This window comes from Arachis stenosperma, chromosome 3, assembly GCF_014773155.1.
Source record: "Arachis stenosperma cultivar V10309 chromosome 3, arast.V10309.gnm1.PFL2, whole genome shotgun sequence".
Lineage (NCBI taxonomy): Eukaryota > Viridiplantae > Streptophyta > Magnoliopsida > Fabales > Fabaceae > Arachis > Arachis stenosperma.
In genome coordinates this window covers 119181679-119325857 of record NC_080379.1, presented here as the reverse complement: position 1 = coordinate 119325857, position 144179 = coordinate 119181679, and the positions used below count along the sequence as shown (strand labels likewise).

General features: G+C 37.3%; 2 protein-coding genes and 4 non-coding genes across 6 annotated transcripts; 3 read left to right on the top strand and 3 right to left on the bottom strand.

The window, feature by feature from the left end:
- Positions 1-47072: 47072 nt before the first annotated feature.
- Positions 47073-47176, bottom strand: LOC130971082 (small nucleolar RNA R71). Its single transcript, XR_009082316.1, has one exon. It is a non-coding gene; the product is annotated as a small nucleolar RNA R71 (small nucleolar RNA).
- A 15418-nt stretch (positions 47177-62594) lies between these two features.
- LOC130972220 (small nucleolar RNA R71) lies at positions 62595-62702 on the top strand. The gene has a single exon (XR_009083413.1). It is a non-coding gene; the product is annotated as a small nucleolar RNA R71 (small nucleolar RNA).
- Positions 62703-75566: 12864 nt separating this feature from the next.
- On the top strand, positions 75567-75670 carry LOC130972156 (small nucleolar RNA R71). Its single transcript, XR_009083351.1, has one exon. It is a non-coding gene; the product is annotated as a small nucleolar RNA R71 (small nucleolar RNA).
- Positions 75671-88705: 13035 nt separating this feature from the next.
- On the top strand, positions 88706-89694 carry LOC130968531 (uncharacterized). Its single transcript, XM_057893866.1, has 3 exons — positions 88706-89162; positions 89242-89259; positions 89334-89694. Exons 1-3 carry the CDS (start codon positions 88754-88756, stop codon positions 89522-89524), a joined length of 618 nt encoding a protein of 205 aa, XP_057749849.1. The 5' UTR covers positions 88706-88753; the 3' UTR covers positions 89525-89694.
- A 19-nt stretch (positions 89695-89713) lies between these two features.
- Positions 89714-91494, bottom strand: LOC130968530 (probable WRKY transcription factor 41). Its single transcript, XM_057893865.1, has 3 exons — positions 90875-91494; positions 90642-90770; positions 89714-90545 (listed from the first exon to the last, which is right to left on the bottom strand). Exons 1-3 carry the CDS (start codon positions 91192-91194, stop codon positions 89894-89896), a joined length of 1101 nt encoding a protein of 366 aa, XP_057749848.1. The 5' UTR covers positions 91195-91494; the 3' UTR covers positions 89714-89893.
- A 17406-nt stretch (positions 91495-108900) lies between these two features.
- On the bottom strand, positions 108901-109008 carry LOC130972557 (small nucleolar RNA R71). The gene has a single exon (XR_009083719.1). It is a non-coding gene; the product is annotated as a small nucleolar RNA R71 (small nucleolar RNA).
- Positions 109009-144179: the final 35171 nt, after the last annotated feature.

Here is a 144179-nt window from a genome sequence, read left to right as displayed (position 1 = left end):
TCCCAATATTTTCAATAGCAATACAAACTACCTTTTTATTCCACCAATGTCCCAAGATTCCCACACTTGAATGGTACTCACACACACTAGCCTAAGCCAATCAAAGATCCAAATTAAGGACATTTATTGTTTTTCACTTTAAGGCTTGTAATGTGCTAAATTAAGAACAAGTGGGTTAATCGTAGGCGCAAATTGGCTAACAATGGAAGATAAAAGGTAAGGCTATTTGGGTAAGTGAGCTAATGAAATGATGGCCTCAATCATATAAATGCATGTATACACAAAATAATGGAAATAGAGAATTAAACAAATCAAAGATCACAATCATAGAAAGAGAATAATGCACACAAGAAGGAAAATAAGTGGTTATAAGATGTAACCACACCATTAGGCTCAAATCTCACTTGCTTGTGTTCTTAGCTCAAAACATGATCCATAACATATATAATTCAAGCAAGTTCTATGAAAAGTTTTCACTCAAATCAATTGGTGCCCTATAGATAGAAATCTTAAAAATTTTCATTATTTTGACTAAGCTTATTTTGTCTATATATGCAAAATTAAGAAAATGCAAGTAAAAAACCATAAAATCCTAGAATGAAATGCAAAAGTGTTAGGATTAGAAATTTGTCACCCAAAATCGCTGACCGGTCGGACGACCTCCCCACACTTAAAAGTTTGCACCGTCCTCGGTGCACTCAAAGATGAGCAAGAGGGTACGGCGACTCTCCGGATTGCTACGTGTTCTTAGTCTTGCTTCCATTTCCATGTTTTCTTGTGGTGAATCATTTATGACAAACAAAAATATAACACCATAAGATGAGAAAACAAAAGCAAGGAAGCATAATTGTTGGAATGAGGTACTAATCACTAGAATTGAGTGAGTGAATTAGTGTGACATTAATGACAAATAAGTGTGTGAATTCTAAATTGCGCGGTTTAGAACACACATTAGCATAAAAGGGCGATGTCACAAAAGAAGCATGCACTTCACTTATCCTAGTGTGCTTGAGATGCTTCAAGTAAACTTGTAAGGTAAAACAAGCATTAAAGAAGCATGAAAGCATTCAAGTCAAACACATATGGATGCATATGATCATAAAATATAATGCATTAAGGTAAATGCACAACATCATCCCTCAAGAGATTGTCCACTCAAAGAGAGAGTTCAAATCACATGGTGGCTAGCTACAACATGCAATTCAAAAGAGTTACAAGCTCAAAGGCAATTCTCATCACTTGGTATTTTTCAAAAGGTAAGTATAAAAAACTCAAAACCAAGTAGCAAAATATAACCTCAATCATAGAATCCAACAAAGATTATCTAAAAACATTCATGCTAAAATAGCATTTAGGCAATAAGGGGTAGCAATGTATAGTAAACAAAGTCAAAAATCCAACACTTATGATGAAAAGAGAGAAAATAAAATGAAAACTAAACTAAAACTAACGAATTAACTAATCGACTAACTAATTAACTAACTAAAATAAATGGTTATCAATGGTGTTTGGGAGTGTTGGATGAGGGGTAGGAGAGGAAAAGAAGAAAGGAGGAGGAAAGAAATGGAAAGAGGAGAAGAAAAGAAATGTAGTGAAGGAAGGAACTCCGCGCGTACGCACGCATGGCGCGCGCGTGCGGATGGCTTATTTCGAGAGTGACGCGTACGCGTCATGTGCGCGTGCGCGCGAGTGGGGTTGTGCCAAAGGCACAACGTTGGTGCGGCGTAGGCATAACTCTCTAAAAAATGTATGGAATGTAGAACTTCTCAATCCACGCGTACGCACGCATGGCGCGCTCGCGTGGATGGTCGAAAACGCTTGATGCATGCGTACGCGTACAGTGCGCGTACGCGTGGATGGTGCTTTGTTTTTCAAAAAATTTTTGCTATGTTTTTGCACCAATCCAAGCATTCCAAACCTCCAAACAGCTACCAAAACAACATAAAACTTTATTTAACATACTAAACTACCAAATATACTCAACTAACTAAACAAAACATGAAATTAGACTAATTCTACTAAATATTTACAAAAGAGAAAATGAAAAGAATTTACCTTGGTGGGGTGTCTCCCACCTAACACTTTTGTTTATTGTCCTTAAGTTGGACTTATAGGGAGCTCCTCTCAAGGTGGTTTGTACTTGAATTCATCTTGGAACTCCCACCAATGCTTGGTTCTCCATTGTGCCCCAAGATTTCTTATGGATTGAGCCAAGTGTTGGTGGAGTTCTTCACAAGTTTGGGGCTCCCAAAGTTGATCCTCTTCTTGTGATCCGGGGTCCCACACTTTATTTTCACACCCTTCTAGAAGTTGATCATCATTATTAGCCCAACCGGGTGGTGAGTAAGGTGAATTCTCTATATAGTGGCCAACAATCCACCTAGACCCATCTATTTGAGCACTACTCCAACCTTTATATCTCATGTTTGATGCATCAACCATAATGAGCCTTGATTTGCAACGCCCACCACAAAACCTTTTCCGCTTACGCTTCATCCCATAAACTTCCCTAAGTTGGCCGTCCGTTTCAAGCAAACCATATTCAAGTGGAATAATAAAGCTAATAGAAATGAATTTCCCCCACTCAAATGAAGGTGTAGGTGGCAATCTAGGCAAAGATGCTTCCAAAGATCTTGACAAAGCATAACCAACCCTCGTTCTTCTATTTCTAGGGACTTTCACCTCTTCACAAGATCTCTTAATCTCAATCCTTTGTTCAACAATTTTATCTAAACCTTTTCCCTTACTCAAATCATAATAGGGTGGGTGAGAAAAATTTACCTCCTCAACGCTTTCAAATCCAACCAGAGAAGGTTCTTCATACTCAAAGGATTCTTCACTACTAAGACTTGATGCTTGATCTTCATCACCAAGGGAACTCAATTCTTTCTCTATCACATCCAAGTCTTCATATGGAATATGCCTTGGAAGGTGTGCACTTTCCTCCCTAGCATCAATTTCAATAATCTTGGAGGGGTTTTCTTCAACTCTATGTTCCCATGGAGGCTCCGCATCTCCTAAGTCTTCTACCACTTCTTCCTTGTCTTCAACAATTAAAGCTTCCTTCAATTGTTCCAATACAAAGCAACTTCCCTCATTTCCCACTAGAGTTTCCAATCTCTCCTTCATGCTATGTTCTTCATTTGATTCTCCACATGTAGCCATGGGAGTTCCTTGAGTGTTCAAGCATTGGGAGGCTAATTGATTTGTTACCGCATCCAAGGCGGCCATGAAATTTTGCACATCCTTTTTCATCTCTTCTTGCCCTTGAACAAGAACACCAAGGGTTTCATCCATTAGAGATTGGGATTGGTGGAAGGGTTCATCATTTTGGGGAAAGGGTTCATAGTAGGAAGATGGTTCTTCTTGGTAGAGTTGTGGTGGTTCAATATTCTCCACTCTTTCCACTTGTTGCACAACACACTCCACGGTTGCTTGAAATTGATCCAATGCTTCCTTGAGACAATCCCTTGACTCTTGTTCCGCTTGGATATCATGATAGGGATCATATGGGTCTTGGATCGATGGACATGAATATTCTTCCATGTGAGGTTGTGGTGGAAGGTAGAATTCATCTTGTGGTTGAAAATTTTCATGTACTGGGGGTGGTTCATCTTGGTAATAATTTGGAGGGTGTGGCTCTTGGAAATATTGATGTTAGAATTATGGTGGCTCTATATGTGGTTCATATGGCTCATATGGTTGTTGGTAGGATGGATATAGATTAGGGTCATATGAAGGTGGTTGGTAAGAAGGGGCTTGTGAGTATGGTTGAGAGTTATGTTGAGGATATGGATCATAGGCATATGGTGGTGGTTCTTGAAAGTCACAAGGAGATTCACCATAGCCATTGGATTAGTATGCATCATAGAATGGCTCTTCTTCATAGTGCATTGGTGGAGGTTGTTGCCATGAAAATTGATCATATGCATATGGCTCCACCCACCTTTGGTTATCCCATCCTTGATACATCTCTTCATTGTAATCTCCACTTCCTACAACATAGTTGTAATCACACTCATAGCCAAAATGAGAATTCATGATAGTAAGAGAAGGCAAAAAACAGAAACAAAAAATTAGTAACAAATAAAGAGAACACACTAAAAACTAACAAAGAAGCAAAGAGCAAACATATTCACAATATTCATATATATACAATAACCAATAACACAACACCATTGCAACTCCCCGGCAACGGCGCCATTTTGATGATTAGATTTTTGACGGTTTAGAATTTCACAAATGAATTCTCGTTGCAAGTATAGTTCCTAAACCAACAATAATCCTTTCATACAAAAGATTGTTTATCACAAGTAACAAACTCCTAAATTTATAAACCGAAGTATTGAACCTCGGGTCGTTCTCCCTAGGAATTACAATAAAGTGTCTTGTTATTGGTTAGAAATGTGTTTTGGGGTTTTGGATAAGAAGCTTGAAAGTGAATGGCAATGAAAATAAGCTAAAAACTATAAAAGGCTCTTGGCAAGGTGTGAAAATTAGAAGTCCTATCCTAGTTATCCTTCTCAATTGTGATGAGAATTGTTCATTGCTACCACTTAGTTAACCCTTACTAAATAAAGGAAAGTCAAGTGGATGAATTGACTTGAGCCACAAGTCCTAGCCAACTCCCAAGGAAAGACCAGCTTTAGTGCACTCCAAACCAATTAGCAATCTCTCCAATTACCAATCAACAAAGGAATTAGATAACTCAAGTATCACTAATTACTCTACCTAGACCAAGAGGAACAAAATCTAACTAATAGCTATAAGAGACATTTCATCAAACACATAGAGTGCAATACAAGTAAACACATGAATTTGCAAGAATTAAAGAGAGATCTAACTACAAAGGCAAGAGGTCCACAATAGAAAACCAAATCAATCATGAAACAACAAAGAACTTACCAATTACATTGAAGGAGAAATGTAGATCTACAAAAGAGAATTCACAAACTACAAACAAAGGAATTACATTAGAAGAAGAATTCTACAACTACAATAGAGGAGAGGAACGAAAATTGGAAGAGAGAAGAAGAAGAAATAGATCTAGATCTAAGAACTAACCTAATCCTAATTCTAGAGAGAAGAGAGAGCTTCTCTCTCTAGAAACTAACTAAAAGCTAAACTAAACTAATTGGTAACTAACTTATGTTTCCCTCTTTACTCCTTGGGTTAAATATCATCAGAAATGAGTTGGATTGGGCCTACAAGGCTTTAGAATTCGCTGGCCACGTTTTGCTTTAAGTGAAACAGGTGGCAGCAACGGTGCGTACGCGTACTATGCATGTAAGCATCACCATGCGCGGTTCAACCATTGCAAATCCTATATCGATTCGAAGCCCCGGATGTTAGCTTTCCAACCCAACTAAAACCGCATCATTTGGACCTCTGTAGCTCAAGTTATGGTCGTTTAAGTGCGAATAGGTCGGCTTGACAGCTTTCCGGTTCTTTCATTTCTTCATGAGTTCTCCAACTTTTCATGCTTTCTTTCTTCATTCCCTTGATCCAATATTTGCCTCCTAAACCTTAAATCACTTAACAAACATATCAAGGCATCTAACGGAATCAAGGTGAATTAAATTTATTTATTTTAAGACCTAAAAAGCATGTTTTCACTCTTAAGCACAATTAAAGGAGAATATACAAAACCATGCTATTTCATTGAATAAATGTGGGTAAAAGGTGATAAAATCCCCAAAAATCAATACAAGATAAACCCTACAAATAGGGTTTATCAACCTCCCCACACTTAAACCAAGCATGTTCTCATGCTTAAACCAAGAATGAAGTAAAGGGGCATGGCATTTATTCAATGGAAACTAACTAAATGCAATCTACCCATATGCAACTATCTAAATGAATGCAATTGCTTGGTCAAAATAAATCAATTCCCAAGAAGCATATATGCATAAGGGCTAAGGACTAGCAGGTATAACCACAATTGAATTGAGTCATTAAATATTTTTACAAACTTGCATGAAATTTATGATCATAGGTGAAAACATGTAATTGAGCATTAAACCCTCACCGGATGTGTTTGCACTCTTTTCGCTCAAGTGTTTTGGGTTGATTCACTAAATTCTCCCCTAATCATGCTTTCCAAGATTTGTTCTTCTTCTAACAATCAACATATATTTCATGCATGCATACAAGTATCATGAGGTCTTTTCTTTAGGTTATAATGGGGCTAGGGTCAAGGTAGGATGCATATTTGGTTAAGTGAGCTTGAAATTTGAATCTTTGATAAGCTTAAACTTCCCACCTAACCTATGACATCCTATACAATTTCAAAGCTAACCTAACTACCCATTCTTCACTTTTTTCACATACTCATGTATCCCTTTTCATTTCACAACACTTATGCATTGATTTTGTTGAGCTACACTTTGCTTTGGGGCATTTTATCCCCTTTTTATTTCTTTCTTTTTCTTCTTTTTTCTTTCTTTTTCTATATTTTTTTCTTTTCTATATCGTTTTTTTTCTTTTTATTTTCTTTTTCTTATTTTTTTTATATACAAGAGCATCAATGCATAAGGTTTTACATTTGAGTAATACATGGGTATGTACCCAATTCCCAATATTTTCAATAGCAATACAAATTACCTTTTTATTCCCCCAATGTCCCAAGATTCCCACACTTGAATGGTACTCACACACACTAGCCTAAGCCAATCAAAGATCCAAATTAAGGACATTTATTTTTTTTCGCTTTAAGGCTTGTAATTTGCTAAATTAAGAACAAGTGGGTTAATCATAGGCGCAAATTGGCTAACAATGGAAGATAAAAGGTAAGGCTATTTGGGTAAGTGAGCTAATGAAATGATGCCCTCAATCATATAAATGCATGTATACACAAAATAATGGAAATAGAGAATTAAACAAATCAAAGATCACAATCATAGAAAGAGAATAATGCACACAAGAAGGAAAATAAGTGGTTATAAGATGTAACCACACTATTAGGCTCAAATCTCACTTGCTTGTGTTCTTAGCTCAAAACATGATCCATAACATATATAATTCAAGCAAGTTCTATGAAAAGTTTTCACTCAAATCAATTGGTGCCCTATAGATAGAAATCTTGAAAAATTTTATTATTTTGACTAAGCTTATTTTGTCTATATATGCAAAATTAAGAAAATGCAAGTAAAAAACCATAAAATCCTAGAATGAAATGCAAAAGTGTTAGGATTAGAAATTTGTCACCCAAAATCGCTGACCGGTCGGACGACCTCCCCACACTTAAAAGTTTGCACCGTCCTCGGTGCACTCAAAGATGAGCAAGAGGGTACGGCGACTCTCCGGATTGCTACGTGTTCTTAGTCTTGCTTCCGTTTCCATGTTTGCTTGTGGTGAATCATTTATGACAAACAAAAATAGAACACCATAAGATGAGAAAACAAAAGCAAGGAAGCATAATTGTTGGAATGAGGTACTAATCACTAGCATTGAGTTAGTGAATTAGTGTGACATTAATGACAAATAAGTGTGTGAATTCTAAATTGCGCGGTTTAGAACACACATTAGCATAAAAGGGCGATGTCACAAAAGAAGCATGCACTTCACTTATCCTAGTGTGCTTGAGATGCTTCAAGTAAACTTGTAAGGTAAAACAAGCATTAAAGAAGCATGAAAGCATTCAAGTCAAACACATATGGATGCATATGATCATAAAATATAATGCATTAAGGTAAATGCACAACATCATCCCTCAAGAGATTGCCCACTCAAAGAGAGAGTTCAAATCACATGGTGGCTAGCTACAACATGCAATTCAAAAGAGTTACAAGCTCAAAGGCAATTCTCATCACTTGGTATTTTTCAAAAGGTAAGCATAAAAAACTCAAAACCAAGTAGCAAAATATAACCTCAATCATAGAATCCAACAAAGATTATCTAAAAACATTCATGCTAAAATAGCATTTAGGCAATAAGGGGTAGCAATGTATAGTAAACAAAGTCAAAAATCCAACACTTATGATGAAAAGAGAGAAAATAAAATGAAAACTAAACTAAAACTAACGAATTAACTAATCGACTAACTAATTAACTAACTAAAATAAATGGTTATCAATGGTGTTTGGGAGTGTTGGATGAGGGGTAGGAGAGGGAAAGAAGAAAGGAGGTGGAAAGAAATGGAAAGAGGAGAAGAAAAGAAATGTGGTGAAGGAAGGAACTCCGCGCGTACGCAGGCATGGCGCGCGCGCGCGGATGGCTTATTTCGAGAGTGACGCGTACGCGTCATGTGCGCGTGCGCGCGAGTGGGGTTGTGCCAAAGGCACAACGTTGGCGCGGCGTAGGCATAACTCTCTGAAAAATGTATGGAATGTGGAACTTCTCAATCCACGCGTACCCACGCATGGCGCGCTCGCGTGGATGGTCGAAAACGCTTGATGCATGCGTACGCGTACAGTGCGCGTACGCGTGGATGGTGCTTTGTTTTTCAAAAAATTTTTGCTATGTTTTTGCACCAATCCAAGCATTCCAAACCTCCAAACAGCTACCAAAACAACATAAAACCTTATTTAACATACTAAACTACCAAATATACTCAACTAACTAAACAAAACATGAAATTAGACTAATTCTACTAAATATTTACAAAAGAGAAAATGAAAAGAATTTACCATGGTGGGGTGTCTCCCACCTAACACTTTTGTTTATTGTCCTTAAGTTGGACTTATAGGGAGCTCCTCTCAAGGTGGCTTGTGCTTGAATTCATCTTGGAACTCCCACCAATGCTTGGTTCTCCATTGTGCCCCAAGATTTATTACAAATTGAGCCAAGTATTGGTGGAGTTCTTCACAAGCTTGGGGCTCCCAAAGTTGATCCTCTTCTTTTGATCCGGGATCCCACACTTTATTTTCACACCCTTCTAGAAGTTGATCATCATTATTAGCCCAACCGGGTGGTGAGTAAGGTGAATTCTCTATATAGTGGCCAATAATCCACCTAGACCCATCTATTTGAGCACTACTCCAACCTTTATATCTCATGTTTGATGCATCAACCATAATGAGCCTTGATTTGCAACGCCCACCATAAAACCTTTTCCGGTTACGCTTCATCCCATAAACTTCCCTAAGTTGGCCGTCCGTTTCAAGCAAACCATATTCAAGTGGAATAATAAAGCTAATAGAAATGAATTTCACCCACTCAAATGAAGGTGTAGGTAGCAATCTAGGCAAAGATGCTTCCAAAGATCTTGACAAAGCATAATGTTGAGCGGATAATTTATACGCTTTTTGGCACTATTTTTAGTATGTTTTTAGTACAGTTTAGTTAGTTTTTAGTATGTTTTTATTAGTTTTTATTTAAAATTCACTTTTCTGGGCTTTACTATGAGTTTGTGTGTTTTTCTGTGATTTCAGGTATTTTCTGGCTGAAATTGAGGGACCTGAGCAAAAATCTGATTCAGAGGTTGAAAAGGACTGCAGATGCTGTTGGATTCTGACCTCCCTGCACTCGAAGTGGATTTTCTGGAGCTACCGAAGCCCAATTGGCGCGCTCTCAATTGAGTTGGAAAGTAGACATCCTGGGCTTTCCAGAAATGTATAATAGTCCATACTTTGCCTGAGATTTGATGGTCCAAACCGGCGTTGCAAATCAGCTTCAGAATTCCCGGCGTTTAACGCCGGAACTGGCACAAAAATTGAAGTGAAACGCCCAAACTAGCATAAAAGCTGGCGTTTAACTCCAGAAAAAGTCTCTACACATGAAAGCTTCAATGCTCAGTCCAAGCACACACCAAGTGGACCCCGGAAGTGGATTTTTACGTCATTTACTCATTTCTGTATACCCTAGGTTACTAGTTCACTATTAATAGGACCTTTTGATATTGTATCTCTACCTCATGACATTTTACACGTTTTAAATTGTATCTTCTACAGCATGAGTCTCTAAACCCCATGGTTGGGGGTGAGGAGCTCTGCTGTGTCTTGATGGATTAATGCAATTATTACTGTTTTTCATTCAATCATGCTTGCTTCCATTCTAAGATATCACTTGTTCTTTAACCTGATGAATGTGATGATCCGTGACACTCATCATCATTCTCAACTATGAACGTGTGCCTGACAACCACCTCCGTTCTACCTTAGATTGAATAGATATCTCTTGGATTCATTAATCGGAATCTTCATGGTATAAGCTAGAATTGATGGCGGCATTCAAGAGAATCCAGAAGGTCTAAACCTTGTCTGTGGTATTCTGAGTAGGATTCAAGGATTGAATGACTGTGATGAGCTTCAAACTCCTGAGGGCTGGGCGTTAGTGACTGACGCAAAAGAATCACTGGATTCTATTCCAACCTGATTGAGAACCGACAGATGATTAGCCGTGCTGTGACAGAGTGCGTTGAACATTTTCACTGAGAGGATGGGAGGTAGCCATTGACAACGGTGAAACCCTACATACAGCTTGCCATGGAAGGAGCCTTGCGTGTTTGAAGAAGAAGACAGTAGGAAAGCAGAGGTTCAGAAGACAGAGCATCTCCAAAACCTCAACCTGTTCCCCATCACTGCAAAACAAGTATTTATTTCATGTTCCTTTGCTTTTTACAATCAACCCTGATAATTATTGATATCCTGATTAAGAGTTACAAGATAACCATAGCTTGCTTCAAGCCGACAATCTCCGTGGGATCGACCCTTACTCCCGTAAGGTATTACTTGGACGATCCAGTGCACTTGCTGGTTAGTTATGCGAGATTGCAAAAGTGTAATTGCAATTTCGTGTACCAAATTTTTGGCGCCGTTGCCGGGGATTGTTCGAGTTTGGACAACTGACGGTCTATCTTGTTGCTTAGATTAGGACTGTTTTGTTTTTGTTGGTTTAGAGTCTTTTATTTGAGTTTAGTTTCATATTTTAAGTTTAGTGTCAATTACATGCTTTTGTTTTCTTTTAATTTTTTGAATTTGCATGTTCTTAGTCCTTTCTTGTTCTTTAAAAATTCTAAGTTTGGTGTCCTCTTTGTGTTTTTCCTTTAAAATTTTCGAAAATTTATGTTTGATTTCCTTAAAAATTCTAAGTTTGGTGTCATTTTGGTGTTTTTCTCTTTCCTCATTTTAAAAATCAAATCTTTTTCAAAATAATTTTCAATCATATATTTTCAATTGCTAATTCCAAAATCTTTTCAATTAACTAATTGATTTGGTTCTCATTTTGCTTTGATCTTATTTTCTTTTAATTTTTGAAATTTTATTTATTTTCCATTTATTTTATTTTATTTTTTTTCGGTCACTTTTAGTTAAAAAAAAATTTACTTTACTTGTGAATCCATATCATATTCCCTTTCTCCATCATGGACCTAAGTGGAATTGAGCAGTCCAGAAGGACTCTGGGGTCATATGCTAACCCCATTACAGCTGCATATGGGAGTAGCATCTGTATATCTCCCATTAAAGTAAGCAGCTTTGAGCTAAATCCTCAACTCATTATCATGGTGCAGCAAAATTGCCAGTATTCCGGTCTTCCACAGGAAGAACCTACTGAGTTTCTGGCACAATTCTTACAAATTGCTGACACAGTACGTGATAAAGAGGTGGATCAGGATGTCTACAGATTATTACTGTTTCCATTTGCTGTAAAAGATCAAGCTAAGAGGTGGTTGAATAACCAACCTACAGCAAGCATAAAGACATGGAAACAGTTATCAGACAAATTCCTGAATCAATTTTACCCTCCAAAAAGGATGACACAGCTAAGGCTGGACATCCAAGGCTTTAAACAAGAGGATAATGAATCCCTTTATAATGTCTGGGAGAGGTATAGAGGTATGCTAAGAAAATGCCCCTCTGAAATATTTTCAGAGTGGGTACAGTTAGACATCTTCTACTATGGGCTTACTGAAAAAGCTCAGATGTCTCTAGACCACTCATCTGGTGGATCTATACATATGAGGAAGATGATTGAAGAGGCTCAAGAGCTTATAGATACTGTTGCTAGAAATCAATATTTGTACTCTAGCAATGAGTTCTCTACAAAAGAAGAAGTTATGGCAGTAGCCACTGATCCTAATCCTCAAGAACAGATGGTTGAGCTTAATCAGCAATTACACCTGATGACAAAACAGTTAGCAGAATTTAAAGAGATGCTCCAAGAAACTAAAATTGCTAACAAGAACATAGAATCACAGTTGAATCAGGCAAAACAACAGTTATCTAAACAGATAACAGAAGAATGCCAAGCAGTTCAACTGAGGAGTGGGAAGACATTGAATAACACTGCTCAAAGTAGCAAGAAGCCAATAAAGGAACAATTGACAGAGGATAACCAAACCACTGTCCAAAATCCCTCTGAGGACAGTAAGAGCCCAGAGAGGAATACTCTTGGCGTCCAAACGCCAGAAAGGGGGGAAAAGCTGGCGTTAAACGCCCATTCCCTGTCCAGTTCTGGCGTTCAAACGCCAGAAAAGGGGGAAAAGTTGGCGTTAAACGCCCATTCTTCACCCAATCCTGGCGTTCAAACACCAATGGGGAATCAGACACCTGAGAGTGCTGATAGTAACCCCTCTAAAAAGGCTTCTCTAACCACCTCTGTAAGGAATAAACCTGCAGCAACTAAGGTTGAGGAATATAAAGCCAAGATGCCTTATCCTCAGAAACTCCGCCAAGCGGAACAGGATAAGCAATTTGCCCGCTTTGTAGACTACTTAAGGACTCTTGAAATAAAGATTCCGTTTGCAGAGGCACTTGAGCAAATACCTTCTTATGCTAAGTTCATGAAAGAGATCTTAAGTCATAAGAAGGATTGGAGAGAAACTGAAAAAGTGTTTCTCACTGAAGAATGCAGTGCAGTCATTCTGAAAAGCTTACCAGAAAAGCTTTAAGATCCAGGAAGCTTTATGATACCATGCACATTAGAAGGTGCTTGCACCAAGACAACCCTGTGTGACCTTGGAGCAAGTATCAATCTAATACCTGCATCCACTATCAGAAAGCTTGGGTTGACTGAAGAAGTCAAACCAACCCGGATATGCCTCCAACTTGCTGATGGCTCCATTAAACATCCATCAGGCATAATTGAGGACATGATTGTCAAGGTTGGGCCATTCGCCTTTCCAACTGACTTTGTAGTGTTGGAAATGGAGGAGCATAAGAGTGCAACTCTCATTCTAGGAAGACCTTTCCTAGCAACTGGATGAACTATCATTGATGTACAAAAAGGGGAAGTAACCCTGAGAGTCAATGAGGATGAGTTCAAGTTGAATGCTGTAAAAGCTATGCAGCATCCAGACACACCAAATGACTGCATGGGCGCTGACATTATTGACTCTTTGGTGGAAGAGATCAATATGACTGAAAGTCTAGAATCAGAGCTAGAGGACATCTTCAAGGATGTTCAGCCTGATCAGGAAGAACCAGAGGAAACAAAAGAATTTTTGAAAATTCCTCATGAGGAGGATAAGCCTCCCAAACCTGAGCTCAAACCACTACCACCATCCCTGAAGTATGCATTTCTGGGAAAGGGGGACACTTTTCCAGTGATCATAAGCTCTGCTTTAAATCCACAGGAAGAGGAAGCACTGATTCAAGTGCTAAAGACACACAAGACAGCTCTTGGATGGTCCATAAGTGACCTTAAGGGCATTAGCCCAGCAAGGTGCATGCACAAGATCCTATTGGAGGATAATGTCAAACCAGTGGTTCAACCACAAAGGCGGCTAAATCCAGCCATGAAGGAGGTGGTGCAGAAAGAGGTCACTAAATTACTAGAGGCTGGAATTATTTATCCTATTTCTGATAGCCCCTGGGTGAGCCCTGTCCAAGTTGTCCCCAAGAAGGGAGGCATGACAGTGGTTCATAATGAAAAAAATGAACTGGTTCCTACAAGAACAGTTACAGGGTGGCGTATGTGTATTGACTACAGAAGGCTCAATACAGCCACCAGAAAGGATCATTTTCCTTTACCATTCATAGACCAAATGCTAGAAAGACTAGCTGGTCATGATTATTACTGCTTTTTGGATGGCTATTCAGGTTACAACCAAATTGCAGTAGATCCTCAAGACCAAGAGAAAACAGCATTCACTTGCCCTTCTGGCGTGTTTGCCTACAGGAGGATGCCTTTTGGTCTGTGTAATGCTCCTGCAACCTTTCAGAGATGCATGCTATCCATCTTCTCTGATATGGTAGAGAAATTCCTGGAAGTCTTCATGGATGACTTCTCAGTATATGGAGACTCATTCAGCTGCTGTCTTAACCACCTAGCACTTGTCCTGAAAAGGTGCCAAGAGACTAACCTGGTTTTAAACTGGGAGAAATGTCACTTTATGGTGACTGAAGGAATTGTCCTTGGGCACAAAATTTCAAGCAAGGGAATAGAGGTGGATAAGGCAAAGGTAGAGGTAATTGAAAATTACCACCACCTGCCAATGTTAAGGCAATCAGAAGCTTTCTAGGGCATGCAGGATTCTACAGAAGGTTTATAAAGGATTTTTCAAAAATTGCAAAACCCTTGAGCAACCTGCTAGCTGCTAACACACCATTTGTGTTTGACACACAGTGTCTGCAGGCATTTGAGACCCTGAAAGCCAAGCTGGTCACAGCACCAGTCATCTCTGCACCAGACTGGACATTACCATTTGAACTAATGTATGATGCCAGTGACCATGCCATTGGTGCAGTGTTGGGACAGAAGCATGACAAGCTTCTGCACGTCATTTATTATGCCAGCCGTGTTCTAAATGATGCACAGAAGAATTACACAACCACAGAAAAAGAGTTACTCGCAGTGGTCTATGCCATTGACAAGTTTAGATCCTATCTAGTAGGATCAAAGGTGATTGTGTACACTGACCATGCTGCTTTTAAGTACTTACTCACAAAGCAGGATTCAAAACCCAGGCTCATAAGATGGGTGTTGCTTCTGCAAGAGTTTGATATAGAAATAAGAGACAGAAAAGAGACAGAAAACCAAGTAGCAGATCATCTGTCCCGAATAGAACCAGTAGCTGGGGCGTCCCTCCCTTCTACTGAGATCTCTGAGACTTTTCCAGATGAGCAACTCTTTGCCATTCAGGAAGCTCCATGGTTTGCAGATATTGCAAATTATAAAGCTGTGAGGTTCATACCCCAGGAGTACAGCAGGGTGCAAAGAAAGAAATTAATTTCAGATGCCAAGTACTACCTATGGGATGAGCCATATCTCTTTAAGAGATGTGCAGACGGAATGATCCGCAGATGTGTGCCCAGAGAGGAAGCACAAAGGATCCTATGGCATTGCCATGGATCACAGTATGGGGGACATTTCGGAAGTGAGCGAACAGCCACTAAGGTCCTCCAATGTGGCTTCTACTGGCCTACTCTCTATAGAGATGCCCGGGAGTTTGTGCATAACTGTGACAGTTGCCAAAGAGCTGGTAACTTGCCTCATGGATATGCCATGCCTCAACAAGGGATCCTAGAGATTGAATTGTTTGATGTATGGGGCATTGACTTTATGGGTCTATTCCCACCATCATACTCAAACACTTACATTCTGGTGGCAGTGGACTATGTATCTAAATGGGTAGAAGCAATTGCTACACCCACTAATGATACTAAGACCGTGCTGAAATTCCTCCTGAAACACATCTTCAGCAAGTTTGGTGTTCCCAGAGTACTAATTAGTGATGGGGGCACTCATTTCTGCAATAAACAGCTGTACTCTGCTATGGTCCGATATGGAATTAGCCACAAAGTGGCAACTCCATATCATCCACAGACAAATGGGCAAGCTGAAATCTCTAACAGAGAGCTAAAAAGAATCCTAGAACGGACTGTAATTACCCGTAGAAAGGATTGGGCAAAGAGCTTGGATGATGCTCTGTGGGCATACAGAACAGCATTCAAGACTCCAATAGGAACCTCTCCATACCAACTTGTGTATGGCAAGGCCTGTCATCTGCTCGTGGAACTGGAACATAAAGCCTACTGGGCAACCAGATTCCTAAACCTGGATGCTAAGTTAGCTGGTGAAAAAAGATTGCTCCAGCTAAATGAGCTAGATGAATTTAGACTCAGTGCCTTTGAAAATGCAAAAATTTATAAGGAAAAGGCAAAGAAGTGGCATGACAAGAAGTTGTCATCCAGAGTCTTTGAGCCAGGACAAAAAGTTCTGCTCTTCAACTCTAGGCTCAGACTGTTCCCAGGAAAACTTAAATCCCGCTAGAGGGGTCCGTATGTGATTACAGGAGTATCACCATATGGATATGTTGAGCTTCAAGATACTGATTCTGACAAAAAGTTCATTGTTAATGGACAGAGGATCAAGCATTATCTTGAAAGCAATTTTGAGCAGGAATGCTCAAAACTAAGGCTTGAGTGATTCTCAGTGAAGGTCCAGCTAAAGACAATAAAGAAGCGCTTGCTGGGAGGCAACCTAGTGATTAGCAGGTTATCTGTTCTGTTTAATCAAGGTTTGATACATATTCTCAAAGGGCAATTATCAAAATTAAGGGAATTCACAGAGTTACAGAAGGATTCAGTGCAAAAAGCAGAGAAAAAGAGCTTGCTGGTGAAAAAATGCCAGTAAGGGGCACTTTGGGCGTTAAACGCTAGAATGGGCACCATTCTGGGCGTTTAATGCCAGTAAATGTGCCATTTTGGGCGTTAAACGCCAGAATGGGCACCATTCTGGGCGCTTAACGCCAGGTGTGCAGCATCCTGGGCGTTTAGCAAAACGCACAATAATGAAGGGAATTCTGGCATTTAACGCCAGCCAGGGTACCTGGCTGGGCGTTAAACGCCCACAATGGCTAACAATTGGGCGTTAAACGCCAGAATGGATACCATTCTGGGCGTTTAATGCCAGAAAGGTGGGGGACGGAGATTTTGCTTTCTGATTAAAATTTTTTCAAACTTTCATTTTTTGATCCATAATTTCCTACATAAACACATTTCAAACTTTCATCATTCACCTTCAAATTTTCAAAAATTAAAATCATTCTTCAAATCTCTCTCAAATCCTTCCCAAATCTTCTTCAAAAACTCAAATATTTCTCAAATTCTTTCCATATCTTCTCAAATCTCTTTCAAAATTTTCGAAATCTCTCCCCCTCCCTTATAAATACATGTTCGGCCATCCCTTCCTCCACACCATTCGAATTTGCTCTCCTCCTCTCTCCCATTTTTCCTTTCTTTTGCTTGAGGACAAGCAAACCTCTAAGTTTGGTGTGCCTTTTCGTGATCACTAAGCTAAGATTCATCAAGATCATGGATCCTAAAGAAAAACAAACCAACTCAAGTGGCAAGAAAGAGAATAATCCAAAGAGTCTTTGGAATCAAGAGAAGTTTGATGTGCGGAAAACGATCCGACACAAAACTCACCGGCAAGTGCACCGGGTCGCATCAAGTAATAAAAACTCACGGGAGTGAGGTCGATCCCACAGGGATTGAAGGATTGAGCAATTTTGGTTTAGTGGTTGATTTAGTCAAGTGAATCAAGATTTGGTTGAGTGATTTGTGATTTGCAGAAATTAAATTGCATTGAAAGTAAAGGGAATGTGTAAATTGCATGAAATTAAAGAGGGCAAGAAATTAAAGTGCTGAATCTTAAAGAACAAGAAATTAAATGGCAAAAACTTAGAATGCAAGAAATGTAGATTGCGGAATCTTAAAGTGTAAGGAATGTAAACAGCTGGAATTGTAAAGGGGATTGGGGATTGGATTTGCAGAATTTAAACAAGGAAAAGTAAATTGCATCAAACAGAAGAGTAAAAGAGGGTTTGGGTTGAATCGGATCTGAAGCAAAACAAGTAAATGAACATGAAAAGCAAAAACAGAATGTAAACTTTGGAATCAGATCTCAGGACCCAGAGACTAGAAAACCAAGTCTAGATCTCAATGCCTTCCTAGATCCAACAAGAACAATTGCAAGGGAAATGTAAATTTGCAAAGAAAGTAGATGAAGAGCAATTAACCGAAACTGAAATTCAATTAAGCAGTAAATGAACAGAGAGATCCAAGGATGAGATTGAAACAGAATTTCTTCAATTCTCCAACCCAAGATTCAAGACAATTGTAATTGAAATTGAAAGCAATAAAACTAAGAGGAAGAGAAGTGAATTCTCCTTCCCCAAGACTAAGAAATTAAAGATCACTCAATACCAAAAGCTCTCCGAAAACTATTCTAAAAACTAAAAGGGAAAGCTCCCTATGAAAACTAAAAAGAAAGCTCTATGAAAAATAAAAAGGAAAAGCTCCATGAATAACTTGAATTCTATCCTATTTATACACTTTCTTCAAATGATCTTCAAGCCTTGAGTTGGGCCTTTACTCTTGGTGGAATTGGGTTGAGAGAGGCCTTGGTTGATTGCTCTTGGAGTTTGGAGAGGAACCGAAGTGAACCAAGTGAACCGGATTTGAATGTTGCAAAAGTTTGAGTAAAAGTTTGAGTAAAAGTTTGAGGCAAACTTTTACTCCAACTTTTCATATCAGCTCCCTCATTTTGCTGATACCAACGTTGGTGCAAAAGTTAGGGGTCTAACTTTTGCTCCAACGTTGGCCTTCCTTAGTGCACTTATGGCGCCAACGTTAGCCCAAAAGTTAGAGGCTAACGTTGGCGCAAACTTTTGCTCCCCCTTTGTGATTTTCATGCGCCAACGTTAGCCTAAAAGTTAGGGGCTAACGTTGGCGCAAACTTTTGGTGCCCAGGGAGTGTTTTGCATGCGCCAACGTTAGCCCAAAAGTTAGAGGCTAACGTTGGGGCAATCTTTTCACCCAAAAGTTTATGCAAAAGTTTGAGGCTAACTTTTGGTCCAGCTTTTTGCTTCCTAGTTCATTTTCACTTATTCCATTGTCCTCTCTTACTCTAGCCATTCCTTCTTGCTTCAACCTTTCTCCAAGCTTTCTTCACCTATCATTAATCAACCAAACACATCAAAGCTATGCTCAAAATCATGAGATATTCATTCTTTCACAATATGTAACAAATATAGCATAAAACCTCATGAAATTGCATTAATTCATCTATGGTTGATTCAATCAAAGGAAGCATGAAAATCTACCCAAATTGGCTTGCTTAGACCTCAAGAAAGTGCATAATTCAAGTGAAAACAAAAAAAAAAGACTAGTGAAACTAGGCTAAGATAACTTGTCATCACAACACCAAACTTAAAGCTTGCTTGTCCCCAAGCAAGAAATGAATTATGCTCGGAGGTTCTTTCAATTAAGATGGATTGAAGAACACTTGTAAAGTACAGTGAGTGAAGTGATTAAGTAACAGTGGGGTGAACTCTAAATTATATGCTCATGCAGGGGCTTCAGTGCTCACTAGTCCTTACATATTGGGAGTCGTAGGTCTTAGGATTTTCATCCAAATGGTATCATAGAGATCTCTTTATATGTAATCACCTTGAAGCAGCTTATAGTTTCTGTGCTTTGGCCTCGACTCTAAGTGTCATGTCTCAAAGCGGCTCTTTAAATAAGTTTTCAATCAATACTCCTAAACCAGTTGGTTTTAAGGTATTAGGTGTTAAAGCACCCCTAAGGATTTACTTGCTCAAGCCTCTTTCCTTGACACACTTCAACCACAAGCATTTACTAGGATAACAACTCTTTGAGTTTTGTTTCTTCTTTCTTTTTCTGCCTAGTAATTGATGCTCAGAGCCTTGGGCCATGTTCTTTTTGTTTTGTATTTTCTTTACTTTTCTTTTTGTTTTGTTTGCTGCTTCTCAGATCAATTGATTTTTGAGAATCTCCACAATACTTCTTTGAACTTCATATCCTGCCTATGAGCTCCCATGCAAGTTTTCACAAGCATGCAACCTCAATACATAATCATACAACTAGAACCACCACTTCTCTTAATCTTTTGCTTACCTCAAAATTGTTTAATTCCTCAATCCTTCGTTTCAAAGAACTTTCATGTGATGCATTCTTGAAAATTGAGTGCAAACAAGTTTTGAAGATAAGAATGTTGTGAATAATCAAGCATCTTGCTTATTGAATTATAAAAAAAAAAGACTATGCTATGCAGGCAGGCAGGGGTATATAAAGAAAACTATACTATGCAGACAGGCAGGGCAAATAAGGATACAATCCAACTTTCAATTACAGCAATATTTGATGTAAAACAATCACTTAACAATACAACCTGTTGGAGTTCACTTGCTTTCCTTCTTCTCATCATCATCAATGCTGACTTTCATGTTCATCTTTCACCTCTTTGGTTGATGATGCTAAAAATCTCCAAAAGTTTGTATGATATTCTGCAGTGATATTGGAAGTTGCTTGTTTCCCAAGCACTTAGAAACAGTGGTTAGTCTGCATGATTTATTTGTGGGCTTTTTGAACTTACTTTGGTGTGGGAACACCAAACTTAGTACCTTGCCAAAGGTTTTCATTAACCATGTGTGAAATTCTTTTTTTCTTTCTCAAAAGTAATAAGGCTGAAAACTAGAAAACAGCAAATAGTTAACTAATTCATCTAGTATGCTTGAAGCCCATATTATGCATAAGGTGAGAATGTGTGTTATAATGGGATTTTGGTGGAACACCAAACTTAGAATTCTTCATTCTCCCTTAGATTGTTTTGGTGTGCAACACCAAACTTAGCTTCTTGCAATCTAGATAAAGCTAGTTAACCTTTTTATTGAAATAGATATGAAAAAAAAGAACTACCTCAGGTTGGGTTGCCTCCCAACAAGCGCTCTTTTATTGTCACTAGCTTGACATCCTCTGTGCTTGCTCAGCTCAGATTCTGTGCTTCCTTCTCCTTGTCCCCTTGTCCTCCTAAGTGAGACTTTGCCTTATGATGTTCATCCTAGATGAGTGATTCTTTTCCTTTAGCCTTCTTCTCACTCATTTCTGTGAGGTTCTTAGCTAATTGTTCCATTTGCCTCTCAATTCTCCCGAGTGAGTCCTCATGGTTCCTGCTTATCATCTCTTGATGTTTTATCATTCTCTCTACTAAGATTTCCAGATTAGTGATCCTCTGAGAGTCTTGTGAGATTGGTTGGTTGTGGGGTGTTAGGGGTTGGAAGGGTGGGTAGTGTGGTGGTATGTATTGATTGTTGTTGGTATGGTGGTGTTTTTGCAGGGTTGGGAAATTGGGGTTGTTGTAGTTGAAGTCCCTTTGTTCCTGATGTTGAGATTCCCTCATTCTTAGATAAGAATGTGGTTTCCATGGTGGAAATTGTGCCTTCACTATAGCCGAGTGCAGAAAATCAATTTGTCTAGATATTGACTCCAATTGTTGCTGAGTTTGCTGATGTAGCTGTTTGCTTTGATTCATGACTGCCTTCATTCCTTCAAGATTCATTATCTCCTTTTCTGAAGTTGCATTCTGTGGGGTCTCAAATGAGTGTTGGTTATCGGCTCTCTTGTCATTGAGCTCTGCAGTTCCTTGGCCAGCTGCTGTTGCTTTGAGTAGGTCATCTGAGACGTAATCCACCGCTCTTCTTGTTTCTGGGGTTAATCCTTCATAGAACGCTTGGAAACCCACTTTGTCATTTGCTTTCTTGTATCTTTCCCATGCCATGAAGAGTGGTTCTTCTTCTCTTTGTGTGAATAAATGTTCTCCCTCTTTCAACTTGATGGTCTGTTGGGATGAGGAGAATTTGGCCAGAAATTTGGCAACCAAATCATCCCAACTAGTGATACTTCCTTGGGGAAAAGTTTCAAGCCATTGTGCCGCTTCATCCTTCAGTGAAAAAGGAAATAGCAAAAGCTTATAGGCATCATGATTTATACCATCGAAGTTGACAACACCACAGGTCCTCAGAAAAATGGATAGGTGCTGTTTAGGATCCTCCAATGGATTTCCTCCATAGGAACAATTCTTCTTTATTAGTGTAATGAGTTGCGGCTTCATGTTGTGATGTTCCTCTTTCTCAGAAACTCCTTCTTCAATGATATCCTTCCCTCTGGCTGCTCTTCTTTCCTGTGACATATAAATCAACAACGGAACACACAGTGATTCTCTTGAAAATTGAGTGTAGTTAGTTGAGACAAAACTTCAAACAGTTAGTGGGTTAGTCAAAAATTAAAGAAACAGTGCTTGATCTAGATCTCCACTTCACTTAATCATTGTCAATCTAATCAATCCCCGGTAACGGCGCCAAAAACTTTATGTGTAGAAAACGATCCGACACAAAACTCACCGGCAAGTGCACCGGGTCGCATCAAGTAATAAAAACTCACGGGAGTGAGGTCGATCCCACAGGGATTGAAGGATTGAGCAATTTTGGTTTAGTGGTTGATTTAGTCAAGCGAATCAAGATTTGGTTGAGTGATTTGTGATTTGCAGAAATTAAATTGCATTGAAAGTAAAGGGAATGTGTAAATTGCATGAAATTAAAGAGGGCAAGAAATTAAAGTGCTGAATCTTAAAGAACAAGAAATTAAATGGCAAAAACTTAGAATGCAAGAAATGTAGATTGCGGAATCTTAAAGTGCAAGGAATGTAAACGGCTGGAATTGTAAAGGGGATTGGGGATTGGATTTGCAGAATTTAAACAAGGAAAAGTAAATTGCATCAAACAGAAGAGTAAAAGAGGGTTTGGGTTGAATCGGATCTGAAGCAAAACAAGTAAATGAACATGAAAAGCAAAAACAGAATGTAAACTTTGGAATCAGATCTCAGGACCCAGAGACTAGAAAACCAAGTCTAGATCTCAATGCCTTCCTAGATCCAACAAGAACAATTGCAAGGGAAATGTAAATTTGCAAAGAAAGTAGATGAAGAGCAATTAACCGAAACTGAAATTCAATTAAGCAGTAAATGAACAGAGAGATCCAAGGATGAGATTGAAACAGAATTTCTTCAATTCTCCAACCCAAGATTCAAGACAATTGTAATTGAAATTGAAAGCAATAAAACTAAGAGGAAGAGAAGTGAATTCTCCTTTCCCGAGACTAAGAAATTAAAGATCACTCAATACCAAAAGCTCTCCGAAAACTATTCTAAAAACTAAAAGGGAAAGCTCCCTATGAAAACTAAAAAGAAAGCTCTATGAAAAATAAAAAGGAAAAGCTCCATGAATAACTTGAATTCTATCTTATTTATACACTTTCTTCAAATGATCTTCAAGCCTTGAGTTGGGCCTTTACTCTTGGTGGAATTGGGTTGAGAGAGGCCTTGGTTGATTGCTCTTGGAGTTTGGAGAGGAACCGAAGTGAACCGGGTTTGAATGTTGCAAAAGTTTGAGTAAAAGTTTGAGGCAAACTTTTACTCCAACTTTTCATATCAGCTCCCTCATTTTGCTGATACCAACGTTGGTGCAAAAGTTAGGGGTCTAACTTTTGCTCCAACGTTGGCCTTCCTTAGTGCACTTATGGTGCCAACGTTAGCCCAAAAGTTAGAGGCTAACGTTGGCGCAAACTTTTGCTCCCCCTTTGTGATTTTCATGCGCCAACGTTAGCCTAAAAGTTAGGGGCTAACGTTGGCGCAAACTTTTGGTGCCCAGGGAGTGTTTTGCATGCGCCAACGTTAGCCCAAAAGTTAGAGGCTAACGTTGGGGCAACCTTTTCACCCAAAAGTTTGTGCAAAAGTTTGAGGCTAACTTTTGGTCTAGCTTTTTGCTTCCTGGTTCATTTTCACTTATTCCATTGTCCTCTCTTACTCTAGCCATTCCTTCTTGCTTCAACCTTTCTCCAAGCTTTCTTCACCTATCATTAATCAACCAAACACATCAAAGCTATGCTCAAAATCATGAGATATTCATTCTTTCACAATATGTAACAAATATAGCATAAAACCTTATGAAATTGCATTAATTCATCTATGGTTGATTCAATCAAAGGAAGCATGAAAATCTACCCAAATTGGCTTGCTTAGACCTCAAGAAAGTGCATAATTCAAGTGAAAACAAAAGAAAAAGACTAGTGAAACTAGGCTAAGATGACTTGTCATCAAAGTTCTTAACCAAAGAACATGAAGACCATTATCACAAAATAATGGGTCTGAGGTCAGTGATCCCGGAAGTCAAATTCGATCTAAAAGAAGATGAATATCCGGGGATCCAAGAGCAAATTCGAAATAGAGGATGGGAAGTCCTAACCAATCCTGAGATAAGGTTGGAAGAAATATGGTTCAGGAATTCTACTCAAATTTGTGGCTGACAGATAAGCAGAGAATGACTGGAACCGCTTTCCATACTTACAGAACCATGGTCAGAGGGAAAGTTATCTACTTTCATCTGGACAAAATAAGAGAGATCTTCAAATTGCCTCAACTGCAAGATGATCCTGAATCCTTTAATAGGAGAATGGTGAGAGCAGATAAGGGGTTGGATCAAGTTTTAGAGGACATTTGCCTCCCTGGAACTAAGTGGATAACCAATTCAAAAGGTGTCCCTAACCAACTCAAGAGGGGAGACCTCAAACCAATCGCAAGAGGCTGGCTAGACTTTATTGGGCGTTCCATATTGCCCACTAGCAACCGTTCTGAGGTTACTATAAAGAGAGCAGTGATGATTCATTGTATTATGCTAGGAAGAGAAGTGGAGGTTCATCATCTGATTGCTTGTGAGATCTACACAATTGCAAACAAGAACTCCACTGAAGCTAAACTGGCTTATCCAAGCTTAATCTCTCTGCTATGTAAAGATGCTGGGGTGAGGATGGGAGTAGACGAATTCATCCCAATTGAGCACCCAATCACCAAGAGGTCAATGGAAGGACAGATGCAAGATAACTCTATCAAGAGGAGGGCGCAGGAGTTCCTCCCTGAACTTCCTGAAATTGACTACTGGACTCGTCTAGAAGCATCTGTAACCAAGTTGCAAGAAACTATGGAACAACTTAAGGAAGAACAGCAGAATCAGAACTGCATGCTCTGCAAATTGCTAAAGGAACAAGAGAGGCAGGGGCATGAACTTCAAGAGTTGAAACACCAAAAGCTCTCCCCTCAAGTTGAGGGAGCATCCAGTTCTCAAAATCAAGGTTGTTGAGTCCTAACTCTGTGATAACCTCTATCATTAGGAGCCTATTTAAATTTTTGCTTTCTATTACTATTAGTCTTATCTTATATCTATTTTTGAGTCTTGTTCTTAATTCATGATTAATAAAATTTAAGGTTCATGTCTTAAAATCTATGAATGTCCTATTAGTCCATCACCTCTCTTAAATGAAAAATACTCTAATCACAAAGGAACAAGAAGTACAGGATTTCGAATTCATCTTTGAAACTAGTTGAATTAGTTTGATGTGGTGACAATACTTTTTGTTTTCTGAATGAATGCTTGAACAGTGCATATGTCTTTTGAATTTGTTGTTTTAAGAATGTTAAAATTGTTGGCTCTTGAAAGAATGATGGAAAAGGAGAACTGTTATTGAGGATCTGAAAAATCATCAAATTGATTCTTGAAGCAAGAAAAAATAGTGAATACCAAAAAAAAAACGAAGAAAAAAAAGTTGTAATCCAAGGCAAAAAGAGTGTGCTTAAGAACCCTGGACACCTATAATTGGGGACTCTAGCAAAGCTGAGTCACAATCTGAAAAGGTTCACCCAAGTATGTGTCTGTGGCATGTATGTATCCGGTGGTAATACTGGAAGACAGAGTGCTTTGGGCCACAGCCAAGACTCATAAAGTAGTTATGTTCAAGAATCATCATACTTAACTAGGAGAATCAATAACACTATCTGAGTTCTGAGTTCCTATGGATGCCAATCATCCTAAACTTCAAAGGATAAAGTGAGATGCCAAAACTGTTCAGAAGCAAAAAGCTACTAGTCCCGCTCATCTAATTGGAGCTAAGTTTCATTGATATTTTGGAGTCTATAGTATATTCTCTTCTTTTTATTCTATTTTGATTTTTAGTTGCTTGAGGACAAGCAACAATTTAAGTTTGGTGTTGTGATGAGCGGATAATTTATACGCTTTTTGGCACTATTTTTAGTATGTTTTTAGTACAGTTTAGTTAGTTTTTAGTATGTTTTTATTAGTTTTTATTTAAAATTCACTTTTCTGCGATTTACTATGAGTTTGTGTGTTTTTCTGTGATTTCAGGTATTTTCTGGCTGAAATTGAGGGACCTGAGCAAACATCTGATTCAGAGGCTGAAAAGGACTGCAGATGCTGTTGGATTCTGACCTCCCTACACTCAAAGTGGATTTTCTGGAGGTACAGAAGCCCAATTGGCGCGCTCTCAATTGCGTTGAAAAGTAGACATCCTGGGCTTTCCAGCAATGTATAATAGTCCATACTTTGCCCGAGATTTGATGGCCCAAATCGGCGTTTCAAATCAGCTTCAGAATTCCCGGCGCTTAACGCCGGAACTGGCACAAAAATTGGAGTTAAACGCCCAAACTGGCGTAAAAGCTGGCGTTTAACTCCAGAAAAAGTCTTTACACATGAAAGCTTCAATGCTCAGCCCAAGCACACACCAAGTGGACCCCAGAAGTGGATTTTTACGTCATTTACTCATTTCTGTATACCCTAGGTTACTAGTTCACTATTAATAGGACCTTTTGATATTGTATCTCTACCTCATGACATTTTACACATTTTACATTGTATCTTCTACAGCATGAGTCTCTAAACCCCATGGTTGGGGGTGAGGAGCTCTGCTGTGTCTTGATGGATTAATGCAATTATTACTGTTTTTCATTCAATCATGCTTGCTTCCATTCTAAGATATCACTTGTTCTTTAACCTGATGAATGTGATGATCCGTGACACTCATCATCATTCTCAACTATGAACGTGTTCCTGACAACCACCTCCGTTCTACCTTAGATTGAGTAGATATCTCTTGGATTCATTAATCGGAATCTTCGTGGTATAAGCTAGAATTGATGGCGGCATTCAAGAGAATCCAGAAGGTCTAAACCTTGTCTGTGGTATTCTGAGTAGGATTCAAGGATTGAATGACTGTGATGAGCTTCAAACTCCTGAGGGCTGGGCGTTAGTGACTGACGCAAAAGAATCACTGGATTCTATTCCAACCTGATTGAGAACCGACAGATGATTAGCCGTGCTGTGACAGAGTGCGTTGAACATTTTCACTGAGAGGATGGGAGGTAGCCATTGACAACGGTGAAACCCTACATACAGCTTGCCATGGAAGGAGCCTTGCATGTTTGAAGAAGAAGACAGTAGGAAAGTAGAGGTTTAGAAGACAGAGCATCTCCAAAACCTCAACCTGTTCTCCACTACTGCAAAACAAGTACTTATTTCATGTTCTTTTACTTTTTACAATCAACCCTGATAATTATTGATATCCTGACTAAGAGTTACAAGATAACCATAGCTTGCTTCAAGCCGACAATCTCCGTGGGATCGACCCTTACTCACGTAAGGTATTACTTGGACGACCCAGTGCACTTACTGGTTAGTTGTGCGAGATTGCAAAAGTGTGATTGCAATTTCGTGCACCACATAACCAACCCTCGTTCTTCTATTTCTAGGGACTTCCACCTCTTCACAAGATCTCTTAATCTCAATCCTTTGTTCAACAATTTTATCTAAACATTTTTCCTTACTCAAATCATAATAGGGAGGGTGAGAAAAATTTATCTCCTCAACGCTTTCAAATCCAACCGGAGAAGGTTCTTCATACTCAAAGGATTCTTCACTACTAAGACTTGATGCTTGATCTTCATCACCAAGGGAACTCAATTCTTTCTCCATCACATCCAAGTCTTCATATGGAATATGCCTTGGAAGGTGTGCACTTTCCTCTCTAGCATCAATTTCAATAATCTTGGAGGAGTTTTCTTCAACTCTATGTTCCCATGGAGGCTCCGCATCTCCTAAGTCTTCTACCACTTCTTCTTTGTCTTCAACAATTAAAGCTTCCTCCAATTGTTCCAATACAAAGCAACTTCCCTCATTTCCCACTAGAGTTTCCAATCTCTCCTTCATGCTATGTTCTTCATTTGATTCTCCACATGTAGCCATGGGAGTTCCTTGAGTGTTCAAACATTGGGAGGCTAATTGATTTGTTACCGCATCCAAGGCGGCCATGAAATTTTGCACATCCCTTTTCATCTCTTCTTGCCCTTGAACAAGAACACCAAGGGTTTCATCCATTAGAGATTGGGATTGGTGGAAGGGTTCATCATTTTGGGGAAAGGGTTCATAGTAGGAAGATGGTTCTTCTTGGTAGAGTTGTGGTGGTTCAATATTCTCCACTCTTTCCACTTGTTGCACAACACACTCCATGGTTGCTTGAAATTGATCCAATGCTTCCTTGAGACAATCCCTTGACTCTTGTTCCACTTGGATATCATGATAGGGATCATATGGGTCTTGGATCGATGGACATGAATATTCTTCCATGTGAGGTTGTGGTGGAAGGTAGAATTCATCTTGTGGTTGAAAATTTTCATGTATTGGGGGTGGTTCATCTTGGTAATAATTTGGAGGGTGTGGCTCTTGGAAATATTGATGTTGGAATTGTGGTGGCTCTATATGTGGTTCATATGGCTCATATGGTTGTTGGTAGGATGGATATAGATTAGGGTCATATGAAGGTGGTTGGTAAGAAGGGGCTTGTGAGTATGGTTGAGAGTTATGTTGAGGATATGGATCATAGGCATATGGTGGTGGTTCTTGAAAGTCACAAGGAGATTCACCATAGCCATTGGATTGGTATGCATCATAGAATGGCTCTTCTTCATAGTGCATTGGTGGAGGTTGTTGCCATGAAAATTGATCATATGCATATGGCTCCTCCCACCTTTGGTTATCCCATCCTTGATACATCTCTTCATTGTAATCTCCACTTCCTACAACATAGTTGTAATCACACTCATAGCCAAAATGAGAATTCATGATAGTAAGAGAAGGCAAAAAACAAAAACAAAAAATTAGTAACAAATAAAGAGAACACACTAAAAACTAACAAAGAAGCAAAGAGCAAACATATTCACAATATTCACATATATACAATAACCAATAACACAACACCATTGCAACTCCCCGGAAACGGCGCCATTTTGATGATTAGATTTTTGACGATTTAGAATTTCACAAATGAATTCTCGTTGCAAGTATAGTTCCTAAACCAACAATAATCCTTTCATACAAAAAATTGTTTGTCACAAGTAACAAACTCCTAAATTTATAAACCGAAGTATTGAACCTCGGGTCGTTCTCCCTAGGAATTACAATAAAGTGTCTTGTTATTGGTTACAAATGTGTTTTGGGGTTTTGGATAAGAAGCATGAAAGTGAATGGCAATGAAAATAAGCTAACAACTATAAAAGGCTCTTGGCAAGGTGTGAAAATTAGAAGTCCTATCCTAGTTATCCTTCTCAATTGTGATGAGAATTGTTCATTGCTACCACTTAGTTAACCCTTACTAAATAAAGGAAAGTCAAGTGGATGAATTGACTTGAGCCACAAGTCCTAGCCAACTCCCAAGGAAAGACCAGCTTTAGTGCACTCCAAACCAATTAGCAATCTCTCCAATTACCAATCAACAAAGGAATTAGATAACTCAAGTATCACTAATTACTCTACCTAGACCAAGAGGAACAAAATCTAACTAATAGCTATAAGAGACATTTCATCAAACACATAGAGTGCAATACAAGTAAACACATGAATTTGCAAGAATTAAAGAGAGATCTAACTACAAAGGCAAGAGGTCCACAATAGAAAACCAAATCAATCATGAAACAACAAAGAACTTACCAATTGCATTGAAGGAGAAATGTAGATCTACAAAAGAGAATTCACAAACTACAAACAAAGGAATTACATTAGAAGAAGAATTCTACAACTACAATAGAGGAGAGGAACGAAAATTGGAAGAGAGAAGAAGAAGAAATAGATCTAGATCTAAGAACTAACCTAATCCTAATTCTAGAGAGAAGGGAGAGCTTCTCTCTCTAGAAACTAACTAAAAGCTAAACTAAACTAATTGGTAACTAACTTGTGTTTCCCTCTTTACTCCCTGGGTTAAATAGCATCAGAAATGAGTTGGATTGGGCCTACAAGGCTTTAGAATTCGCTGGCCACGTTTTGCTTTAAGTGAAACAGGTGGCAGCAACGGCGCATGCGCGTACTATGCGCGTACGCGTCACCATGCGCGGTTCAACCATTGCAAATCTTATATCGTTTCGAAGCCCCGGATGTTAGCTTTCCAACCCAACTAAAACTGCATCATTTGGACCTCTGTAGCTCAAGTTATGGTCATTTAAGTGCGAAGAGGTCGGCTTGACAGCTTTCCGGTTCTTTCATTTCTTCATGAGTTCTCCAACTTTTCATGCTTTCTTTCTTCATTTCCTTGATCCAATATTTGCCTCCTAAACCTTAAATCACTTAACAAACATATCAAGGCATCTAATGGAATCAAGGTGAATTAAATTTATTTATTTTAAGACCTAAAAAGCATGTTTTCACTCTTAAGCACAATTAAAGGAGAATATACAAAACCATGCTATTTCATTGAATAAATGTGGGTAAAAGGTGATAAAATCCCCAAAAATCAATACAAGATAAACCCTAAAAATGGGGTTTATCAACCTCCCCACACTTAAACCAAGCATGTCCTTATGCTTAAACCAAGAATGAAGTAAAGGGGAATGGCATTTATTCAATGGAAACTAACTAAATGCAATCTACCCATATGCAACTATCTAAATGAATGCAATTGCTTGGTCAAAATAAATCAATTCCCAAGAAGCATATATGCGTAAGGGCTAAGGACTAGCAGGTATAACCACAATTGAATTGAGTCATTAAATATTTTTACAAACTTGCATGAAAATTATGGTCATAGGTGAAAACATGTAATTGAGCATCAAACCCTCACCGGATGTGGTTGCACTCTATTCGCTCAAGTGTTTTGGGTTGATTCACTCAATTCTCCTCTAATCATGCTTTCCAAGATTTTTTCTTCTTCTAACAATCAACATATAGTTCATGCATGCATACAAGTATCATGAGGTCTTTTCTTTAGGTTGTAATGGGGCTAGGGTCAAGGTAGGATGCATATTTGGTTAAGTGAGCTTAAAATTTGAATCTTTGATAAGCTTAAACTTCCCACCTAACCTATGACATTCTATACAATTTCAAAGCTAACTTAACTACCCATTCTTCACTTTTTTCACATACTCATGTATCCCTTTTGATGAGCGGATAATATATACGCTTTTTGGCATTGTTTTTAGGTAGTTTTTAGTAAGTTCAAGCTACTTTTAGGGATGTTTTCATTAGTTTTTATGTTAAATTCATATTTCTGGACTTTACTATGAGTTTGTGTGTTTTTCTGTGATTTCAGGTAATTTCTGGCTGAAATTGAGGGACTTGAGCAAAACTCTGAAAGAAGGCTGACAAAAGGACTGCTGATGCTGTTGGAATCTGACCTCCCTGCCCTCAAAATGGATTTTATAGAGCTACAAAACTTCAAATGGCGCGTTCTCAATGGCGTCGGAAAGTAGACATCCAGAGCTTTCCAGCAATATATAATAGTTCATACTTTATTCTGGAATTGATGACGTAAAGTGGCGCTCAACGCCAAGTACATGCTGCTGTCTGGAGTCAAACGCCAGAAACACGTCACAACCCGGAGTTGAACGCCAGAAACACGCTATAACTCGGCGTTCAACTCCAAAGGAAGTCTCAGCTCGTGGATAGATCAAGCTCAGCCTAAACACATACCAAGTGGGCCCTGGAAGTGAATTTATGCATCAATTACTTACCTCTGTAAACCCTAGTAGCTAGTTTAGTATAAATAAGACTTTTTACTAGTGTATTAGTCATCTTTTGACCACGTTTCATCTTTGGTCTCAGTTTTATTTTATTCTTCATCTTAGGAGGCCATTGATCACGTTTTGGGGGGGCTGGCCATTCGGCCATGCCTGAACCTTTCACTTATGTATTTTCAACGGTGGAGTTTCTACACACCATAGATTAAGGGTGTGGAGCTCTGCTGTACCTCAAGTTTCAATACAATTACTAGTATTTTCTATTCAATTCTCTATTATTCTTATTCTAAGATATACGTTGCACTGCAACTTGATGAATGTGATGATCCGTGACACTCATCATCATTCTCACCTATGAACGCGCGTGACTGACAACCACTTCCGTTCTACCTTAGGCCGGGCGCATATCTCTTAGATTCCCCAACAGAATCTTTTTGGTATAAGCTAGATAGATGGTGGCATTCATGGGAATCCGGAAAGTCTAACCTTGTCTGTGGTATTCTGAGTAGGATTCTGGGATTGAATGACTGTGACGAGCTTCAAACTCCTGAAGGCTGGGTGTTAGTGACAGACGCAAAAGAATCAAGGGATTCTATTCCAACCTGATTGAGAACCGACAGATGATTAGCCGTGCTGTGATAGAGCATAGGACCATTTTCACTGAGAGGATGGGATGTAGCCATTGACAACGGTGATGCCCTACATACAGCTTGCCATGGAAAGGAGTAAGAAGGATTGGATGAATGTAATAAGAAAGTAAAGATTCAAGAGGAGCACAGCATCTCCATACGCCTATCTGAAATTTCCACTATTGATTTATATAAGTATTTCTATCCTATTTTATTTTCTGTTTATTAATAATTTTCGAACTTATCCATAATCAATTATTATCCGCCTGACTGAGATTTACAAGACGACCATAGCTTGCTTCATACCAACAATCTCTGTGGGATCGACCCTTACTCACGTAAGGTATTACTTGGATGACCCAGTACACTTGCTGGTTAAGTTGAACGGAGTTGTGACCACACATAGTTGTGAACCATGATATTGGCATCATGTTTTTGGCGTCATTGCCAGGGAAAGAAAAAGCAATAAATTTTACAAAATACAATAACAAATGAATCACAATTTCGTCCACCAAGTTTTTGGCGCCGTTGCCGGGGATTGTTCGAGTATGGACAACTGACGGTTCATCTTGTTGCTCAGAATAGGTAATTTTCTTTTCAAAAACTTTTCAAAAATCTTTTTCAAAAATTTTTTCTTTTCTTTTTCGTTCTTTTCAAAAATATTTTCGAAAAAATTAAAAAAAATTCATAAAATCATAAAAACCAAAAATATTTTGTGTTTGAGTCCTGAGTCAATCTTTAAGTTTGGTGTCAATTGCATGCTTTAAAAATTTTTTTCTTGCATTTTTCGAAAATTTCATGCATTCATATTATTCTTCATGATCTTCAAGATGTTCTTGGTAAGTGGTGCACGAATTTGTGATCCGCACAACTAACCAGCAAGTGTACTGGGTCGTCCAAGTAATACCTTACGTGAGTAAGGGTCGATCCCACGGAGATTATTGGTTTGAATCAAGCTATGTTTATCTTATTATTCTTAGTCAGGATATTAATTAAAATTATCAGTTGGAATTATTAGATTGGAAAGATAAAAGAGAATAAAAGCTTTACTTGTTGTTCAGTAATGAGAAATATGTTGGAGTTTTGGAGATGCTTTGTCCTCTGAACTTCAACTCTTCCTTGAAATCCTTTTCCACACGCAAAATCCCTTCTATGGCAAGCTCTATGTAGGGTGTCACCGTTGTCAATGGCTACTTCCCATCCTCTCAGTGAAAACGTTCCTATGCTCTGTCACAGCACGGCTAATCATCTGTCGGTTCTCAATTAGGTTGGAATAGAATCCATTGATTCTTTTGCGTTTGTCACTAACGCCCAGCCTTCAGGAGTTTGAAGCTCGTCACAGTCGTTCAATCTCGGAATCCTACTCAGAATACCACAGACAAGGTTTAGACTTTCCAGATTCTCATGAATGCCACCATCAATCCGGCTTATACCACGAAGATTCTGAGTAATGAATCTAAGAGATACTCATTCAATCTGATGTAGAACGGAGGTGGTTGTCAGACACACGTTCATGGATTGAGGAAGGTGATGAGTGTCACGGATCATCACCTTCTCCATAATTAAGCACGAATGAACATCTTAGATAAGAACAAGCGTGTTTGAATGGAAAATAAAGGAATTGTATTAATTCATCGAGACGCTGCAGAGCTCCTCACCCCAACAATGGAGTTTAGAGACTCATGCCGTCAAAAAGTATGTAATTCAGATCTGAAAATGTCATGAGGTACAAAATAATTCTCTAAAAGTTGTTTAAATAGTAAACTAGTAACCTAGGTTTACAGAATATGAGTAAACTAAGATAATTGGTGCAGAAATCCACTTCTGGGGCCCACTTGGTGTGTGCTGGGGCTGAGACTAAAGCTATCTACGAGTAGAGGCTTTTCTTGGAGTTAAACTCCAAGTTATGACGTGTTTTGGGCGTTCAACTCCGGATCATGACATGTTTCTGGCGTTTAACTCCAGACAGCAGCATATACTTGGCGTTCAACGCCAAGTTACGTCGTCTATCTTCGCGCAAAGTATGGACTATTATATATTACTGGAAAGCCCTGGATGTCTACTTTCCAACGCCGTTGAGAGCGCATCAATTGGACTCCTGTAGCTCCAGAAAATCCATTTCGAGTGCAGGGAGGTCAGGATCCAACAGCATCAGCAGTCCTTTTTTCAGCCTAAGTCAGATTTTTGCTCAGCTTCCTCAATTTCAGCCAGAAAATACCTGAAATCACAGAAAAATACACACACTCATAGTAAAGTCCAGAAATATGATTTTTGTCTAAAAACTAATAACATTTAACTAAAAACTAATAAAAACATGCTAAAATCTACATGAAATTACCCCCAAAAAGCGTATAAAATATCCGCTCATCACAACACCAAACTTAAACTGTTGCTTGTCCTCAAGCAACTAGATAAATAAAATAGGATGAAAAGAAATTAAGAAGTAATAATATCCAAGAGTTTTAAATGGAGCTCAGATTCTTTTTAGATGAGTGGGGCTTGTAGCTTTTTATTTCTGAACAGTTTTGGCATCTCCCTCTATCCTTTGAATTTCAGAATGATTGGCATCCATAGGAACTCAGAATTCAGATAGTATTATTGATTCTCCTAGTGTAGTATGTTGATTCTTGAACACAGTTATTTTATGAGTCTTGGCCGTGGCCCTAAGCACTTTGTTTTCCAGTATTACCACCAGATACATAAATGCCACAGACACATGACTAGGTGAACCTTTTTCAGATTGTGACTCAGCTTTGCTAGAGTCCCCAGTCAGAGGTGTCCAGAGCTCTTGAGCACACTCTGTTGCCTTGGATCACAACTTTAACCACTCAGTCTCAAGTTTGTAACTTGGACCTGCATGCCACAAGCACATGGTTAGGGATAGCTTGGTTTAGCCGCTTAGGCCTGGAACTATTTCCTTAGACCCTCCTATCCACTGATGCTTAAAGCCTTGGATCCTTTTCACCCTTGCCTTTTGGTTTTAAGGGCTGTTTGGCTTTTATTCCTTTTGATCCAAAAAAAAAAAATTTTTTTGACTGCTTTTTCTGGCTTCAAGAATCAATTTCATGATTTTTCAGATTATCAATAATATTTTTCGTGTTCCTCATTCTTTCAGGAGCCAATATTCATCAAATTCAAAGTACAAGTTATGCACTGTTCAAGCATTCATCCAGAGAACAAAAAGTATTGCCACCACACATAGTTAATTATAATTTTTATTATTAAGAACTCGAAAAAGAAAAAAATTACTTCTTTATTCTAATTATCTACTATTTTATTCATGCTTGATGATGATGAGAAAAATAAATTATAACTTAATTGGGAATAAAACCAGAATAGATATACTATACTAATTACTACTACTACTATATATATATATATCTCTCCTAAGGTAAATTTCTATAAAAACACTATCACAGAGTTAAAGCTAAAAATTGGAACTCAGCAACCTGTTGTTTTGAGAAGTAGATGTTCCTCTAATCTGTGGGGTGCTTTTCAAGGATTAATTTTTGGCGCTTCAGCTCCCTTAGATCACGCCCTTGCTCTTCCTGTTCCTTAAGCAGTTTGCAAAGTATGCTACTTTGATTGTTCTGTTCTTCTCTTATTTGGTCCATAGCTTCTTGCAATTTGGCAATAGAGGCTTCAAGATGCCCCCAATATTCGAATTGAGGGAGTTCTGGGAAGACTTCTGTTGCTCTCCTCTTGATTGGATCATCCTGCAGCTGTTGTCTGTCCATTGATATTCTGGTGATTGGCCTCTCAACTGAGATATACTCTGTTATTCCCATCTTTACTCCGGCATCTTTGCAGAGCATAGAAATTAAGCTTGGATAGGCCAATCTGGCGTCCTTGGAATTCCTGTTTGCTATTTTGTATAATTCGCATGAGATCAGTTGATGGATTTCTACTTCTTTTCCCAACATGATGCAGTGAATCATTACTGCTCTTTTAATGGTAACTTCAGAACGGTTGCTGGTGGGCAATATGGAACGCCCAATGAAATCCAGCCAGCCTTTGGCTACTGGTTTTAGATCTTCTCTTTTGAATTGAATTGGGGTGCCAGTCGTGCTGGTGGTCCACCTGACTTCAGGGATGCATATATCCTCAAGAATCTTGTCTAGACCTTTATTTACCCTCATCATTCTCCTATTAAAGGAGTCTGTGTCATCTTTCAGTTGGGGAAGCTTAAATATCTCCCTGATCTTATCAGGATGGGTATGAATAATCTTTCCTCTGACTAAGGTCCGATGGTCATAGAGAGCAGCTCCAATTATTCTTTGCCTGTCTGTCTGTCATAGATTAGCATAGAACTCCTGAACCATGTTCCTTTCCACTTTCGTTTCAGGATTGGCCAGAATTTCCCAATTCCTGTTTCGAATTTGCTCTTGGATCTCCGGATATTCATCTTCTTTCAGATCAAATTTGACTTCCGGGATCACTGATCTGTGACTCATTATTTTGTAGTAATGGTCTGAATGTTCTTTAGTTAAGAACTTCCCTTGATTCCAAAGTGGCTTTGGAGTACTCTCTTTCTTGCCTCTTGGGGTGGGTTGTTTTCCTTTAGGAGCCATGATCTTAATGAGTATGTTTTTGTGATCACGGATAACCACACCAAACTTAGAGCTTTGCTTGTCCTCAAGCAAAAGAGAAGAAAGGAGAGGGATAGGAGGAGAGCAAGTGTTGCATGGTGATGATGAGAGGGGCGCCGAATTCAATATATAGGGTGGGGGTGGGAAATTTCGAAAATAAGAAAAGAATAAGATAGAAGATATGATTTAGAAAAGATAGATATGATAAGAAAAAGATATAGTTTAAAAAAGAGAAAGATATGAATAATAATTAAAAAGATAAATCTGAATTTTTAATTTTGAAAAAGATTTTAAAAAGATGATTGAGTTTTAAAAACAAACTTAAAAGAGTTGGATTGGATTGGAAAACAATTTGTTTTTATGGATTAAGATATTTGAAATTTTGAAAAAAGAATTTTAGAAATTAGGGTTCTTAGAAAACTAATTTGATTTGAAGGATGACATTTTGAAACATGTTGATGCAAGAAATTATGAATCGAAACATAAAAATTTAGAAAATTTGTAAAAAAAAATGAATTTTACCTCCTCCCCACCATCCTGGCGTTAAACGCCCAAACGATGCATGTTTTGGGCGTTCAACGCCCACATGCTGCTTCTCCTGGGCGTTCAACGCCCAGCTGATGCTTCTTTCTGGCGTTGAACGCCAGGAAGTCCTTTGTCACTGGGTGTTTTTCTGAACGCCCAGGATGCTGACAATCTGGCGTTAAACGCCCAGAAGGTGCTTCTTTCTGGCGTTCAACGCCCAGAAGATGCTCCTTTCTGGCGTTTAACGCCCAGATGGTTACCCTTACTGGCATTGAACGCCCAGTGGGTGCTTCTTTTGGGCGTTCAACGCCCAAAATGTTTCTTACTGGCTTTTTTCACGCCAGTGAGCTTCCAAATTTCCCTGTAACTCTGTGAATTCAATCAATTGCTTGTTTACCTTGAAGATATTTTGACCTATACCTGTAAAAATCAACAAATACAAATAAAATTAAATTTTGTGATTGGCTGGGTTGCCTCCCAGCAAGCGCTTCTTTAATGTCATTAGCTGGACTATTACTGAGCTTTAATTAAGTCTCAGTTTTGAGCATTCTTGCTCAAAATTGCCTTCAAGATAATGTTTAACTCTTTGTCCATTAACAATGAACTTTTTGTTAGAGTCATTATCCTGAAGCTCTACATATCCATATGGCGATACGTTTGTAATTACATATGGACCTCTCCACCGGGATTTTAATTTTCCGGGGAATAATTTGAGCCTAGAATTAAATAGCAGAACTTTCTGCCCCGGCTTAAAGACTCTGGATGACAATTTCTTATCATGCCATCTTTTTGCTTTCTCTTTGTAAATTTTTGCATTCTCGAAAGCATTGAGTCTAAATTCCTCTAGCTCATTTAACTGGAGCAATCGTTTTTCTCCAGCTAACTTGGCATCAAGGTTCAGGAATCTGGTTGCCCAGTAGGCCTTGTGTTCCAGTTCCACTGGCAAGTGACATGCCTTTCCATACACAAGCTGGTATGGAGAGGTCCCTATAGGGGTCTTGAATGCTGTTCTGTATGCCAACAGAGCATCATCCAAGCTTCTTGCCCAATCCCTTCTACGGTTAATTACAATCCGTTCCAGGATTCTTTTGAGTTCTCTATTTGAGACTTCAGCTTGCCCATTAGTTTGTGGGTGATATGGAGTAGCTACCCTGTGGCTAACTCCATAACGAACCAGAGCAGAGTAAAGCTGTTTATTACAGAAATGAGTGCCCCCATCACTGATTAATACTCTAGGGATACCAAATCTGCTGAAGATGTGTTTCTGGAGGAATTTTAACACTGTTTTAGTGTCATTAGTGGGTGTTGCAATAGCCTCCACCCATTTGGATACATAATCCACTGCCACCATACATCAAACAACTCAATCTCCAAGATCCCTTGTTGAGGCATGGCATAACTGTGAGGTAGATTGCCAGATCTTTGGCAACTGTCACAATTAAGTACAAACACTCGGGAGTCTTTATAGAGAGTAGGCCAGTAGAAGCCACATTGGAGAACTCTTGTGGCTGTTCGCTCACTTCCAAAATGTCCTCCATACTGTGATCCATGGCAGTGCCATAGGATCTTCTGTGCTTCTTCCTTAGGCACACATCTACGGATTACTCCGTCTGCACATCTCTTGAAGAGATATGGTTCATCCCAAAGATAGTACTTTGCATCTGTGATTAATTTCTTTGGTTGCTGCCTACTGTATTCTTTGGGTATGAACCTCACTGCCTTGTAGTTTGCAATGTCTGGAAACCATGGCACTTCCTGGACGGCAAAGAGTTGCTCATCCGGAAAAGTTTCAAAGATCTCAGTGAGAGGGAGGGACGCCCCTTCTACTGGTTCTATTCGGGACAGGTGATCTGCTACTTGGTTTTCTGTCCCTTTTCTGTCTCTTATTTCTATATCAAACTCTTGCAGAAGCAACACCCATCTTATAAGTCTGGGTTTTGAATCCTGCTTTGTGAGTAGATATTTAAGAGCAGCATGATCGGTGTACACAATCACTTTTGATCCTACTAAATAGGATCTGAATTTGTCAATGGCGTAAACCACTGCAAGTAGCTCTTTTTCTGTGGTTGTGTAATTCCTCTGTTCGTCATTTAGAACACGGCTGGCATAGTAGATGACGTGCAGAAGCTTGTCATGCCTTTGTCCCAACACTGCACCAATGGCATGGTCACTGGCATCACACATCAATTCAAATGGCAATGTCTAGTTTGGTGCAGAGATTATTGGTGCAGTGACCAATTTAGCCTTCAGGGTCTCAAATGTCTGCAGACACTCTTTATCAAAGATAAATGGTGTGTCAGCAGCTAGTAGGTTGCTTAGAGGTTTGGCGATTTTTGAAAAATCATTTATAAACCTCATATAGAATCCTGCATGCCCCAGAAAGCTTCTAATTGCCTTAACATTAGCGGGTGGTGGTAATTTTTCAATTACTTCAACTTTAGCTTGATCCACCTCTATTCCCTTGTTCGAGATTTTGTGCCCAAGGACAATTCCTTCAGTCACCATAAAGTGACACTTCTCCCAGTTTAAAACCAAGTTAGTCTCTTGGCATCTTTTTAGAACAAGTGCTAAATGGTTAAGGCAGGAGTTGAATGAGTCTCCAAACACTGAAAAGTCATCCATGAAGACTTCCAAAAATTTTTTCACCATATCAGAGAAGATTGAAAGCATGCACCTCTGAAAGGTTGCAGGTGCATTACACAGGCCAAATGGCATCCTTCTGTATGCAAATACTCCAGATGGACATGTGAATGCTGTTTTCTCTTGATCTTTTGGATCTACTGCAATTTGATTATAACCTGAATATCCATCCAGGAAGCAGTAGTATTCATGACCTGCCAGTCTTTCCAGCATCTGGTCTATGAATGGTAAAGGAAAATGACCCTTTCTGGTAGCTGTATTGAGCCTTCTGTAATCAATACACATACGCCACCCAGTAACTGTTCTTGTAGGAACCAGTTCATTTTTTTCATTATGAACCACTGTCATGCCACCTTTCTTAGGGACGACTTGGACAGGGCTCACCCAGGGGCTATCAGAAATAGGATAAATAATCCCAGCCTCTAGTAACTTAGTGACCTCTTTCTACACTACTTCCTTCATGGCTGGGTTCAGCCGCCTTTGTGGTTGGACCACAGGCTTGGCGTCACCCTCCAATAGGATCTTGTGCATGTATCTGGCTGGGCTAATGCCCTTAAGATCACTGATGGACCACCCAAGAGCTGTCTTGTGTGTCCTTAGCACTTGAATTAGTGCTTCCTCTTCCTGTGGCTCTAAGGTAGAGCTTATAATTACAGGAAAGGTATCACCTTCTCCCAAAATGCATATTTTAGGGATGGTGGTAATGGTTTGAGCTCGGGTTTTGGGGGTTTTTCCTCTTCCTGAGGGATTTTCAGAGGTTCTATTATTCTCTCTGATTCCTCCAGGTCAGGCTGAACATCTTTAAAGATGTCCTCTAGCTCTGATTCAAGACTCTCAGCCATATTGACCTCTCTTACCAAAGAGTCAATAATATCAACACTCATGCAGTCATTTGGGGTGTCTGGATATTGCATGGCTTTGACAACATTCAACTTGAACTCCTCCTCATTGACTCTCAAAGTTACTTCCCCTTTTTGGACATCAATGAGGGTTCGGCCAGTTGCTAGGAAAGGTCTTCCTAGAATGAGAGTTGCACTCTTGTGCTCCTCCATTTCCAGCACCACAAAGTCAGTAGGAAAGGCGAATGGCCCAACCTTGACAATCATGTCTTCAATCACGCCTGATGGGTATTTAATGGAGCCATCAGCAAGTTGAAGACATATCCTGGTTGGTTTGATTTCTTCAGTTAAACCAAGCTTTCTGATAGTGGATGCAGGTATTAGGTTGATACTTGCCCCAAGATCACATAAAGCTTGCTTGGTGCAAGTGCCCTCTAATGTGCATGGTATCATAAAGCTCCCAGGATCTTTAAGCTTCTCAGGTAAGCTTTTCAGAATGACTGCACTGCATTCTTCAGTGAGGTAAACTTTTTCAGTTTCCCTCCAATCCTTCTTATGACTTAAGACCTCTTTCATGAACTTAGCATAAGAGGGTATTTGCTCAAGTGCTTCTGCAAACGGAATCTTTATTTCAAGAGTCCTGAGATAGTCTGCAAAGCGGGCAAATTGCTTATCCTGTTTCGCTTGGCGGAGTTTTTGAGGATAAGGCATTTTGGCTTTGTATTCCTCAACCTTAGTTGCTGCAGGTTTATTACCTACAGAAGTGGGTTGGAAAGCCTTTTTAGAAGGGTTGTCATCAGCACTTGCATGTGACTGATCCCCCACTGGCATTTGAATGCCAGGGGTGGAAGCTGGAGTGGCGTTAGATGCCACCTCCTTGTTTGTTACTGGTGTTTGAACGCCAGCATCATGCTCCCTTTGGGCGTTCAACGCCGGATTCATGCTTGTTTCTGGCGTTGAACGCCAGGAATGAGCATGGTCTTGGCGTTCAGCGCCAGCTTTATTCCTCTCTGGGCTCGGACTGTCCTCAGAGGGATTTTGAGTAGCCTTTTGTTCATTTCTTGGTTTCCTGCTGCTTTGAAGTGAGGTATTTAATGTTTTTCCACTTCTTAATTGAACTGCTTGGCATTCTTCTGCTATTTGTTTTGACAGTTGCTTTTCTGTCTGCTTTAATTGTACTTCCATATTCCTGTTAGCCATTCTTGTTTCCTGTAATATTTCCTTGAATTCGGCTAGCTGTTGAGTTAGAAAGTCTAATTGCTGATTGAATTCATTAGCCTGATCCACCGGACTGAGTTCAGCAGTTACTGTTTTAGCTTATTCTTTCATGGAAGATTCACTGCTTAGGTACAGATGTTGATTTCTGGCAACTGTATCAATAAGCTCTTGAGCTTCCTCAATTGTTTTTCTCATATGTATAGATCCACCAGCTGAGTGGTCTAGAGAAATCTGAGCTTTTTCTGTAAGCCCATAGTAGAAGATGTCTAATTGCACCCATTCTGAAAACATTTCAGAAGGGCATTTTCTTAGCATCTCTATGTATCTCTCCCAGGCATCATAAAGAGATTCATTATCTCCTTGTTTGAAGCCTTGGATGCTTAGCCTTAGCTGTGTCATCCGTTTTGGAGGGAAATAGTGATTCAGGAATTTTTCTGACAGCTGCTTCCATGTTTTTATGCTGTTCTTAGGCTGGTTATTTAACCACCTCTTAGCTTGATCTTTTACAGCAAATGGAAACAGTAATAATCTGTAGACATCCTGATCTACTTCCTTATCATGTACTGTATCAGCAATTTGCAAAAATTGTGCCAGAAACTCTGTAGGTTCTTCATGTGGAATACCAGAATACTGACAGTTTTGTTGCACCATGATAATGAGCTGAGGATTCAACTCAAAGCTACTAACTCCAATGGAGGGTATACAGATACTACTCCCATATGAAGCAGTAGTGGGGTTAGCATATGACCCCAGAGTCCTCCTGGACTGTTCATTCCCACTTAGTTCCATGATGGAATAAAAGAGATGGTATATATGTTGATATTATTTATTTTATAAAAATTAATTTTTATAAAATAAAATAAAAACGAAATAAATAAAAGAAATTGAAAATATTTTGAAATTGAAAATTGAATTTTTATATAAAATTTTCGAAAAATGTAGTTCAAAATTAGTTAGAAAGTATATATTTTTTTGAATTTTGAATTTTATGATGAAAGAGAAAAATATGCAAAAGACACAAGATTTAAAATTTTTAGATCCAATGTTCCTTATTTTCGAAAATTTTGGAGGGAAAACACCAAGGAACACCAAACTTAAAAATTTTAAGATCAAAACACAAGAAAGACTCAAGAACACCTTGAAGATTCACAAGAACACCAAGAACAAAAGAAAGAACACCAAACTTAAAATTTTTAGAAAACCAAGACAAATTTTCGAAAGTTATATTAAAATTAACAAGAAAACACCAAACTTAGAGTTTGGCACAAGATTAAATCAAGAAAAATTATTTTTTGAAAAAGATTTTCAAAAGTACTGGTGCCCAATCATCAAGAATATAGACCAATACTCTAGCCAATTGGGAGTAAATGTAACACTTGTTCTGAATAGGTATATTCCTTTTGGAAAATTAATGCTTTAAAAAGAACACAAGTGAAACAAGAAAAGACACAAAACAGGAAAAACTCAAGATCAACAAGAAAGATAAACAAGAACAACTTGAAGATCAAGGAAAAACAAGAACATGCAATTCGAAAAAAAATTAAGAGACAAGGAAAAGCATGCAATTAACACCGAACTTAGAATAAGACACTAAAACTCACGAAAATTAGCAATCAATTAAGAAAAATAATAAATTTTGAAAAGAAATTTTTGAAAAGAAACTATCCTATCAAGATTTAATGACTTTATAACAATAAAAAATAAATTATTCCTAATCTAAGAAATAAAATAAACCTTTAGTTGTTCAAACTCGAATAATCCCCGGCAACGGCGCCGAAAACTTGGTGCACGAATTTGTGATCCGCACAACTAACCAGCAAGTGCACTGGGTCGTCCAAGTAATACCTTACGTGAGTAAGGGTCGATCCCACGGAGATTATTGGTTTGAATCAAGCTATGTTTATCTTATTATTCTTAGTCAGGATATTAATTAAAATTATCAGTTGGAATTATTAGATTGGAAAGATAAAAGAGAATAAAAGCGTTACTTGTTGTTCAGTAATGAGAAACATGTTGGAGTTTTGGAGATGCTTTGTCCTCTGTACTTCAACTCTTCCTTGAAATCCTTTTCCACACGCAAAATCCCTTCTATGGCAAGCTCTATGTAGGGTGTCACCATTGTCAATGGCTACTTCCCATCCTCTCAGTGAAAACGTTCCTATGCTCTGTCACAGCACGGCTAATCATCTGTCGGTTCTCAATTAGGTTGGAATAGAATCCATTGATTCTTTTGCGTTTGTCACTAACGCCCAGCCTTCAGGATTTTGAAGCTCGTCACAGTCATTCAATCCCAGAATCCTACTCAGAATACCACAGACAAGGTTTAGACTTTCCAGATTCTCATGAATGCCGCCATCAATCCGGCTTATACCACGAAGATTCTGAGTAATAAATCTAAGAGATACTCATTCAATATGATGTAGAACGGAGGTGGTTGTTAGACACACGTTCATGGATTGAGGAAGGTGATGAGTGTCACGGATCATCACCTTCTCCATAATTAAGCGCGAATGAACATCTTAGATAAGAACAAGCGTGTTTGAATGGAAAATAAAGGAATTGTATTAATTCATCGAGACGCTGCAGAGCTCCTCACCCCCAACAATGGAGTTTAGAGACTCATGCCGTCAAAAAGTATGTAATTCAGATCTGAAAATGTCATGAGGTACAAAATAATTCTCTAAAAGTTGTTTAAATAGTAAACTAGTAACCTAGGTTTACAGAATATGAGTAAACTAAGATAATTGGTGCAGAAATCCACTTCTGGAGCCCACTTGGTGTGTGCTGGGGCTGAGACTAAAGCTACCAACGAGTAGAGGCTTTTCTTGGAGTTAAACTCCAAGTTATGACGTGTTTTGGGCGTTCAACTCCGGATCATGACATGTTTCTGGCGTTTAACTCCAGACAGCAGCATGTACTTGGCGTTCAACGCCAAGTTACGTCGTCTATCTTCGCGCAAAGTATGGACTATTATATATTGCTGGAAAGCCCTGGATGTCTACTTTCCAACGCCGTTGAGAGCGCGCCAATTAGACTCCTGTAGCTCTAGAAAATTTATTTCGAGTGCAGGGAGGTCAGGATCCAACAACATCAGCAGTCCTTTTTTCAGCCTAAGTCAGATTTTTGCTCAGCTTCCTCAATTTCAGCCAGAAAATACCTGAAATCACAGAAAAAAACACACACTCATAGTAAAGTCTAGAAATATGATTTTTGCCTAAAAACTAATAACATTTAACTAAAAACTAATAAAAACATGCTAAAATCTACATGAAATTACCCCCAAAAAGCGTATAAAATATCCGCTCATCAGTAAGTCTTCTTGTTTGATCTTGATGATTTCTTGTTTTGTGTTGTTTGTTGTTTTTCATATGCACTTTTCGTTTGTTAGAGTTCATGCATTAAAGATTTCTAAGTTTGGTGTCTTGCATGTTTTCTTTGCATCAAAAATTTTTCAAAATGATGTTCTTGATGTTCATCATGATCTTCAAAGTGTTCTTGGTGTTCATCTTGACATTCATAGTGTTCTTGCATGCATCCTGTGTTTGATCCAAAATTTTCATGTTTTGGGTCATGTTTGTATTTTTCTCTCTCATAATTAAAAATTCAAAAATCAAAAAAATATCTTCTCCTTATTTCTCATAATTTTCGAAAATTTGAGTTGACTTAGTAAAAAATTTTCAAAATTAGTTGTTTCTTACAAGTCAAGTCAAATTTTCAATTTTAAAAATCTTATCTTTTCAAAATCTTTTTCAAAAATTATATCTTTTTCACTTTTTTTCTTTTTCTTTTTTTTTCGAAAATTTCAAAAACCTTTTTCAAAATATTTTCAAAATCTTTTTCTTATCTTTATATCATATTTTCGAAAATTCACTAATAATTAATGTGATTGATTCAAAAATTTGAAGTTTGTTACTTTCTTGTTAAGAAAGGTTCAATCTTTAAGTTCTAGAATCTTATCTTGTAGTTTCTTGTTAATGAAGTAAGTAATTTCAAATTTTGGAATTATATCTTTTTATCTTTTATCATATCTTTTTCAAAATTTTATCTTTTTTTCAAATTTTAATTTAAAAATATCTTATCTAACTTCTTATCTTCTAATCTTTTCAAATTTGATTTTAATATCTTTTTCAACTAATTAGTTGACTTTTTGTTTGTTTCTTATATTTTTCAAAACTACCTAACTACTTTTCCCTTTCTAATTTTCGAAAATATCTCATCTCTTTTTCAAAAATTCCTTTTTTTTTTGTTTTAAATTTAAATTTTAATCTTATCTTATCTCTAATTTTCGAAAATTACTATCCCCTTTTTAAAATTATTTTCGAATTCTCCCTCTCTTTTCTTATTCTATTTAATTATTTATTTATTAACACTTCTCTTCACCTCTCTTCATCTAAATATCCGAACCCACTCTTCTTCACTCTTCTCCCCTTCTTTTTCTACTAACATAAAGGAATCTCTATACTGTGACATAGAGGATTCCTCCTTCTTTTCTTGTTTTCTTCTTTTTTCATATGAGCAGGAACAAGGAAAAAGGCACTCTTGTTGAAATTGATCCTGAACCTGAAAGGACTCTGAAGAGGAAACTAAGAGAAGCTAAATTACAACAATCCAGAAATAACCTTTCAGAAATTTTCGAACAAGAGAAGGAGATGGCAGCCGAACCCAATAATGATAATGCAAGAAGGATGCTTGGTGACTTTACCAAACCTATGTCCAAATTTGATGGAAGAAGTATCTCCATTCCTGCCATTGGAGCAAACAATTTTGAGCTGAAACCTCAGCTAGTTGCCTTAATGCAACAGAACTGCAAGTTTTATGGACTTCCATCTGAAGATCCTTACCAGTTTTTAACTGAGTTCTTGCAGATTTGTGAGACTGTAAAGACGAATGGAGTAGATCCTGAAGTCTACAAGCTCATGTTTTTCCCTTTTGCTGTAAGAGACAGAGCTAGAATATGGTTGGATTCACAACCTAAGGATAGCCTAGACTCTTGGGAGAAGCTGGTCACGGCTTTCTTGGATAAATTCTTTCCTCCTCAAAAGCTGAGCAAGCTTAGAGTGGATGTTCAAACCTTCAAACAAAAAGATGGTGAATCCCTCTATGAAGCTTGGGAAAGATACAAGCAGTTGACCAAAAGGTGTCCATCTGACATGTTTTCATAATGGACCATATTAGATATATTCTATTATGGTCTATCTGAGTTTTTGAAAATGTCATTGGACCATTCTGCAGGTGGATCCATCCACCTAAAGAAAACACCTGCAGAAGCTCAAGAACTCATTGACATGGTTGCAAATAACCAATTCATGTACACTTCTGAGAGGAATTCCGTGAATAATGGGACGCCTCAGAGGAAATGAGTTCTTGAAATTGATGCTCTGAATGCCATATTGGCTCAGAACAAAGTGTTGACTCAGCAAGTTAACATGATCTCTCAAAGTCTTAATGGATGGCAAAATGCATCCAACAGTACTAAAGAGGTAGCTTCTGAAGAAGCTTATGATCCTGAGAACCCTGCAATGGCAGAGGTTAATTACATGGGTGAACCTTATGGAAACACCTATAATTCATCATGGAGAAATAATTCGAATTTCTCATGGAAGGATCAACAAAAGCCTCAACAAGGCTTTAACAATGGTGGACGCAATAGGCTGAGCAATAGCAAGCCTTTTCCATCATCTTCTCAGCAACAGACAGAGAATTCTGAACAAAATACTTCTAATTTAGCCAATCTAGTCTCTGATCTGTCAAAGGCCACTTTCAGTTTCATGAGTGAAACAAGATCCTCCATCAAAAATCTGGAGGCACAAGTGGGCCAGCTAAGTAAGAAAGTCATTGAAACTCCTCCCAGTATTCTCCCAAGCAATACAGAAGAGAATCCAAAAGGAGAGTGCAAAGCTATTGATGTAATCAATATGGCCGAATGCACAAGGGAGGAGGAGGACGAAAATCCTAGTGAGGAAGACCTCCTGGGACGTCTCTCAAGCAAGAGGGAGTTTCCTATTAAGGATCCAAAGGAATCTGAGGCTCATATAGAGACCATAGAGATTCCATTAAATCTCCTTCTGCCATTCATGAGCTCTGAAGACTATTCTTCCTATGAAGAGGATGAAGATGTGACTGGAGAGCAAGTTGCTCAATATTTAGGAGCTATCATGAAGCTGAATGCCAAGTTGTTTGGTAATGAGACTTGGGAAAGTGAACCTCCCTTGCTCATTAATGAACTAGATACCTGGATTCAGCAAATTTTACCTCAAAAGAGACAAGATCCTGGTAAGTTCTTAATACCTTGTACCATAGGCACCATGACCTTTGAAAAAGCTCTATGTGATCTAGGGTCAGGGATAAATCTTATGCCACTCTCTGTAATGGAGAAGCTGGGGATCATTGAGGTACAACCTGCCTTGTTCTCATTATAATTGGCAGACAAGTCATTAAGACAAGCTTATGGAGTAGTAGAGGACATGTTAGTAAAGGTTGAAGGCCTTTACATCCCTGTTGATTTTATAATCTTAGACACTGGGAAGGAAGAGGATGAGTGTATCATCCTTGGAAGACCTTTCCTAGCCACAGCAGGAGCTGTGATAGATGTCAACAGAGGTGAATTAGTCCTTCAATTGAATGGGGACTACCTGGTGTTTAAGGCACATGGCCATCCCTCTCTGACAAAAGAGAGTGAGCACAAAGAGCTTCTCTCAGTTCAGAGTCAAGAAAAGCCCCCACAGTCAAACTCTAAGTTTGGTGTTGGGAGGCCACAACCAAACACTAAGTTTGGTGTTAAGACCCCATATCCAAACTCTAAGTTTGGTGTTGGGACTATACAACATTGACCTGATCACCTGGTGGCTCCATGAGAGCCCACTGTCAAGCTATTGACATTAAAGAAGCGCTTGTTGGGAGGCAACCCAATTTTATTTATCTAATTTTTATTTTATTTTATTTTAATGTTATTTTGTGTTTTATTAGGTACATGATCATGTGGAGTCACGAAAAAAAATATAAAAATTAAAAATAGAATCAAAAATAGCAGAAGAAAAATCACACCCTGGAGGAAGGACAGACTGGCATTCAACGCCATTAATGAGCATCTGGCTGGCGTTCAACGCCAGAACAGAGCATGAATCTGGTGCTGAATGCCAGAAACAAGCAACATTCTGGTGTTTGAACGCCAGGAATGTGCCTTGAGAAAAGCTGGCGCTGAACGCTAGTAACAAGCATGGAACTGGCGTTCAACGCCAGAAACATGCTACACATGGGCGTTAAACGCCCAGAACATGCTTTACATGGGCGTTGAACGCCCAGAACATGCATCCCCTCGGCGTTTAAATGCCATAATGGTATGCAAAGGCATTTTGCATGCCTATTTGGTGCAGGGATGTAATTCCTTGACACCTCAGGATCTGTGGACCCCACAGGATAATCTCAGGATCTGTGGACCCCACAGGATCCCCACCTAATATATTCCCACCTTACCTCCTAATCCTATAACACTCTTCCCCATGTCACACTTCCCAACAACTTCAATCTCTCTTCCCAATTACCCCCTTCACCACTCACATCCACCCACTCTTCCCCATAAACCCCACCTACCTTCAAAATTCAAAAACATTTTCCCACCCAAACCCACCCTAAATGGCCGAACCTACCCTCTCCCATTTTCCTATATAAACCCCTCCATTCCACTTCATTTTCACACAACACAACCCCCTCTTCCATACCTTGGCCGAAACACCATCTCTCCCTCTCCACCATATTTTCTTCTTCTTCTTCTTCTCTTCTTTCTTCTCTTGCTCGAGGACGAGCAATATTTTAAGTTTGGTATGGAAAAAGCATAAGCTTTTTGTTTTTCCATTAATCCTCTAGAAAAGGAAAAGGGAAGACAAAAGCTTCCACCTCCGAGTCATGGGAGATGGAAAGATTCGTCTCCAAAAGCCATCAAGACCACTTCTATGATGTTGTGGCAAAGAAGAAGGTGATCCCTGAGGTCCCTTTCAAGCTCAAGAAAAATGAGTATCCGGAGATTCGACATGAGATCCGATGAAAAAGTTGGGAAGTCCTAACCAACCCCATGCAAAAAGTCAGAATCTTAATGGTTCAAGAGTTCTATGCCAATGCATGGATCACTAGGAACCATGATCAAAGTATGAACCCGAATCCAAAGAATTATCTCACAATGGTTCGGGGGAAATACTTTGATTTTAGTCCGGAAAATGTGAGGTTGGCGTTCCACTTGCCCATGATGCAAGGAGATGAACGCCCCTATACTAGAAGGGTCAACTTTAATCAAAGGTTGGACCAAGTCCTAATGGACATATGTGTGGAAGGAGCTCAATGGAAAAGAGACTCCAAAGGCAAGCCAGTTCAACTAAGAAGACTGGACCTCAAGCCTGTGGCTAGAGGATGGTTGGAGTTCATTCAACGCTCCATCATTCCCACTAGCAACCGATCTGAAGTTACTGTGGATCGGGCCATCATGATTCATAGCATCATGATTGGAGAGGAAGTAGAAGTTCATGAAGTCATCTCCAATGAAATCTACAAAATAACCGAAAAGCCCTCCACCATGGCAAGGCTGGCTTTTCCTCACCTTATTTGCCATCTATGTTACTCAGCTGGAGTTATCATAGAAGGAGACATCTCCATTGAAGAGGATAAGCCCATCACCAAGAAGAGGATGGAGCAAGCAAGAGAGACCCTCCACGGATCTCAAGAGATGCATGAGGAAGCTCATCATCAAGAAATCCCTGAGATGCCTCAAAGGATGCACTTTCCTCCCAACAACTATTGGGAATAACTCAACACTTCCTTAGAAGATTTGAGCTACAATGTGGAACAATTAAGGGTGGAACATCATGAGCACTCCATCATTCTCCATGAAATAAGAGAAGATCAAAGAGCAATGAGGGAGGAGCAACAAAGGCAAGGAAGGGACATAGAAGAGCTTAAGGACATTGTTGGTCCTTCAAGAAGGAGACGCCACTAAGGTGGATTCATTCCTTGTTCTTATTTCTTTCTGTTTTTCGGTTTTTATGTTGTGTTTATGTTTTGTGTCTCTACTTTATGATCATTAGTGTTTAGTAACTATGTCTTAAAGCTATGAATAATTCCATTAATACTTCACCTTTCTTAAATGAAAAATGTTTTAATTCAAAAGAACAAGAAGTACATGAATTTCGAATTTATCTTTGAATTTAGTTCAATTATATTGATGTGGTGACAATACTTTTTGTTTTCTGAATGAATGCTTGAACAGTGCATAATTTTGATCCTGTTGTTTATGAATGTTAAAATTGTTGGCTCTTGAAAGAATGATGAACAAAGAGAAATGTTATTGACAATCTGAAAAATCATAAATTTGATTCTTGAAGCAAGAAAAAGCAGTGAATGGCGAAAAAAAAAAGAAGAAAGAAAAAGAAAAAGCAAGCAGAAAAAGCCAATAGCCCTTAAAACCAAAAGGCAAGGGTAAAAAGGATCCAAGGCTTTGAGCATCAATGGATAGGAGGGCCCAAGGAAATAAAATCCAGGACTAAGCGGCTAAATCAAGCTGTCCCTAACCATGTGCTTGTGTCATGCAGGTCCAAGTGAAAAGCTTGAGACTGAGTGGTTAAAGTCGTGATCCAAAGCAAAAGAGTGTGCTTAAGAGCTCTGAACACCACTAACTGGGGACTCTTGCAAAGCTGAGTCACAATCTGAAAAGGTTCACCCAGTTATGTGTTTGTGGCATTTATGTATCCGGTGGTAATACTGGAAAACAAAGTGCTTAGGGCCACGGCCAAGACTCATAAGTAACTGTGTTCAAGAATCAACATGCTTAACTAGGAAAATCAATAACACTATCCAAAATTCTAAGTTCCTAGAGAAGCCAATCATTCTAAACTTCAAAGGAAAAAGTGAGATGCCAAAACTGTTCAGAAGCAAAAAGCTACAAGTCCCGCTCATCTAATTAGAACTAATATTCATTGATAATCTGAATTTATAGTATATTCTCTTCTTTTTATCCTATTTGATTTTCAGTTGCTTGGGGACAAGCAACAATTTAAGTTTGGTGTTGTGATGAGCGGATAATTTATACGCTTTTTGGCATTATTTTTAGGTAGTTTTTAGTAAGTTCAAGCTACTTTTAGGGATGTTTTCATTAGTTTTTATGTTAAATTCACATTTCTGGACTTTACTATGAGTTTGTGTGTTTTTCTGTGATTTCAGGTAATTTCTGGCTGAAATTGAGGGACTTGAGCAAAACTCTGAAAGAAGGCTGACAAAAGGACTGCTGATGCTGTTGGAATCTGACCTCCCTACACTCAAAATGGATTTTCTGGCGCTACAGAATATCAAATGGCGCGCTCTTAACGGCGTTGGAAAGTAGACATCCAGAGCTTTCCAGAAATATATAATAGTTCATACTTTATTTGGGAATTGACGACGTAAAGTGGCGCTCAACGCCAAGTACATGCTGCTGTCTGGAGTCAAACGCCAGAAACACGTCACAACCCGGAGTTGAACGCCAGAAACACGCTATAACTCGGCGTTCAACTCCAAAGGAAGCCTCAAATCGTGGATAGATCAAGCTCAGCCCAAACACACACCAAGTGGGCCCTGGAAGTGAATTTATGCATCAATTACTTACCTCTGTAAACCCTAGTAGCTTGTTTAGTATAAATAAGACTTTTTACTAGTGTATTAGTCATCTTTTGACCACGTTTCATCTTTGGTCTCAGTTTTGTATTATTCTTCATCTTAGGAGGCCATTGATCACGTTTTGGGGGGGGGGGGGCTGGCCATTCGGCCATGCCTGAACCTTTCACTTATGTATTTTCAACGGTGGAGTTTCTACACACCATAGATTAAGGGTGTGGAGCTCTGCTGTACCTCAAGTTTCAATACAATTACTATTATTTTCTATTCAATTTTCTTTTTATTCTTATTCTAAGATATACGTTGCACTTCAACTTGATGAATGTGATGATCCGTGACACTCATCATCATTCTCACCTATGAACGCGCGTGACTGACAACCACTTCCGTTCTACCTTAGGCCGGGCGCATATCTCTTAGATTCCCCAACAGAATCTTCGTGGTATAAGCTAGATAGATGGCGGCATTCATGGGAATCCGGAAAGTCTAACCTTGTCTGTGGTATTCCGAGTAGAATTCTGAGAATCCAGAAAGTCTAACCTTGTCTGTGGTATTCCGAGTAGGATTCCGGGATTGAATGACTGAATGACTGTGACAAGCTTCGAACTCCTAAAGGCTGTGCGTTAGTGACAGACGCAAAAGAATCAAGGGATTCTATTCTAACCTGATTGAGAACCGACAGATGATTAGCCGTGCTGTGACAGAGCATAGGACCATTTTCACTGAGAGAATGGGATGTAGCCATTGACAACGGTGATGCCCTACATATAGCTTGCCATGGAAAGGAGTAAGAAGGATTGGATGAATGTAATAAGAAAGTAAAGATTCAAGAGGAGCACAGCATCTCCATACGCCTATCTGAAATTCCCACTATTGATTTACATAAGTATTTCTATCCTATTTTATTTTCTGTTTATTAATAATTTTCGAACTTATCCATAATCAATTATTATCCGCCTGACTGAGATTTATAAGACGACCATAGCTTGCTTCATACCAACAATCTCTGTGGGATCGACCCTTACTCACGTAAGGTATTACTTGGATGACCCAGTACACTTGCTGGTTAAGTTGAACGGAGTTGTGACCACACATAGTTGTGAACCATGGTATTGGCATCATGTTTTTGGCGCCATTGCCAGGGAAAGAAAAAGCAATGAATTTTACAAAATACAATAACAAATGAATCACAATTTCGTCCACCACCTTTTCATTTCACAACACTTATGCATTGATTTTGTTGAGCTACACTTTGCTTTGGGGCATTTTATCCCCTTTTTATTTCTTTCTTTTTTCTTCTTTTTTCTTTCTTTTTCTATATTTTTTTCTTTTCCATATCATTTTTTTTCTTTTTTTTTTCTTTTTCTTATTTTTTTTATATACAAGAGCATCAATGCATAAGGTTTTACATTTGAGTAATACATGGGTATGTACCCAATTCCCAATATTTTCAATAGCAATACAAAACTACCTTTTTATTCCCCCAATGTCCTAAGATTCCCACACTTGAATGGTACTCACACACACTAGCCTAAGCCAATCAAAGATCCAAATTAAGGACATTTATTGTTTTTCGCTTTAAGGCTTGTAATGTGCTAAATTAAGAACAAGTGGGTTAATCGTAGGCACAAATTGGCTAACAATGGAAGATAAAAGGTAAGGCTATTTGGGTAAGTGAGCTAATGAAATGATGGCCTCAATCATATAAATGCATGTATGCACAAAATAATGGAAATAGAGAATTAAACAAATCAAAGATCACAATCATAGAAAGAGAATAATGCACACAAGAAGGAAAATAAGTGGTTATAAGATGTAACCACACCATTAGGCTCAAATCTCACTTGCTTGTGTTCTTAGCTCAAAACATGATCCATAACATATATAATTCAAGCAAGTTCTATGAAAAGTTTTCACTCAAATCAATTGGTGCCCTATAGATAGAAATCTTGAAAATTTTTATTATTTTGACTAAGCTTATTTTGTCTATATATGCAAAATTAAGAAAATGCAAGTAAAAAACCATAAAATCCTAGAATGAAATGCAAAAGTGTTAGGATTAGAAATTTGTCACCCAAAATCGCCGACAGGTCAGACGACCTTCCCACACTTAAAAGTTTGCACCGTCCTCGGTGCACTCAAAGATGAGCAAGGGGGTACGGCGACTCTCCGGATTGCTACGTGTTCTTAGTCTTGCTTCCGTTTCCATGTTTGCTTGTGGTGAATCATTTATGACAAACAAAAATATAACACCATAAGATGAGAAAACAAAAGCAAGGAAGCATAATTGTTGGAATGAGGTACTAATCACTAGAATTGAGTGAGTGAATTAGTGTGACATTAATGACAAATAAGTGTGTGAATTCTAAATTGCGCGGTTTAGAACACACATTAGCATAAAAGGGCGATGTCACAAAAGAAGCATGCACTTCACTTATCCTAGTGTGCTTGAGATGCTTCAAGTAAACTTGTAAGGTAAAACAAGCATTAAAGAAGCATGAAAGCATTCAAGTCAAACACATATGGATGCATATGATCATAAAATATAATGCATTAAGGTAAATGCACAACATCATCCCTCAAGAGATTGCCCACTCAAAGAGAGAGTTCAAATCACATGGTGGCTAGCTACAACATGCAATTCAAAAGAGTTACAGACTCAAAGGCAATTCTCATCACTTGGTATTTTTCAAAAGGTAAGCATAAAAAACTCAAAACTAAGTAGCAAAATATAACCTCAATCATAGAATCCAACAAAGATTATCTAAAAACATTCATGCTAAAATAGCATTTAGGCAATAAGGGGTAGCAATGTATAGTAAACAAAGTCAAAAATCCAACACTTATGATGAAAAGAGAGAAAATAAAATGAAAACTAAACTAAAACTAACGAATTAACTAATTGACTAACTAATTAACTAACTAAAATAAATGGTTATCAATGGTGTTTGGGAGTGTTGGATGAGGGGTAGGAGAGGGAAAGAAGAAAGGAGGAGGAAAGAAATGGAAAGAGGAGAAGAAAAGAAATGTGGTAAAGGAAGGAAATCCGCGTGTACGCACGCATGGAGCGCGCGCGCGGATGGCTTATTTCGAGAGTGACGCGTACGCGTCATGTGCGCGTGCGCGCGAGTGGGGTTGTGCCAAAGGCACAACGTTGTCGCGGCGTAGGCATAACTCTCTGAAAAATGTATGGAATGTGGAACTTCTCAATCCACGCGTACGCACGCATGGCGCGCTCGCGTGGATGGTCGAAAACGCTTGATGCACGCGTACGCATATAGTGCGCGTACGCGTGGATGGTGCTTTGTTTTTCAAAAAATTTTTGCTATGTTTTTGCACCAATCCAAGCATTCCAAACCTCCAAACAGCTACCAAAACAACATAAAACCTTATTTAACATACTAAACTACCAAATATACTCAACTAACTAAACAAAATATGAAATTAGACTAATTCTACTAAATATTTACAAAAGAGAAAATTAAAAGAATTTACCATGGTGGGGTGTCTCCCACCTAACACTTTTGTTTATTGTCCTTAAGTTGGACTTATAGGGAGCTCCTCTCAAGGTGGCTTGTGCTTGAATTCATCTTAGAACTCCCACCAATGCTTGGTTCTCCATTGTGCCCCAAGATTTCTTATGAATTGAGCCAAGTGTTGGTGGAGTTCTTCACAAGCTTGGGACTCCCAAAGTTGATCCTCTTCTTGTGATCCGGGGTCCCACACTTTATTTTCACACCCTTCTAGAAGTTGATCATCATTATTAGCCCAACCGGGTGGTGAGTAAGGTGAATTCTCTATATAGTGGCCAACAATCCACCTAGACCCATCTATTTGAGCACTATTCCAACCTTTATATCTCATGTTTGATGCATCAACCATAATGAGCCTTGATTTGCAACGCCCACCACAAAACCTTTTCCGCTTACGCTTCATCCCATAAACTTCCCTAAGTTGGCCGTCCATTTCAAGCAAACCATATTCAAGTGGAATAATAAAGCTAATAGAAATGAATTTCACCCACTCAAATGAAGGTGTAGGTGGCAATCTAGGCAAAGATGCTTCCAATGATCTTGACAAAGCATAACCAACCCTCGTTCTTCTATTTCTAGGGACTTCCACCTCTTCACAAGATCTCTTAATCTCAATCCTTTGTTCAACAATTTTATCTAAACATTTTCCCTTACTCAACTCATAATAGGGAGGGTGAGAAAAATTTACCTCCTCAACACTTTCAAATCCAACCGGAGAAGGTTCTTCATACTCAAAGGATTCTTCACCACTAAGACTTGATGCTTGATCTTCATCACCAAGGGAACTCAATTCTTTCTCTATCACATCCAAGTCTTCATATGGAATATGCCTTGGAAGGTGTGCATTTTCCTCCCTAGCATCAATTTCAATAATCTTGGAGGGGTTTTCTTCAACTCTATGTTCCCATGGAGGCTCCGCATCTCCTAAGTCTTCTACCACTTCTTCCTTGTCTTCAACAATTAAAGCTTCCTCCAATTGTTCCAATACAAAGCAACTTCCCTCATTTCTGATGGGCGAAATTGTGATCACTACAACTTCGCACAACTAACCAGCAAGTGTACTGGGTCGTCCAAGTAATAAACCTTACGCGAGTAAGGGTCGATCCCTCAGAGATTGTTGGTATGAAGCAAGCTATGGTCACCTTGTAAATCTCAGTCAGGCAGACTCAAATGGGTATAGATGATGAATAAAGCATAAAGATAAAGATAGAGATACTTATGTATATCATTGGTGAGAGCTTCAGATAAGCGTATGAAGATGCCTTCCCTTCCGTCTCTCTGCTTTCCTACTGTCTTCATCCAATCCTTCTTACTCCTTTCCATGACAAGCTTATGCAAGGGTTTCACCGTTGTCAGTGGCTACCTCCCATCCTCTCAGTGAAAATGTTCCTATGCTCTGTCACAGCATATGGCTAATCAGCTGTCGGTTCTCGGTCAGGCCGGAATAGAATCCAGTGATTCTTTTGCGTCTGTCATTAACGCCCCGCCTGCTAGGAGTTTGAAGCACGTCACAGTCATTCAATCATTGAATCCTACTCAGAATACCACAGACAAGGTTAGACCTTCCGGATTCTCTTGAATGCCGCCATCAGTTCTCGCCTATACCACGAAGACTCTGATCTCACGGAATGGCTGGCTCGTTTGTCAGGCGAGCACTCGGTTGTCAGGCGATCAACCATGCATCGTGTATCAGGAATCCAAGAGATATTCACTAGAGCCTCGTATGCTTGTAGAACAAGAGTGGTTGTCAATCACTTTGTTCATGAGTGAGAATGATGATGAGTGTCACGGATCATCACATTCATCAAGTTGAAGAACAAATGATATCTTGGACAAAGAACAAGCGGAATTGAATAGAAGAACAATAGTAATTGCATTAATACTCGAGGTACAACAGAGCTCCACACCTTAATCTATGGTGTGTAGAAACTCCACCGTTGAAAATACATAAGAACAAGGTCTAGGCATGGCCGTGAGGCCAGCCTTCCAATGATCTAAGATAGCATAAAACTCAAAGATAGCTACCAAGATGTCAAATACAATAGTAAAAGGTCCTACTTATAGAAAACTAGTAGCCTAAGGTGTACAAAGATGAGTAAATGACATAAAAATCCACTTCCGGGCCCACTTGGTGTGTGCTTGGGCTGAGCAATGAAGCATTTTCGTTTAGAGATTCTCCTTGGAGTTAAACGCCAGCTTTGGTGCCAGTTTGGGCGTTTAACTCCCATTCTTGTACCAGTTCCGGCGTTTAACGCTGGAATTCCTGAGGGTGACTTTGAATGCCGGTTTGGGCCATCAAATCTTGGGCAAAGTATGGACTATCATATATTGCTGGAAAGCCCAGGATGTCTACTTTCCAACGCCGTTAAAAGCGCGCCAATTGGGCTTCTGTAGCTCCAGAAAATCCACTTCGAGTGCAGGGAGGTCAGAATCCAACAGCATCTGCAGTCCTTTTCAGTCTCTGAATCAGATTTTTGCTCAGGTCCCTCAATTTCAGCCAGAAAATACCTGAAATCACAGAAAAACACACAAACTCATAGTAAAGTCCAGAAAAGTGAATTTTAACTAAAAACTAATAAAAATATACTAAGAACTCAACTAAAACTACCAAAAACATACTAAAAACAATGCCAAAAAGGGTACAAATTATCCGCTCATCACAACACCAAACTTAAATTGTTGCTTGTCCCCAAGCAACTGAAAATCAACAAGATAAAAAGAAGAGAATATACTATAGACTCTAAATTATCAATGAAACTTAGCTCCAAATTAGATGAGCGGGACTAGTAGCTTTTTGCCTCCGAACAGTTTTGGCATCTCACTTTATCCTTTGAAATTCAGAATGATTGGCTTCTTTAGGAACTCAGAATCCAGATAGTGTTATTGATTCTCCTAGTTAAGTATGATGATTCTTGAACACAGCTACTTTATGAGTCTTGGCCGTGGCCCAAAGCACTCTGTCTTCCAGTATTACCACCGGATACATACATGCCACAGACACATAATTGGGTGAACCTTTTCAGATTGTGACTCAGCTTTGCTAGAGTCCCCAATTAGAGGTGTCCAGGGTTCTTAAGCACACTCTTTTTGCCTTGGATCACAACTTTATTTTTTTTCTTTCTTTTTCTCTTTCTTTTCTTTTTTCGTCTCTCTCTTTCTCTTTTTTTTTTTTGTATTCACTGCTTTTTCTTGCTTCAAGAATCATTTTTATGATTTTTCAGATCCTCAGTAACATGTCTCCTTTTTCATCATTCTTTCAAGAGCCAACAATTTTAACATTCATGAACCACAAATTCAAAAGACATATGCACTGTTCAAGCATACATTCAGAAAACAAAAAGTATTGCCACCACATCAAACTAATTAAGCTGGTTTTAAAGATGAATTCGAAATCCTGTACTTCTTGTTCTTTTGTGATAAAAACAGTTTTCTTTTAAGAAAGGTGATGGATTCATAGGACATTCATAACTTTAAGGCATAGACACTAAGACACTAATGATCATAAGACACAAACATAGATAAACATAAGCATAGAAATTCGAAAAACAGAAAAATAAAGAACAAGGAGATTAAAGAACGGGTCCACCTCAGTGATGGCGGCTTGTTCTTCCTCTTGAAGGTCTTATGGAGTGCTTGAGCTCCTCAATGTCTCTTCCTTGTCTTTGTTGCTCATCTCTCATGATTCTTTGATCTTCTCTAATTTCATGGAGGAGGATGGCATGTTCTTGGTGCTCCACCCTTAGTTGTCCCATGTTGGAACTCAATTCTCCTAGGGAGGTGTTAATTTGCTCCCAGTAGTCTTGTGGAGGAAAGTGCATCCCTTGAGATGAATCTCTCCATCTCCCATGACTCGGAGGTGGAAGCTTTTGCCTTCCCTTTCCTCTTTCTAGAGGTTTCTCCGGCCTTGGATGCCATAAATGGTTATGGAAAAACAAAAACAATGCTTTTACCACACCAAACTTAAAAGGTTTGCTCGTCCTCGAGCAAAAGAAGAAAGATGAGAGTAGAAGAAAAAGAAATGAGGAAAAAGGGTGTGGCTTATGTATTCGGCCAAAGAGGGGGAGAAGTGGTGTTTAGGTTGTGTGAAAATGAAGGAGTGAAGAAGGGTATATATAAGAGAGGAGGGGTTTTATGAAGGATGGATGTGAGTGGTGAAGAGAAAGATGGGATTTGATAGGTGAAGGGTTTTTGGGGAAGAGGAGTTGAGGTGATTGGGGAATGGGTGAAGAAGAGAGAGAGTGGTGGGGTTGGTGGGGATCCTGTGGGGTCCACAGATCCTGTGGTGTCAAGGAAAAGTCATCCCTGCACCAAATGGCACTCAAAATCACGTTTTGAGCCATTTCTGGCGTTAAACGCCGGGCTGGTGCCCATTCCTGGCGTTTAACGCCAGGTTCTTACCCTTTTCTGGCATTTAATGCCAGTCTGGTGCCCCTTTCTGGCGTTAAACGCCCAGAATGGTGCCAGACTGGGCGTTAAACGCCCAATTGCTAGCCTCACTGGCGTTTAAACGCCAGTGGGTTCTTCCTCCAGGGTGTGCTGATTTTCTTCCTGTTTTTCATTCTGTTTTTGCTTTTTCAATTGATTTTGTGTCTTCTTATGATCATCAACCTATAAAAAACATAAAATAACAAAAGAAAATAGATAAAATATAACATTGGGTTGCCTCCCAACAAGCGCTTCTTTAATGTCAGTAGCTTGACAGAGGGCTCTCATGGAGCCTCACAGATACTCAGAGCAATGTTGGAACCTCCCAACACCAAACTTAGAGTTTGAATGTGGGGGTTCAACACCAAACTTAGAGTTTGGTTGTGGCCTCCCAACACCAAACTTAGAGTTTGACTGTGGGGGCTCTGTTTGTCTCTGATTTGAGAGAAGCTCTTCATGCTTCCTCTCCATGATGACAGAGGGATATCCTTGAGCCTTAAACACATAGGATTTTTCATTCACTTGAATGATCAGTTCTCCTCCATCAACATCAATCACAGCCTTTGCTGTGACTAGGAAGGGTCTGCCAAGGATGATAGATTCATCCATGCATTTTCCAGTCTCTAGGACTATGAAATCAGCAGGGATGTAATGGTCTTCATACTTCACCAAAACATCCTCTACAAGTCCATGAGCTTGTTTTCTTGAGTTGTCTGCCATCTCTAGTGAGATTCTTGCAGCTTGTACCTCAAAGATCCTTAGCTTCTCCATTACAGAGAGAGGCATGAGGTTTACACTTGACCCTAAGTCATATAGAGCCTTCTTGAAGGTCATGGTGCCTATGGTACAAGGTATTGAAAACTTTCCAGGATCTTGTTTCTTTTGAGGTAATTTCTGCCTAGACAAGTCATCCAGTTCTTTGGTGAGCAAAGGGAGTTCATCCTCCCAAGTCTCATTTCCAAATAACTTGTCATTTAGCTTCATGATTGCTCCAAGGTATTTAGCAACTTGCTCTTTAGTGACATACTCATCCTCTTCAGAGGAAGAATACTCATCAGAGCTCATGAATGGCAGAAGTAAATCCAGTGGGATCTCTATGGTCTCATTTTGAGCCTCAGATTCCCATGGTTCCTCATTGGGGAACTCTGTGGAGGCTAGTGCACGCCCATTGAGGCCTTCCTCAGTGGCGTCCACTTCCTCTCTTTCCTCTCCAGATTCGGCCATGGTTATGGCTTTGCACTCTCCTTTTGGATTTTCTTCTGTATTACTTGGGAGAGTACTAGGAGGGAGTTCAGTAACTTTCTTGCTCAGCTGTCCCACTTGTGCCTCCAAATTCCTAATGGAGGACCTTGTTTCAGTCATGAAACTTTGAGTGGTTTTGATTAGATCAGAGACCATGGTTGCTAAGTCAGAGGGGTTCTGCTTAGAATTCTCTGTCTGTTGCTGAGAAGATGATGGAAAAGGCTTGCCATTGCTACACCTGTTTCTTTCACCATTATTGTTGAAACCTTGTTGAGGTCTCTCTTGATTCTTCCATGAGAAATTTGGGTGATTTCTCCATGAAGAATTATAGGTGTTTCCATAGGGTTCTCCTAGGTAATTCACCTCTTCCATTGAAGGGTTCCCAGGATCATAAGCTTCTTCTTTAGATGAAGCATCCTTAGTACTGCTTGGTGCATTTTGCATTCCAGACAGACTTTGAGAAATCAAATTGACTTGTTGAGTCAATATTTTATTCTGAGCCAATATGGTATTCAGAGTATCAATCTCAAGAACTCCTTTCTTCTGATTAGTCCCATTGTTCACAGGATTCCTTTCAGAAGTGTACATGAATTGGTTATTTGCAACCATTTCAATTAGTTCTTGAGCCTCTGTAGGCGTCTTCTTCAGATGAAGAGATCCTCCAGCAGAGCTATCCAAGGACATCTTGGATAGTTCAGAGAGACCATCATAGAAAATACCTATGATGCTCCATTCAGAAAGCATGTCTGAGGGACACTTTCTGATTAATTGTTTGTATCTTTCCCAAGCTTCATAGAGGGATTCTCCATCCTTCTGTCTGAAGGTTTGGACTTCCACTCTAAGCTTACTCAATTTTTGAGGTGGAAAGAACTTTGCCAAGAAGGCATTGACTAGCTTTTCCCAAGAGTCCAGGCTTTCTTTAGGTTGAGAGTTCAACCATATTCTAGCTCTGTCTCTTACAGCAAAAGGGAATAGCATCAGTCTGTAGACCTCAGGGTCAACCCCATTAGTCTTGACTGTGTCACAGATTTGCAAGAATTCAGCTAAGAACTGATGAGGATCTTCCAATGGAAGTCCATGGAACTTGCAATTCTGTTGCATTAGAGAAACTAATTGAGGCTTAAGCTCAAAGTTGTTTGCTCCAATGGCAGGGATAGAAATGCTTCTCCCATAGAAGTCGGGAGTAGGTGCAGTAAAGTCACCCAGCACCTTCCTTGCATTGTTGGCATTGTTGTTGTTTTCGGCTGCCATATCTTCTTCTCCTTTAAAGAATTCGGTTAGGTCCTCTACAGAGAGTTGTGCCTTAGCTTCTCTTAGCTTTCGCTTCAAGGTCCTCTCAGGTTCAGGGTCAGCTTCAACAAGAATGCCTTTGTCTTTGTTCCTGCTCATATGAAATAGAAGAGAACAAGAAAATATGGAATCCTCTATGTCACAATATAGAGATTCCTTGAGGTGTCAGAGGAACAGAAAAATAGAAAGAAGAGGTAGAAGAATTCGAACTTAATTAGATAGAGTTCGAATTGTGCATTTAGAAGGAGTAGTACTCCATAAATAGAAGGATGTGGGAAGAGAGGAAGAAATTTTCGAAAATCAAGTGAAATATTTTGAAAACATTTTTGAAAAACTCTAATTGATTTTCGAAAATCAAGAGTGAGAAAGAGATCAAGAAATTTTTGAAAAAGATTTTTGAAACTAGAAATCAAAAAGATATGATTTGAAAACTATTTTGAAAAAGCTGTGATTAAAAATATATGATTGAAAAGTTATGCTTTTAAAAAGATATGATTGAAATGATATGATTTGAAAACAATTTTAAAAAGATTTGATTTTAAAAATTAATGACTTGCCTAACAAGAAAAGATATGATTCAAACATTAAACCTCTCTCAACAGAAAAGGCAACATACTTAAAATGTTCAATCAAATCATTAATTGTTAGTAAGTATCTTTGAAAAAGGAAAGAAATTGATTTTGAAAACATTTGATTGAAAAGATATGATTTGAAAAAGATTTGATTTTGAAAAACTTTGAAAACTTGAAAAAAATTGATTTTGAAAACAAATTCCTTCCCCTTGTGCCATCCTGGCGTTAAACGCCCAGAATGGTGCACATTCTGGCGTTTAACGCCCAATGCACTACCTTTTTGGGCGTTAAACGCCCAACCAGGCACCCTGGCTGGCGTTTAAACGCCAGTCTGTCCTTCTTCACTGGGCGTTTTGAACGCCCAGCTTTTTCTGTGTAATTCCTCTGCTGCATGTTCTGAATCTTCAGTTCCCTGTACTATTGACTTGAAAATAGAACCAAGATCAAATAAACAATGCATGCAAGACACCAAACTTAAAATAAGACACTAGACTCAAACAAGAAACATAAAATATTTTTGGGTTTTTTTATGATTTTGTAAAATTTTTTTTTTTGGATTTTTCGAAAATTAAGTGGAAGAAGAAAATAAAGGTATCAAAATTCTTAATGAGAATTCCAGGAATCATGCAATGTTAGTCTAAAGCTTCAGTCTAAAGGAATTAGACATGAATAGGCAAGCTTCAGCAGGACATTGCATTCAAGAGCTAAATTGATGATAATCAATCAGCTTTGGTGATAATAAGAACATCACCTTGAAACACTAGAATTCATTCTTAAGAACTCTGAAAAATACCTAATCTAAGCAACAAGATGAACCGTCAGTTGTCCATACTCGAACAATCCCCGGCAACGGCGCCAAAAACTTGGTGGGCGAAATTGTGATCACTACAACTTCGCACAACTAACCAGCAAGTGTACTGGGTCGTCCAAGTAATAAACCTTACGCGAGTAAGGGTCGATCCCTCAGAGATTGTTGGTATGAAGCAAGCTATGGTCACCTTGTAAATCTCAGTCAGGCAGACTCAAATGGGTATAGATGATGAATAAAGCATAAAGATAAAGATAGAGATACTTATGTATATCATTGGTGAGAGCTTCAGATAAGCGTATGAAGATGCCTTCCCTTCCGTCTCTCTGCTTTCCTACTGTCTTCATCCAATCCTTCTTACTCCTTTCCATGGCAAGCTTATGCAAGGGTTTCACCGTTGTCAGTGGCTACCTCCCATCCTCTCAGTGAAAATGTTCCTATGCTCTGTCACAGCATATGGCTAATCAGCTGTCGGTTCTCGGTCAGGCCGGAATAGAATCCAGTGATTCTTTTGCGTCTGTCACTAACGCCCCGCCTGCTAGGAGTTTGAAGCACGTCACAGTCATTCAATCATTGAATCCTACTCAGAATACCACAGACAAGGTTAGACCTTCCGGATTCTCTTGAATGCCGCCATCAGTTCTCGCCTATACCACGAAGACTCTGATCTCATGGAATGGCTGGCTCGTTTGTCAGGCGAGCACTCGGTTGTCAGGCGATCAACCATGCATCGTGTATCAGGAATCCAAGAGATATTCACTAGAGCCTCGTATGCTTGTAGAACAAGAGTGGTTGTCAGTCACTTTGTTCATGAGTGAGAATGATGATGAGTGTCACGGATCATCACATTCATCAAGTTGAAGAACAAATGATATCTTGGACAAAGAACAAGCGGAATTGAATAGAAGAACAATAGTAATTGCATTAATACTCGAGGTACAACAGAGCTCCACACCTTAATCTATGGTGTGTAGAAACTCCACCGTTGAAAATACATAAGAACAAGGTCTAGGCATGGCCATGAGGCCAGCCTCCCAATGATCTAAGATAGCATAAAACTCAAAGATAGCTACCAAGATGTCAAATACAATAGTAAAAGGTCCTACTTATAGAAAACTAGTAGCCTAAGGTGTACAAAGATGAGTAAATGACATAAAAATCCACTTCCGGGCCCACTTGGTGTGTGCTTGGGCTGAGCAATGAAGCATTTTCGTGTAGAGACTCTCCTTGGAGTTAAACGCCAGCTTTGGTGCCAGTTTGGGCGTTTAACTCCCATTCTTGTGCCAGTTCCGGCGTTTAACGCTGGAATTCCTGAGGGTGACTTTGAATGCCGGTTTGGGCCATCAAATCTTGGGCAAAGTATGGACTATCATATATTGCTGGAAAGCCCAGGATGTCTACTTTCCAACGCCGTTGAGAGCGCGCCAATTGGGCTTCTGTAGCTCCGAAAAATCCACTTCTAGTGCAGGGAGGTCAGAATCCAACAGCATCTGCAGTCCTTTTCAGTCTCTGAATCAGATTTTTGCTCAGGTCCCTCAATTTCAGCCAGAAAATACCTGAAATCACAGAAAAACACACAAACTCATAGTAAAGTCCAGAAAAGTGAATTTTAACTAAAAACTAATAAAAATATACTAAGAACTCAACTAAAACTACCAAAAACATAATAAAAACAATGCCAAAAAGGGTACAAATTATCCGCTCATCAATTTCCCACTAGAGTTTCCAATCTCTCCTTCATGCTATGTTCTTCATTTGATTCTCCACATGTAGTCATGGGAGTTCCTTGAGTGTTCAAGCATTGGGAGGCTAATTGATTTGTTACCGCATCCAAGGCGGCCATGAAATTTTGCACATCCCTTTTCATCTCTTCTTGCCCTTGAACAAGAACACCAAGGGTTTCATCCATTAGAGATTGGGATTGGTGGAAGGGTTCATCATTTTGGAGAAAGGGTTCATAGTAAGAAGATGGTTCTTCTTGGTAGAGTTGTGGTGGTTCAATATTCTCCACTCTTTCCACTTGTTGCACAACACACTCCATGGTTGCTTGAAATTGATCCAATGCTTCCTTGAGACAATCCCTTGACTCTTGTTCTGCTTGGATATCATGATAGGGATCATATGGGTCTTGGATCGATGGACATGAATATTCTTCCATATGAGGTTGTGGTGGAAGGTAGAATTCATCTTGTGGTTGAAAATTTTCATGTATTGGGGGTGGTTCATCTTGGTAATAATATGGAGGGTGTGGCTCTTGGAAATATTGATGTTGGAATTGTGGTGGCTCTATATGTGGTTCATATGGCTCATATGGTTGTTGGTAGGATGGATATAGATTAGGGTCATATGAAGGTGGTTGGTAAGAAGGGGATTGTGAGTATGGTTGAGAGTTATGTTGAGGATATAGATCATAGGCATATGGTGGTGGTTCTTGAAAGTCACAAGGAGATTCACCATAGCTATTGGATTGGTATGCATCATAGAATGGCTCTTCTTCATAGTGCATTGGTGGAGGTTGTTGCCATGAAAATTGATCATATGCATATGGCTCCTCCCACCTTTGGTTATCCCATCCTTGATACATCTCTTCATTGTAATCTCCACTTCCTACAATATAGTTGTAATCACACTCATAGCCAAAATGAGAATTCATGATAGTAAGAGAAGGCAAAAAACAAAAACAAAAAATTAGTAACAAATAAAGAGAACACACTAAAAACTAACAAAGAAGCAAAGAGCAAACATATTCACAATATTCACATATATACAATAACCAATAACACAACACCATTGCAACTCCCCGGCAACGGCGCCATTTTGCTGATTAGATTTTTGACGGTTTAGAATTTCACTAATGAAATCTCATTGTAAAGTATAGCTTCTAAACCAACAATAATCCTTTCATACAAAAGATTTTTTGTCACTAAAACAAACCCCTAAGTTTATAAACCGAAGTATTGAACCTCGGGTCGTTCTCCCTAGGAATTACAATAAAGTGTCTTGTTATTGGTTATGAATTATTTTTGGGGTTTTGATAAGAGGCATGAAAGATAAATGGCAAGAAAGTAAACTAATGGCTAAAAAGGTCTTGGCAAAGGTTGGTGGTCAAGGATCTCTATCCTAATCACTAACCACAATATGAGAATTAGCAAGGATTAATCTCATTAAATCATCCTCTAACTAGTAGTAAAGGAAAGTCAAATGAGCTATATCAATCCTAGTCCATAAGTCCTAACTCTCCACTAATTCAATTAGTGAGAACTAGAGTCAATGGATCCCAATCATCAATTACTTGGACATTAGTAACTCAAGAGTTCCTAAGTTACCTTTCCAAGCCAAGAACATAAAACTCTACTCTAAAATCCAACCAAGCATTTTCTCAAACACTTGAAAGGCACAAAAGAAAAGCATAGTAAATCAACAACAAGAATTAATTCTAACAACAATCAAATGTAAAGAATTAACAACAACAATTAAAGGAAACAAGATCTACATGAATTACCTCTTATTGAATTGAAAGAAAATGGAAGGAACAATAGTAGATCTACAACAAAACATAAGAACAACATAAAGGAAATTACAACAAAAGAATGGAAGAATGGTGAATCTAACAACAAGGAATTAAGAAGATAGAAGTAGAAGAAGGTGAATTAAAATCTAGATCTAAGAACTAAACATAATCCTAATCCTAATCCTAGAAACTAACTCTAACTAACTCTAACTACTAAACTAAGCTAAACTAAACTAATGGTAACTAACTTGTGTTTCCCTCTTCACTCCTTGGGTTAAATAGCATCAGAAATGAGTTGGATTGGGCCCACAAGGCTTTAGAATTTGCTGGCCACGTTTTGCTTTAAGTGAACCAGGTGGCAGCAACGGCGCGTGCGCGTACTATGCGCGTACGCATCACCATGCGTGGTTCAACCATAGCAAATCTTATATCGTTTCGAAACCCCAGATGTTAGCTTTCCAACCCAACTAGAACCGCATCATTTGGACCTCTGTAGCTCAAGTTATGGTCGTTTAAGTGCGAAGAGGTCGGCTTGACAGCTTTCCGGTTCTTTCATTTCTTCATGAGTTCTCCAACTTTTCATGCTTTTTTTCTTCATTCCCTTGATCCAATATTTGCCTCCTAAACCTTAAATCACTTAACAAACATATCAAGGCATCTAATGGAATCAAGGTGAATTAAATTTATTTATTTTAAGACCTAAAAAGCATGTTTTCACTCTTAAGCACAATTAAAGGAGAATATACAAAACCATGTTATTTCATTGAATAAATGTAGGTAAAAGGTGATAAAATACCCAAAAATTAATACAAGATAAACCCTACAAATGGGGTTTATCAGGCGTTCAACGCCAACTCTGCTAGCTCTTTGGGCGTTGAGCACCCTTGCTGTGCACCCTCACTGACGTTAAATGCCAGTTCCTCTATCCTTTTGGGCGTTGAACGCCCAGCAGGGGTATCCTTGCTAGCATTCAATGCCAGCTTTTCTGACTGTGTGGGCGTTGGACGACCAGTGAGGGGTTCCTCACTGGCGTTCAGTGCCAGAATTCCTGTCTGTTTGGGCGTTGAACGCCCAGTCAGTGCTCTCTGGCTGGTGTTCAATGCCAGCTCTGCTGCTAGGATGGGCGTTGAACACCCAGTGAGGGCTTTCTCACTGGTGTTCAATGCCTTCCCAGTCTCTTTAGATTCGACCTCTGCCTTAGTGGAAGGTATCAGATTTAAACTTAAGCCAAGATCATACAGGACTTTGTCAAAAATGATCTTTCCAATAGTCCATAGGATCCGAAAGCTCCCTGGTTCTGGCATCTTCCTTGGCAGCTCATTCCAATTTAGGATACTATACTTCTCAGTAAGTACCTCTATTTTATCTCCCCTTAGGTTCTTTTTTTAAAAAAGAATACATTTTAGATTGGTCGTGTAGGGATTCTTCTTTTCCAATACCTCTGTAAAAGAGATATTGACTTGAAGCTCCTTAAGGGCTGCTGGTAAATGAGCCAACTGCTCATCTGCTAGTTCTTTCTGCATGCCAAGGAAAGGTAGCTCTTGAGGCTCCTTCACTTCTGCAACGGTGTTCTCTGTGGGAGTCACAAGCTCCTCTTGCATGCCCAGAGAAGAATCAACTTGAGGTTCCTTCTCCTTTGTAAGGCCGTGCTCAATGGCATTCTCAGGATCCTTCTGGTCCTTGATTGCCTTAAGTCCCTCCGTAGCATGCTCCTGAGGTTCGGCCTCCTTGGTGAAAACTACTGTCTCACCTTCATTTAAGGTCTCCTTCCCAGAGAACATCAGGGTTTCTGTGAAGGCCAGACATTCTTCTCTAGGATTCACTTTTATATCTTTGAGAAGAGTGTTAGGGTGTCTCTGCAGTTTCTGAGAAAGGTTCCTCTGAATGACTACATTGCACTCCTTAGTAAGAGCTACTGTCTCTATCTCTCTCCAATCCTTCTTATGACTCAAAATGTCCTTCATGAACTTAGCATAAGAAGGTATCTGTTCAAGAGCTTCTACAAAAGGAATCTTGATCTCTAATGTTCTGAGATACTCTACAAAGTGGACAAACTGTTTATCTGTTTTCTCTTGACAGAGTTTTTGAAGAAATGGCATCTTAGCCTTATAATCATCAACCTTGGCTGATGGAGGCCGAATGCCATGTATGCTAGAATGGGAGTTACTACCTTGCTTAGGAGGGTTGTTATCAGTGAGTGGCTGACCTCCCTTGCATGGGCATTCAACGCCCATGTTGCTGCCCTCTTGGGCGTTTGAACACCCAATCTCTACCCTTTCCTGGCGTTCAATGCCAAGAGGGGTGCCTTCCTGGGCGTTTGAACACCCAGTATCTGCCTTTTCCTGGCGTTCAACACCACTAGTGATACCTTTCTAGGCATTTAAATGCCCAGTTTCTACCTTTTTCTGGTGTTCAACACCAAGAGGGATATCTCCCTGGGCATTTAAACGCCCAGAGTTATCCTCTATGGGCTTTTCGTTCTTATTATGCTGAGGTTGGGTGCTTAAGGTTTTCCCACTCCTCAGTTGAATAGCCTGGCATTCATCTGTTATCTGCTTAGATAACTGCTGCCTTGTTTGACTCAACTGGGGTTCTACATTTCTATTAGAGGCGTGAGTTTCTCGCAAAGCCTCTTGTAATTCCAATATTTGCTGGGTAAGGGTGTGTAGTTGCTGAGTCAATGGGTCTTCCTGTTCTGGAGGGTTAGTGGTGCACGGATTTGTGATCATCAACAATGGCTCCAATAGTTTGGTAGCTCTCACATGTGAATTACACTTAGTCACAACTCCGCACAACTAACCAGCAAGTGCACTGGGTCGTCCAAGTAATACCTTACGTGAGTAAGGGTCGATCCCACGGAGATTGTTGGTATGAAGCAATCTATGGTCATCTTGTAAATCTCAGTCAGGCTGATTCTAATATGATTGGATTAGATAATCAAAAGATAAATAAAATAAACAGGAAATAAAGAAAAAGTTACTCATGTAATCCAATGGTGGGAATTTCAGATAGGTGCATGGAGGTGCTGTGTTCCTTCCGAATCTCTACTTTCTTATTACATTCATCCAATCCTTCTTACTCCTTTCCATGGCAAGCTGTATGTAGGGCATCACCGTTGTCAATGGCTACATCCCATCCTTTCAGTGAAAAAAGTCCAAATGCTCTGTCACAGCACGACTAATCATCTGTTGGTTCTCAATCAGGTTGGAATAGAATCCAGTGATTCTTTTGCGTCTGTCACTAACGCCCAGCCTTCAGGAGTTTGAAGCTCGTCACAGTCATTCAATCCCGGAATCCTACTCAAAATACCACAGACAAGGTTAGACTTTCCGGATTCCCATGAATGCCACCATCAATTCTAGCTTATACCACGAAGATTCTGATCAAGGAATCCAAGAGATATGCGCCCGGCCTAAGGTAGAACGGAAGTGGTTGTCAATCACGCGCGTTCATAGGTGAGAATGATGATGAGTGTCACGGATCATCACATTCATCAAGTTGAAATGCAACGAATATGTTAGAACAGGAATAAATCGAATTGGATAGAAAATAATAGTAATTGCATTAAAACTTGAGGTACAGCAGAGCTCCACACCCTTAATCTATGGTGTGTAGAAACTCCGCCGTTGAAAATACATAAGTGAAAGAAGTTCAGGCATGGCCAAATGGCCAGCCCCCAAACGTGGTCACAAGACCGAATGATCAAAGATTCAACAGTCAAAAGATGATTAATACACTAGTGAAAAATTCTATTTATACTAAACTAGCTACTAGAGTTTACAGGAGTAAGTAATTGATGCATAAATCCACTTCTGGGGCCCACTTGGTGTGTGCTTGGGCTGAGCTTGATCTATCCACGAGCTGAGGCTTCTTTTGGAGTTGAACGCCAAGTTGTAACGTGTTTTGGGCGTTCAACTCTGGTTCGTGACGTGTTTCTGGCGTTTGACTCCAGAATGCAGCATGGAACTAGCATTAAGCGCCAGTTTACGTCATCTAATCACGAATAAAGTATGAACTATTATATATTGCTGAAAAGCTCTGGATGTCTACTTTCCAACACCATTGAGAGCGCGCCATTTGGAGTTCTTTAGCTCCATAAAATCCATTTCAAGTGCAGGGAGGTCATATTCCAACAGCATCAGCAGTCCTTTGTCAGCCTCCTATCAGAGTTTTGCTCAGGTCCCTCAATTTCAGCCAGAAAATACCTGAAATCACAGAAAAATACATAAACTCATAGTAAAGTCCAGAAATGTGAATTTAGCATAAAAACTAATGAAAACATCCCTAAAAGTAACTAGATCATACTAAAAACTACCTAAAAACAATGCTAAAAAACGTATAAATTATTCACTCATCACAACACCAAACTTAAATTGTTGCTTGTCCCCAAGCAACTGAAAATCAATTAGGATAAAAAGAAGAGAATATACTATAAATTCCAAAATATCAATGAATATTAATTCTAATTAGATGAGCGGGACTTGTAGCTTTTTGCTTCTGAACAGTTTTGGCATCTCACTTTTTCCTTTGAAGTTTAGAATGATTGGCTTCTATAGGAACTTAGAATTTCAGATAGTGTTATTGATTTTCCTAGTTAAGTATGTTGATTCTTGAACACAACTACTTTTATGAGTCTTGGCCGTGGCCCTAAGCACTTTGTTTTCCAGTATTACCACCGGATACATAAATGCCACAGACACATGACTGGGTGAACCTTTTCAGATTGTGACTCAGCTTTGCTAGAGTCCCCAGTTAGAGATGTCCAGAGCTCTTAAGCACACTCTTTTTTCTTTGGATCACGACTTTAACCACTCAGTCTCAAGCTTTTCACTTGGACCTGCATGCCACAAGCACATGGTTAGGGACAGCTTGATTTAGCCGCTTAGGCCTGGATTTTATTTTCTTAGGCCCTCCTATCCATTGATGCTCAAAGCCTTAGATCCTTTTTACCCTTGCCTTTTGGTTTTAAGGGCTATTGGCTTTTTCTGCTTGCTTTTTTTTCTTTTTCTTTCTAAATTTTTTTCGCCTCTTTTTTTTCGCAAGCTTTTGCTATTCACTGCTTTTTCTTGCTTCAAGAATTAATTTCATGATTTTTCAGATTATCAATAGCATTTCTCTTTGTTCATCATTCTTTCAAGAGCCAACAATTTTAACATTCATAAACAACAAGATAAAAAATATGCACTGTTCAAGCATTCATTCAGAAGACAAAAAGTATTGTCACCACATCAATATAATTAAACTAAATTCAAGGATAATTTCAAAATTCATGTACTTTTTGTTCTTTTGAATTAGAAACATTTTTTATTTAAGAGAGGTGAAGGATTCATGGAATTATTTATAGCCTTAAGACATAGTTACTAAATACTAATGATCATGAAGTAGAGACACAAAATATAGATAAACATGAAGCATAAAAATCGAAAAACAGAAAAAAAATAAGAGCAAGGAATGAGTCCACCTTAGGTGCCATCAATGGTTATGGAAAAACAAAAAGCTATGCTTTTACCACACCAAACTTAGAAAATTTCTCGCCCTAGAGCAAGAGAAGAAAGAAAAGATGAAGAATAAGAGGAATATATGGAAGAGATGGAGGGATGTGTGTATTCGGCTATATGGGTGGGATTGGGTGGGAAAGAGAATTTAAATTTTGAAGGTAGGTGGAGTGTATGGGGAAGAGTGGATAGATGTGAGTGGTGAATGAAAAACAGAAGGGATGACCATGAATGGAGAGAGAGAGGGTGAGGTAGGTGGGGATCCTGTGGGGTCCACAGATCCTGAGATGATCCTGTGGGGTCCACAAATCCTGAGGTGTCAAGGATTTACATCCCTGTACTAATTAGGCATGTAAAATGCCTTAGCATACCATTATGGCATTTAAACGCCGAAGTGGTGCACATTCTGGGCGTTTAACGCCCATGTGCAGCATGTTTCTGGCGTTGAACGCCAGTTCCATGCTTGTTATTGGCGTTCAGCACCAGCTTTCCTCAGGGCATATTCCTGGCGTTCAAATGCTAGGATGTTGCCTGTTCTGGCGTTCAGCGCCAGATCCATGCTCTGTTCTGGCGTTGAACGCCAGCCAGATGCACCTTACTGGCATTTAAACGCCAGTAAGTTCTTCCTCCAGGGTGTGATTTTTCTTCTACTGTTTTTGATTCTGTTTTTAATTTTAGTATTTTTTTGTGACTCCACATGATCATGAACCTAATAAAACATAAAAGAACAATGAAAATAAAATAAAATTAGATAAATAAAAATTGGGTTGCCTCCCAATAAGCACTTCTTTAATGTCAATAGCTTGACAGTGAGCTCTCATGGAGCTTCACAGATGTTCAGAGCATTGTTGGGACCTCCCAACACCAAACTTAGAGTTTGAATGTGGGGGTTCAACACCAAACTTAGAGTTTGGTTGTGGCCTCCCAACACCAAACTTAGAGTTTGACTGTGGGGGCTCTGTTTGACTCTACATTGAGAGAAGTTGTTCATGCTTCCTCTCATTACCAAATATCTTGGCATTTAGCTTCATGATGGCTTCTAGATATTGAGAAACTTGCTCTCTAGTTACATCTTCATCCTCTTCAGAGGAAGAATAATCTTCAGAGCTCATGAATGACAGAAGGAGATTTAATGGAATCTCTATGGTCTCTATATGAGCCTCAGATTCCTTTAGGTCTTCAATAGGGAACTCCTTCTTGTTTGAGAGACGTCCCAGGAGGTCTTCTTCACTAAGATTTTCGTCCTTCTCTTCCCTTGTGCATTCGGCCATATTGATTACATCAATGGCCTTGCACTCTCCTCTTGGATTTTCTTCTGTATTACTTGGGAGAGTACTGGGAGGAGTTTCAGTGACTTTCTTACTCAGCTGGTCCACTTGTGCCTCCAAATTTCTAATGGAGGACCTTGTTTTACTCATGAAACTTAAAGTGGCCTTAGACAGATCAGAGACTAAATTTGCTAAATTAGAGGGGCTCTGCTCAGAATTCTCTGTCTGTTACTGAGAAAATGATGGAAAAGGCTTGTTATTACTTAGCCTGTTTCTTCCACCATTATTAAAGCCTTGTTGAGGCTTTTGTTGATCCTTCCATGAGAAATTTGGATGATTTCTCCATGATGAATTATAGGTGTTTCCATAAGGTTCACCCATGTAATTTACCTCTGCTATTGCAGGGTTCTCAGGATCATAAGCTTCTTCAGAAGCTGCCTCTTTAGTACTGTTGGATGCATTTTGCCATCCATTCAGACTTTGAGAAATCATGTTGACTTGCTGAGTCAACACTTTGTTCTGAGCCAATATGGCATTCAGAGCATCAATTTCAAGAACTCCCTTCCTCTGAAGCGTCCCATTATTCACGGAGTTCCTCTCAGAAGTGTACATGAATTGGTTATTTGCAACCATGTCAGTAAGTTCTTGAGCTTCTGCAGGCGTTTTCTTTAAGTGAATGGATCCACCTGCAGAGTGGTCCAATGACATCTTGGAAAACTTAGATAGACCATAATAGAATATATCTAATATGGTCCATTCTAAAAATATGTCAGAAGGACACTTTTTGGTCATCTGCTTGTATCTTTCCCAAGCTTCATAGAGGGATTCACCATCTTTTTGCTTGAAGGTCTGAACATCCACTCTAAGCTTGCTCAGCTTTTGAGGAAGAAAGAATTTATCCAAGAAGGCCGTGACCAGCTTATCCCAGGAGTCCAGGCTATCTTTAGGTTGTGAGTCCAACCATGTTCTAGCTCTATCTCTTACAGCAAAAGGGAAAAGCATGAGCCTGTAGACTTCAGGATCTACTCCATTCGTCTTTACAGTCTCACAAATCTGCAAGAACTCAGTTAAAAACTGGTAAGGATCTTCAGATGGAAGTCCATGAAACTTACAGTTCTGTTGCATTAGAGCAACTAATTGAGGTTTCAGCTCAAAATTGTTTGCTCCAATGGCCGGAATGGAGATGCTTCTTCCATCAAATTTGGACGTTGGTTTAGTGAAATCACCTAGCATTCTCCTTGCATTATTGTTGTTGGGTTCGGCTGCCATCTCCTTCTCTTGTTCAAAAATTTCAGAAAGGTTATCTCTGGATTGTTGTAATTTAGCTTCTCTTAGTTTTCTCTTCAGAGTTCTTTCAGGTTCAGGATCAGCTTCAACAAGAGTGTCTTTTTCCTTATTCCTGCTCATATGAAAGAGAAGAGAAAAAGAAAAGGATGAAGAATCCTTTATATCTGGACAAAGAGGATCCTTATTATTAGTAGAAGAAGAAAAGAATAAAAGTGGAGAATCCAATCACAAGGGTGAGGATAGAGGCAGTGATTGGAGATGAAGAGAGGTGAAGAGAAGTGTTAGTAAATAAATAAATAAATAGAAGAAGAGAAGAGAGGGAGAATTCAAAAATAATTTTGAAAAAGTAGTTAATGATTTTTAAAAATTAAAGATAAGATATAATTAAAATTAAAATTTAAAACAATTAATTAATTAAAAAGAATTTTTGAAAAAGGATGAGATATTTTCAAAAATTAGAGAGAGAGAAGTAGTTAGGTGGTTTTGAAAAAGATAAGAAACAAACAAAAAGTCAAATAGTTAGTTGAAAAAGATATTAAAATCAAATTTGAAAGGATAGGAATATAAGGAGTTAGATAAGATATTTTGAAATCAAATTTTTCAAAAAAGATAAAATTTTTGAAAAAGATATGATAACAAGATAAGATAAGAAGATATGATAAAAAGATAGGATTGAAAAAGATTTAATTTTTAAAATTAAAATTAATTACTTAACTAACAAGAAACTAAAAGATATGATTCTAGAATTTAAAGATTGAACCTTTCTTAACAAGAAAGTAACAAACTTCAAATTTTTGAATCAATCACATTAACTGTTAGTGTAATTTCGAAATTTTGAAATAAAATTAAGAAAAAGATTTTGAAAATAATTTTAAAATTTTTGAAAATAAGATAAAAATGGAAAAGATTTGATTTTTTTGAAAAAGTTTTAAAAAGATAAGATATTTAAAATTGAAAATTTGACTTGACTTGTAAGAAACAACTAATTTTTAAAAATTTTTTACTAAGTCAACTCAAATTTTCGAAAATTATGAGAAAATTAAGGAAAAGATATTTTTTATTTTTGAATTTTTAATGATGAGAGAGAAAAATAACAAAATTGACTCACAACATGAAAATTATGAATCAAAACTCATGATGCATGCAAGAACACTATGAATGTCAAGATGAACACCAAGAACACTTTGAAGATCATGATGAACATCAAGAACATATTTTTGAAAAATTTTTGATGCAAAGAAAACATGCAAGACACCAAACTTAGAATTCTTTAATGCATGGACACTAACAAACGAAAAATGCATATGAAAAACAACAAACAACACAAAACAAGAAAACATCAAGATCAAACAAGAAGACTTGTCAAGAACAACTTGAAGATCATGAAGAACACCATGAATGCATGAATTTTCAAAAAATGCAAGAAAAATTTTTAAAGCATGCAATTGACACCAAACTTAAAAATTGACTCAAAACTCAAACAAGAAACACAAAATATTTTTATTTTTATGATTTTTTAATTTTTTTGTATTTTTATTATTTTTTTCGAAAAACATATGGAAAAAGAGAATAAGAAATTCAAAATCTTTAAGAAGAATTCTGGGAATCTTTCAATATTAGCCTAAAGCTCCAATCCAAGGGTTGGGCATGGCTTAATAGCCAGCCAGCTTTAGAATACATAGTTCAAGCATGTGAAGAGGAAGCCTCAATCCAAAAGGATTTGAATATGGCTTTACAGCCAGTCAGACTTCAATATGTTACCATGAAACTCTAGAATTCATTCTTAAAAATTTTGAAGCCATAGAATGATTTATTTTCAAAATATTAAAAAAAAATTCGAAAATAATTTTTGGGAAACGAAAATAAAGAAAAATTTTGAAAAATTTTTGAAAACTTTTTGAAAGGAAAATTACCTAATCTGAGCAACAAGATGAACCGTTAGTTGTCCAAACTCGAACGATCCCCGGCAATGGCGCCAAAAACTTGGTGCACGGATTTGTGATCATCAACAATGGCTCCAATAGTTTGGTAGCTCTCACACATGAATTACACTTAGTCACAACTCCGCACAACTAACCAGCAAGTGCACTGGGTCGTCCAAGTAATACCTTACGTGAGTAAGGGTCGATCCCACGGAGATTGTTGGTATGAAGCAATCTATGGTCATCTTGTAAATCTTAGTCAGGCTGATTCAAATATGATTAGATTAGATATTCAAAAGATAAATAAAATAAATAGGAAATAAAGATAAAGTTACTTATGTAATCCAACGGTGGAAATTTCAGATAGGTGCATGGAGGTGCTGTGTTCCTTCCGAATCTCTACTTTCTTATTACATTCATCCAATCCTTCTTACTCCTTTCCATGGCAAGCTGTATGTAGGGCATCACCATTGTCATTGGCTACATCCCATCCTTTCGGTGAAAAAAGTCCAAATGCTCTGTCACAGCACGACTAATCATCTGTCGGTTCTCAATCAGGTTGGAATAGAATCCAGTGATTCTTTTGCGTCTGTCACTAACGCCCAGCCTTCAGGAGTTTGAAGCTCGTCACAGTCATTCAATCCCGAAATCCTACTCAAAATACCACAGACAAGGTTAGACTTTCCGGATTCCCATGAATGCCACCATCAATTCTAGCTTATACCACGAAGATTCTGATCAAGGAATCCAAGAGATATGCACCCGGCCTAAGGTAGAACGGAAGTGGTTGTCTATCTCGCGCGCTCATAGGTGAGAATGATGATGAATGTCACGGATCATCACATTCATCAAGTTGAAATGCAACGAATATGTTAGAACAGGAATAAATCGAATTGGATAGAAAATAATAGTAATTGCATTAAAACTTGAGGTACAGCAGAGCTCCACACCCTTAATCTATGGTGTGTAGAAACTCCGCCGTTGAAAATACATAAGTGAAAGAAGTTCAGGCATGGCCAAATGGCCAGCCCCCAAACGTGGTCACAAGACCGAATGATCAAAGATTCAACAGTCAAAAGATGATTAATACACTAGTGAAAAGTTCTATTTATACTAAACTAGCTATTAGGGTTTACAAGAGTAAGTAATTGATGCATAAATCTACTTCTGGGGCCCACTTGGTGTGTGCTTGGGCTGAGCTTGATCTATCCACGAGCTGAGGCTTCTTTTGGAGTTGAACGCCAAGTTGTAACGTGTTTTGGGCGTTCAAATCTGGTTCGTGACGTGTTTCTGGCATTTGACTCCAGAATGCAGCATGGAACTGGCGTTGAGCACCAGTTTACATCATCTAATAACGAATAAAGTATAGACTATTATATATTGCTGGAAAGGTCTGGATGTCTACTTTCCAACGCCGTTGAGAGCGAGCCATTTGGAGTTCTATAGCTCCAGAAAATCTATTTCGAGTGCAGGGAGGTCAGATTCCAACAGCATCAGTAGTCCTTTGTCAGCCTCCTATCAGAGTTTTGCTCAGGTCCCTCAATTTCAGCCAGAAAATACCTGAAATCACAGAAAAACACACAAACTCATAATAAAGTCTAGAAATGTGAATTTAGCATAAAAACTAATGAAAACATCCCTAAAAGTAACTAGATCATACTAAAAACTACCTAAAAACAATGCCAAAAAGTGTATAAATTATCTGCTCATCAGTTAGGCTCAGTAGATACTGCCTTAACCTCTCCTTTTATAGAAGTCTCAGCAGATAAGTACAGATGTTAATTGATGACAACTGTCTCAATATGCTCTTGAGCTTCTTCAATGGTCTTTCTCATGTGTATAGAACCACCAGCAGAGTAGTCCAAAGACATTCTAGCCATGTCTGAAAGCCCAGAGTAGAAGATGTCTAACTGTACCCATTCTGAAAATATTTCAGTGGGACATTTTCTTAGCATCCTCCTATACCTCTCTCAGGCATCATAAAGAGATTCACTATCTCCTTGTTTGAAGCCTTAGATGTCCAGCCTCAGCTGGGTCATCTTTCTTGGGGGGAGGTATTAATTTAAAAACTTGTCCGCTAACTGTTTCCAAGTTTTTAAACTAGCTTTAGGCTGGTTATCCAATCACCTTTTTGCTTGGTACTTTATATCAAAAGGAAAAAGCAATAATCTGTAGACATCTTGGTCTACTCTCTCACTGTGTATTATGTCAGCAATCTTTAAGAAATTTGCCAAGAATTCTGTAGGTTCTTTCTGAGGAAGCCCATAATACTGGCAATTTTGCTGCACCAGAGTAATAAGGTGAGCGATGAGTTCAAAGCTACTAGCTCTGATGTGAGGTATGCTATTACTTATTCCATAGAAGTCAGCAGTGGGATTTGTATAAGATCTCAGAGTTCTTATGAACTCTTCATTCCCACTTGCGTTCATGATGAAGAAAGGTAGAAGATGAAGGAGGAAGAATGAGGATAGAATGGGTAGAAGAAGAGATAGAAGTAGAGAAGATAAACAATAATTAAAGTAAAATATTTAATTTTTTTATTTAAACCGAAATTAAAATTAATTAATTAAAAAGAATGAAATTTGAAAAAGAATAGAGAAGAGTAGAAGATGAGAATTCAAAAATTAGGAAAGAGAAGAGTTAGTTAGGAGGTTTTGAAAGAGGAGAGAGAGAAGATAAGTAACTAATTTAAAAGAGATTTGAATTTAAGATTTGAAATTTGAAATCTAATATTTTAAATTTTGAAATTTGAAATTGAAAATTTAAATTTTGAAAAGATTTAATTTTAAAAATTGAAATTTTAAATTTTAAATTTTAGATTTTGAAACTTGAAATTTTAATTTTTTAAAGTTGAAATTTTAAATTTGAAATAAGATAAGATATGATTTTGAAAAAGATTTGATTTTTGAATTTTAAAATTAAGGCAAAATAAGATAAAAAAATTTTAAAACTAAAATCTAAATTTTTGTATACAATTTTCAAAAAAATAATTAAAAATAAGAAAAGATATTTTATTTTTTTATGAATTAATAAGGAGAGAGAAAAACAAGTAAAACACACAAGACTTAAAATTTTTAGATCTAGCACCCCTAATTTTCGAAAATTTTGGAGAAAAACACAAAGGGACACCAAACTTAGAAATTTTAAGATCAAAACACAAAAGAGACTCAAGAACGCTTTGAAGACTAACAAAAACACAAAGAACAAGACTCAAGAAATTTAAAGAACACAAGAACACATAAAGAACACCAAACTTAAAATTTTTAGAAAATCAAAACACAATTTTCTAAAATTAAAGGAAAAATAACAAGAAAACGCCAAACTTAAAGAATTAAAAGAAAAAAATTTAAACAAAGAAAATATTTTTAAAAATTTTTAGAAAGAAAAACTTGAAGAGAACGAAAATTTAACCAAAAACAAAAATAAAAGACTCAAACAGAAAGCTAAGGATGCTTGAAAATGAACTACATGAAAAAGGTTTTTGAAGAAGCTTTAAAATTTTTGTAATTGAAAAACATGAACATGTAAGACTAAAAAATTTAGAAAATTACCAGTGACACAAGCAACAAAGACTCAAACCAAGAATAAAAATTGAACAAAGAAAAGACATATTTCTTGAAAAAAGTCTTAAAATTTTCGGAAAAAATAAGGAAGAAGAAAACAAAATTTGAACAAAGAAAGGAAAAAATATTTTTGAAAAGCTTTTTTTTCCGAAAATTGAAGAAGAAGAAAATAAAATTAAAAGACTCAAATAAAATAAAAAGTACCTGATCTAGGGAGCAAGAGAATCCGTCAGTTTGTCCAAACTCAACAATCTCCGACAACAGCGCAAAAAACTTGGTAGCACGAATCCCCACACTTTCGTACTATTGTACCAGCAAGTGCATTGGGTCGTTCAAGTAATACTTGAGCGAATCAGGGTCGATCCCACGAGGATTGTGGTTTGAAGCAAGCTTTGGTTATCTTGCAGGTCTAGTTAGGGAGATCAGAAGGTTGTTGGATATGGAATTGTATTAGGACTTTTGGGATCAGCAATAGGGATATGTTGAAGGATTGGAGTTGCTTTGCCTTTCTGAATTACTTCTGGTATTACTGTCTTCTCTGCTTGTGAGTGATTTCTTCCATGGCAGGCTATATGTGATCAATGCCATGGGCCTTGGTCATTGATCTTCTCTGCTACAGATTGAACGCCATTGGCCGTGGTCATCCAATCTGACGAAGGGTGAAGCGCTAGCAAGTCATTCTCCTGGCGATCCTACTCAAAGCGCCACAGACAATGTCGAATCTTCTGGATCAGAGAATGTTGCTTCTTTGGATTCTAGCCTATACCAAGGAGACCCTAATCTCCCCAGAAATCGGCTGAACTGGTGTCTCGAGAAGTCCCCAACGAAGTCGTGGATTAACCGTCTGAGAAATGTATAAATATAGCTGTTGGCTCGTGTTTTCCAGTCACGTATTCACACGAACCCAAGTAGACACAGGTGTTTATCAAGCACGTTCATCTTAGTGTGGTGAACAGAGCTGATTGTTCGATCATCCTATTCACCACATTGAAGAGCGGATATACATCTTAGAAATAAATCAAACATGGATCGGAGAAGAAATAGTAATACTTTTATTAATTCATAGGGCTCAGCAGGGCTCCTTCGCTAGAAACTCATAATGAAAGTAAAATACAATGAAAAAACGAAAATAGGGCTGAATGATATGCGTGATCTCTATAGATTATGTAAAATACACTTTAAATACTAAACAGATGATTAGTAAGGGTAAAATAGTCTATTTAGTGCTAAAATACACTTCTAGGGCCCACTTGGTGAGTGTTTGGGCTGCGCTTTGATGAGATCTACGTGCTAGGGGACTTCTTGGGCGTTGAACGTTGGCTAGGGGGTCCTCTTTGGGTGTTTGGATGCCGGTCTCTGCTTTTGGGCGCTGGACGCTTGGAAGGGGAAAGGAAGTTGGCGTTGGATGCCAGTTTTAGGCCTTCTAATTCGAAACAAAATATAGACTATTATATATCGCTGGAAAACTCTGGAAGTTAGCTTTTCATAGCCGTTAAAAGCGCTCCTTTTGGACTTCTGTAGCTCCAAAAAAGCTCTTTCGAATGCAAGGAGATCAGATCCGGACTACATCTGCTGTGCTTTCTCTATCTTTGAATCAGACTTCTGCTCCATCTCCTCAATTTCAACCAGAAATTACCTGAAATTGTACAAAAATACAAAAACTCATAGTAGAATAAAAAAATGTGAATTTAACACTAAAACCTATAAAACTTAATAAAAACTAAACAACATATACTAAAAACTATATGAAAATGATGCCAAAAAACATATAAAATATCCGCTCATCACAACACCAAACTTAAACCGTTGGTTGTCCCCAAGCAACTATCCAAACGGGTTGGTCCGGGTTGGGTATCCGCAGGTAGGATATATATTGCCAGCCCTAGATCGAAACTACTTTATTGACTCATATCTTTTTGTTTCCAGAATTTCTTTCTCTTTATTTTGTTTATTTTTTAGTATTTATTGTTAATCTTGATGCTTTTTACAAGTTTTCATGGTACTGAGATTCCAATCAATGATAAGAATTTTTTTATTATCTTATGACTGATTAGAGGATAAATAAATTTTTTACCAACTTGATTCATATTTTTCATGAGGATGGTTTTCTGCCATACACCTTCGGATAGATTCTACAACTTAGAGGATATAGTAACCTGATGCAACTTAGGGCAGTAGATGCTTCTGTATTTCTCTTTTATGATAACTAATTGAGATAGGGCTAAAAAATTAATATACAAGAAGGAGCATTCATACTTAATTACTTCAGATTTGGCTTTAAAATTACATTACTTTACCAATATACAAGTTGTCTACGGTTGAAAAACTGAAAAGGTTGGAAGTTGCAATTTGTCACAAAAGCTGGATGTTAACATTTTCTTGTTTGGATCTCTCTCCTGCATGCTCTCTTCGTCTATTCCTTTTTCTTTAGCTTTTTTGTTGGCTTTTTGTAGGCTATAGTTGTCGCACATGAAGTTATTAGGCTAATACCAAATGTGGCTGATTCGTATCACACCCTTGGACTTGTCTATTATGACCTTGAGAATTACAAAAGGGCAATGGATTTTGATATGATTGCCGCTCATTTGACTCCAAAAGATTCATCCCGTTAGAAAATGCTTTATGACCGGTCCAGGAGAGATGGTTTATTATTTTGTTGCATCTTCATTCTTAATTAGTTATGCTTCTAGAACTATTTAGCTGCATGAATTTTCATTCCCACTTGAATCATGAAAGTGGTTAGAATTTCATCTACTAATCATGAAAGTGGTTAGAATTTCTTCCAAAGCTGAGATTATGATCTTTACGTTTTCATTATTTGATCACTTCTGATTTTGACCCAATTATTTATTTAGAAGTTGACTTTCATTGTTAAATTTATCTTTTACTACTTTCTTTTAGTGCTATAAAAAATGTGGTCAAGTTGCCTGTTCAATCCAAATTCTTGAAGATTATCTAAGGAGTCAACCAGACAAAGCACATGCAAGCTTTGTTGATTTCTTGGCTACTATATACATGGAAACTAAGGCACATGACAGAGCTCTTCAGCATATTGAGCATGTTTGAATAGTAAATTCAGGGAAAAAAATGCCTTTGAACCTGAAAATTAAGTCTGGAATCTGCCATGCTCATCTTGGAAACATGGAGAGGGCTTAGGTGAGTATGTAATTTTACACGCTTGAACCTTAGAATATCATAGGTCCTAGATGGTAAGTAATCATGGTTTCTATTACTGGGTGTTGAGATTCCTTTATGATATCTCCATGTATTATATACTTATTTGAATTTTTACAAAAGAGAAATGCGTGTAGTTTTTTGCTGAATTTTCTATATTGTGGGGATTATTGTCATGTTTTTGTTTTTTTATTTACAATTTCACATTAGATATCTAAATCCTCTGTTATATTATCATTATGTGGAGTTTAGGTAATCTATGAAAAGATATAATGCTTCCCTTTGTTTCTGCATTATTTGTATACTATAATAAGCATTTTACATGATTAACAGGCTTGCTTCAGTGACCTAAAATCAGAGAATGCAATTGAACATGTTGTTGAGTTGGTCACAGTGGCTGCAGACTCCTTAATGGAACTTAGGCATTATGACTCCGTATTAGGAAGTAGATAATGTGAGAGTTGTGATGAAGTAATCATGAAGTTTCATATTTTGTAATGAAGTATGTAAAGGAAGTAGATAATGTAATAGTTGTTGGAATTATAATTCATGTATTAGAAATTCATAGGTAGTTGGTATGACTTTGATTTTTGACATTTTGTTAGAGTATGTCACGTGATCAAACACACTATATTGTGTGTTTGATGACAAGTTTATGAAGGTTGAATTAATTGATTTAAAATTATTGGTGACTATCTAAATTTTACAATTATCTATAAATTTTGTAAGATTTTATTACGAAGATTAAAAAACGAATAATAGAACCTGAACAAACTTATAGCCACACTTTAAAAGCATAGTCATATTATACCGCAGTCATCAATAATCACGCTTTAAAAACGTAGCTATATCTCTTGCTATTGGCATGCTTTAAAAGCGTAGCGATATCTCTTGCTATTGTCACATTTTAAAAGCATAGTCATATCTCTCACATATGGCCAAACTTAAAAGCGTGACAATAGATAAAAGCATGGTGACAAAAAATGTGGTGATAGAACCGGCATGCTTGCAAAAATGATCTTTTCAAAAACGTGTCCATAGCTTAAAAAATGACAAAAAATTATTGCTATGCCTTTTTTTACTTTTCACTATTCTTTAAAAGCGTAGCAAAACCTTGATTTTCTTGTAGTGGCTCTGTTGCATCCGGGGAAAGGTTTCTCCCTCAATCATTCGACATTTCTCAATTCTCAATAAAACCCATCTATTAACTTGAAAGAATAATATATCAAGAAAAAGAAGCAAATAGTGCATGCCATGTTGCAATTACATTTACAAAAGGTGTACAGTGCTGTGATTAACAAAATACAACAATATATGATGGATATTATCTAAAGTTCAGTGTGTTCAACAAAATTCAATGTCATGTAATGTGAGAGTCATATTATGGTGAAGATTATTTTTTAATAATAAACGAAAATTATATAATACATATTTTTTAAAAAATTTAATTACAACTATCAGTTTCTCATTTTTTACTCAACTTTGTTCTTCTTTAAAATAATTTCCTTGCTAGAAAAATTACTTTTTAATTTGGTGCATGTTAGAATGCTTATATTATAGTAACTATAGTACTACGATATCTTAAAAGATATGCCTAAAATTATAATACTTTTTATTTAACAATATTCTTTAATTAAAAAAAAGTGATAGCAGAGTCGTAGATAGGGGTGTACGCGGATCGGATCGAGTCGGATATGGCTGAAAATTCGATTCGATCCACACAATTTCCATCGAATCGGATCGGATATAAAATCCGCATTTTTTAGTGTCGGATATCGGATATAGGATATATCCACATAATTGAACATTTTCTTTTTAATTATATTTCTATGTAAAAAATTCAATAAAAATATTTCTTTCACATTTTTAAACTTACTTATTCCTAAAATATTTTTAATCAAATTTTTTCTAAATAACAAAAATAAAATAATACAATACATAAATAATAATTACTAACTAAAACATACAAACAAATAAATATAATACCACACAAGAAAAAATGGAAGGCTAATGACAAATTTTTCGAGTATTGCAAAGGCACAAAGTGGACAACTTTCTTAAACAAGTAAGCTCCATTTCTATCCTTTATTAAACCGAGAAAAAATGGTTAAGGTACACAGACCCTGGTCAGTCTGTGCCAACTGCCAACTTGTGCTGGTTTTGCCATTTAATTTTATTATGAGTAATACCCCAAATAGGTCCCCAAGAAATTTATCATCCGACAGTTTTGTCCCCCACAAAATTTAACTAAAATTTCGATCCTGAGGTTCTCAGATATCCCCCAGATACGTCCTCAAAACCGTTTGATCCGGTTAAAGTGGTGACGTGTTAGGTTAACTGTGACATGTCACCTTTAGGACATTTTGGTCCCCATCCACGCTGGACAAAACGACGTCGTTTCGGGAAGGACAAATTCGTCCCCACTTAGACAGAGAATGCAAATGGTGCCGTTTTCATGGTGGAGACCTATTTGCCTTATAATAGTATCTTAGGGGACCTATTTGACCTATAATTCGTGATGTTAAAAGAAGCTATATTTACTTCAACGCAAACCTTAAAAACACATTGACATTGGTCCGTTCATTTATCAAAATGGTAACATAAACCTGAGAACCCAAACATGTTAACCACACAAATATTTGGCTTCAATAGCAACACAAACCAAATCAAGTCAAAAGAAGGTTTATTTTCTTCAACATAAACTAAACGAAACCATTCTAAACAACATAACGTCTTCTTCCTCCAACATAACAAAAGGTGGTAACATAACTAAGACAACAACTTTCACACTAATTCTTAGAAGCATCATTTCTTGAAAGAATGGTTCAACCCTCGTGTTGGAATGAATTTAAACAACTTAAATACTATGCCACTAGTTGCAACTGATATTGTCTCAGCACTAACACTCTCCGAATTCTCGGTCATAATTACTGTCTCCTTTGAACGTCTAAAAGAAAGCTGAGCTTGGAATAAACAGTATTGTTATCACCATGTTTCAGCAATACTGTTTATTCCAAGCTCAGCTTTCTTTTAGACGTCCAAAGGAGACAGTAATTAGGGCAAAGAATTCGGGGAGTGTTAGTGTTGAGACAATATCAGCTGTAACCAGTGGTACAGTATCTAAGTTGTTCAAATTCATTCCAACATGAGGGTTGAACCAGTCTTTCAAGAAATGATGCTTCTAAGAATTAGTATGAAAATTGTTGTCTTAGTTATGTTACCACCTTTTTTATATTGGAGGAAGAAGACGTTATGTTGTTTAGAATAGTTTCGTTTAGTTTATGTTGAAGAAAATAAACCTTCTTTTGACTTGATTTGGTTTGTGTTGCTATTAAAGCCAAATATTTGTGTGGTTAACATGTTTGGGTTCTCAGATTTATGTTACAATTTTGATAAATGAACGGACCAATGTCAATGTGTTTTTAAGGTTTGCGTTGAAGTAAATATAACTTCTTTTAACATCACAAATTATAGGTCAAATAGGTCCCCTAAAATACTATTATAAGGCAAATAGGTCTCCACATGAAAACGGCGCCGTTTGCATTCTCTGTCTAACTGTGGACGAATTTGTCCTCCCCGAAACGACGTTGTTTGCCCCTGATTCCAATACGACGTCGTTTTGTCCAGCATGGATGGGGACCAAAATGTCCTAAAGGTGATATGTCACAGTTAACCTGACACGTCACTACTTTAACTGGATCAAACGGTTTTGGGGATGTATCTGGCAGATATCTGAAAACCTCAGGATCAAAATCTTAGTTAAATTTTGTGGGGGACAAAACTGTCGGATGGTAAATTTCTTGGGGACCTATTTGGTTAATCTTTTATTATTGTTGTGGTTGCACTGTTGGAGTCATCTAAAAAGTAGGCCCACATACTTAAACAGTTAAACGAAGGAAAGCCCATTAGGCCCGTTGTGGAATTGGAGTTGGACTGATGAAGCCCATTTCGGAAAATGTGGCGTGAAGAGATGAGACGAAGCGAGTGGACAGAGGAGGAGGAGGAAGATGTACGACATGAAGATGGCAGCAGGTGGCGGTTCTACCATCGGGTTGCCTTCTTCATCACTTGTTGGTGGATCCCCAAAGTTTATGTTCCGTCCGTCCTCAAGTTTTCAATCTCACTTGGCTTCTCCCTCCTGTGAACGAAAACTCAACAGTTACAGTTACAGTTACAGCTACAGCTACAGCTACTGGGTTTGCAGGACGAAGAGAGGAAGAGGGATGGTGAGGGGGTTGCCGTTCCCTGTAGATCCATGGGCGCCCTCCATTGACTCACAGAGCATTGCTTCCCAGCTGTTCGCATTCTCCCTCTTCCCATATATAGCCTTTCTCTACTTCATTACCAAGTCCAAGACTTCCCCTAACCTCACCCTCTTCGGCTTCTACTTCTTGCTCGCCTTCGTCGGAGCCACTAGTTAGTTTCCCTTCCTTTCACATCTCTTCTTTTATGCTTCCGATTTCAATTATTTAACCACCTCCATTCCATTCTGCAGTACCAGCTGGGATTTACGGTAAGTTTCATTTCACTTACTAAACATACATACATACATACATATATTAAGCTCTCTGATGATTTTTCTGACAGCAAAGGTGCAGTATGGGACTTCACTCTCCAACGTGGATTGGTTGCATGGCGGGGCTGAGTCGCTTCTCACTCTAACTAACTTGTTCATTGTCTTGGGACTCCGACAGGCTCTCAGGAGCGCATCCAAATCCAATTCTCAACAAAACACGCCAGATTTCAAAGATAACAAAAGTCGCTTCGAGGACCTTTGATATGCTTCAACCCTCTTGGCATTAAAGAAATATGCCAATTTGTACCATTCTGCATATATTGATATAAATCTTCAACTTTCCCAAGCTCTCTTCGACTTTCCATATTTTTATATTTAAAAAATAGATAAATTGAGATGATGTAATCATGTAACTTAATTTGCCCTATTTAATCATTCAGTCTCCATGCCCTTCTGTAAAGATTTAGTATTATATGTTGTAACGTGCAAATTTGAAGCATTTATTTATTTGAAGGAAAATTCTGCTCAAGAGTGCCAACTCTGAGTTTCTAACATTAACTACAAAGACAGTTCTAAGTTCTAACCATTTCTGGCTCATTGTTTTACAAGTCTACAATTGCCTCAAGTGCTCCTAGATGTTCTTGTTGTTAAGGGCTCTAGGAGAAAAATCCAGGGTATTGGGAGGGAAATTTGGATCAATTTCCACTGGATCAAGTGAGAAATTGAACTCCGGAACTGGAGAATTGGTGGTGGATGTGTTGGTGGAAATGATCTCAGTAATATCTGATTCTGAAAGTGGCCTATTATAGATCCCATCAAGCTCATTCATCTGGAAAGATGTAGATGGCAGGTATTTAAATTCTTGCATGTTTGGATATAATAAGTGAGTTTGGAAATGACTGCTCAAGAAGGATTCGTTCTCCAGGGCTGAAGGAATCAAGCTGTAGCTTTCTTGTGCCATGCTTCCAAATGAAGTTGAAGGGAAAGTGAAAGGATATTCCATCTCTCCATTTGCCACCATATCTCTTTTAACTGTCATAATGGTCCCGAAAGTTGTCAGGCTTTCTTCTGATGTTTGTCTATGCTGAATTTCGTTACTATGACATTGCAGTTGCTCATGTTTGTCTGGCGATTTCGGTTGCGGAACAGCCTTGTTTCCCTGAGAACAGGTATGCCTTCCTTTGTAAGTTATGTCAAATATGGTAGGATCTTCGTCTGATCTCTGTACTTGCTTCGTGGCCCAGCACCCCTGAGTGTTCCGGAAGGTGCACCTATAATAACTTCTGCAAATGTCAAAATAGATACAGGTAAATCCATTGTTTATACATAAGAATTCTTGTGAAACTTGTCTCAAGCAGGATAAGGGAAATTCCTCACACCTGGGATATTTGGCACCAAGGATATCTTTCTGTCCATATTTTCTCCAGTTGTAACCATCTTCATGTGGTCCTTCAAGGCCACTCTCAAAGCTCACTCTCACTTGATCTACCCATTTGGCCATTGTCTTTCTGCAACAGAGTTTCAAAAAATTTATAGCAGTGTTAGTATAATTTATTAGACATAGCACATAGCTGATGTTTTCGTGGCAGAAAACTGCTCTTGCGAAATTTACCTTTTCTTTGAATCGTGTTTAAACTCTTGATTATGATTGTCCTCCCTCAGAGGACTTGCGCTGATAGATATTGGTGACTCTGAAAACAAGGTTGCTGTTGCTGTTGCTTGACTCATGTTCTGAGACTTGGAAGTTGATGCATTCCATCTTAGAATTAGCAGAGCTTTTTCATACGACGATAATATCCTCTGCAGCAACAAATCTTTTGTGTCAGCTGAATATGTCGCATTCATGTCTTCCTTCAACCTTCTTGCTACCTCCATCCCCTGAACTAGCTCGTTGATGAGTATGTTCTGCTCCCAGCGCCCGTCATTTTCCATTGTTGTAGTGTTTATCACCTTAACAAGATCAAGTTTGATGGTGCGTTGATAATTTGATGCACTAGTTCATCACTTCTACTCTGGAAAATGGAAATGCAGTCTTGTCAACCAGTATAGTTTCTTGTTCTGCAGCAGGGTTGGAAGCTGAAGAAAAGTGCAATACGTTTGGAATAGTGAAGTACAGTAATCTATGATCATGGGCTTTGAAGCTCAAGTGGATTTGCTGAGTTTGAAGTTCGATGTTGGTGCAGAGAGAAGAAGGCGGGAGTGAGGCTTAAGAAGCAAATTCGGCTTGCTGAATGAAAGGATTGAATGCCTTTGTATTTAAAGGGAAACCATAATTGGATGTTTGAAAGTCCAACTTTGACTTGGAAAACGAGTTTTTCAGCTTAAGACTTGGTCAGTGAACAGTGATCACTAGAATGCTGACCCAGTCCACTTAACTCGATAAGTATTAAGTTACTCTGTGATATGCCTTCATGATGAAACAAGTATATGGTTGCTGGGGTCACCACAAAAAACATATATATGGCTGACGAATTTTAATTGGAAAATGCATATCTTCAAATTTAATTAGTAGTAATTTATTTTTAACTCTTATTAATATTCAAATAATTAACCTTCTTCTTGCCATTCAAATGATTAATTTTATTATTCAGTTATTAAATAATAATCATTTAATTTATATATCGATTATTTTTACAAACAAATATTATATTTATTTTTAAAATCTTATTATAATTAAATTTGCTTACAAGATAAATCCTGATATACTTTAAAAGAAGGAAAAGTTTAGGGGGCAATAATTTTATTACATTTTGATCAACATGTAACTAATAGAAAAAAGTGAATCATTGAATGAAATCTCACACTAATTTCATACTATTAAATCATCATTAATGACTAGTTAATAACTATCAATCACAAATATTACTGTCCCTAGCATTGCTCTTAAAAGAATTTGTGTTTCTCTTTCGATATAAAAGTCTTCACTTTTAAGAAAGTGGGAGGTAAAAGATTGACCGTCAAAAGCTCTGTTATACTAATAGTGTCTTAGAATTGAATTTAGGTAATAAACTATTATTTATTACTACTTACGTAACGTAATGACTAATGAGACTTATTAGTTCATGTGAGGCATGATTACTTAAAATTAGAATGTCAAAGTTGGAAATTATAATGTATGAATGGTGGAGTCGTCCACAGAATTTTCATACTCCCTTCCGCGTTGTCGCTTTGATGCCTCACTAAGATTATTTTTTCTTTGACCAATAGAAACGAGAGTGTTGTATTATTTTCCTTTTATAAAAAATCTTACAGAGAAGAAAAAAAGACTACTGACGTGTACTATGGTTGTTGCCATCAACCGCATTTCTTAGTTGATTTTCACTCCATGTGCCCCAAAGTCAACATAAAAAAATATATATTGATAGTACTCTCTGATGTGTCTACTTTATTTTTATTCACTAACCAAACTACACGTTTAGGGAAAAATTAATTGCTGCTTTAAGCAAATACAGTTAGCTATGGGTTTTCATAATTATCCGTTCGTATAATTACCATAACATTAGACATGGACGTTGAGATCAATTCCCTAATGAACCTCAGAATCAACTCTCTTTCCATGTTCTAGTCCAGCGACGACCTTTTTCGTATTTGACTCTTTCGTTGTATTTTGTACATCAATACATATACAGCTAATTAAAGAAAACAAAGTTCTTCCTGAAAACTCTTGAATGAGTCGTTATACTTTAATTTGTAAATGAGATGGCTCGAATTATATAAAGTGCAAATATTAGTAAGAATTATTTTTAAAATGTTAAAACTCAAACTAATAATGTTACTTAAGAATTTATGATTTAAAGTGCAAATATTAGTAAGAATTATTTTTTTTTAGTTTGTATATGAAATTTATTATTTTAAAAGTTAAATTCAAATAAGAATTTCAATGAAAATGTAAATAGAAACTAATTTGGTTGGTTTAAATTTATTTTAAACATTTTCATTATTTTTAAGTTTTCAATTATATTAAATGCATTATGTTAAATATTTTAATTTTGGACCCAATAATTTTAATTTATATTAGTCAGTATTTTTAGTCTAGTAAATTAATAATATATTTTTAGTCAATACTTATAAATATTGTTAACTAACTATTAATTAAGAATAATAAATTCTATTAGTCTTATACTTTTATAATATTATTATGTTAAATAATTTTAATCAATATAAGATGATGGCCAAAAAATCTTGCATTCCTCTTAATTATCAAATATATGCTTAGTTTGGTAAATCTTTTTACTTTTTAAAAGTTGTAACATTTATTTTTAAATAAATTAGTATATTTTTATACTCTGTACGGAATAATACATAAAATTATATAAAAATTTTATTAAATAATTAAATAAAATATATATAATAATTATTATTATAAATATTTTACAAAGTTATAATTAAAATCAAACTTTCAGAATTTTTAATATTAAAATATTAAAAATAATTAGTATTTATCTTGATCAATTTGAGTTTGTTGAGTGATTATCTCATTTGTCCGCTTAAACAACTATTAGGAGTTAGAATCTCGCCTTGTGTGTGTAGTAATCCATTGGCTAGCAGTTAACCCTTAATAAATGGAGTAACAATTTGTGGTTAGATTTGGTAGGAGTACCCGAATATGCGGGTAGCTGATCCGTTCATACTCGGTTGGAGAGGGTAATAACTTGACCCGAGTCGGGACAGATTTTGCTCAGGATAGGGCATGGTTGGGTTTAGGGTGTACCCGCCCCGATATATATATATACTTTTTAGGAATTAAGATTTCCCTTACATCACAGATTCAGTGATTCCCAACTTTAGTCCATACTCTATAGCAATGCAAGAGAAACCCAATCATCTTCACCTAAAGTCTTTCTCTTCTCGATTTCTTCACAAAAAATCTCATAGCTCCCGTCATCGTTGTTGCTGAGCCCATCGCCGCCTACTCCTTCACAGCTCCCATCTTCCTTCACAGCTCATGTCGTCATCACTGCTTATCTTGTTACTGTCGCTGTTGAGCCCGTCGCCACCTTTCTCCTACCAGTCTCTTTTCTCTAGGTAAATCTCTCTCTCTCTCTCTCTCTCTCTCTCTCTCTCTCTCTCTCTCTCTCTCTCTCTCTCTCTCTCTCTCTCTCTCTCTCTCTCTCTCTCTCTCTCTCTCTCTATCATTGTGAGTCTATTAGGTTATTCTCTTCTTCTTTCACAGACTCATCACTTAGTCGCCATCGCTGTGAGATCGGGCGTTGCCATTGCAGTTTTGTCTGAGTCTGTCACCGAATAAAATAGAATTTTTATTCAAGTTGGACTAGTTAAAAATAGGCATGCATGAGATCACTTTTGTAAGTAATTTCTGAATTTTTTTCATCCAAATTTGATCTATGTAGTTGAGTATTTTAGTATGGCGATCATTGTAGTTTTCTTGCGACACTAATGTGATAAAAGCTGCGGTAATTTCATAACTAATATATGAGACATACCAGATTATTAAAGTAATCAGGAAAATAACATTCAGATGTGCGCATAAAATTTATAACATGTGATTATCTCAGAAAAATATATATGTATAGCCCAAGTGCAAGATTGTTAGGAAATTATTATTTTTTTAATATATTTATGGGTAATACACATATTAATTATGATTACAAATTAAATATATTCACATTAAATAACTTATAGAACGGTGATCTGTAACAACCTTATTATTAGAATGTCATGTTTTGGGTGCGCCACTTTGATAACGGGGGTATTACAACGACTCTCAAATATTAAATAATAAGGTATGAGCTTTATGCGTAAATCTATCGATGGTTTTACAAAAAAAAACTTAAAAATTTTTTCAACAAGAACAAACAACACATATTCACATACTTAATACTAATAATACATTATAATATTACATACAAAAACAATTACAAAACCTACCCCTTCTGAATAAAACTCTAACTAATAAGGCGAGAAAAAAATAAATTCTAACAACTCAACTCATAAACATAATCTTCTATGCTCCTGTAGCTCCGCACTAAACCTTCGCACCTGTTGCTGAAAAGGGGTGGAAATAGAGGGTAAGAACTGGGGAGTTCTTAATAGGATCAGGGGTGGATAATTAAATTCATATTATTACAGTTCAGACATTCGCAGCCCAACACAGAGAGGCATAACAATAACCAGTCATAGAAGTTCAAATTAACAAGCAATAAAAATCATAAACATATGCAAGCAATCACAAATAATTCACAACACCGAACCAAATGCAAAATATGCAAACAAGGATGATGCATGTCTAGTCCTATCGCAGATAATGAGCTCATTTGTCGGTTTTGACCCGCACCCGATGCAATCCAACTCACAAGTCGGATAAGGCATTCCAGTGACATAACCTCTGCAAGTTTCTACTTCTTCCAGGCACTGATTCTACAGCTGAAGTATGTCGAACATGACCTCTGCAAGTACTTGCAGGTGTTGATTCTCCAGCTGAAGCATGTGATCCCTTCTCCTGGAAGCCATTCCATATTTACGAGCATCCCCACACAATCACAAACAAAGCCCATGACTTATTAACATTTATACTTCGGCACCTTAATCATATTATCGTCACCCTTTCGTGACCTTCCCATAATCAAACGTGTTGGTTTATCTTCTCTTTTTCTTTTAAAACCAAAACCACATCTTTATGACATTCTCTAAAACCTTTAAAACAATTTCACTTAAACCAATTCTTCTTTCAAAAGACAAAGAGAAACCATTTATTAGTCAAACCCCTTAGCAAAGCCTTTATACTCTAGGGGAGTGACAACCAATCTCATTAGAAATCATAACAATCATTGTTTTCTTAAATTGAATTAATCGAATAAAGTTTCTAAATCAAATAAAAACCAAATCATACAAATCAGAAGTTTCGAACCTATGCCAAAATCAAAACCAATCCCAGTTTTATCCTTAAAATTAATTCTTTAACTTTTTCAAAGACGTCGCAAAATGAAATCATTCAATCAACATTCAATTACTTTTAAAGTTTACTAAAACTCCTCCGATTAAAATTTTTAAGTCAAATTCAAAATATAAACCCTTTTCATATTGAAATCGACCTAAAATCATAATACTTCTCTTAAATAAATTTAAAATCATAAAATAATTATTTTCTAAATAAATCGAATTCAAAACATATACTTTTCTTAAATGAATTAAACTCGAAACATAACTTTTTATTAATAAATCAAAAATTAAATAGTACAACTTCTCAAATCCAATCTTTTTCTAAATAACATTTCAAACAAAGTCTTAAGTTTTATAACAAAATTTTGGCAGCATCTCCTCTAAAACTCGGACTTTGCCACCCTTCTCGAATCCCATTCAAACCATTTCTCAAACTCTTTCAAATCGTTTCCAACAAATCAAAACCTTTCTTAATATCAAAATATTTATAAAATCAACTCAATTAAAAATCCAACCGTTTCTAAAATCAAACCATTTTCATATCTCAAATCATATCATTAATTCATCAATTCATTTCTTATTAAGTCTCAATGTCATCATCAAATCTCACCAATTTCACTTGATTACTAACAATATTCAAGCCCCGAATTCATTAAAATAATTTAGTTCTTGACTGCACTTAAATTGATCAAACCCCAAATTAGTCACAAATATCAATATATCACGAAAATTTAACATAAATTCAGTCAAATTCAATCAATTATCAATCAAATGAACATTCACTTATCAAGTTTATATTTAATTATTATAAAATTATCAAACCCTACTTCCTTACGAAATCAAAACAACGGAAGTTCCGAAAAAGCTTTCTGACTGAGGTGTTGAAGAAGAAAACGTCAGAAATTGTCTGTGCCTCCTAGAATTTCAATTGGCTAAACTCAAAGGAAAGGGGAGCTATATCACTGTCAGCTTCTACTGAACAAAAGTGATGCCAATGTGTAAAGGAGGAAGATACGAACACTTTTATCGGATTAGATTTTTTATTGGAATTACGAATCTCAAAAATTGAAGCCGGAAATTTATGGCATCCATGTAAACTCATGTTCTCTCTTTCAGTGGTGAAAAGGAAATATAAGGGGTGGTGGTGATGATTATATAGTTAATAGTGGGCCACGTGTCATTAAGGGGGTTGGGTGTTGCAGTTTTAAACTGATGAGTCAGCTATTCAAGTTATAAATATCTTAAACGGATAATTATGAAAACTCGATATATTAAAACACAAGTAATAATATATATGAGTTACTTATATAAATGACATTAACAACATAACGATAAAAGATATACGGTGGAACGTTAGCAAAACTAAGCTCACCCAAAAATACCAATATTCACTCATATCAACGGATTTTGAACTCGATAATAATAATATTAACTAAACATTATTTTAATCAAAGCAAATAAAAAATATTAATAATAGTAATAATAATTTTATCATTTCTCAAACTATCCTGTTGTAATAAAAGTTATATAAAAATCTTTATTAATTTAAATTCTAGTTATCATAAAATTAATTATGTAAAATATCTTATTATAGAAAAATTATATAATAACTTTAATTTAACCAAATTCAAATGATAATAATAATTATAAAAATTAATTTAATTTTATCTAATAAAATAATTTCTAAGAAATATTTGAGATTAATAGAATAAATATAATTAAGTAAAATTTTAATAATCATAAAATTTTATTTAATTATTTTGGTAAAATAGTTTTTTTAAAAATAAAATCTCAACAGATATAATAATTAATAAATAACTTAACTATTTAATTTTTAAAAACTTAGGATGTTACATTCTACCCACCTTACAAAAATTTTTGTCCTCTAAAATTGATATAAGATGGAAAAGATTCATAATAAGTTTTCTTTCAAACATGTCAAAGAAAAATAGATAGATTTGAATGTTTAGTTTTCAAACATGAGAAAAATAATATCGTGTGAAAATGATTGAAAAAGTGTAATATGGTACAGAAGTTGTATGATAGGTTTAATGCAAATTAAACTTAAAATCTGAGGACTTGTAATTTTAACAAATAAGCTCATGTTGGAACAAAGAAATCCAAAATCCAGAAAGAAAAAGGTTGAACATCACGGATAATAGTTACAAGAATTCAAAAAGATGAGTAGAATCGAAATCAATCAGGAGTGCACAAAATAAAAAATTCATCAAAAAGAGAGTTAAATTGTACCCTAAAGAGAAATATGAGAAAAGGAACTTGAATAGGAATAATAAAAGAAAAGGTCGCAGGAAAAGTCAAAGCAAAGTCTAGCTGAATTACCAGGTTCACAAATATAGATAACCAAAGTCAATGTCAATATTTTTGAAGAACCAAAGATTGATTATTGCTCCAAATCTAGCTCAAGATCGAAGGGTACAAGATTGGAGAAAAGTATGAATAATGATATAAATTGATACTCCAGAAAGATTCAAGGAAACACTCATAAATACAATTAAGCAAGGATATATATGAAGAATGGAGTATATCTACAAGATGATCAGATCATAGTTCAAGAAAGAAATTCAAAGCAAGGAACTTCAACGAGAATAGAAAGAGGGAGCGATGTGCTAACTCACGCAACTCAAACAAGATTCAGAAGTCAAAATTAGGCAAGAAAAGCAACCTCTAACGTTCCTAAACCTCGTAATCTGCCTTACCTATTATTTTTATTTTGTCTATGATAAACTGTTACTGTTTCTATGTACATAAATCATCAGTATTAAGCTGGCCAAACCTAATACCATGAGAGATGCAACAGTTGACCAAAAATATTAATCAATCAACAATCATGCATTTGAAACTCAAACTTTTGTCATTAGGATAAGTCCTACTGCATGACAGACACTCAGAGTATACAGTGAAGCATAGTCAGTCCATTCCCAAGACTCTAGCGGGAACGACCTACTTTGATACCATAATGTAACTCCCTTATTATCAGAATGTCACGCTTTCGGGTGCGCCACTCTGCTAACGGGGGTATTACGACGACTTTCATATATTAAATAATAAGGTATGAGCCTTTACGCGTAAATCTATCAATAGTTTCACAAAAAAAACTTAAAAACTTTTTCAACAAGAACAAACAACACATATTCACCTACTAAATACTAATAATACATTATAGTATTACATACAAAAGCAATTACAAAACCTACCCCTCTGAATAAAACTCTAACTAACAAGGCGAGGGGAAAATAAATTCTAACAACTCAACTCATAAACATAATCTTCTATACTCCTGTAACTCCACACTAAATCTTCGCAACTGTAGGTGAAAGGGATGGAAATAGGGGGTAAGAACTGAGGAGTTCTTAGTAGGATCGAGGGTAGATAATTAAATTCATATTATTACAATTCAGACATTCGCAGCCCGACACAGGGAGTCAGAACAATAACCAGTCATAGAAGTTCAAATTAACAAATAATGAAAATCACAAATACACACAAGCAATAACAAAAAATTCACAACACCGAACCAAATACAAAATATGCAAACAAGGAAGATGCATGCCTGGTCCTATCATAGGTAATGAGCTCATTTGTCGGTTTCGACCCGCACCCGATGCAATCCAACTCGCAAGTCGGATAAGGCATTCCAACGACATAATCTTTGCAAGTTTCTACTTCTCGCAGGCGCTGATTCTCCGGCTGAAGCATGTGATCTCTTCTCCTGAAAGCCATTCCATATTTATGGGCATCCCCGCACAATCACAAACAAAGCTCACAACTTATTAAAATTTATCCTTCGGCACCTTATCCATATTATCGTCACCCTTTCGTGACCTTCCCATAATCATACGTACTGATTTATCTTCTCTTTTTTTTTTTAAACCAAAATCACATCTTTATGACATTCTCTAAAACATTTAAAACAATTTTACTTAATCCAATTCTTCTTTCAAAAGACAAAGATAAATTATTCATTAGTTAAACCCCTTAGCAAAGCCTCTATACTTTAGGAGAGTGAAACCTAATCTCATTTTCTTAAGTTCATTAGAAATCATAACAATCCTTGTTTTCTTAAATTAAATTAATCAAATAAAGTTTCTAAATCAAATCAAAGCCAAATCATACAAATTAGAAGTTCCGAACCCATGTCAAAACCAAAACCAATCTCAATTTCATCCTTAAAATTAATTCTTTAACTTTTTCCAAGACGCCGCAAAATAAAATCATTCAATCAACGTTCAATTACTTTTAAAGTTCACTAAAACTCCTCTGAATAAAATTTTTAAGTCAAATTCAAAACATAAACCATTTTCATATTTAAATCAACCTTAAAACATAATACTTCTCTTAAATAATTTAAAATCATAAAATAATTCTTTTCTAAATACATCGAATTCAAAACATATACTTTTCTTAAATGAATTAAACTCGAAACATAACTATTTTCTTAATAAATCAAAAATCAAATAGTACAACTTCTCAAATCCAATCTTTTTCTAAATAACATTTCAAACAAAGTCTTAAGTTTTATAACAAAATTTTGGCAGTATCTCCCCTAAAATTCGGACTTTGCCACCCTTCTCGGATCCCATTCAAACTATTTCTCAAACTCTTTCAAATCGTTTCAAATAAATCAAAACCATTTCTAATATCAAAATATTTATAAAATCAACTCAATTAAAAATCCAACCGTTTCTAAAATCAAATCATTTTCATATCTCAAATCATGTCATTACTTCATCAATTCATTTCTTATTAAATCTCAATGTCATCATCAAATCTCACCAATTTTACTTGATTACTAACAATATTCAAGCCCCGAATTCATCAAAATAATTCGGTTCTTAGTTGTACTTAAACTGATCAAACCCAAAACTAGTCACAAATATCAATATATCACAAAAATTCAACATAAATTCAATCAAACTCAATTAATAATCAATCAAACGAAAATTCACTTATCAAGTTTACATTTAATTATTATAAAATTACCAAACCCTACCTCTGTACGAAATTAAAACAACGGAAGTTTTGGAGAAATAAACTTTTTAACCAAGCTGATGAAGAAGAAAACATTAGAAATCGTTTATGCCTCCTAAAACTCTAATTGGCCAAATTAAAGAGAAAGAGAAGCTACGTCACCGTCAGTTTCCATCAAACAAAAATGACGCCAACGTGTAGATGAGAAAGATACAAAAACTTTTATCGGATTAAATTTTTTATTGGAGTTAAGGATCTCAAAAAATCGAAGCTGAAAATTTTTGACATCCATGGAAACTCATGTTCTCTCTATTCTTTTCTTTCTTTCGGTGGTGAAAAGGAAATATAAGGGCTGGTGGTGATGATTATATAGTTAAATAGTGGGCCATGTGTCATTAAAGGGGTTGGGTGTCGCAGTTTTAAACTGCTGAGTCAGCTATTCAAGTTATAAATTTTTTAAATGGATAATTATAAAAATTGGATATATTAAAACACAAGTAATGATATATATGAGTTACTAATATAAATGACATTAGTAACATAACGATAAAAGATATACAGTAAAACATTAGCAAAACTAAGCTTACCCAAAAGTATCGATATTTACTCATATCGGCGAATTTTGAACTCGATAATAATAATATTAACTAACTTTTATTTTAATCAAAGGGAATACAAAATATTAATAATAGTAATAATAATTTTATCCTTTTTCAAAATATCTTGTTATAATAAAAATTATATAAAAATTCTAATTAATTTAAATTCTAATTATCATAAAATTAATTCTGTAAAATATCTTATTATATAAAAATTATATAATAACTTTAATTTAACCAAATTCAATTGATAATAATAATTATAAAAATTAAGTTAATTTTAACTAATAAAATAATTTCTAAGAAATAGTTGAGATTAATAGAATAAATATAATTAAGTTAAATTTTAATAATTATAAAATTCTATTTAATTATTTTTGGTAAAATAGTTTTTTTTAAAAAATAAAATCTCAACAAATATAATAATTCATAAATAACTTAACTATTTGATTTTCAAAAACTTAGGATGTTACATGATCTCATTTATTGTCATAAGTGTTGAATTAAATAAGTCATTATTATTTTTAATTTGGATAAATGAGATTAAAATCATAGATACTATTTTATTTAAGTTTTAGAATTTTATGAGTGTCACACTCAAGTATAAATAATGACTTTAGTATTTTGGTCTCTAACATATTAAACTTGTCTCTGTAGCTCTTTTTCCACAGTAGAGTTGTGATTCAGCCCTATCAGGGATACATAAAGTTTTGGTTGACAAAGATCAAATAACCACAAGAGCCAAGCTCTCTGATCCTCTTGAATGAAGGGACGCTTCCATGCTCTTAGTTATATTTCTTAATAATTTAACATGAATGATCTTGAGGTTGAGAAATCCTAAAATTTTTAGATAAAATAAAATTTTTATTCAATCAAATGATGATAAATAATTTTATTGAATTAAATTATATTAATGTGATCATTGGATGATAAAAAATGCTAGAAAAATAAATAAATAATATTTTAAGAGTATAGAAACATTAAATTGTCATTTTAATTTATTTTTTTAATCAACGTCAATAAATATCTTGAATTAATTAAATTTTTATAAAAAAGTATATACCTAAAATTATTTCATTTCTTCAAAAATCTTTAGAACATACAATGGTTCAATGAAAGGTTGACTATTGAGAATTAAATATAATATTTTTAAATTTATATTTTCAATAAAAAGATGTACTTAGTTCTATCAATCCTAAATAATTCTATATTCACTATTAATTATCCATCTAAATAATTATAACATTGATAGAATATTATTTTTAGATGCAAAAAATTTAAAACATGTTTATTCTATTTCAAAAATCAATATTCATGTTTAACTTAGGATTTCAACAAATATGGCAAAAAATATATTTTTTAGTTAAAAAGTAAAACATCTATAAATATATTTTTGTACTTTAATTTTAGATTTTTTTAAAAAATTTGGCAAATTAATGAAATCAAATCATATTTCTATAACATATATAAGAATATATATTACACATAAATAAAAAATTTTAGGTGTAATAAGAACAAATACATAAATTAAAGTAAAATTTAGAAAAATAAGAACCAATAAAATATTGAAGGAAAGAAATATAAATAGAAGAGAAACAAAATTATTAGATGGAAGAGAAATAATTCAATAAATTTTATGTGTATATAAAAAAGGAATAAAAAGAAGATATATAGTACCTTATTTAATTTAGCAAGATTTATAAAAATTAACACATAGAATAAAAAAAATAAAAAATAAAAATAAAAGAAACTAAATATCTAAATTAATATAAAAAATAAAAAATAATAAAATAATGATAATCCATCATGATTTTAATCTTTTAATATAATTAATCAATAACAATATGATTAGTCTATCATAATCTTAATCTAAGCTTTTAATATAATTAATTCTAATTAAGTATCAAATAAATTGAATATAAATATGTCTAAAATATTAAAATTTTATTAATGCATTAATTGAAATATATTATTAGAACAAAAAGATGCAAGAATTAAAATAACTTGAATTTATTAACTTTAATTAGTTAAATTAGCATAAAATAAGAAAGAAATGTTTAATTACTCTATTAGTCCCTATAGTTTTATCAAATTTTTAATTAGGTTTCTATACTTTTTTTCTTTTCAATTGAGTCCCTATACTGCTTTAATTTTGTAATTAAGTCCTTCCTAGTGTAAAAAATATTAGAGTTAACTGAATATTTTTTTGTAAATTGAAGGTATTTATAATTAAAATCTTAATTAAATCTTTGACTGCATGTATTTTGATAAAAATATTATGTTAATTTTAATATTTTTAACATGAAAAGGACGTAATTACAAAATTAAAGGCAGTGTAGGGACTCAATTGAAAGGAAAAAAAGTATAAAGACCTAATTAAAAATTTAGTGAAACTATAGGGACCAATAGAGTAATTAAACCAGAAAGAAATGATTAATCAGATAAAATAAATTTAAAAATATTACTTAACAAAGTAAATATCACAATAATTATATTACTAATTGAAAAAAAAAATTAATCAATTCAAATTTTTATTTAAAATAGACAATTAAAGATCACTAGTGAATAAAAATAAATGGATATAATAAAGAATACTTTTGGTAGTATAAATAATTAAATTAAATTATTCTATACAAATTTTATTGTTTCCCTTATTATCATTTAAGTTAACATTAATGCATGGTAAAAACTAATTTTAAATAGCCTCAATTTATATTTTACAACATAATTGAAGCACAATTTATAATTTTTTATTTTGTGATTAATCAATAATTTTTAAATTTTTTGGTTAAGTCTTCTGTATTTTATGATTGAAAAATTTTCTCTATAAAACACAAATTTATGATAAATTATTACAATTATAATTAATTAAAAAAATCAAGAAAAAATTATAAAAAAATCAAATAAAAGATAAAAAATAGAGTAAAAATTTATTTTGAAACTAAAAATTTATCAATTGTGTTAGAAATTCTAAAAATTTGTATCTTATTATATAATTAATTTTATTACTCACTTCAACTTCATTATCTCTTTGTATCCAAAAAGTATATAATGTCACACTTATTTAAAAAAAGATGAAACTTTTCAAATACACGGTATAATGTATAATTTAAGAGCAATAAGATAAAAAAATCTAAAATTTTATAATAGTATTTGAAAATTTTAATGACGATAATACAAAGAGTTTAAATCGACCAACTGAATTCAATAGTTATCCTTTACATCTTATTTAAATTTGAATTTTAAAATTTAATTTATATCTTCTTTTTTTTCTCCTAATATAAATTATTTTTGACAAAAAATAGAAAAAATTCTATCAAAAAATTATTATAAGGAGATTTACAATTAGAGAAGAAAATAATAAATGTATTAATAATAATAAAGAAAAAGAAATGAAGTTCATATTAAAGAATGTTAGAAAAGAAATAATAAAGCTCATATTAATAATAATGCTGAGAAATGATGTTGCTGCTTTAGGCTTCTAACCTCCACCTTTGGCCATTGTATAGGTGCTAAGAGAATCAAAATATTAAAAACGTAATATCTTATAATAAATATTCAGATATGTTAAATAATACTAATTGATCTAATTGATCCTAACTATACACTAGCACTCCCCTCAAACTCAAGTTGTTGAAACTTATTCGAAATAACTAGATAAAAAAAATGCATAAACTGATAGAACGAGTGCAGATGAAATTGCCCGAAGAAAGCTGATGAGCGGATAATTTGTACGCTTTTTGGCATTGTTTTTAGTATGTTTTTAGAAGATTTAGTTAGTTTTTAGTATACTTTTTTATTAGTTTTTAGTTAAAATTCACTTTTCTGGACTTTACTATGAGTTTGTGTGTTTTTCTGTAATTTCAGGTATTTTCTGGCTGAAATTGAGGGACTTGAGCAAAAATCTGATTCAGAGACTGAAAAGGACTGCAGATGTTGTTGGATTCTGACCTCCCTGCACTCGAAGTGGATTTTCTGGAGCTACAAAAGCCCAATTGGCGCGCCCTCAACGGCGTTGGAAAGTAGATATTCTGGGCTTTCCAGCAATATATGATAGTCCATACTTTGCCCAAGATTTGATGGCCCAAACCGGCGTTCAAAGTTACCTTCAGAATTCCCAGCGTTAAACGCCGGAACTGGCACCAAAGTGGGAGTTAAACGCCCAAACTGGCACAAAAGCTGGCGTTTAACTCCAAAAAGAGTCTCTACACGAAAATGCTTCAATGCTCAACCCAAGCACACACCAAGTGGGCCCGGAAGTGGATTTTTATGTCATTTACTCACCTTTGTAATTCTTAAGCTACTAGTTCCCTATAAATAGGACCTTTTACTATTGTATTTTTCATCTTTTGATCACTTTAGATCTCTAGATCATCTTTGGACGTCTTGTTCTTAGATTATTGGGAGGCTGGCCTCATGGCCATGCCTAGACCTTGTTCTTATGTATTTTCAACGGTGGAGTTTCTACACACCATAGATTAAGGTGTGGAGCTCTGCTGTACCTCGAGTATTAATGCAATTACTATTGTTCTTCTATTCAATTCAACTTGTTCTTATTCCAAGATATTCATTCACACTCAAGAACATGATGAATGTGATGATTATGTGACGCTCATCATCATTCTCACTTATGAACAAGTGACTGACAACCACTTTTGTTCTACAAGCAAACAAGGCTCTAATGTTTATCTCTTGGGTTCTTTAATCGGAATCTTCGTGGTATAAGCTAGAATTGATGGCGGCATTCAAGAGAATCCGGAAGGTCTAAACCTTGTCTGTGGTATTCTGAGTAGGATTCAATGATTGAGTGACTGTGACGAGCTTCAAACTCGCGATTGTGGGGCGTTAGTGACAGACGCAAAAGAATCACTGGATTCTATTCTGACATGATCGAGAACCGACAGCTGGATAGCCGTGCCGTGACAGGGTGCGTTGAACATTTCCACTGAGAGGATGGGAGGTAGCCATTGACAACGGTGAAACCCTTGCATACAGCTTGCCATGGAAAGGAGTAAGAAGGATTGGATGAAGACAGTAGGAAAGCAGAGAGACGGAAGGGACAGAGCATCTCCATTCGCTTATCTGAAATTCTCACCAATGAATTACATAAGTATCTCTATCTTTATCTTTATGTTTTTATTCATATATCATCCATAACCATTTGAGTCTGCCTGACTAAGATTTACAAGGTGACCATAGCTTGCTTCATACCAACAATCTCCGTGGGATCGACCCTTACTCGCGTAAGGTTTATTACTTGGACGACCCAGTGCACTTGCTGGTTAGTTGTGCGAAGTTGTGTTTATGCCATGGTATTGAGCACCAAGTTTTTGGACTCATTATCGAGGATTATTTGAGTTGTGAAAAGTAGTGATCACAATTTAGCATGTCAAGTTTTTGGCGCCGTTGCCGGGGATTGTTTCGAGTATGGACAACTGACGGTTCATCTTGTTGCTTAGATTAGGTATTTTTCAGAGTTCTTAAGAATGAATTCTAGTGTTTCAAGGTGATGATCTTATCATCACCAAAGCTGATTGATTCTCATCAATTTAGCTCTTGAATGCAATGTCCTGCTGAAGCTTGGCTATCCATGTCTAATTCCTTTGGACTAAAGCTTTAGACTAACATTGCATGATTCCTGGAATTCTCATTAAGAATTTTGATACCTTTATTTTCTTTTCCACTTAATTTTCGAAAAAACCAAAAAAATTACAAAATCATAAAAACCAAAAAAATATGTTATGTTTCTTATTGAGACACTAGTCTCATTTTAAGTTTGGTGTCTTGCATGCATTGTTTATTTGATCTTGGTTCTATTTTCAAGTCAATAGTACAGGGAACTAAAGATTCAGTACATGCAGCAGAGGAATTATACAGAAAAAGCTGGGCGTTCAAAACGCCCAGTGAAGAAGGAAAAACTGGCGTTTAAACGCCAGCCAGGGTGCCTGGCTGGGCGTTTAACGCCCAAAAAGGTAGCATTTTGGGCGTTAAACGCCAGAATGGATACCATTCTGGGCGTTTAACGCCAGGATGGCACAAGAGGGAAGATTCTGTTTTCAATTCAAATTTTTTTTCAAGTTTTCAAAATTCTTCAAAATCAAATCTTTTTCAAATCATATCTTTTCAATCAAATCTTTTTCAAAATCAATTTCTTTCTTTTTTCAAAGATACTTGCTAACAATTAATGATTTGATTGAACATTTCAAGTATGTTGCCTTTTCTGTTGAGAAAGGTTTAATGTTTAAATCATATCTTTTCTTGTTAGGCAAGTCATTAATTTTTAAAATCAAATCTTTTTAAATTGTTTTTCAAATCATATCTTCTCAATCACATCTTTTTCAAAAAAGTTTTCAATCATATCTTCTTCAAAATCTTTTTCAAAATGTTTTTAAAATCTTTACTTAATTTTCGAAAAATCTCTTCCCCTCTTCTTACATCCTTCTATTTATGGAGTACCACTCCTCCTCAATGCACAATTCGAACTCTATCTCACTAAGTTCGAATTCTTCTACCTCTTCCTTCTATTTTTCTATTCCTCTGACACCTCAAGGAATCTCTATACTGTGACATAGAGGATTCCATATTTTCTTGTTCTCTTCTCTTTCATATGAGCAGGAGCAAAGACAAAAGCATTCTTGTTGAGGCTGACCCTGAACCTGAAAGGACCTTGAAGCGAAAGCTAAGAGAAGCTAAGGCACAACTCTCTGTAGAGGACCTAACAGAAATCTTCAAAGAAGAACAACCCATGGCAGCCGAAAACAACAACAATGCCAACAATGCAAGGAAGGTGCTGGGTGACTTTACTGCACCTACTCCCGACTTCTATGGGAGAAGCATCTTTATCCCTGCCATTGGAGCAAACAACTTTGAGCTTAAGCCTCAATTAGTTTCTCTAATGCAACAGAATTTCAAGTTCCATGGACTTCCATTGGAAGATCCTCATCAGTTCTTAGCTGAATTCTTGCAAATCTGTGACACTGTCAAGACTAATGGGGTTGACCCTGAGGTCTACAGACTAATGTTATTCCCTTTTGCTGTAAGAGACAGAGCTAGAATATGGTTGGACTCACAACCTAAAGAAAGCCTGAACTCTTGGGAAAAGCTAGTCAATGCCTTCTTGGCAAAGTTCTTTCCACCTCAAAAATTGAGTAAGCTTAGAGTGGAAGTCCAAACCTTCAGACAAAAGGAAGGAGAATCCCTCTATGAAGCTTGGGAAAGATACAAACAATTGATCAGAAAATGTCCTTCTAATATGCTTTCTGAATGGAGCATCATATATTTTCTATGATGGTCTCTCTGAACTGTCCAAGATGTCTTTGGATAGCTCTGCTGGAGGATCTCTTCATCTGAAGAAGACGCCTGCAAAAGCTCAAGAACTAATTGAAATGGTTGCAAATAACCAATTCATGTACACTTCTGAAAGGAATCCTGTGAACAATGGGACAAATCAGAAGAAAGGAGTTCTTGAGATTGATACTCTGAATACCATATTGGCTCAGAACAAAATATTGACTCAGCAAGTCAATTTGATTTCTCAAAGTCTGTTTGGAATGCAAAATGCACCAGGCAGTACTAAGGATGCTTCATCTGAAGAAGAAGCTTATGATCCTGAGAACCCTTCAATGGAAGAGGTGAATTACATGGGAGAACCCTATCGAAACACCTATAATTCTTCATGGAGAAATCATCCAAATCTCTCATGGAAGGATCAATAGAGACCTCAACAAGGTTTCAACAACAATAATGGTGGAAGAAACAGGTTTAGCAATGGCAAGCCTTTTCCATCATCTTCTCAGCAACAGACAGAGAATTCTAAACAGAACCACTCTGACTTAGCAACCATGGTCTCTGATCTAATCAAAACCACTCAAAGTTTCATGACTGAAACAAGGTCCTCCATTAGGAACTTGGAGGCACAAGTGGGTCAGCTGAGCAAAAAATTTACTGAACTCCCTCCTAGTACTCTTCCAAGCAATACAGAAGAAAATCCAAAATGAGAGTGCAAGGCCATCAACATGGCCGAACTTAGAGAGGATGAAGAGGCAGTGAATGCCACTGAGGAAGACCTCAATAGACGTTCACTAGCCTCCAATGAGTTCCCTAATGAGGAACTATGGGAATCTGAGGCTCAAAATGAGACCATAGAGATTCCATTGAATTTACTTCTGCCATTCATGAGCTCTGATGAGTATTCTTCCTCTGAAGAGGATGAGTATGCCACTGAAGAGCAAATTGCTAAATACCTTGGAGCAATCATGAAGCTAAATGATAAGTTATTTGGTAATGAGACTTGGGAGGATGAAACCCCTTTGCTCACCAAAGAACTGGATGACTTGTCTAGGCAGAAATTACCTCAAAAGAGACAAAATCCTGGGAAGTTTTCAATACCTTGCACCATAGGCACCATGACCTTCAAGAAGGCTCTGTGTGACCTAGGGTCAAGTGTAAACCTCATGCCTCTCTCTGTAATGGAGAAGCTAGGGATCTATGAGGTACAAGCTGCAAGAATCTCACTAGAGATGGCAGACAACTCAAGAGAACAAGCTCATGGACTTGTAGAAGATGTTCTGGTGAAAATTGAAGACCATTACATCCCTGCTGATTTCATAGTCCTAGAGACTGGGAAGTGCATGGATGAATCCATCATCCTTGGGAGACCCTTCCTAGCCACAGCAAAGGCTGTGATTGATGTGGACAGAGGAGAATTGATTATTCAAGTGAATGAAGAATCCTTTGTGTTTAAGGCTCAAGGATATCCCTCTGTCACCATGGAGAGGAAGCATGAAGAGCTTCTCTCAAAACAGAGTCAAACAGAGCCCCCACAGTCAAACTCTAAGTTTGGTGTTGGGAGGCCACAACCAAATTCTAAGTTTGGTGTTGAACCCCCACATTCAAACTCTAAGTTTGGTGTTGGGAGGTTCCAACATTGCTCTGAGTATCTGTGAGGCTCCATGAGAGCCCTCTGTCAAGCTACTGACATTAAAGAAGCGCTTGTTGGGAGGCAATCCAATATTATATTTAATCTATTTTCCTTTGTTATTTTATGTTTTCTGTAGGTTGATGATCATGAGAAGTCCCAAAATCAACTGAAAAAGCAAAAACAGAATGAAAAACAGAAAGAAAAATAGCACACCCTGGAGGAAGATCCTGCTGGCGTTTAAACGCCAGTAAGGCTAGCAAATGGGCGTTTAACGCCCAGTCTGGCACCATTCTGGGCGTTTAACGCCAGAAAGGGGCACTAGACTGGCGTTAAACGCCAGAAAAGGGCAAGAAGCTGGCGTTAAACGCCAGAAATGGGCACCAGCCCGGCGTTTAACGCCAGAATTGGCACATAGTGCATTTTTGCACGCCACTTGGTGCAGGGATGACTTTTCCTTGACACCTCAGGATCTGTGGACCCCACAGGATCCCCACCTACCCCACCACCCTCTCTCTTCTTCACCCATTCACCAATCACCTCAACCACTCTTCCCCAAAAAACCCTTCACCTATCAAATCCCATCTTTCTCTTCACCACTCACATCCATCCTTCATAAAACCCCACTACCTCACCATTCAAATTCAAACCACTTTCCCTCCCAAACCCACCCATAATGGCCGAACCCTACCCCTCTCTTCATCCCTATATGAACCCATCTTCACTCCTTCATTTTCGCACACCCTAAACACTACTTCTTCCCCCTTTGGCCGAACCACAAAGCCATCTCCCTCTCCTCCATTTCTTCTTCTACTCTCTTCTTTCTTCTTTTGCTCGAGGACGAGCAAACCTTTTAAGTTTGGTGTGGTAAAAGCATTGCTTTTTATTTTTCCATAACCATTTATGGCATCCAAGGCCGGCGAAACCTCTAGAAAGAGGAAAGGGAAGGCAAAAGCTTCCACCTCCGAGTCATGGGAGATGGAGAGATTCATCTCAAGGGTGCATCAAGACCACTTCTATGAAGTTGTGGCCATGAAGAAGGGTCAACTTTGATCAAAGGTTGGACCAAGTCCTCACAGTCATTTGTGAAGAGGGCGCCCAATGGAAGAGAGATTCAAGAGGGAAGCCGGTTCAATTGAGAAGGCATGACCTCAAGCCCATGGCTAGGGGATGGTTGGAGTTTATCCAATGCTCAATCATTCCCACTAGCAACCGGTCTGAAGTTACTCTAGACCGGGCCATCATGATTCATAGCATCATGATTGGAGAAGAAGTAGAAGTTCATGAGGTTATAGCCCATCACTAAGAAAAGGATGGAGCAACAAGAAATCCCACTCATCATGAAATCCCTGAAATACCTCAAGGGATTCACTTTCCTCCACAAAACTATTGGGAGCAAATCAACACCTCCCTAAGAGAATTGAGTTCCAACATAGGACAACTAAGGGTGGAGCACCAAGAACATTCCATCCTCCTCCATGAAATTAGAGAAGATCAAATAATCATGAGAGAGGAGCAACAAAGGCAAGGAAGAGACATTGAGGAGCTCAAGCACTCCATAAGATCTTCAAGAGGAAGAACAAGCCGCCATCACTAAGGTGGACCCGTTCTTTAATTTCCTTGTTCTTTATTTTTCGTGTTTTTCGAAAAATCATGCTTATGTTTATCCATGCTTGTGTCTTATGATCATTAGTGTCTTAGTGTCTATGCCTTAAAGTTATGAATGTCCTATAAATCCATCACCTTTCTTAAATTAAAAATGTTCTTAATTGAAAAAGAGAAGAATTGCATGACTTTCAGATTTTATAACAGATTAATTATTTTGATGTGGTGGTAATACTTTTGTTTTCTGAATGTATGCTTGAACAGTGCATATGTCTTTTGAATTTGTTGTTCATGAATGTTAAAATTGTTGGCTCTTGAAAGAATGATGAAAAGGAGACATGTTACTGAGGATCTGAAAAATCATAAAAATGATTCTTGAAGCAAGAAAAAGCAGTGAATACAAAAAAAAGAAGCGAAAAAAAAAGAAGGAGAAAAACAAAAAAAAAGGAAGGAAAAAGAGAAAAAGAAAGAAATAAAGTTGTGATCCAAGGCAAAAAGAGTGTGCTTAAGAACCCTGGACACCTCTAATTGGGGACTCTAGCAAAGCTGAGTCACAATCTGAAAAGGTTCACCCAATTATGTGTCTGTGGCATGTATGTATCCGGTGGTAATACTGGAAGACAGAGTGCTTTGGGCCACGGCCAAGACTCATAAAGTAGCTGTGTTCAAGAATCATCATACTTAACTAGGAGAATCAATAACACTATCTGGATTCTGAGTTCCTAAAGAAGCCAATCATTCTGAATTTCAAATGATAGAGTGAGATGCCAAAACTGTTCAGAGGCAAAAAGCTAAAAGACCCGCTCATCTAATTAATACTGATCTTCATAGATGTTTTTGGAATTCATTGCATATTCTCTTCTTTTTATCTTGTTTGATTTTCAGTTGCTTGGGGACAAGCAACAATTTAAGTTTGGTATTGTGATGAGCGGATAATTTGTATGCTTTTTGGCATTGTTTTTAGTATATTTTTAGTAGATTTAGTTAGTTTTTAGTATACTTTTTTATTAGTTTTTAGTTAAAATTCACTTTTCTGGACTTTACTATGATTTTGTGTGTTTTTCTGTGATTTCAGGTATTTTCTGGCTGAAATTGAGGGACTTGAGCAAAAATCTGATTCAGAGACTGAAAAGGACTGCAGATGCTGTTGGATTCTGACCTCCCTGCACTCGAAGTGGATTTTCTGGAGCTACAGAAGCCCAATTGGCGCGCTCTCAATGGCGTTGAAAAGTAGACATTCTGGGCTTTCCAGCAATATATGATAGTCCATACTTTGCCAAGATTTGATGGCCCAAACCGGCGTTCAAAGTCACCTTCAGATTTCCCAGCGTTAAACGCCGGAACTGGCACCAAAGTGGGAGTTAAACTCCCAAACTGGCACAAAAGCTGGCGTTTAACTCCAAGAAGAGTCTCTATACGAAAATGCTTCAATGCTCAGCCCAAGAACACACCAAGTGGGCCCGGAAGTGGATTTTTATGTCATTTACTCACCTTTGTAATTCTTAAGCTACTAGTTCCCTATAAATAGGACCTTTTACTATTGTATTTTTCATCTTTTGATCACTTTAGATCTCTAGATCATCTTTGGACGTCTTGTTCTTAGATTATTGGGAGGCTGGCCTCACGGCCATGCCTAGACCTTGTTCTTATGTATTTTCAACGGTGGAGTTTCTACACACCATAGATTAAGGTGTGGAGCTCTGCTGTACCTCGAGTATTAATGCAATTACTATTGTTCTTCTATTCAATTCAGCTTGTTCTTATTCCAAGATATTCATTCACACTCAAGAACATGATGAATGTGATGATTATGTGACGCTCATCATCATTCTCACTTATGAACAAGTGACTGACAACCACTTTTGTTCTACAAGCAAACAAGGCTCTAATGTTTATCTCTTGGGTTCTTTAATCGGAATCTTCGTGGTATAAGCTAGAATTGATGGCGGCATTCAAGAGAATCTGGAAGGTCTAAACCTTGTCTGTGGTATTCTGAGTAGGATTCAATGATTGAGTGACTGTGACGAGCTTCAAACTCGCGATTGTGGGGCGTTAGTGACAGACACAAAAGAATCACTGGATTCTATTCCGACATGATCGAGAACCGACAGCTGGATAGCCGTGCCGTGACAGGGTGCGTTGAACATTTCCACTGAGAGGATGGGAGGTAGCCATTGACAACGGTGAAACCCTTGCATACAGCTTGCCATGGAAAGGAGTAAGAAGGATTGGATGAAGACAGTAGGAAAGCAGAGAGACGGAAGGGACAGAGCATCTCCATTCGCTTATCTGAAATTCTCACCAATGAATTACATAAGTATCTCTATCTTTATCTTTATGTTTTTATTCATATATCATCCATAACCATTTGAGTCTGCCTGACTAAGATTTACAAGGTGACCATAGCTTGCTTCATACCAACAATCTCCGTGGGATCGACCCTTACTCGCGTAAGGTTTATTACTTGGACGACCCAGTGCACTTGCTGGTTAGTTGTGCGAAGTTGTGTTTATGCCATGGTATTGAGCACCAAGTTTTTGGACTCATTACCGAGGATTATTTGAGTTGTGAAAAGTAGTGATCACAATTTTGCATGTCAAAAGCGCAAACGAAATTGTTGGAAGGAAGCGCAAACAGAACCACCGGAAGGAAGCGCAGACGGAACTGCCACAAGGAAACGTAGACAGAACTCCCACCAGAAAATGCAGACAGAACTGCCAGAAGGAAGCGCAGGTGAAACTTTCGAAAGGGAACGCAGACGGAACTGCCGGAAGAAAACACAGACGAAACTGCCGCAAGAGTGGCCAACTGCCGAAAAACTGCTAAAAAGATGGGAACTACCAAAACACTGCTGAAAAGTGGCAAAGTGCGAATAGTTGACAAACTATCACAAGGTGACGAAAAACATATAGTTTCTCCATGAGAATAAGTAAGTAGTGGATGAGCTAATTAGTGAGGTCAGAAAAGCATCAAAGCATTGACAAAAGAGAAGGAAAAAAATGACATAGAAGAAAGATATGAAAAGTATTGTAATTTCAACAGAAGAAAATCAATTTATCCTCCTCAAGAAGGATAGCATGGTTCTGATACCATGTTAGAAAGGAAAGAAAGAGCAATAGAAAAAAGGTTTATGAGTATTCAAGTTGTGTAAAATGATACAATATAGAAGGGTATTTATAGGTGATAAGAGAATCGAAATAATAAAAACGTAATATTCTATAATAAATATTCATATATGTTAATAATGCTAATTGATCTAATTAATCCTAATTATACTCTAACAATTATATTCAATTAATTGATATATATAATATTAAGTTGTGTGATATTTAAATATCTAATTAAATCAATTAATTGATATAATTAATCTATCATAATGAATTGTATTTAATGAATTAAAAGAAATAAATTAGGCAACACTCTCATAAGCATGTCACGTTAGCTTTATCATTAACTGCAAAAATCCGATTTTTATATAATAGAATAGATTAAATTAAAATGGCTTTTAATAAGCACAAGTAACAATGAATGTGTTTTGTAAAATAATTTTTAAAATTTAAAAACATTATAATAAATATTTTCTCGACATGAAGGCATTTCAACTATAGATTGTGTCGATCTGAAGAAATTAGTTAAAATTAGCAATAAATGTAGATACGAACAGGTCAAAGTCAAAAGAAAGATGGTACAAGAGCATCGAAGTCGAAAATCAGTTATTGTATTTTTTTTAACATCAAGACTTGTTACTCGACCTTCAAGCTGAGTTTAAAACATAGGTGCGAAATTTGAGGAGCAAACTGAAGAGAACGTGAGACTTGAAGACCAAGGTAAAGGAAGACGTGGAATGTCAAAACTTGGGAGTCAAGATCCTTCATGGTCAATGCAAGGTCATGGCCTGAGAAAAAAGAGGAAGTTATATCGTAGTCAAGATTCTTCATGGTTAAGTCTATCCTCGTAGTCTATAAATAGGAGAAGTTCAGAAGAGTTTAGGGACTTCAATAAAAAACACTTCATCATGACACAAAAATTCTACAAAAATTTTCAGTCCTAACAAATCAACAGAAGATCATGGAGTGCAAGTGCATGTGAGTGTCAAGAGTTCATTTTTATTTTAGTTTTCTTTGTTTTTTTTTTCATTTTAATTCATTTCTTTTCATTTCTTTGCTTTCAATATTTTATTGTTACTTTGATTTCTTTCAATTTCAATTTTATTCTTTCATTTATTTTACATACTTCCATTTATTTGTTACAATTTGCCACCAGTATTTCAACGCAATTTGTTTTGACACAAATGGTAAGTAATTTCCGAGTCGAACCCATTTTTTTTTCAAAGAAGTTGTATCTGCTCATCGAACTAAGATCTTGATACAAGCTTGATTCGACACCTTGTCGAGGTTACCAAAAATTAAGTGAAACGATTTGGTATGCCCAGTGAGACACTGGGTTAAGTAACGTGTCAAATTTTGCATGCGATTACGCAGTAAAAATTAATAATGTCTGATAGAGCCTCTACTTTAACAGATACGTTGAATAATAATACTAGTAAAAATATAAGAGGTCCAGAGATAGAGGCTAGTCCATCAAGTCGAAGGATGAACCCTGTGATCATAGAAGGAGTCTCTTTGACTGTACCTAATACATGGCCTCCATATGGACTGCCTCCAATTTACTCTCCACCAATGGAAGACCCTAACATGGGATTTATAGGAGGTACGACCACTATGAGAAATAACCCCTTGTATAACCCGACACTTCCTCTTTAGGGGTGTTCAAAACCGATCTGGATCGAACAAAACCGGTCAACCGAATCGAAAAAATTGAAAATCAAACAAACCGATAATAAAAAAATTGAAAAAAAATCATATTTTGCTGTTTTTTGCAGTTCGGTTTGGTTTTCGGTTCTATTTTTTTTGGAAGATCCTAACCGAACCGGCCACCTAAAAAAACTCTAACAAAACCAACTCCCTCCCCTAAAATAGACCTAAACCTAGCGCCGCTCTTCACTCTCTACCAGCAAAGAAACCTCAAGCCTCAAGCCTCACTATCCCAGCCGAACCCCTTCCTCCCAGCACCGTCGTCCTCAATCGTCCACAACACCGTTGCCAACTCGTGGGTAGCAGAACAGTGGACAACATCCTCAGGACGGCACTCACAATAGCCTTTGGCATCATTGCTGACAGCACCCAGCCACCCACAACACCGTTTCTCCCTCGCGGACAGCACCAAGCACCCACAATATCGTCTCCTCCACGCCGAGTTTATGGAGCCTCCGAGCCAGGTATTCAGTTTAATTGTTCTATATATTTGTTGCTTGATTGTTGATTGTTGTTCATTGCTGATTGTTGTTCATTATTTTATTGTTGATTTTTGAAATTGCTAGTAATTGATGATTGTTGTTCATTGTTCATGGTTTATTATTATTCTTTGTTCATTGTTGATTGATGATTGTTATTTATTACTAATTTTTTAATTATTTTTTTATTACTGATTGTTTAAAATTGTTAGTAATTAGGTTGATGAAGGTAGCTATTTTGTAAAGTAGGTCAATGTTGTTCTTTTTTCCCTTATAATATTTGGAAGAAAACTACTTTCTGTTTCAGGTTGGGGAGATTATAAGCATATTTGAGAAGAATGGATTTTACTTGAAATGGTAACTTCTTTTGTTTTTGTTACTACTTAACACACGTGCTAACAATTTAGCTTAGAAACTCCACAAATTTTTAGTTTTATGCCAAAAGGCACTATGCTGACTTATCTACAAAGCCTTTATTTAATGGATTGTTCTAATATATTATCTCTGGTTCTATTGTTGCCATGGTCTGGGAGGGTAAAGGTGTTGTTGCAATTGGCCAAAAGTTAATTGGAACTATCCATGGTGACTTCGCCATTGCATTGGAAGGTAACTATTTACTTAAACTCATCTCTATTTAACTGCATGGTTTCGTATGTGCTTTCCATAGATCTTGATCATAGGTCTGTGAAGTAAATTTCAGGTTGACAAGTAAAATGGTTAATGTTGTAATCTTATTTTTGAAATAATTGGTCAAATTAATCATAAAATCAAGTGCACTTTAAATAAAGGTTGTAGTGGTCTATGTGTGTGGATTCTTTCTGATTGGAGTATTGGACCATGTCAGTTGTAGAATTTTAACATTGTTTGAATAAGGTAGTCCCTAGAATGGGTCCTAAGAGACGATGGTGAACATTCACCTGTGACATGATCAAGTGCTTTTTCCAATTATTATTGTTCCTATTAATTATGTAACTGTCTTTTGATTTCAAGTTGGTTAGCTTAAAGAAGTTTCATTGTTTTGTTGGAGAGGACACCAAAACGTGGCTATCTATTGCTGGAAATTTGTTTTTATTTTTTGTTATGTTGACTATTGAACCTTTAAACTTCTTTAATTGTCGTATTTTAATTTCTTTTGTCGTTGAATTTCATTGGATCAAGACTTTTGTTAGTTATGGTGTACTTGTATACTATAATTTCAATGTTATTACTTTGTGAAATAGTATGACATGTTTTTGTTTGAATTGATTGAAAATCGAACAAATCGAATCAAACCAAACCGATTTCAATTGGTTTGGTTTTGGTTCGGATGATCTCAATAAAAAACTGAACCAAATCGAACCGCAGTTTAATTAATTGATTGGATCGGATGACTTTTCTCTAAAAAATCGAACTAAATCACACCGCGAACACCCCTACCTCCTCCTGGTTACCCTCTAGTGGGTATATCGACTCACTATAACCCTAATATGGCAAATTATAATGATTATCAATATTTGATGAGCAATTTCCCATATTTAGGATTGGTGCCCTTGTCCTTGTAACCTAATGTAGAAATTTCGTTTCAACACAAGGCACAGGGACAACCCTAGTAAACTTGCCAGTTGGTGGACGACGTGCCTCCATATTTCCAGAGATGTCAAGATAAATTTCTATAGGAACAACATCTCCTAATACGGTTGAATCTTTGGCTGTGTTTAGACAACAAAGTGAAGATAACCATCATGATTTAGTCAATATACTTACACAGCAGATGGCTACAGTTTTAAATCTTATAGTGAAAAATAATAATGCAAGAATAGAGCAGATAGCTTGACGTGTCGATCATATTACAGGAGCATTCAATTGACCGTTTATACCACCAATAGGTGGAATGTAGGTTAATAATTCTCCTCTAATATTAAATAGAGGAGATGATTCAAATAGAATTTTGAATTAGGTTAGATCAAACAATGTTTCTCAAGCTTATGGTCAGAATATAACCTAAGCTGTCGAATATATTTTGAATAGAGCAAGGTTAAATATAGGGGTGACAAATCAACCCTATTTTATACCCGCTTTACAGATTATGTTTTATAAGCTGAACTCCCCAGGGAAGTCAAAATTCCCAAATCCCTCACTAAGTTTGCAAGTGAGAGTGGAGAATCGACAGTCGAGCACATATCTCGTTATACAGTCAAAATTGGTGAAATAGATGGTAGTGAATATTTGAAAATGAGATATTTTCACTCTTCTCTGAGAAAAAAATGCATTCACATGGTTTTCAAACTTGCGACCTAACTCAATCCATAGCTGGGTTCAATTAGAAAGAAGTTTTCATGATCAATTCTTTAGAGAAAAATGAAAGTAACGTTGTCTGATTTATTAACAGTGAGAAGGAAAACATCTAAGTCGGTTGATGACTATTTGATTCGATTCAAGTATATGAGAAACAAATATTTTACTCCTATTCCTGAACCTAAATTAGTCAAAATGGCCATCAATAGTCTTGACTTCAATATCGAAAGAAATTAGTAAACCAGCAATTTCTCGACTTGGCTCAGTTAGTTGATAAAGTTCAATAAATTAAAAATTAAATAAAAAAATAACTCGAGTCAAGCAAAAGAAAGCTTTTCACTAAAAAGATAAATTATGTCGATTGTATAAGTGAACAAGAGTTGGACAATGAGTCTACCTTTGGTACAGAATTAAAATATGGACCCCCATATGTGTGTCGATCTCTTAATCCAGCAAAAGACAAAACTCCTTTGTCAGGAGGAAAAAGTTATTTTTTTGATTTGACAAAAGCTAAACAAATTTTTGACATGTTATTGAAAGAAAAACAACTTGTACTCCCTAAAGGAAAAAATGCCATTTGTTTTTGAAATTAGAAATAAAAAATTTTGTAAATTTCATCTAGACTGTGGTCATCATACTAGTAATTGTATATGTTTTAAGGACTTAATACAAAAGGCAATTGAAGATGGTTAACTAAAGTTCACAGAGAAATCTGAGATGAAAGTGAACTCTGGTCCTTTCCAGGTCATGTCGAACTTTGCAGAAATAAAAGAATTTACTTTCTCGATTAACATGGCCTATATAAAAAAAATTATTAGCTCGACATATTTGAAACAGAAAGACCCATCTATCGAAAGGCAGAAGAGGACTTGCTAAATTTTTTACTAAGGCAAAGAGAAGAGGAAGAAAATGTTGCTATTTGTCCTCAATACAGTGCTTTGGTCGACGACTCAGCTAACAAGGCTTTTGACTCATACAAAAAGAGTCGAGAACGCATTTATCAAGAGAAACTGAGGCAAACTTGACTGAAGCAGAGAAGTGAGGATGATAAACCGCTTGTTCACTGTTTATTTTGTACTGAATTGAGTGAATTTTATCCCTTATTCTCACACTTATTCATAGAATTCGCATGTTTTGCATTTTTCTTCCTAATTTTGTGCTATGATTGAAAACATGATTCTTTGGCCTTAAATTTGATAATTTTAATCCTCTCTTATTACCATTCGATGCCGTGATATGTTTGTTAAGTATTTTCAGGGTTTATAGGGTAGGAATGACTTAGAGGATGGAAAGGAAGCATGCAAAAGTGGAAGGAATACAAGAAATTGAAGGAATTGCTAAGCAGTCAATCATGACCTCTTCGTACTAAATCAATCATAGCTTGAGCTACATAGGTTCGAATGAGGCAGTTTCAGTTGCGTTGGAAAACTAACATCCGGGGCTTCAAAATAATATGCAATTTGCCATAGTTTCCTTGCCGTTAGGTGATGCACACGTGTGGTATGACGCGTACGCGTGACCGGTGTGGCAGACAAGCGACGCGTATGCATGACAGATCGTTACGTGCTGCAGATATCAGAAGATGCTGGGGGCGATTTCTGGGTTGGTTTTGCCCCAGTTCCAAGCTCGAAAACATAGCTTAGAGGGTGCAGAGTGGGGGAATCATGGATTCACACTTTCATTCATACATAATTTTAGGTTTAGATGTAGTTTTCTAGGTTTTAGGATTTCTTCTTCCATTTTCTCTTTAGATTCAGGTTCAATTTTCCTTTAAATTTGTTTTCTTTTACTTTTACTTGTTTAAACACTTTAGTTCATCTTCTTCTCGTATTAATTTCCCTTTTTCACCATTTTTTATATTTATGATCTCTTGTTACGTTTGGTTTCTTTTAATGAAATTTATGTTCTCTATGTTTATTGTTATTCTCTTTAATTGTTAGTCATTTATGTTTGCAAGTGGTTGTTTAGATTTTATTATCTCTTATTAGTTTTTTATGCTTTTATTTTATGCCTTCCAAGTGTTTGATAAAATGCTTGCTTAGGTTTTAAATTAGATTTTTATGTTCTTAACTTGGATTAATCAATTAGAGACTCTTGAGTTATCAAAACTCATTTGTTGATTGGTAAATGATGATTTCCGGTTACCTTGTACTTCACCAAAGCTAGTCTCTCACTTTGAGTTGACTAGGACTTGTGAACTAAAGTTAATTGTATGCACTTGACCTTCCTCCATTGGTTAGAGGTTAACTAAGTGAAGGCAACTCGCATTTACCATCACAATTGACAATGATAATGAGGATAGAACATCTAATTATCAATCCTTGCTAAGAGATTTCTTAGTTACTAATTTATTTTCTTGTTATTCACATTCCTTAAACTCAAAACTGGTGCACGAAATTGTGATCACACTTTTCACAACTCCGCACAACTAACCAGCAAGTGCACTGGGTTGTCCAAGTAATAAAACTTTACGCGAGTAAGGGTCGATCCCACAGAGATTGTCGGCTTGAAGCAAGATATGGTCATCTTGTAAATCTCAGTCAGGAGGATTCAAATGGTTACGAGGTACTAATAATTAAAAGGTAAATAAAACGGAAAATACCATAGAGATACTTATGGAATTCATTGGTGGGAATTTCAGATAAGCGTTTGGAGATGCTTTTTTGCTTCTGAACCTCTGCTTTCCTATTGTCTTCATCCAATCATGCGTCCTCCCTTCCATGGCAAGCTGTATGATCCTCTCAATGAAAATGGTCCGGCTACGGTTTTTGTATGGCTAATCAACTGTCAGATTTCTCGTCTCAAATGAAAAATACCAGGCACAGCTACCGCATGGCTAATCATCTGTCGGTTCCCACTTGTGTCGTAATAGGATCTCTCTATCCTTTTGCACACTGTCACTGCGCCCAATAGTCGTGAGTTTGAAGCTTGTCACAGTCATCCCGTCCGAGATCCTACTCGGAATACCACAGACAAGGTCTAAACTTTCCGAATCTCAGGAATGCTGCTAATTGTTTTTAGCCTATACCACGAAGGTTCTAACCATGCGGACTCGGTCCGTGGATTAGAGACCCAAGAGAGTATTCACCCCCTTCATTCTGACTTAACTGAATTAAGTACGAGAGTATATCTTGGAGAAGAAGAAGGCATGAATTGAAAGAGAAACAATAGTACTTGCATTAATTCATGAAGAACAGCAGAGCTCCTCACCTTAATCTATGAGGTGTAGAAACTCCACCGTAGAAAATACATAAGAGAAGAAGGTCTAGGCATGGCCGAATGGCCAGCCTCCCAAATGTGCAAAATGATCTAATGTGATCAAAAAGCTCCAATACAATAGTAAAAGGTGCTATTTATACTAAACTAGTTACTAGGGTTTACAGAAAATGAGTAACTAAGCAGATAGTGCAGAAATCCACTTCCGGAGCCCACTTGGTGTGTGCTTGGGCTGAGCTTTGAAGCTTTCACATGCATAGGCCATTCTTGGAGCTAAACGTCATCTTGGATGCCAGTTTGGGCCATCAAATCTCGGACAAATTATGGACTATTATACATTTCTGGAAAGCCCAAGATGTCTACTTTTCAATTCAATTGAGAGCACGCCAATTAGGCTTATTTAGCTCTGGAAAATTTACTTCGAGTGTAGGAGGCTCAGAATCCAACAGCATTTGCAATCTTTTCTCAGCCTCTGAATAAGATATTTACTCAGGTCCCTCAATTTCAGCCAGAAAATACCTGAAATCATAGAAAATCACACAAACTCATAGTAAAGTCCATAAATGTGATTTTTGCATAAAAACTAATAAAAATATACTAAAAAGTAACTAAAACATATTAAAAACTACCTAAAAATAATGCCAAAAAGCGTATAAATTATCCGCTCATTACAACACCAAACTTAAATTGTTGCTTGTCCCCAAGCAACCAAAAACAAAATAGGATAAAAAGAAGAGAATATACAATAAATTCCAAAACATCAATGAAGCTTAGTTTCAATCAGATGAGCGGGACTAGTAGCTTTTTGTTTCTGAAGAGTTTTGGCATCTCACTTTATCCCTTGAAGTTTAGAATGATTGGCATCCATAGGAACTTAGAATTCAGATAGTGTTATTGATTCTCCTAGTTTAGTATGTTGATTCTTGAACACAGCTACTTATGAGTCTTGGCCGTGACCCTAAGCATTTTGTTTTCCAATATTACCCACTGTACATAAATGCCACAGACACATAACTGGGTGAACCTTTTCAGATTGTGACTCAGCTTTGCTAGAGTCCCCAATTAGAGGTGCCCAGAGTTCTTAAGCACACTCTTTAGCTTTGGATCACAACTTTAACCACTCAGTCCTAAGCGTTTCACTTGGACCTTCATGACACAAGCACATGGTTAGGGACAGCTTGATTTAGCCGCTTAGGCCAGGATTTTTTTCCTTTGGGCCCTCCTATCCACTGATGCTCAAAGCCTTGGATCCTCTTTACCCTTTATTTTTAGTTTAAAGGGCTATTGGCTTTTTTTACTTGCTTTTTCTTTTTCTTTTTTCTTTATTTTTCGCCATTTTTTCGCAAGCTTTGTGTTTTTCACTGCTTTTTCTTGCTTCAAGAATCAATTTTATGATTTTTCAGATTATCAATAATATTTCTCTTTTTTTCTTTATTCTTTCAAGAGCCAACAATTTTAACATTCATAAACTTCACTATAAAAAATATGCACTGTTCAATCATTCATTCAGAAAACAAAAAGTATTGCCACCACATCAAAATAATTAAACTAATTTCAAGATAGAATTTGGAATTCATATACTTCTTGTTCTTTTGCAAATAGAAACATTTTTCTTTTAAGAAAGGTGAAGAATTCATGGAACATTCATAGCCTTAAGACATAGACACTAGACACTAATAATCATGTAATAAAGACACAAACATAAAGCATAAAAACCGAAAAATAGAAAAATAAGAACAAGGAAATTAAAGAACGGGTCCACCTTAGTGACGGCGGCTAGTTCTTCCTCTTGAAGATCCTATGGAGTGCTTAAGCTCCTCAATATCTCTTCCTTGCCTTTGTTTTTCCTCCCTCATGGCTCTTTGGTCCTCTCTAATTTCATGGAGGATAATGGAGTGCTCTTGGTATTCCATCCTTAGTTGCTCCATATTGGAATTCAAATCTCCTAAAGAGGTGTTGAGTTGCTCCCAATAGTTGTGTGGAGGAAAATGCATCCCTTAAGGCATCTCAGGAATTTCTTGATGAGGAACTTCCTCATGCTCTTGTTGAGGTCCATGAGTGGGCTCTCTTGTTTGCTCCATCTTCTTTTTAGTGATGGGCTTGTCCTTTTCAATGACGATGTCTTCCTCTATGACAATTCCGGCTGAATTGCATAGGTGACAGATGAGATGAGGGAAAGCTAACCTTGCCAAAGTGGAGGGTTTGTCAGCCACCTTGTATAGTTCTAGAGGTATGATCTCATGAACTTCTATTTCCTCTCCAATCATGATACTATGGATCATGATAGCCCGATCCACAGTTACTTCAGACCGATTGCTAGTAGGAATGATAGAGCGTTGGATGAACTCTAACCATCCTCTAGCCATGGGTTTGAGGTCAAGCATTCTCAGTTGAACCGGCTTACCTTTGGAGTCTCTCTTCCATTGGGCTCCTTCCACACAGATATTCATGAGGACTTGGTCCAACCTTTGATCAAAGTTGACCCTTCTTGCGAAAGGATGAAGATCTCCTTGCATCATTGGCAAGTTGAATGCCAACCTCACGGTTTCTGGACTGAAATCCAAGTATTTTCCCCGAACCACTGTGAGCCAATTCTTTGGGTTCGGGTTCACACTTTGATCATGGTTCTTAGTGATCCATGCATTAGCATAGAACTCTTGAACAATCAAGATTCCGACTTGTTGGATGGAGTTGGTGAGAACTTCCCATCCTCTTCTTCGAATCTCTCGTCGGATCTCCAGATATTCGTTCTTTTTGAGCTTGAAGGGGACCTCTGGGATCACCTTTTTCTTGGCCAAAACTTCATAGAAGTGATCTTAATGGACCTTTGAGATGAATCTCTCCATCTCCCATGACTCGGAGGTGGAAGCAATTGCCTTTCCTTTTCTCTTTCTAGAGGTTTCTCCGGTCTTAAGTGCCATTAATGGTTATGGAAAAACAAAAAGCAACATTTTTCCCACACCAAACTTAAAAGGTTTGCTCGTCCTCGAGCAAAAAAAGAAAGAAAGGAGGAGGAGAAGCATAATTAGAGGAGATGGAGGTGGGTGAAGGGTTCGGCCAAGGGGGTAGGAAGTGTTGGTTATGAGTGAAAATGAAGGAGTGAAGGGGGGTATTTATAGGGTAAGAGAGAGATGGAATCTGTGTGAGAGGGGGTGGGTTTGGGAGGGAAATGGTTTTGAATTTGAATGGTGAGGTAGGTGGGTTTATTTTGGGAAATAGTGGATGGATATGAGTGGTGGAGAGATTATGGGGAAGAGGGTAGGATTTGATAGGTGAATGGTGTTTGGAAAGAGTGTTATGGAAAGGTGTGAAGAAGAGAGAGAGTGAGTTGGGGTAGGTAGGGATCCTGTGGGGTCCACAGATCCTAAGGTGTCAAGGATTTCTCATCCCTACACCTTTCTGGCATTTAAACGCCCACTGTGTGCCATTTCTGGTGTTAAACACTAGGCTGATGCCCATTTCTAGCGTTAAACGCCAGTCTGGCTGCCAATTCTGGTGTTTAACGCCCAGAATACTGCCAGACTGGGCATTAAACGCCCATTCTGCTACCCTAAGAGGGTAGGATTTGATAGGTGAATGGTGTTTAGAAAGAGTGTTATGGAAAGGTGTGAAGAAGGGAGAGAGTGAGTTGGGATAGGTAGGGATCCTGTGGGGTCCACAGATCCTAAGGTGTCAAGGATTTTTCATCCCTGCACCTTTCTGGCATTTAAACGCCCACTGTGTGCCATTTCTGGCGTTAAACACCAGGCTGATGCCCGTTTCTAGCGTTAAACGCCAGTCTAGCTGCCAATTCTGGTGTTTAACGCCCAGAATGCTGCCAGACTGGGCGTTAAACTCCCATTCTGCTACCCTTACTGGCGTTTAACGCCAGCCAGATACCAGACACCCTTTTCTGGCGTTAAACGCCAGTCTGTGTGCCATTTCTGGCGTTTAATGCCCAGAATGTTGCCAGACTGGGCGTTAAACGCCCATTTTGCTATCCTTACTGGCGTTTAAACACAGTAAGCCCATCCTCCAGGTTGTGCTATTTTTGATGCTGTTATTGATTCTGCTTTAATTTTGTAGCTGTTTTTGTGACTTCACATGATCATCAACCTAAAGAAGACATAGACTAACACTAGAAAATAAAAAATGAGAAATTAATTAATATAGGTAAATAAGATTGGGTTGCCTCCCAATAAGCGCTTCTTTAATGTCAATAGCTTGACAGTGAGCTCTTGTAGAGCTTCACAGATGCTCAAAGCATGATTGTGGTATCCCAACACCAAACTTAGAAGTTGAGTGTGGGGGCTCTGTCTGACTCTGTATTGAGAGAAGCTTTTCATGCTTCTTCTCCATGTTTACAGAAGAAGATTCTTGAGTCTTAAACACAAGGTAGTCCTCATTCAATTGAAGGACTAACTCTCCTCTATCCACATCAATCACAACCCTTGCTGTGGCTAGGAAGGGTCTTCCAAGGATGATGGATTCATCCTCATCCTTCCCAGTTTCTAGGATTATGAAGTCAGCAGGGATGTAAAGGCCTTCAACCTTCACTAAGACAGCCTCTACAAGTCCATAAGCCTATTTCATTGATTTGTCTGCCATCTCTAGTGAGATTATTGCAGCTTATACCTCAAAGATCCCTAGTTTTTCCATCACAGATTGTGGCGTGAGGTTGATACCTGACCCCAGGTCACACAGAGCCTTCTCAAAGGTCATGGTGCCTATGGTGCAAGGTATTAAGAACATTCTGGGATCCGGTTTCTTTTGAGGTAATGTCTGCTGAATCCAGGTATTCAGTTCGTTGATGAGCAATGGAGGTTCATCCTCCCGAGTTTCATTACCAAATAACTTGGCATTCAGCTTCATGATTGCTCCTAGATACTGAGCAACTTGCTCTTCAATAGTGTCTTCGTCCTCTTCAGAGGAAGAATACTCATCAGAGCTCATAAATGGCAAAAGTAAGTTCAGTGGAATCTCTATGGTTTCTGTATGAGCCTCATATTCCTTTGGTTCCTCAATAGGAAACTCCTTATTGGTCAGTGGACGTCCCTTGAGGTCTTTCTCACTGGGAATCACTGCCTTTTCACTCTCTCCATGTTCGGTCAATTTGGTTATAGTTATGGCCTTGCACTCTCTTTTGGAATTCTCTTCTGTATTGCTTGGGAGAGTACTAAGAGGAGTTTCAGTAACTCTTTTACTCAGTTGACCCACTTGTGCCTCCAAATTTTTGATGGAGGACCTTGTTTCATTCATGAAATTGAGAGTGGCCTTAGATAGATCAGAGACTATGTTTGCTAAGCCAGAGGGGCTCTGCTCAGAATTTTTTGTCTGTTGATGAGAAGATGATGGAAAAGGCTTGCTATTGCCAAACCTATTTCTCCCACCATTATTATTATTGAAGCCTTGTTTAGGCTTCTATTGATCCTTCCATGAGAAATTTGGATGATTCCTTCATGAAGGATTATAGGTGTTTCCATAGGATTCTCCCATGCAATTCACCTCTTCCATTACAGGATTCTCAGGGTCATAAGCTTCTCCTTCAGAGGAGGCTTCTTTAGCATTGCCGGATGCAGCTTGCAATCCAGTCAGATTCTGAGAAATCATATTGACTTGCTGAGTCAATATTTTGTTTCAAGCCAATATGGCATTCAGAGTATCAATCTCAAGAACTCCTTTCTTCTGAGTCATCCTATTATTCACAGGATTTCTTTTAGAAGTGTACATGAACTGGTTATTTGCAACCATCTCAATGAGTTCATGGGCTTTTGCAGGGGTTTTCAGATGAAGAGATCCACCAGCATAATGGTCCAATGACGTCTTGGACAATTCAGACAGACCATCATAGAATATACATATGATGCTCCATTCTGGAAGCATGTCAGAAGGACACCTTTTAGTTAATTGCTTGTATCTTGAAGGTTTGGACTTCCACTCTAAGCTTGCTCATCTTTTGAGGTGGAAAGAATTTGGTCAAGAAAGCGTTGACCAATTTGTCCCAAGAGTTCAGGCTTTCTCTAGGTTGTGAGTCCAACCATATCCTAGCTCTGTTTCTTACAGCAAAAGGGAAAAGCATAAGTCTGTAGACCTCGGGATCAACCCCATTGGTCTTAACAGTATCACAGATTTGTAAGAATTCAGCTAAGAACTGATGAGGATCTTTCGATGGAAGTCCATGAAACTTACAATTCTGCTGCATTAGAGAAAATAATTGAGGCTTAAGCTCAAAGTTGCTTGCTCCAATGGCAGGAATTGAGATGCTTCTTCCATAGAAGTTGGAAGTTGGTGCAGTATAGTCACCAAGCATTTTCCTTGCATCTCTAGCATTGTTGTTAGGTTCGGCTGCCATGTCTACTTCTTTTTCGAAATTTTCTGTAAGGTCCTCTCTGGAGTGTTGTGTTTTAGCTTCTCTTAGCTTCTTCTTCAGAGCCCTTTCAGGTTCAGGATCAGCTTCAAAAAGAATGTTTTTATCCCTGTTTCTGCTCATATGAAAAAGAAGAAAACAAAAGGGAGTAGTGGAATCCTCTATGTCACAGTATAGAGATTCCTTGATGTGTCAGAAGAAATGAAGAATAGAGGAATGAGGTAGAGAGAGAATAAGAAGAATTCAAACACAGAAGGAGAGAGAGGGTTCGAATTATAAGTAGAAGAGAAGTGTTAGCAAATAAATAGAAAGAGATGAGAGAGACAGAGTATTTGAAAATTTAAACTAAAATAATTAGTTAATTAAAAAGATTTTTGAAAAAGTGGTTAGTGATTTTCGAAAAATGGAAGTAGAAAAGTGGTTAGGTGGTTTTGAAAAAGATAAGAAATAGTAATTAGTTGAAAAAGATTTGAAAATAATTTTGAAAAGATGAGAAGTTAGAAAAAGATTTTGAAATCAATTTTTTTAAAAAAAAAAGAAAAAAAAGATATGATTGAAAAGGATATGATTGAAGAAGATATGATTTGAAAAGATATGATTGAAAAAGAAATAAAAAAGATTTGATTTTTAAAATTGATGACTTGACTAACAAGAAACTAAAAGATATGATTCTAGAATTTAAAGATTGATCCTTTCTTAACAAGAAAGTAACAAACTTGAAATTTTTGAATCAAAACATTAATTGTTAGCAAGGATTTTTTTGAAAATGTGATATGAAAAAGATGAGATTTTAAAATTATGAATTAAAACATGAAAATTTGAAAGAATTTGAATTGGAAAAGAAATTACCTCTCTTGTGTCATCTTGGCATTAAACGCCCAGAATGCTATCCATTCTGGCGTTTAACACCCACTTGGCTGCCTCTTTGGACGTTTAACGCCCAGCCAGATACAGTGCCTGGCGTTAAACGCCAGAAATCCTTCTTTACTAGGCGTTTTTTTTAAACGCCCAGAATGCTGCCATTTCTAGCGTTAAACGCCCAGAATGATAGCCATTCTAGCGTTTAACGCCCAAAGTGCCTTTTTACTGGCGTTTTAACGCCAGTGAGCTCTTTTCCTTGTGATCCTCTGGTTTATGTTCTGATCCTTCATTTCTCTGTATTATTTACTTAAAAAGATATATATTTTTGATTTTTTTGATATCTTTTTATAAGAAGAGAGAAAAACAACAAAATGAATCACAATAGAAAAACTTAAGATCAAAACTAATAATGCACGCAGGAACACTTTGAATGACAAGATGAACATCAAGAGCACTTTGAAGATCATGATGAACATCAAGAACATATTTTTGAAAATTTTTAAGAAGAGAATGACATGCAAGACACCAAACTTAAAATTTGATACTAGACTCAAACAAGAAACACAAAAAAATTTTTTTGGTTTTTATGGTTTTATTAATTTTTTTTGTATTTTTTAAAAATAAAAATAAAAAGCTCAAACATAAAATAAAATTACCCAACTAAGCAACAAGATGAACCGTCAGTTGTCCAAACTCGAACAATCCCCGGCAACGGCGCCAAAAACTTAGTGCACGAAATTGTGATCACACTTTTCACAACTCCGCACAACTAACCAGCAAGTGCACTGGGTCGTCTAAGTAATAAAACCTTACACGAGTAAAGGTGGATCCCACAGAGATTGTCGGCTTAAAGCAAGCTCTGGTCATCTTGTAAATCTCAGTCAGGCAGATTCAAATGGTTATGAGGTACTGATAATTAAAAGGTAAATAAAACGGAAAATAACAAAGAGATACTTATGTAATTCATTGGTGGGAATTTCAGATAAGTGTTTGGAGATGCTTTGTTGCTTCTGAACCTTTGCTTTCCTATTGTCTTCATCCAATCATGCGTCTTCCCTTCTATGGCAAGTTGTATGATCCTCTCAGTGAAAATGGTCCGACTATGGTTTCTGTACGGCTAATCAACTGTCGGATTTCTCGTCTCAAATGAAAAATACCAGGCACAGCTACCGCATGGCTAATCATCTGTCGGTTCCCACTTGTGTCGGAATAGGATCTCTCTATCCTTTTGCACACTGTTATTGTGCCCAACAGTCGTGAGTTTGAAGCTCGTCACAGTCATCCCGTCCCAAATTCTACTCGGAATACCACAGACAAGGTTTAGACTTTCCAGATCTCAGGAATGCTGCTAATTGTTTCTAGCCAATACCACGAAGGTTCTAACCACGTAGGCTCGATCCGTGGATTAGAGACCCAAGAGAGTATACTTCAGCTGTCATCCAATGACTATGTTGAACATCATGTAGACCGCTTGTGGTTGTCTGGGACGCGGATCTTGGCTAAGCGAGTAATGAAGATAGTGGGTGATTGTCACGGGTCACCCCCTTCATTCTAACTTAACTGAATTAAGTAAGAGAGTATATCTTGGAGAAGAAGTAGGCGTGAATTGAAAGAGAAACAATAGTACATGCATTAATTCATGAAGAACAGCAGAGCTCCTCACCTTAATCTATGAGGTGTAGAAACTCCACCGTAGAAAATACATAAGGGAAGAAGGTCTAGGCATGGCCGAATGGCCAGCCTCCTAAATGTGCAAAATGGTCTAAAGTGATAAAAAAAGCTCCAATACAATAGTAAAAGGTGCTATTTATACTAAACTAGTTACTAGGGTTTACAGAAAATGAGTAACTAAGTGCAGATAGTGCAGAAATCTACTTCTAGGGCCCACTTGGTGTGTGCTTGGGCTGAGCTTTGAAGCTTTCACATGCATAGGCCATTCTTGGAGTTAAACGCCAGCTTGGATGCCAGTTTGGGCGTTTAACTCCAGTTCTGGTGCTAGTTCCGGCGTTTTATGCCAGAAAAGGGTCTCTGGTGAGCATTTCGACGCCAATTTGGGCCATCAAATCTCGAGCAAAGTATGGACTATTATACTTTTCTGGAAAGTCCAAGATGTCTACTTTCCAACGCAATTGAGAGCGCCCAATTGGGTTTCTGTAGCTCCAGAAAATTCACTTCGAATGTAGAAGGGTCAGAATCCAACAGCATCTACAGTCATTTCTATGCCTCTAAATCAAATTTTTGCTCAGGTCCCTCAATTTCAGTCAGAAAATACCTGAAATCACTAAAAAATATACAAACTGATAGTAAAGTCCAGAAATATGATTTTTGCATAAAAACTAATAAAAATATACTAAAAAGTAACTAAAACATACTAAAAACTACCTAAAAACAATGCCAAAAAGCATATAAATTATGCGCTCATCAAAAGCCCAAAAAGATACAATCTCATAACCAATAATAAACTACATTTCCCTGCAATTCCTTGAGAGATGACCCGAGGTTTAAATACTTCGGTTAATTTTATTGGGTTTGCTTAACTGACAAACAAATTAAATTTGATTAAGGTTTAACTGTCGGTTTAGAATTATACTTACAACGCGCTTATTTTTGTGAAAATCTTTACCGACATTTTTCCTCCGTCAATTTTTGGCGCCATTGCCGGGAAATTGCAAATGTGTGCCTTATTATTGGTTATTGTACATATTTGTTTTTTGCTTGTTTGTTAGTTTTTGTTAGTTTTAGGACTTTGTTGCTTATTTTTATTAGTTTTTGTTTTTATTTGCTACTATGAATTCTCATCCCTCTGGCTATGAGTTTGGTTACAATTATGTTGTAGGAAGTGGGGATTACAATGAAGGCTTGCATCAAGGATGGGACAATCAAAGATGGGAGGAGCCACAAGGATTTGATTAACCCTCCTGGCAACCACCCCTTCCAATGTACTATAAGCAACAACCATTCTATGATGCATACCAAGACAATGGTTATGGTGGACCTCTTCATGACAATCAACACCCACCACAATATACCTATGAAACCCCTCCTCAACATAGTTTTGAACCACCGTACTCACAAGCCCTAAGTTACCAAACACCTCCATATGACCCTAATCATTACCCATCATACCAAGAGCCTTATGAGCCCAATGAACCATACATGGAACCACCCCAATTCCAACCGAATTACTCCCAAGAACCACCACCTCCATATACACCATGTCCGTATCCAGCAATCCAAGAGCCATATGATCCTAATTATGATAGCCAAGCAGAACAAGAGCCACGGGATCATTTTAAAGAAGCCATGGATCGACTTCAAGCAACCATCCATCAAATGGAGCAAGAGGAAAGCCGAAAAGCATACGATGCTTTCATGGCTAACAATTCTCAACTTGAGAACAAGGGACTGGAGTGTGTTGAACAACAAGTGGAAAAGATGGAGAGTGTTGGACCGCCACATCCTTATCATGATGAACCACTCTCTTATCATAAACCTTTCCTTCCAAGTAATGAACCCTCATATCCACCCCAATCTCCAATAGATGACACTCTTGGTGTTCTTCTTCAAGAGCAAAGTGAGATGCAAAGGACGACACTAGAGTTCATAGCTACCTTGATCGAGGTAGTAGATAATTTAGCTTCACTGCACTTTAACACTCAAGGAACACCCATGGCTACATGTGGAGAATCATAGAAGAGCGTAGCATGAAGGAGAAGTTAGAAACTCCGGTGGGACATGAGGAATGTGACTTTGTACTTGAACAATTGGAGGAAGCCGTAAATGTTAAAGAGGAAGAAGTGGTTGAAGACTTAGGAGATGCTGAACCTCCATAGGAATCTAGAGTTGTAAAGTATTCCTCCAAGAAGCTTGAAATTGTTGTTGAGGAGGCTAGTGCACAACCTCCAAGGCATGTTTCCTATGAAGAATTGGATAGAATAGATCAAGAAACAAGTTCCCTTGGTGATGATGATCATGAATCAACCTTCCTAGTAATGAATTTGCAACCACAAGTGAACCTCTTGAGTTTGAAGAGTCTTCTCCCGATGAAATTGAAAGCAACATTGAGGTAGATCTCTCTCAACCTCATATTTATGATTTAAGTGACGGAGAAGAGTTGGATGAATCCAGTGAAGAAGAGCTTAAACATGAAGAATCTTTTCAAAAGGTGGAAGTCCTTCGGCAAGGTTGGACGGGAGTTGAATATGCTTTGTCAAGATCGTTGGAGACTTCTCTACCTAGGTTGCCATCTACTCCTTCATTTGAGTGGGTAAAACTTATCTCTATTAGCTTTACTACCCCACTTGAGTACGGTATTCTTGAAACTAATGGTCAACTTAGGAGACTTTGTGGAATTAAGCGTAAAAGAAGGATGTTTAGTGGTTGAAGTTGCAAATCAAGATTCATCAAGGTTGAGATTTCAAGAGCTAGATGCAAGGGTTGGATTAGTGATCAATTGGTTGGGTCTAAGAGAAGAGTTTGGTACTTTATTGAGAATTTGGATTGCTTGCCACTCGGTTGGGACAATGATGATCAACTTAAAGACGGGTGTAGAAACAAGATTTGGGATCCCGACATACAAGAGGATCAACTTTGGGAGCTCAAAACTTGTGAAGAACTTCATCAAGACTTGGCGAATCCACTTGGGAATGTTGGAGATTATTGGAAGTCCAAGCGTTGGTGGAAGTTTCGAGATGAGTTCAAGCACAAGCCACCATGACAAGGAGCTCACCAAATGTCCAACTTAAGGACTTTAACTAAAAGTGCTAGGTGGGAGACACCCCACCATGGTAAATTCTTTCTATTTTCTCTTTTATTTATATTGGTAATAAGTTGCATTTTAATTTTAGTTAGGTTTTTTCAGCTTAAGTTGTGATTTTACTTGTTTAATAATGTTGTCATTAATTTCATAGCTTGTTTGTTTATCTAAAAAGGGGGGGATGTGATGCGTAGGCGTGTACGCGTCGATATAAATTTCGCTCTCTAGTAGAATGAACAGAGAGTTGTGCTGGAACTGTGTGGGAAGGGTGCCTGGCGCACAACCCACCCGACGCGTACGCGTGACCCACGCGTACGCGTCAGTTAGCCATTTCGTCTCTTCACGCGTACGCGTGAGCGACGCTTACGCGTCGCTTCCTTATTCTGCAACGCACGCGTACGCGTGGGCGACGCTTACGCGTCGCTTCCTTTCTACCTTTCTTCTCTCCCTCTTCTTTCTTATCTCCCTCTTCTTTCTTTCTACCTTTCTTCTTCTCTCTTCTTCCTTTCTTACTTTCTTCTTTTCCCTCTCTTTAAAAAAAAAATAAAATAATAAAAAATATGTAATAAAAATAAATAAATAAAAAGAAAAAAGAAAAAAATTCATTTTTCATCTTTCATTTTCTTTTGTTTATTGCATTTGCATACTTTTATTCATTGCATTTTAATTTTGTTTTTATAGCTTGTTCTTATGTTCTTTTCTAAGTTTCTTATTTTAACATTGGTGTTGAATTCTCCTACTCAATTGTTGAGAATTTCTTGGATTATTTTGGTGCTTCTTGACTTGTTTAGTATTGTTGGGTGATGAAATTTTTAGGTCAATGCTTAATCTTAGATGACTCTTGCATCCTTTGTGCATTGATATGAACTCATATTGTCTTTCATCACCCACTCTTTCTTGTTTGAACTTGATGCTTCCGAGTATTTGGTGCACGGATTTGTGATCATCAACAATGGCTCCAATAATTTGGAAGCTCTCACACGTGAATTACACTTAGTCACAACTCCGCACAACTAACCAGCAAGTGCACTGGGTCGTCCAAGTAATACCTTACGTGAGTAAGGGTCGATCCCACGGAGATTGTTGGTATGAAGCAAGCTATGGTCATCTTGTAAATCTCATTCAGGCAGATAATAATTGGTTATGGGAAATATAAACAGATACTTGCTTAAATAATAAAGGATAGAAATACTTATGTAAATTAACGGTGGGAATTTCAGATAAGCGTATGGAGATGCTTGTCCCTGTTGAATCTCTGCTTTCCTAATGCTTTCATCCAATCCTTCTTACTCCTTTCCATGGCAAGCTGTATGTAGGGCATCACCATTGTCAATGGCTACATCCCATCCTCTCAGTGAAAATGGTCCAAATGCTCTGTCACAGCACGGCTAATCATCTGTCGGTTCTCAATCAGGCTGGAATAGAATCCCATGATTCTTTTGTGTCTGTCACTAATGCCCAGCCTTCAGGAGTTTGAAGCTCGTCACAGTCATTCAATCCCGGAATCCTACTCGAAATACCACAGACAAGGTTAGACTTTCCGGATTTCCATGAATGCCGCCATCAATTCTAGCTTATACCACGAAGATTCTGATTAAGGAATCCAAGAGATATGCGCCCGGTCTAAGGTAGAACAGAAGTGGTTGTCAGTCACGCTGGTGCACGAATTTGCAATCCGTACAACTAACCAGTGGGTGCTTCTTTTGGGCGTTCAACGCCCAAAATGTTTCTTACTGGCTTTTTCACGCCAGTGAGCTTCCAAATTCCCTTGTAACTCTGTAAATCCAATCAATTGCTATTTTACCTTGAAGATACTTTGACATATACCTGTAAAAATCAATTAATTAATCAAAACGAATAAAATTAAATTTTGTGATAGGCTGGGTTGCCTCCCAGCAAGCGCTTCTTTATTGTCCTTAGCTGGACAGTGAGCTCTCATGGAGTCTCACAGATAATCAGAGCAAGGTATGGACCTACCAACATCAAACTTAGAGTTTGAATGTGGGGGTTCAACGCCAATCTTAGAGTTTGGTTGTGGCCTCCCAACACCAAACTTAGAGTTGGACTGTGGGGGCTTTGGTTGACTCTGCAGTGAGAGAAGCTTTTCATGCTTCCTCTCCATTGTTACAAAAGGAGAACCTTGTGTCTTATAGTTTGCAATGTCTGCAAACCACAGAGCTTCCTAAACAGCAAACAATTGCTCATCCGGAAAGGTTTCCGAGATCTCAGTAGGAGGGAGGGATGCTCCTGCTACTGGTTCTATCTGGGACAGGTGATCAGCTACTTGATTCTCTGTTCCTTTTCTGTCTCTTATTTCTATATCAAACTCTTGCAGAAGCAACACCCATCTTATGAGCCTGGGCTTTGAATCCTGCTTTGTGAGTAGATATTTAAGAGCAGCATGATCAGTGTACACAATCACTTTTGATCCTACTAAGTAGGATCTAAACTTGTCAATGGCATAAACCACTGCAAATAATTCTTTTTCTGTGGTTGTGTAACTTTTCTGGGCATCATTTAAAACACTGCTAGCATAATAAATGACATGCAGAAGCTTGTTATGCCTCTGTCCCAATACTGCACCGATGGTATGGTCACTAGCATCACACATTAGTTCAAAGGGTAATGTTCAGTCTGGTGCAGAAATAACTGGTGTTGTGACCAGCTTAGCTTTCAGGGTCTCAAACACCTGCAGACACTTTGTGTCAAACACAAATGGCGTGTCAGCAGCTAGCAGATTGCTCAGAGGTTTGGCGATTTTTGAAAAATCCTTTATAAACCTCCTATAGAATCCTGCATGCCCCAGAAAGCTTCTGATTGCCTTAACATTGGCAGGTGGTGGTAATTTTTCAATTACCTCTACCTTAGCTTGATCCACCTCTATTCCCTTGTTTGAAATTTTGTGCCCAAGGACAATCCCTTCAGTCACCATAAAGTGACATTTTTCCCAGTTTAAAACTAGGTTGGTCTCTTGGCATCTTTTCAGAACAAGTGCTAAATGGTTAAGGCAGGAGCTGAATGAGTCTCCAAATACTGAAAAATCATCCATGAAGACTTCTAGAAACTTCTCCACCATATCAGAGAAGATGGAGAGCATGCACCTTTGAAAGGTTGCAGGTGCATTGCACAAGCCAAATGGCATCCTTCTGTATGCAAATACTCCAGATGGACATGTGAATGCCATTTTCTCTTGATCCTGGGGATCTACTGCAATTTGATTATAACCTGAATATCTATCCAGGAAGCAGTAGTATTCATGACCTGCTAGTCTTTCTAGCATCTGGTCTATGAATGGTAAAGGAAAATGATCCTTTCGGGTGGCTGTATTGAGCCTTCTATAATCAATACACATACGCCACCCTGTAACTGTTCTTGTAGGAACCAGTTCATTTTTTTCATTATGAACTACTGTCATACCACCTTTCTTAGGGACGACTTGGACAGGGCTTACCCAGGGGCTATCAGAAATAGGATAAATAATCCCAGCCTCTAGTAACTTAGTGACCTCTTTCTGCACAACTTCCTTCATGGCTGGATTCAGCCGCCTTTGTGGTTGAACCACTGGCTTGGCGTCACCCTCCAGTAAGATCTTGTGCATGCATCTGGCTGGGCTAATGCCCTTGAGATCACTGATGGACCACCCAAGAGCTGTCTTGTGTGTCCTTAGCACTTGAATTAATGCTTTCTCTTCCTGTGGCCCTAAAGCAGAGCTTATGATTACAGGAAAAGTGTCACCTTCTCCCAGAAATGCATATTTCAGGGATGGTGGTAGTGGTTTGAGCTTGGGTTTATGAGGTTACTCCTCTTCCTGAGGAGTTTTCAGAGGTTCTTTTATTTCCTCTGATTCCTCCAGATCAGGCTGAACATCTTTAAAAATGTCCTCTAGCTCTGATTCGAGACTCTCAGTCATATAGACCTCTTCCACCAGGGAGTCAATAATATCAACACCCAGGCAGTCGTCTAATGTGTCTAGATGTTGCATAGCTTTGACAACATTCAACTTAAACTCATCCTCATTGACTCTCAAGGTTATCTCCCCTTTTTGGACGTCAATGAGGGTTCGTCCAGTTGCTAGGAATGGTCTTCCTAAAATGAGAGTTGCACTCTTGTGCTCCTCCATTTCCAGCACTACAAAGTCAGTAGGGAAGGCAAATGGCCCAACCTTGATAATCATGTCCTCAATTATGCCTGATGGGTATTTAATGGAACCATCAGTAAGTTGAAGACAGATCCGGGTTGGTTTGACCTCTTCAGTCAAGCCAAGCTTTCTGATAGTGGATGCAGGGATTAGGTTGATGCTTGCCCCAAGATCACATAGAGCTGTCTTCGTGTAGTTACCCTCTAATGTGCATGGTATCATGAAGCTCCCAGGATCTTTAAGCTTCTCAGGTAAGCTTTTCAGAATGACTGCACTGCATTCTTCAGTAAGGTAAACTTTTTCAGTTTCCCTCCAATCCTTCTTATGACTTAAGATCTCTTTCATGAACTTAGCATAAGAGGGTATTTGCTCAAGTGCTTCTGCAAACGGAATCTTTATTTCAAGAGTCCTGAGATAGTCTGCAAAGCGGGCAAATTGCTTATCCTGTTCCGCTTGACGGAGTTTTTGAGGATAAGGCATTTTGGTTTTGTATTCCTCAACCTTAGTTGCTGCAGGTTTATTACCTACAGAAGTGGGTTGGGAAGCCTTTTTAGAAGGGTTGTTATCAGCACTTGTACGTGACTGATCCCCCACTGACATTTGAATGCCAGGGGTGGAAGCTGGAGTGGCGTTAGACGCCACCTCCTTATTTGTTACTGGCGTCTGAACGCCAGAACCATGCTCCCTTTGGGCGTTCAACGCCGGATTCATGCTTGTTTCAGGCGTTGAACGCCAGGAATGAGCATGGGCTGGGCGTTCAGTGCCAGCATTATTCCTCTCTGGGCTCTGATTGTCCTCAGAGGGATTTTAAGTAGCCATTTGTTCATTTCTTGGCTTTTTGCTATTTTGAAGTGAAGTGTTTAATGTTTTCCCACTTCTTAATTGAACTGCTTGGCATTCTTCTGCTATTTGTTTTGACAGTTGCTTTTCTGTTTGCTTTAACTGTACTTCCATATTCCTGTTAGCCATTCTTGTTTCCTGTAGTAATTCTTTGAATTCGGCTAGCTGCTGAGTTAGAAAATCTAATTGCTGATTGAATTCATTAGCCTGATCTACAGGACTGAGCTCAGCAGTTACTGTTTTAGCTTCTTCTTTCATAGAAGATTCACTACTTAGGTACAGATGCTGATTCCTGGCAACTGTATCAATAAGCTCTTGAGCTTCTTCAATTGTTTTTCTCATATGTATAGATCCACCAGCTGAGTGGTCTAGAGAAATCTGAGCTTTTTCTGTAAGCCCATAGTAGAAGATGTCTAATTGCACCCACTCTGAAAACATTTCAGAGGGGCATTTTCTTAGCATCTCTCTGTATCTCTCCCAGGCATCATAAAGGGATTCATTATCTCCTTGTTTGAAGCCTTGGATGCTTAGCCTTAGCTGTGTCATCCGTTTTGGAGGGAAATAGTGATTCAGGAATTTTTCTGACAGCTGTTTCCATGTCTTTATGCTGTTCTTAGGTTGGTTATTTAACCACCTCTTAACTTGATCTTTTACAGCAAATGGAAACAGTAATAATCTGTAGACATCCTGATCTACATCCTTATCATGTATTGTGTCAGCAATTTGTAAAAATTGTGCCAGAAACTCTGTAGGTTCTTCATGTGGAAGACCGGAATACTGGCAGCTTTGCTGCACCATGATAATGAGCTGAGGATTCAACTCAAAGCTACTAACTCCAATGGAGGGTATACAGATACTACTCCCATATGAAGCAGTAGTGGGGCTAGCATATGACCCCAAAGTCCTCTTGGACTGTGCATTTCCACTTAGTTCCATGATGGAGCAAGGGAGATGGTATGTATGTTGCTATTATTTATTTTATAAAAATTTATTTTATAAAATAAAGCAAAAATAAAACAAATAAAAACGAAATAAAATAAAAAATGAAAATATTTTTTTTGAAGATTTTTGAAAAATTTGAGGAAAAGGAGAAAGTGGTTAGGATAAAAATTTTTGAAAAAAATAATAAAATATATACTAAAAAGATAAGAATTGAAAAATTTTGAAATTGAAATCTGAATTTTTATATAAAATTTTCAAAAATGTAGTTTAAAATTAGTTAGAAAAGATATTTTTTTGAATTTTGAATTTTATGATGAAAGAGAAAAACACATAAAAGACACAAGACTTAAAATTTTTAGATCTAATGCTCCTTATTTTCGAAAATTTTGGAGGGAAAACACCAAGGAACACCAAACTTAAAAATTTTAAGATCAAGACACAAGAAAAACTCAAGAACACCTTGAAGATTCACAAGAACACCAAGAACAAAAGGAAGAACACCAAACTTAAAATTTTTAGAAAACTTTAATAAAATTTTCGAAAATTATGAAAAGATTAACAAGAAAACACCAAACTTAAAGTTTGGCACAAGATTAAATCAAGAAAAGTTATTTTTTTGAAAAAGGATTTTAAAAAGAAGGTGCCCAATTGCCAAGAACATAAGCCAGCGCTATAACCAACTAAGTTAAAAATGTAACGTATTTTAAAGATGTATTATTTTTATGGATAAAATAAATTTTTGAAAACTAATGTTTTGAAAAAGCACAAGAAAAACAAGAAAAGACACAGAACAAGAAAAATTAAAGATCAAACAAGAAAAATAGACAAGAACAACTTGAAGATCAATGAAGAACAAAGAACACAAGTTCGAAAATTTTAAAGAAAAATATCAAAAATGCAATTGACACCAAACTTAGAACAAGACACTAAACTCACGAAAAATTGACAATTAATTAAGAAAAATAATATTTTTGAAAAGAAATTTTCGAAAAGAAACTATCCTATCAGAATTTAATGACTCTATAACAATAAAAATAAATTATTCCTAATCTAAGAAATAAAATAAACCTTTAGTTGTTCAAACTCGAACAATCCCCGGCAACGGCGCCAAAAACTTGGTGCACGAATTTGCAATCCGTACAACTAACCAGCAAGTGCACTGGGTCGTCCAAGTAATACCTTACGTGAGTAAGGGTCGATCCCACGGAGATTATTGGTTTGAAGCAAGCTATGTTTCTTTTATTAATCTTAGTCAGGATACCAATAAGGTTATTTGGTTTTAATTGTAAGAAGTCAAAGTATTTGGAATAAGGAATTGTTACTTTATTAATGGAGAATATGTTGGGGTTTTGGAGATGCCTTGTCCTCTGAACTTCAACTCTTCTTTGAAATCCTTTTCCCACACGCAAGGTTCCTTCCATGGCAAGCTCTATGTAGGGTGTCACCGTTGTCAATGGCTACTTCCCATCCTCTCAGTGAAAATGGTCCAAATGCTCTGTCACAGCACGGCTAATCATCTGTCGGTTCTCAATCAGGTTGGAATAGAATCCATTGATTCTTTTGCGTCTGTCACTAACGCCCAGCCTTTAGGAGTTTGAAGCTCGTCACAGTCATTCAATCCCAGAATCCTACTCAGAATACCACAGACAAGGTTTAGACTTTCCGGATTCTCATGAATGCCGCCATCAATCCGGCTTATACCACGAAGATTCTGATTAAGGAATCTAAGAGATACTCATTCAATCTGATGTAGAACGGAGGTGGTTGTCAGACACACGTTCATGGATTGAGGAAGGTGATGAGTGTCACGGATCATCACCTTCTCCATAATTAAGTGCGAATGAACATCTTAGATAAGAACAAGCGTGTTTGAATGGAAAACAAAAGTAATTGCATTAATTCATCGAGACGCTGCAGAGCTCCTCACCCCCAACAATGGAGTTTAGAGACTCATGCCGTCAAAAAGTATGTAATTCAGATCTGAAAATGTCATGAGGTACAAAATAATTCTCTAAAAGTTGTTTAAATAGTAAACTAGTAACCTAGGTTTACAGAATATGAGTAAACTAAGATAATTGGTGCAGAAATCCACTTCTGGGGCCCACTTGGTGTGTGCTGGGGCTGAGACTAAAGCTATCCACGAGTTGAGGCTTTTCTTAGAGTTGAACTCCAAGTTATGACGTGTTTTGGGTTTCTGGCGTTTAACTCCAGACAGCAGCATGTACTTGGCGTTCAACGCCAAGTTACGTCGTCTATCCTCGCGCAAAGTATGGACTATTATATATTGCTGGAAAGCCCTGGATGTCTACTTTCCAACGCCGTTGAGAGCGCTCAATTGGACTCCTGTAACTCCAGAAAATCCATTTCGAGTGCAGGGAGGTCAGGATCCAACAGCATCAGCAGTCCTTTTTCAGCCTAAGTCAGATTTTTGCTCAGCTCCCTCAATTTCAGCCAGAAAATACCTGAAATCACAGAAAAATACACAAACTCATAGTAAAGTCCAGAAATATGATTTTTGCCTAAAAACTAATAATATTTAACTAAAAACTAATTAAAACATACTAAAATCTACATGAAATTACCCCCAAAAAGCGTATAAAATATCCGCTCATCACACGCGCGTTCATATGTGAGAATGATGATGAGTATCACGGATCATCACATTCATCAAGTTGAAGTGCAACGAATATCTTAGAATAGGAATAAGTCAAATTGGATAGAAAATAATAGTAACTGCATTAAAACTTGAGGTACAGCAGAGCTCCACACCCTTAATCTATGGTGTGTAGAAACTCCACCGTTGAAAATACATAAGTGAAAGAGGTTCAGACATGGCCGAATGGCCAGTCCCCAAACGTGATCACAGGATCAAAAATACAATCCAGGATGTCTAATACACTAGTAAAAAGTTCTATTTATACTAAACTAGCTACTAGGATTTACAAAAGTAAGTAATTGATGCATAAATCCACTTCCAAGGCCCACTTGGTGTATGTTTGGGCTGAGCTTGATCTATCCACGAGCTGAGGCTTCTTTTAGAGTTGAACGCCAAGTTGTAACGTGTTTTGGGCGTTCAACTCCGGTTCGTGACGTGTTTCTGGCGTTTGACTCCAGACAGCAACATGGAGCTGGTGTTGAGCGCCAGTTTACATCGTCTAATGACAAATAAAGTATGAACTATTATATATTGTTGGAAAGCTCTGGATGTCTACTTTCCAACGCCGTTGAGAGCGCGCCATTT

What these genes read in the sequence shown, in the direction of transcription:
- LOC130968531 (XM_057893866.1), top strand. Translation starts at nt 88,754, where the DNA reads ATGTACGACATGAAGATGGCAGCAGGTGGCGGTTCTACCATCGGGTTG.
- LOC130968530 (XM_057893865.1), bottom strand. Translation starts at nt 91,194, where the DNA reads ATGGAAAATGACGGGCGCTGGGAGCAGAACATACTCATCAACGAGCTA. An exon ending in AAACACGATTCAAAGAAAAG is followed by an intron (nt 90,771 to 90,874) that starts GTAAATTTCGCA and finishes ACTCTGTTGCAG; the next exon opens with AAAGACAATGGCCAAATGGG. An exon ending in CTTGGTGCCAAATATCCCAG is followed by an intron (nt 90,546 to 90,641) that starts GTGTGAGGAATT and finishes TGACATTTGCAG; the next exon opens with AAGTTATTATAGGTGCACCT.